At 33.3% G+C, this 144,179-nt stretch overlaps 10 protein-coding genes and 2 long non-coding RNA genes across 12 annotated transcripts; 4 read left to right on the plus strand and 8 right to left on the minus strand.

The window, feature by feature from the left end:
• Positions 1 to 19,908: 19,908 nt before the first annotated feature.
• Positions 19,909 to 23,686, minus strand: LOC133206372 (multimerin-1-like). The gene is made up of 2 exons (XM_061342323.1): positions 23,528 to 23,686; positions 19,909 to 20,318 (listed from the first exon to the last, which is right to left on the minus strand). The coding sequence occupies exons 1-2, from the start codon at positions 23,661 to 23,663 to the stop codon at positions 19,909 to 19,911; spliced, it is 546 nt and encodes a 181-aa protein (XP_061198307.1). The 5' UTR covers positions 23,664 to 23,686.
• A 6,063-nt stretch (positions 23,687 to 29,749) lies between these two features.
• Positions 29,750 to 34,978, minus strand: LOC133205240 (TLC domain-containing protein 2-like). Its single transcript, XM_061341006.1, has 4 exons — positions 34,688 to 34,978; positions 34,356 to 34,438; positions 31,179 to 31,261; positions 29,750 to 30,668 (listed from the first exon to the last, which is right to left on the minus strand). Exons 1-4 carry the CDS (start codon positions 34,900 to 34,902, stop codon positions 30,261 to 30,263), a joined length of 789 nt encoding a protein of 262 aa, XP_061196990.1. The 5' UTR covers positions 34,903 to 34,978; the 3' UTR covers positions 29,750 to 30,260.
• Positions 34,979 to 40,263: 5,285 nt separating this feature from the next.
• LOC133205548 (E3 ubiquitin-protein ligase FANCL-like) lies at positions 40,264 to 41,496 on the minus strand. The gene has a single exon (XM_061341385.1). It carries the CDS (start codon positions 41,466 to 41,468, stop codon positions 40,368 to 40,370), a length of 1,101 nt encoding a protein of 366 aa, XP_061197369.1. The 5' UTR covers positions 41,469 to 41,496; the 3' UTR covers positions 40,264 to 40,367.
• A 1,755-nt stretch (positions 41,497 to 43,251) lies between these two features.
• Positions 43,252 to 48,365, plus strand: LOC133205176 (uncharacterized). The gene is made up of 9 exons (XM_061340933.1): positions 43,252 to 44,707; positions 44,860 to 44,979; positions 45,625 to 45,669; positions 45,866 to 45,992; positions 46,446 to 46,546; positions 46,640 to 46,695; positions 46,904 to 47,045; positions 47,359 to 47,456; positions 48,017 to 48,365. The coding sequence occupies exons 1-9, from the start codon at positions 43,378 to 43,380 to the stop codon at positions 48,221 to 48,223; spliced, it is 2,226 nt and encodes a 741-aa protein (XP_061196917.1). The 5' UTR covers positions 43,252 to 43,377; the 3' UTR covers positions 48,224 to 48,365.
• Positions 48,366 to 55,586: 7,221 nt separating this feature from the next.
• Positions 55,587 to 56,755, minus strand: LOC133171857 (uncharacterized). The gene is made up of 2 exons (XR_009718884.1): positions 56,568 to 56,755; positions 55,587 to 55,748 (listed from the first exon to the last, which is right to left on the minus strand). It is a non-coding gene; the product is annotated as an uncharacterized LOC133171857 (long non-coding RNA).
• A 7,183-nt stretch (positions 56,756 to 63,938) lies between these two features.
• On the minus strand, positions 63,939 to 65,612 carry LOC133206304 (uncharacterized). Its single transcript, XR_009723736.1, has 2 exons — positions 65,315 to 65,612; positions 63,939 to 64,108 (listed from the first exon to the last, which is right to left on the minus strand). It is a non-coding gene; the product is annotated as an uncharacterized LOC133206304 (long non-coding RNA).
• A 6,792-nt stretch (positions 65,613 to 72,404) lies between these two features.
• Positions 72,405 to 80,387, minus strand: LOC133205332 (protein Spindly-B-like). Its single transcript, XM_061341121.1, has 10 exons — positions 80,304 to 80,387; positions 78,397 to 78,558; positions 77,741 to 77,926; positions 77,267 to 77,416; positions 77,031 to 77,129; positions 76,832 to 76,921; positions 75,712 to 75,852; positions 74,542 to 74,642; positions 73,518 to 73,702; positions 72,405 to 73,297 (listed from the first exon to the last, which is right to left on the minus strand). Exons 1-10 carry the CDS (start codon positions 80,316 to 80,318, stop codon positions 72,873 to 72,875), a joined length of 1,554 nt encoding a protein of 517 aa, XP_061197105.1. The 5' UTR covers positions 80,319 to 80,387; the 3' UTR covers positions 72,405 to 72,872.
• A 260-nt stretch (positions 80,388 to 80,647) lies between these two features.
• On the plus strand, positions 80,648 to 90,306 carry LOC133172323 (tRNA pseudouridine synthase-like 1). Its single transcript, XM_061307183.1, has 9 exons — positions 80,648 to 80,734; positions 82,053 to 82,101; positions 82,899 to 83,008; positions 83,473 to 83,547; positions 84,094 to 84,297; positions 85,656 to 85,911; positions 86,562 to 86,748; positions 86,840 to 87,101; positions 90,139 to 90,306. Exons 1-9 carry the CDS (start codon positions 80,673 to 80,675, stop codon positions 90,158 to 90,160), a joined length of 1,227 nt encoding a protein of 408 aa, XP_061163167.1. The 5' UTR covers positions 80,648 to 80,672; the 3' UTR covers positions 90,161 to 90,306.
• LOC133172326 (neurogenic differentiation factor 1-like) lies at positions 90,178 to 91,568 on the plus strand. The gene is made up of 2 exons (XM_061307187.1): positions 90,178 to 91,218; positions 91,422 to 91,568. The coding sequence occupies exon 1, from the start codon at positions 90,285 to 90,287 to the stop codon at positions 90,642 to 90,644; it is 360 nt and encodes a 119-aa protein (XP_061163171.1). The 5' UTR covers positions 90,178 to 90,284; the 3' UTR covers positions 90,645 to 91,218; positions 91,422 to 91,568.
• A 3,842-nt stretch (positions 91,569 to 95,410) lies between these two features.
• On the minus strand, positions 95,411 to 101,339 carry LOC133172324 (proteasome subunit beta type-6-like). The gene is made up of 6 exons (XM_061307184.1): positions 101,238 to 101,339; positions 100,991 to 101,058; positions 99,963 to 100,094; positions 97,933 to 98,062; positions 97,093 to 97,237; positions 95,411 to 95,645 (listed from the first exon to the last, which is right to left on the minus strand). Exons 1-6 carry the CDS (start codon positions 101,292 to 101,294, stop codon positions 95,515 to 95,517), a joined length of 663 nt encoding a protein of 220 aa, XP_061163168.1. The 5' UTR covers positions 101,295 to 101,339; the 3' UTR covers positions 95,411 to 95,514.
• Positions 101,340 to 108,426: 7,087 nt separating this feature from the next.
• LOC133172325 (PDZ and LIM domain protein Zasp-like) lies at positions 108,427 to 111,940 on the minus strand. Its single transcript, XM_061307186.1, has 4 exons — positions 111,685 to 111,940; positions 109,682 to 109,833; positions 109,172 to 109,296; positions 108,427 to 108,846 (listed from the first exon to the last, which is right to left on the minus strand). Exons 1-4 carry the CDS (start codon positions 111,796 to 111,798, stop codon positions 108,746 to 108,748), a joined length of 492 nt encoding a protein of 163 aa, XP_061163170.1. The 5' UTR covers positions 111,799 to 111,940; the 3' UTR covers positions 108,427 to 108,745.
• Positions 111,941 to 117,312: 5,372 nt separating this feature from the next.
• On the plus strand, positions 117,313 to 120,380 carry LOC133171824 (uncharacterized). The gene is made up of 7 exons (XM_061306621.1): positions 117,313 to 117,744; positions 117,895 to 118,142; positions 118,332 to 118,563; positions 118,646 to 118,774; positions 119,267 to 119,405; positions 119,537 to 119,797; positions 120,172 to 120,380. The coding sequence occupies exons 1-7, from the start codon at positions 117,313 to 117,315 to the stop codon at positions 120,378 to 120,380; spliced, it is 1,650 nt and encodes a 549-aa protein (XP_061162605.1).
• Positions 120,381 to 144,179: the final 23,799 nt, after the last annotated feature.

A 144,179-nucleotide genomic window follows, 5' to 3' on the forward strand; every position in this document is an offset into this window, starting at 1 on the left:
CCTTCAATAAAGTATTAATTGAAGTGAGATAGCATAGCGTTCTGGAGAAAAGTTCGGTCGGAAGACCACTTGTTGCCCTAGCAACAAGAAACGCATCTAGTTATTATTATTTTTCCGCCAAATCTAATTTTGTGCATGCGATTTCTCAAAGACTACTAAATGGATTTTAATGATATTTGCAGAAACAATGTGTTGTAATCTGAAGTTATTTTATCCGAGAGAATTTTTAGAAATTTACTACCGGTGCCAAGTTACGGTCCGTTTTCTGAATTTAAAATGACATTTTGTCCGCGGATAATCTCAGGAACGGTAAAAGATATCAATGTGAAACTTTCAGGGATTATAGATCGTGATAGGTACAAGCCTGGTCGCTATTTTTCGTTCGTCGTCGGCACTTCCGGTCGCTTACGAAAGTGATTAAAGAAATCGTAAAATTTCAACTTTCCTTTTTTAAATTAATACTTATATCACATTATTGCATCTCTTTTGTAGTTTCGAAATATGTTGGTCCCACCGGAAACAAAAACGTCAACTTCCGGTTATAAGAGAAAAACGACATAATTTGAGTATTTTTCTTTCCCATTAAAATCTTTTGTAGATAAAGTATTTGAAATGAATTTTAAATATGTTATTCAGACTGCAAATATCTAGAGTAACGTCAAATATCTTTGTAAAATTCACTTTCGGTCGCGTGTTTTTCTGTCCTAAAAATGACGAGTTGTCTGAGCCAGATCTCGAAAAGGGTAAGAGATTAAGACAACAAACTTATACGAACAACAGACCTTAAGATGTAGGCAATTAATATGGGTTCCGAGCGTCAGCCGTCACTTCCGGTCGTCACAGGAAGTGATCAAAGAAATCGTAAAATTTCAATTTTCATTTTATTAATTAAAAATTGCATCACTTTATTGCATCTTTTTCGCGGATTCGAAAGATGTTTGTCCCACCGGAAACAAAAACGTCAACTTCCGGTTATAAGAGAAAAACTACAAAATTTGAGTGTTTTTCTTTCCCATTAATATCTTTTGTAGATAAAGTATTTGAAATGAATTTTAAATATGTTATTCAGATAGCAAATGTCTAGAGTATCCATAAATATCTTTCAAAAAATCACTTCCGGTCGCGTGTTCTCCTGTCCTCAAAATGAGAAGTTATCTGAGCGAGATCTCAAAAACAGGTAAAAGATTAAAACACCAAACTTTTATGAGTAATAGACCTTGAAAAGTAGGCGAAACCATTTGGGTTAAACGTGTCAGTCGTCACTTCCGCTTGTTACAGGAAGTGATCAAAGAAATCAAAATTTTAACCTTTTTCTTTTTTAAATTAATACTTAAAAAATCTCCAGAGTGTCTGAATTTCTTTTATTATTTTTCAGCTTGAATTTTCGTTTTCGTTTTCAGAATCGGACGTAAGACCTCTCATTGCTCGCAATGAGTTTCTAGTTTTTATTCGACAATTTTATCTTTCCTATGCGATGTTTTCTTATTCTTTTTCAATAATTGCATTATGGGAAAGAAATATGACAAAAAATAGAACTGGTTGTAAACTCAATTCATATTGATTTAAAAAGTGAAAGTAATTAAGTCTTGGCGGGAATCCTTTGACAGTTGTAGACATATGAAGCAAAACTCTTTTCGTTTTCATTATTCAATGAGCGGAGTCGTTACAGTGGAACAATTCATATTACCCAGAATGCAAATATTAAAAAAGAATAAGAAAAAAAGTCGCATAAGAATAATCAATTTATCGAATAAGACAAGATTATCGAATAGGAATTGTATGTTTTCGAATAGGAATGATATGTTTTTCAATAGGAATAACATGTTTAAAGAATATAAATCATTTAATTATGGAATAGGAATAACAACTTATCGAATAGGAATGATGAATTATCGAATAGAATAAACTTTTTTCGCATAAGAATAACAACTTATCGAATAGGAATCGCATTTTGTCGAATAGGAGTCGAATAGGAATGATATCTTTTAGAATAAGAAAAACAAAATTTTGAATAACAAAAATGTATAATAGTGCAACGCTTTACACGCCATACCATATACAGTTGATAGCGGAATATCACTTTACAAATAAGGAGAGTTCACTTTAGAAAAGATGAAATCATTTCTTTTCTTATACAATATAGTTGTCAGTTGGCCTTCATCGTCCATAGTCAGTAAAACTTCAAAATATGAAACAGTTGTGGCACATTCAGTGGTGTCTTTAATTTCAAATTCAATGGGATATATCGAGTCGATATATGAACTAAAGTAACTACTGTTACTTGATCATACGTCATCGATGTATCAAAATGACGAGTTGAAGGCCAACGCAAGTGTTTTCTTCTTCTCATGTAATTTTTCTAGATAAATTCTTCTTCATAGAATTTAAAAACAGGCCGCCAAATAAAGGAGCACAAATTCCAAATTTTTGTTGGAAGACCCGGTCTCCGAAGATTACAACAAGAGGCCCATGGGCCACATCGCTCACCTGAGTAACTTTTGCCATGCTGTTCATTACCAGACTTCCCCCCTTGTATTCCCTATTGTGGCCCCCGCCCTACCCCCTGTGGTCATGATTTGAACAATTTAGGATTTACACTACCCCAGGATGCTTCCACATAAGTTTCAGCTTTTCTTGCCCAGTGGTTCTTGAGAAGAAGATTTTTCAAGATTTTTCCTATATATTTCAATGTAAAAATTGGATTCCCTATTGTGGCCCCACCCTACCCCCGGGGGTCATGATTTTAACAATTTAGAATTTACACTATCCCAGAATGCTTCCACATACGTTTCAGCTTTTCTGGCCCTTGAGAAGAAGATTTTTTAATGACCCCACCCTATTTTTGTCTTTTCTTGATTATCTCCCCTTGTAAGGGCGCAGTACAGTTAAGGAGGGATTCTTCTCTTATTCTACTCATATTTCTTGTATTTAAAAATTAATGAAATTTTCATAGATTCAAGAAGACAATATCACTAAGTGATGGTATCAAATAGATTAAATTTGACCGTTTTATTTTAGAAACAAGGTCAGGTCAAGGTCATTATCTTTTTCCTTGACATTTAGAGTAAAAAATTACTGTTGTTAATCATGTGATGCCTACTTCTATTTTAAAAGATAAAATGTTTTTCTTTTTGCACAAAAAGATTTTACCATATCGGGTCATCAGATGATTCTACCAAATTAATTGACATTATTTAACTTAAATAGATATTGGCTAATCCGGATTTCCTCTGTTTTTCTTAATTTTTTAGGATATATTAGTTATTTTTATATACTTCTTATATTTAAATATTTCTTATTTTTACATACATGTATGGTTAAGTAGTCATATAAATATACAAAGTGATACAAAAACAAAAAGATTTGTCCGTTTAGTAAGAGAGAAAAAACACTTTTTACTGATTTTTTGCTCAAATCTGTTTTAAGGTTGGAGGCTTTCAGAAGCTAACAAGATTGTAGTTTGTTTAGAAAATCATTTTTATTTGCTATGTTTTAAAACTTTAGGGCATTATTATTAATTTTAGTTACATATCAAAATTTCTTCAGGTCTTGGATTGTTTAAAAAAAATTAACCAAATGTAATGTTCTGCAAGTGATTTTGATAGGCAGAAAAGGAGATATTTTCATACGTCGCAGTTGCGTCAAAAATATAGTCCCTTGTGGATTTCAAACTCAGTTTACCATTTCTATTTAAAATTGTACAATTATGATGAGTAAAGAAAAATATGATCTTTTAAATACATTACAGCTAAGTTTATAAGACATACAAGCAAATATACTTGGATTATTTCGTCTAGTCAGAAACCAGACAAGAATCCCTCCTTAAGATGCGCAATGAAAATATCGGCAATTTTTGTAATTGAAAATATATTCTTAATCAGGATGGCGATTCTTTTCAGTACTTTACTGATATCCGACAAATGTAATTATAGTTAATAACTACATATGAGGACGATAAGATTTTATATTTAGACTTGTCCCATGATGCAGCAGTCACGTGACATAGCACATATACTTGCAGTATTGAGGTCACCTATAAATTTCACTAGTGCAGGGGCATAATCAAGTTAAAATTCTAAATTTAGAGTATAAATATTTTCAACACGCATCGAAGTTTCTGAAAAATGCTGCGATCCTCTATAGATTCTGCTATTTCATCGTTAAAATCAAATTTATATGACCACATTCTGTATTTTTTGCTGGTCAACGGCATCAAATGTAGATGTAATAAGATTTATTGATTTAACAATAAAGCCATTTATTGTAGCATGAATCATTATTCTGTCTTAATTCCGGAAATTCTGTATAAATCGGGTCCACCAATAGTGTACTTCCGTTTCCCTTCATCTGACAAAGCGATCAACCACGAAAAGCAGAAGAAATTTTTTTTCCTTCAATCCAGAAGAATCGCGGGGCAAATCACCAAAATAATGCCGAAAATTAAAAAATCTAAACGGATTGCGGAAAAGAGGTTAAGAAGCGTAGAAAAGGTGAAAGACCAGCCTGTGAAAAGCACTGTCAACGGAGGCGAGGGCACCATGACCCCAACTGACCCATGCCCAGTGGTGGAATCTCCAGAGGCGCTAAATGATCCTGGACAAGTAAAAGAAGCAGGTACAGTAAAATCCATCGGAATATTGAATGAACATTCAGATGTCTCGAAGATGATTGTTAGTTATGAAACCCGTTGGGGTTAAATGTGTCGCAAGAGGTAAAAAACAAAATCATTAACGGTCAATATGTCGACCTAGCAAAACTGCTAGTAAATGCAAATGATATTAAAAAACAAGCAATTGTCATGATAAATGGTGAGCTTCAAACAAGCGATAAAAATGTGAAAAAAATCAACAATATACAGCAATGGACGGACGCGTTCATCATTTATTCAAGCATATATTTAGAGGCCCATCTGACCAAGACTCTAGACTTGTTAAAGTATATGAAAGACGTTCGCTTAGCAGCAGCAAGGTCACCAGGTTTAGGGTTTATGGAGTATGATCAGCAATTCAGATTAAAAATGGCTAAAAATCCATCAGGAACCTGGGAGGTAGTTGACCCTGAGTTATGGTTACTATACATCACACCTAGCTCTAAATTCATGACTGCTGAGACGCAAAACCAGAGTCAGATTAGAAAATGTTATACATACAATTACCAAGGATCTTGTTTCAAGGCACCTTGTAGTTATGCCCATTTTTGTCTCAAATGCAATGCCCCACATCCAATAATATTTTGCTCAAAGAAAGAACAAAATCATTCTTCTAAAGATCATGCATTTCGAGGCCAAAATAACTACAGAGGCACAGGAGGACAGTATCAAATATGGGGGGAAGAGGGGGATCCCAGTACAAATGGAATAGAGGAAGCAACTAATAACATCTGGAAGCTAGGCTATACCCCAATCAAAGTTCAAAATTTAAAACCACTTTTAAAAGGCTATCCAGAAAAGGGGGCTGCTAATCAATTATTAGAAGGTTTTCAGTTTGGTTTTAGAATTGGTTATCAGGGTCCAAGATTAGGAGGCGAATCAAAAAATCTGAAATCAGTTCTGCATTTTCCAGATAAGGCAAAAGAAAAAATAAATAGTGAAGTAAAATTAGGTGAATTGCAGGCCCATTTTTTAACAAACCAATATCTTATTTAAAAATTTCACCAATAGGTATAGTTCCCAAATCAGAAGGAAGCTGGAGGTTATAACACATCTTTTCTATCCAGAAAACAATAGTGTGAATCATTTTATAGATCCTTATGAATGCTCAGTAGCATACACCTCATTGGACCAGGTGTTGCAGGCAGTTGCTCGTTTAGGGAAAGGTACCTTCTTGGCAAAAATGGATATAAAATCAGCATTTAGATTAATGATAATAAATCCAGGAGACTTTGACTTGCTAGGTTTTAAGTTTGAAGGAAGCTATTACATTGATAAATGTCTGCCAATGGGTTGTGCCATGTCATGTAAGCTGTTTGAAAAGTTTTCAACATTTTTACACTGGAAATTGCAGAGACGGGTTGGAATCGATACAATTTTTCATTATTTAGACGATTTCCTTTTTTTTTTTTTTGGCTCCTCAGGTTCTGAGGAGTGTGCTCGTTTGATGCAAGGGTTTAAAAATTTGTGCGAAGAAATTGGAGTTCCCATAGCACAAGAAAAAACAGTAGGCCCCTGTAAAAAAATTATTTTCTTGGGATTAGAAATAGATACAATAGAAATGGTGGTAAGAATACTAGAGGAAAAAGTCAAAATATTAACAGCCTTACTTACAGCAACTTTGATTAAAAAATCACTCCAACTTCAAGAAATACAAAGTCTAGTTGGTAGCTTAATTTTTTTCAGCAAAGGGGTTCCAAATGCGAGGGCATTCAATAGGCGTTTTATGAAGCCAACTGTGGAATAACAAAACCCCATCACCATATAAAATTAACTCAAGAATTTAAACAGGATGTACAGATGTGGTTGATATTTTTAGAAAGTTTTAATGGGGTTCGACTTATTCATGAAAGGGAGTGGCTAAGCAGTGATAATATTGAGCTGTTCACAGACAGCTCTGGAAATCCTGAGTTAGGTTGTTGGGCATACTGTCAAGGTCACTGGGTTTACTGGCCATGGCCCCATGATTGGGACAGCTCAATTTTTAGAGAAATGTCATATCTAGAACTAGTACCGATACTATTGGCCATTTTTCTGTGGGGGAAAAATGTTTTTCAAACAAAAAAATCATTATGTATATAGACAATAGTGCATTAGTAACGTTTGTCAACAGACAGTCTTCAAAATCAGTACGGATCATGATGCTGATAAGAAAAATGGTTCTTTTGCTTCTGAGGTACAATGTCATGTTTAAAGCTCAACATATAATAGGAAAACAAAATAATATAGCAGATTCTTTATCTCGTAAACAGTTTCATCGCTTCAGACAACTAGCACCAGGGGCAGACAAGTATCCAGAGAGTATACCAGAGGAATTTCTTGTTTTGATGTCGGAGAGGAAGTAAACAAATTACTGCAGCTTGCAACAGCACAAAATACACAACAGACGTACAAACAAGGGCTGACTTGTTTTGACGAATTTTGAGTGAATTTCAACTTTGAAAAGCTCTGGCCACCTACACTAGAGCAAATTGTTTATTTCATAGGCTGCATGTCAGTGAAGGGTTTGGGGGAATCAACAGCAAGAACTTACATATCAGGAATTGCATTTTATCTCAAGCTGTGATTACACAGATGTAACCCAGAATTTTATGGTTAAAAAGCTATTAGAAGGGTACAGGAGAAAGTCAAAGAAAAAAGATGGCAGATTACCAATAACTGTAAACATTTTAGAAAACATATTGAAAGTATTGCCTATTGTATGCATTAATGATTATGAAGCAAAACTGTTTGCAGCTGCTTACATTGTGGCCTTTTTGGGTATTTTAGAGTGGGTGAAATCACTGAAGGGAAAAAACAAACTGCAGGTCATGCTGTCCAGTATGAAAACCTTGAAATGTTAATTAATGAAAATATGATGAAAATTTATCTCCAGCACTCCAAAGCTGACCAAAGGGGAAAGGGCAACAATTGTTATAGAAAATAGTCAAGCAATGACCAGCATAAAGCCAGTGGATATTATGGCAAGCTACTTAAGAGTAAGACCTATCAAGCAAGGGAACTTGTTTTGTCATTTTGGGGGTCAAGCACTCACACGTATTCAGTTCACAACAGTTTTAAGCAAAGGCTTTAATGGCAGTAGGATTAGACAGTAGTAGATATAAATCACATTCATTCAGAATAGGGGCAGCCACTAATTCGGTTATGTTAGGTATGTCTGAAGATCAAATCTGTAAAGCTGGTAGGTGGAAATCAAAATCTTACAAATTGTACATCAGAATTTAATGATTATGTTTGCTTTACCCTGAATTTGAAAATCATGATTGAGTAAAATGTTATTTCAGAGTTTCAGGTCTGGGTGGTGGGGTCCTCAATAGTCAAAAGAGCATTTGTTGCAGCCAGGAGTAGGCCAGGTGGAGTTTGCCTAGGACTTCAAAGGCTGAGTATAAATATGTGGTGGCAAGGAAAAGGGGGTATGGTATGGTCAGAGTTGTATAACAAAATAAAGTCCTTGTTGAAAGTAAATGACAGTCCACATCACATAATTTTACATTGTGGTGGTAATGACGTGGGTAACATCTCTTTGAGAATTCTTATTCAAATCATTAAAAGGGGAAAATTCAATCATTATTACCCAATACAAAGATAATTTGGTCTCAGTTGCTACCAAGGAGAAACTGGATATATTCAGAAAATATTGATGCAATGAACAAGACTTTGAAAAGGTTGAATAGCTCCATTGCAGCAGCAGTTGTAAAAAATGGGGGAGATTACATCAAATATCAAGATATAAATTACAAGGATGCATTGCTTTTTGAAAATGATGGAGTTCATTTATCCCAAACAGGGAATGAAATTTATTTGAATACAATTTGTGCAGCAATTGAACAATTTAAATGTACAGGGATACTTGTTTATCCAAAAATCTATTAGTCACATAACTTAAAAGTGGCATGGTCCTGGCATTAGGAACTAACCGCTTCCCCCACTTGGTGGCGGTGGCTGCAATGACCACGTAGTGCATGTGGCCATTTTCGCCATGTGGAAGAATGCGCGGGTTGTTCCTATCAAAATTTGTATACTAAATAAAGATGTACATTTTACATCACTTTACACTCAATTTGAAGTGTACATTTTTGTCTCAGGTTGCCGCTCTGCACCGGAATCTGAGTTTTTGAACTTTGTTTTCTGCATTTGTTTGCAATGACTGAATTTGGACATGTATGTATATATATATATTTTTTTCAAAATTATTGAGCAATTTGCTATACATTTCAGCTTGAATAATTTGCAAATTGGTTCTTTGCCGCTTACCGGAAAGAATAAATTTGCACATATATATTATTTAGTTATTTGTTGTCAGGCAATGATGTGTTTTTGACCTATACCAATTTGGTGTCAATGCACAAATGGCATTTCCATTGTAAAATTATTTTGTAATTAATATTCAGTAAAATTACATCAATTTTACTCATTGCCTAAAAAGCCAAGACCAAGAATTGCCACTTTGGGGGGTGGAATAAAAAGAAAATTTGTTCAAAAAAATGTTTAATAATAAACTTGGAAAATTTTGTTATCTGGTGTTTTATCTTAGGAGGGCATGTTGGAAAAAGCTGGATTGGATTTATGGAGCTGACAATGGTCAGCTCCAATATTGGTGTATGATTCAGTCCACAAATAATTAATTCATTTTCAAGATTTCACCAGGATCGCAGCACTTTTCAGATACCTTAATACTTCTAGAGTTTATATGTAAAAGCTTACTGTGATCCACTGAGTGTATGCCCTTATTAAGACCCTTACATTACTCTACGATGTACTTACATACAAATATACGGCAGTATCAATTAAATAGGAAATATACGGAATATATATGAATAAAATCATAAAGAAGACATTACATCCAAGTCAATGGCCTCATAAATATCTTTAATTAATATTTCATATAATTATAGAATACATTTTTTGTTGTGAAAATATTTCTTGATCCGCCACTCACTGCATACAAACTGCGTCAGGTTGTACGAAATGACGTCATATCGACAAGTTCATCGCGATCAGTGACTTGTTTATACCTTGCTATGTAGAATTTAACGCAAGACAAAACAGCATGTTATAGTAAGTTTAGATGTAGTTTGATTGTTTCCCATAGTAAAAAATAGAAAATTATTTCATTTTGTAGTATTTTTAAGAATTGTCGGTTTTGTATAACGTCATAGTTAAAATTTCCCGTACAAATTAGGCTCCCCCCTTTTGGTAGCCTTAACTATGCTGCCGGGACTTGGCCCTTTATTTTAACAAATTAAACTCCCCTTTACCCAAGGATACTTTGTACCAAGTTTGGTTAAAATTGGCCCAGTGGTTCTTGAGAAGAAGTTGAAAATGTGAAAAGTTTACAGACGGACGGACGGACAGACGGACGACGTACAACGGGTGATCAGAAAAGCTCACTTGAGCTTTGAGCTCAGGTGAGCTAAAAACGGTGTCAATTAGGAACTCCAGCTTCCTTTTAACATCAACTTAGGATACTTTAAGGTAGAATCAGGGTGATTTTTAACAACGTGATTTTGTTGATGACCTATTACAAGATACGAAAATTTCCGACTTCCATTTTTATTGAGGGAGCAGTTGTCCATATTAAAATATAGAGTTTTGAATTTGTCGTAAGTAATGCTTGTAATGAGTGTATAAAAGTCGTACATTTTGATTTTACTGACTTCTGAAAAATTGTCGATTTCAAATTTTCTAAAACTTCTTTAGAGATTTTGTAGAATCCAAATATGATTTACAACACCTATAGAATATGCTGTAGCACACTAGATCGGAATATTTATTTTAAAAAAAAAACACCCGCCCCTCTCTTCCCCGCCTTGGAATAAAATGGTTGTCCCGTAACTTATATAAACTTGTCTTCATAATATCTGACAAATCGATACACCTGTCCAACAAATACGGGTCAACATAATTTTCTGGCAAATCGACAAAGTTTTCTAACAATTCAACATATTTATCTGATCAAATAATTAATGACCAGTTGTCTTCTAACTAGTCGACATAGTTAACATTTAATTTCTTCGACTTAATAAGATGCTATGTGGACTTGCCAGCAAATGACGAATTAACAGTTACTGATCTCGATGTGTCAAATATTATGTCCACTACAGTAATAATAATGACTTGTTAGAAATTGATGGCGATTTGTCTGAAGATAATGTGCCAAATCCTATTGTAGACTTGTAGTAAAGATATTTTGTCAACTTGATGGCAAAAACGTAGTTTAGACAGGTTTCCATGTAGATGTAGATTTTTAGTACGTCAACAATGACATCAAGTCAGCAAAAAGAGTTGACTAGACATTATTAACAGATAAGTGGTTGCAAAACTTTCCCACCGTTATGGCATAGTTGCAGTTATGCACTGTATATATATATGGCAACAAGACAGCAAATTTATACAACAAAATAACTAGATTTCCTGTTTTCCTATATCTATTTGGTACTGATATTCTAATCAACTAGCATAATTAATCTTGTAAACACCAGAGTTCTTACCGAAGCCGCATAAAATACTAAAGCCTTGATTTGCATGTACCTACACATTTCAAAGCCATTTTTTTGGCCCAACAATTTTTTTGTGTAAATATATGGATCCAGTATTAAAATAATAGACTATGGTAAAAGAAATATACTTAATAATTTCTTCTTAATAATTTCACTTCTTAGAAATAGATCACTTTTCATAGATCTGAAGTACTTTAAAAAAAAAAAAAAAAAAAAAAAAAAAACACTTGTTTTCGCAGTCGTGGAACGTCTAAAAAATTTGTTGAGATAAAACAATAAAAATACAAATAAACATTTTAAAATAAAAAACAATATTGAAATTGGTAAAATACTTCACATGAAATAAATCGATCTATTGAGGCATCATTTTTAATATTTACTCCTCAATTATACTTTGAACCAGAAACGGTTTTGAATTCAAAATCGCCATGGTCACACAAGTTGTTGAAAATATTTGCATCAATCTCCGAAGCAATAGCACTCATTTCGGGGATGTCAGCTTTGCTTGTATAAGGTTTGACGAATATGGTTTTGTAAGATTCTGTGTTTTGCAAAATTGTTTCATCTCTATGGTTATCTACAAGAGATGCATCCAACAGGTCTTGGGTGAAATATTTATGATATTTTTCGGACAGGTAGTTTCTGATGGCAAAATAGGGTTGTTTACAGAAAATTGCATCATCCTGTCTACATTCCACTCCAAACACCGGTTCAAAATTAGCATGAACGTTCTGTAGATAAATATTACACTCCGAGTTAGATGCTTTTTCAATAGGAGAATAGCAAGACCATCCCATTTTTGGCAAATTTTGACTAGTGCCCTGTTGGCAATATACATATACACAAGTGTCCATCATTGTCGCGAAGGCAAATATTTCTACTTCTGTTCCCCAAGTGCCAACTTTTCCAATTTCTGACAGTTCAATATACTGGTTTATACTTCTTCTCTCAGCGATGGAAGAAAACTCTGCGTTACGAGATTTCATATATTCCAAAAGGTAGTCTCGTACTATTACATGATATGTTTGTGAGCCAAAGAGACTGTAACTTAGAGCTCGAAATAAACAATTACCATCTCCTCTCATAGGAATCACTTTCAAGGGTTTTGCGTCATAGGCCATTTCATGTATTCTAGATTTTCCATGCAAGTTCTTCACATTAACACCGAAATGTTTTGCATGTTTCATCTGCCATTTGCTATCCACACACACAAATAATTTTTTGAATAATTAGGTTCTTCTATTGTGCATGTTACTGTGTCCTCTTCAACATTTATCTCATTTATCTCATCTTGAAAGCTCCTTGAGAATTCTCCATCATCTATCCAAACATTGAAGCTGTCTTGTATTGCTTCGTTTTTCACCTTGGCAGATACATTATTAGAAAAATCTTGGTTTGGTTGTTCATCTTCTTTAAAGTGGACTTGAGTTTCTTCGTCTTTGTAATAAAGGATGGTGTCATCAGTGTCACTTGAAGACTCCTCTTCCTTACTTTTTGAATCAGGGGATCTATATTTTTTCAATCTTCCTCCGTTGACTGCTCCTTTTAAGCCTTTTAAGGCGTAAACACATACGCCGTTTTTCTGTACTTTCACATTAGTTATCTGGTATGGTCCTAGCCACTTCTTTTCCAGTTTTCCACCTTTTCTGCTGATTTTTCTTGTATTGTGAAGAAGAACACTTTCTCCCTTCTTAAATCTTTCGTTAGAAACACTTGTCATGGCACTTCTTTTGTTTTTTCTGTGCTTCATATATTCTTCTTTTGGCCCTTTTTCTTGCTTCTCTTACAGTCAGGATCGCTTCAGCACGTCGTTTTAATACGAGGTCTTCGTCTTCTACCTGCGTACAAGAACTATCAGTGACAGGAAGATCAAGTTCTACAGGTAATCTTGCCTGTCGTCCATAAACTAAAGAAAACGGATCCATTTGCGTGGACGCATGTTTAGCTGTTCTGTATGCAAAAAGTACCATTGGAATGTGTTCATCCCAGTCATTACTTTTTGAGTTAACAACGTTGGATAGCATAGTGCAAAGAGTTCTGTTGAACATCTCTGTTTGACCAACAGTTTGTGGATGGTAAACTGTTGCAACTCTGTGCTCTATTCCCATTCGTTCACAGAAGCAATCATTTATTTCGTTACAAAACTCTCTGCCTTGGTCGGTAATAAGTATATTTGGTACGCCATGGGTGCAGACAAAATTGATGAAAACGCTCATTACTGATACCGCACTTTTTTCAGGAATACCTTCTGCTTCAACCCATTTCGTCAGGTAGTCAGTAAGAAACTACTATTTAACGATTTCCTGAAGAAAAAATTAAAGTACATTGAAACATTCATCAAATTTAGTGCTTGACGGTACATGAATATTACACTATTGCTGGAGGAAAATGTGAACATAACGTTTCTATCTTTGTTCCATGTAATTGTTGAACCTGTTGGGTTTTTTTTTTATGTTCTGGAAGGTGATTGATATGATAATACTCATAAACGTTCAAAAATCTTCTGCTCTCCAATATGAAAATTGCCTTTTTGATAAATATTTTTCTTTCAATTTGCTCTTATCATAAGTTGCTCGTGAACTTATTACTAGTATTAGAGTTCTTAAAAACTTCCAATGATACAAACTGAACTAATCACTACACCGATCCATTTAGCATAACAATAAAGTGTACCTCAGCTTGATTATTTATTTGTATTTGCTCAAATAGATGATTGCTGTATTTTGTTACTAAGTATGTATTAAACTTATCAAAACATACCCTTATCTATATCATATCCTATATCATCCCTTGACAAATATCAGCCCTCGGCCGTCTGGCCGATATTAGTGTCTCGGGCTGATACAGTGATACAGGATGTATTTTTCTCTATTATTCTGAACAACAAATCTGGAAAAATTCATACTACCTGTCTTTGTTTCTTCCAATGGCCCGATCATATCCATACCAATCTGTGAGAAAGCTTTGTTGGATACTGCTATGGGGCGCAAGGGTTTCTTTGCTTTCTTTAGATGCTCTTTTCGCTGGTAGGTGTCGCATTTCATGACATATTTCTTCACATCATTAAATGACCCCACCCAGTAGTATCGAGAACGGAGCTTCTGCCACCTAAGATTGAAAAAATACTTTATTTTACATTATTTTCAACATAATCCTTTGTAATATTTTTTTTAAATCTGGCCCACCAACATAACAATACATAAATTATACATTACGTTCGGGGCCCCACTCAGTTAAATGCAAAAGTTTTACTGTGAGTGTCACAGGCACTTGGGGAATGGATCCCCCCTTGCCATTTTTTCCTCCTAAATTTTGGGATCGACACACCTTTTTCCTAATTCTGTATTGTAATATGCACTATATTTATCGATAATGTAACCATTTTGTCTTTTAAGCTGTTTTTAAATAAATCCGTTTTCTACTGATCTTTAGATCACCTGAGCCGAAGGCTTACGTGAGCTTTTCTAATCGAAATTTGTTCGTTGTCTGTCGTCATCGTCGTTGTAAACTTTTCACATTTTCATCTTCTTCTCAAGAACCACTGGACTAATTTCAACCAAATTTGCCACAAAGTTTTCTTGGGTAAAGAGGATTCAAATTTGTTCAAATGAAGGGCCACGCCTTCTTCCAAAGAGAGATAATTACGAATTTGTGAAATATTAATGGCATCATTTAAAAATCTTTTTCTCAAGAATCACTGTGCTAGAAAATATGAAACTTACATTCCAATCATCGTGAGGTAGTGTAGATAGATTCAAGTTTGTTCAAATCATGACCCTCGGGGGTAGGGTGGGGCTACAGTGGGCGATCAAAGTTTTACATAGGAATACCTGTGGTGTGTGTAGAAAAGGGTATTTTAGTTTAGAGCATTCTTCAAGGGCGATTGTGGTTTTGCTAAATACTTACGTCTTGTTGATTCCAAGGTGACCTCCATGTACTTGAGCATGTATACTTTTGAGAATGTCCGTCTTTTCGTTTTCTTACACATTTCTGAGATCTTTGTCTTTAAATGTATGGAAAAGGTTACCGTCTTTCACTAGGAACTTCTTGCAATCTCTTCTGAAATTTCTTTTTCTTGTCTCCAACTTCTTCACTACTTTTGGATAAATTCCTTCGGTTAAGTAATTTTTTTTATCTGTAAGATGCGTCTACTCTCCATCGTCGCTTCGAGCTAAGTGACAGACTGGGTTTTATGCAGCAGTCAAGAACTGTCCTTCTTTGATCTCCCTGCAGAACTACAGCTAGAGTATGTAATGGACTAGAAGCTACATTTCTCACCATCTTTGATGTCAACAATTAAAACAACGCGGTTAATGCAACTTGTTTGATCTAAACAACTTAAAAGCGCATTTCTCTTCAAAGAAACCGATGAGAGAGAGAGAGAGAGAGAGAGAGAGAGATCCTGGAGTTTTTCTCGGAGGCGGGGCTGTGGTGTCAAAACCCTCTGAAATATTCTGACAAAAAGCCATAAACAAAATAAATAAATGAAACAAGCAAACAACCAAGCAAATAAAAAGTATGGCATGTCAAACGTTGCAATATTCGATCTTTTCCATTTGTATTGTATAACTTTCCATTTGTATTGTATAATTTTTATTTGTATTGTATAATCTTTCATTTGTATTGTATAATTTTCAATTTGTATTGTATAATTTTTATTTGTATTCTATAATTTTCCATTTGGATTTTATAATTTTCCATTTGGATTGTATAATGTTTATTTGTATTCTATATTTTCCATTTGTGTTGTAAAAAAAATCATTTGTATTGTATAATTTTTCATTTGTATTCTATATTTTCCATTTGCATTGTATAATTTCTTATTTGTATTGTATAATTTCTTATTTGTATGCGATAATTTTTCATTTGTATTGTATCCGAGGATTGTTTATTTATTTCGTTACGAAGGATGTCATTGGTCATAAAATTTAGTCTGTATAAAGGTCTCAGGTGCCCTTCACAAACTTAGTCTGGTACCCTTCCCACAATTCCGATCGCGCACTCTCTACAAACACAAACTCGGCTCCTCTATTTGCGGTGCATGCTAAGGGACGACCATTTGATTCTCGGGGGATGTCGAATCCGATTATTTATTTTCATTCTCTCGCAGGAGAGAATATTTATTTCCAATATGACCAGAGACAAGGAGAAAAACAAAAAGAAGAAAATCCGCCCAAACCCGAAAACTCAGTTTTTTGGGGGTGGGGGTAGTTACCACCACTCAAGGTCAATTTATTTATTTTCTCAGTCAGCATTCCTAAGGACAGATTATTTATTTGCCATCTACCAGCGCTCCCTTTTTAGAATCCAATGACCGTCTAACATGCACGCAAATACATATGCCGCCGAAATATGGCTGAAATATTGCCGACTCGGCGTTAAACAATAATCAATCAATCAATCAAGCAAATACATATGAGTCCAGTTTGCTTTGAGCATCCGGAACATCTTCAACCCGATACAGGCTGAAACTTGACCAATGAAATCCTTCGTAACGAAACAAATAAACAGTCCGCGGATACAATACAAATGAAAAATTATCGCATACAAATAAGAAATTTTACAATACAAATAAGAAATTATACAATGCAAATGGAAAATTATACAATACAAATAAAAATTATACAATACAAATGAAAATTATACAATACAAATAGAAAATTATAGAATACAAATAAAAATTATACAATACAAATGAAAAATATACAATACAAATAAAAAATTATACAATACAAATAAAAATTATACAATGCAAATGGAAAATTATACAATGCAAATGCAAAAGATCGAATATTGCAACGTTTGACATGCCATAAAAAAGGGGAAACGAACCAATGTTGAAAACCAAACCATGTTTTTTGAGGATGGAAGGGCCGCTTCAGAAACTCCTCACATATAATCCTGTGTTTCCCCAGTGGTGGTTGGGGGGGGGGTTATATCTTTGGCTACTTTGTTACAAAAATTAAATAAAGCTGAAAGTCAGGTTTTGTGTGTCTAAGCCAGACATTTTTTGATTAACTCTCCTAAAAATCCAAAACGAAATAAAACTATACAATACAATATATGAACAAAACAGCACAGTCACAAATACAAAAAAATTCTTCATATATATACATAATCTTTAAAATTTACAAGGGATCTGTGTTACCTTGGATGGTACTTATCCCCCCCCCCCCCCTTTCGATCCTCTACTGAACAAAATAAGTAGGTAATGTGGGATTCGTTGTTGAACTGTTTGATTAACTAGGCGAAAAAGATCCCTAAGCTTTTATTTAAAAAATCCGGTTTTCAAGATGGATATACATGTAGTTATTGATATTGTCATGACTGAATATGCATAAAAATGTACGTGCATCATGCGTAAACGTCCACAATATCCCGAGTATTCATATTACGAATTTTAGAAGTATTAAAATAAATGCAATGTTGTAAGCTTATAGCAGATATAAATAAACATATTTCTGAACTAAATTGTATATTGTGTAACTATATATATTAATATTCTAGATTTAGATATATTTCTTTTTAAATAAATATTACATGAAATACTGCGATTTTACGCTAAATTTGAAATTGAAGATATTTATGTAAATATTTTATTCCAAAGATTAAAACTGAATTAAGTGTGTATATTTAATTGAATAAATCACAGTTGTGAATATCGATTCATAAATATGTGTTTTATGCTGTTGAATTTAGAACCGGTTTCATGATCAAAATTCCACGACCCGGCTCACTTTTCAACGGACTAGGGTCTAAATTCAGCACCTTTGGTCTCAATATTCAACGTTGAAAAATGACCCACCCCCCACCCCCCGAGTCAATTTTCAACCCGGGTCAAAATTCAACCTTACACCTGTTCCAGCAAATGCTCTACCAAGCCCCTATCATTACTCCTCACAAAAATATCAACTGCTGTAAAGAAGAAACATCAGACATTTTGAGCTATAGCATATTTGAGAAGTGGTGTAAATCAAATGTGGATTCTTAGAAACTCTAAAGAACTTAAAATCTAAAATCACATTTTTTTTTCAAAAGTCAAAACGTATTACTTTTCTACCCATTAGACAGCCATTCTTCAGGATAAATTAAAAACTAAGCTTTTTGATATATGCAACTGCTTCTTCAAAAAAAAATGGAACTCGGAATTTTTCATATCTTGTTCTGGGTCAACAACGAAATTACTTTGTTAAAAATCACTCTGATTTTACACACACGTACTCTGAAGTTGAGGAATTTGGACTTCCTCGTAGACATTATCTATGAAGTCTTTGAAGACTAGGTCTTCCAATAAACTGTTAGAATTCCGTTGGGCACTAACTGTGCTCTGTTATTAGCCGACTTGTTTTTATATTCCTATGAAGAAGAATTTATTCAAAATCTTATACATGTACATGAAAAGAAGAAAGATACCACAGAGTCTACCACATCTGTTTCATATTTGAATGTTTTACTGTCTATAGAGACAAGGGCCAACTAACAACTAAATTGTATGGCAAACGAGATGACTTCAGCTTTTCCATCGTCAACTTTCCTTATTTATGTAGTAATATTCCGCTATCATTGCATATGTATTCATGTCTCCCAACTTTAGTCGATACCCAAGAGCATGCTCTGAGTACGATCAATTTTTAACCAAGGCCGGCTACTGACAGATAAATTGATGCTATTGGAATTTCAACAAGCTCGTTTAAAGCCATAATTTTGTCAATTCTATGGTCATTATAATGACCTTGTTAGCATATATATCCTATCACTGGGTTGTATTTTGACTGATATTTCATAGCAATTGTTAGGCCCCTGTTTTATACTAAATTTGAGTACGGAATATTCCCTCTATCTGATCAATACATACGCGTCACAAGGGGGGGGGGATTCTTACTCCTCCTAGGCACCTGGCTCCGGGGCCATAAAACTTACACGAGCTCATTTTATCCCAGTCTCACTTTTACAAAAGGAATCATTAGCGGAAAAGTGAGACTGAGATCAAGAGTGAGCTCATCTAAGTTTTATGGCCCCGGGGCCTGATCCCACCTCTGGAATTTCCGGGAGTCTGTGTTTTATGCCCTGTTCACAGATTCATATTGTTTGTAGGTTTTTTGAGATTGATCACTGTTCGTTATATACACCTTTATCATTTTGTTTTTTTCTCAAATTCAATTAAAAATGTAAATATAATCCATGAATCAAATTTTTGTTTGTCACGGTAGCTCAATGGCTCCCTGATTGGAAGGTCGCGTGTTCGAACCACGGCCGCGACTGACCTAAGTCGATAAAATAGGTAGCAACTGTTCCTTCGCCAAGCTCTCGGAACTTTGAAGTGAACGTTATGGGTCCATCGGATGAGACCTTAAAAACCGAGGCTCCGTGTCACGGTAGGCCTTGGCATGATAAAGAACCCTCACTGCTCAATGGCCCCAAGTGCCCTATAAAGAACTAAATTTGAAGCCCGTCACCGGTATATGGTGACGCCTCTATATGAGTCAAGGGGACGTAAAACAACATACAATCAATCAGTCAATCAATCAATTAATCATTTACTTATATAAATGTGTTAACCCAAGGCAGAAGATTGCATATGACTACAAGAGCAGAGGAAAGGGGAAAAAATGAATGTTTACATAAAGAGTGTATCTCAATTAAATTTCCCTCTAGTATACCTTTAATCCTGTTATTGACAAAAAGGAAAATAACTAATATTCAGAAATTTTATTTCAAATTCCAGTAGTTAATTTTTTTTTATCTCATCTCAAGAATCATTTAGAGTTTATAGCCAGAGAAAGAAGTGTATTGTTTATACATGTTTGCTGGTCCACTGAAGACCCCAATCCAAACTTTATCCCTGCGATTTAGCCTTGCAATCGTCATCTTGCTACAAGGAAGCCAGGTCTTGGATACATCCTGACAATGATTCCACGATTTGTAGGAGCCATTTACTACGAGAGATGTGTATGCAACTTGGCCTTCCCAGGCTAGAGTTGTCCAGTCGAATACGTACAGTCCTCCATATGGCGCGGTGAAGATACCAGTGGAAGCGTTGTATCCTTGTCCTTCGTTCAAGTCAACCGTTTCGAACACAACCTTTGTTTTCGTAGCAAGATTCCTTTTATGGTTCTTTAATCTGACGTCAAAGGCAACCATCTGTTCGTTTGCATGTTTTTTCGCATTGTCTGCAAGCAAGAAAAAAAAACATGATGATATGTACAATTGTACCAGATTTTACAACACAGACCTATGATCAAATTTGGTTTCTTTAACAAAAATGCATCAGTTGGAGATGATACATATACAGTAATTTGGAGTGCATCAGAATCATTCTGTTTGACATATCTTCTTTTTTGTATCTTTTATATTTGGCATGTGTTTGTATCATGATAATGCTATGATTCCTGTCACATTTGACCATGACCTTAAATGTCTTTTTTTTTCTTTTGGACGGGAAATCATAAAAACTCCATTCTCTAATTTAAGTATGTTATGTTCAGCATATTAATTGGTAGCATCATCAGAGAATGTGTTACGCAACGGTGAGTTCTGTTATGGCATTGAAATCTGAATTTAATCTATTATGGGGGTATATGTTTGTGTTCTAATCCAACATTCCTAATACACTTAATGAAACATATTTATCTGAGGGAGGAAATAAAGGAGGATTAGGTTTCTTTAGTTTCTAGAGTATTCCGCGAATACTTATGAGACCGTGTTTACATGTGAATAGATCGTCAATTGTCCAGAAACATTGAACTTTGAAAAAGAGCATGAGTTCTAAGATTGGACTTAGAAAGCAAATATTTGAAGAGCATGATATTCCTTGCATTAAATGTTAAGAATATTACATATTCTATGATATCCATGCATTCTTCAACGAGAAAAATAATTGATATGGCTAGGTAGTCTGCTTGTTAAATGAACTTCGTGTCCGAGCCATAATTCTTGAACCATTGTTTAGATTTGGTTAAGGGTTGAGTACTTTTATTATTTTTTTTTTTTTGGTGGGGGGAGGGGGGTTTTCTTTTGTATTGGCCAAGGATTTAAAACTACTAGTATCTTTTGATCTTCAGCCAGGACATACCTCCGAGGTTTAGGTCACTGTGTCATAATGTATTGAAATGGGGCCCTTGTGTTTTTATTCTGAAATTCTTAACTTGAATCAATTAATATTTAACTATAGAACTGCTGACAACCACGGGGTGAGTCAGGACCTTGACGCATGACCATATACGAGTATATCAATGTTCAAGGTCATCTTGTCAATGTCGTCAATGTATAGAAAGAAAATAACTGGAAAGGAGATTTTTTTAATTAAAACACAAAACCAGTTGGTAAGATCAATCACATGCATGTGCAAATTGACTAACAATATTCAGATGCGAAGAAAAACAATCTGGTATTTTCCTTTTTTCTAGCTTGCAAAATCTGTTTTACAGAAGAGCACTGACTGATATTGTTTTACAAGTAATAGCTTTTCAAAAAGCTTGCCTGACTAATCAATCAATATCTATGGAACAGGCGCGCCGGGCGTGCGCCCCCCCCCCCCCCCCCCCCCCCGTTTGAATTTTTTGTATGTGGAACTTATATTTTCATTATCCTAAAATCAAGGAAAAAAACACCTCTTATTTGTAAGAATTCGTGAGCTTCCGGGGGCTTCGCCCTCGAACACCCATCAGAGCTTTGCTCTAGACCCACTGGGGTTTCAATACAGCCCCCCAGACCCCCTGCCCTATACTGCGCCCTCCCTTTATGAAATTCCTGGATCCGCCACTGATAATTCTGAGAAAATAGTTAGATCATTCGTTTTAAAGAAATTCATATTACATGTACTCTCTTACTAGAGGGCGCACTTCTTCATGGTCAGTGATAGATTGATGAGACGGCCTCTATTTATAGACTGGTCTGTTTTCCGTCGTTCTCGACGACGAAGTAAATTATGAACAGTTTCAACTGGGAAAGTTGTGTTGAAGTGTTTGAGACAAAAATGCTTCAATGCTACTCTAGAAATCAAAGTAAATAACCTACAGGTACACTTTATAGCTAGCGCAAAACAAGATACTAATAACACCTCCCACCCCTCACCCCAGGACAAAACTCACGCGATGATGGTCTTACCATATACAAGTACATGTATTATAAATGAGCTTAAAATACATCTTTATATACAGTTTTGAAATTGATTAGTTTTTCTTTTCAATCGATTTCAGGACCTTTCTCAAAATTATAATAACGTACTTTTTATGAATTGAAAACCAGTACAGATCATGATGTCTTCATTTTGCCGATTCTTTACTTAGAACCTTACAGGAGTGAAGCCCATTCCTCTACGGGTACTGACCTACACTCTTGTCACTGTATTAAAAGGAAACCCTTGTTCATCACAAAGCATGAAATAATATGCTACTCGCTGACTTTCTAAGCTTTTTGAAAAAACCTTACCTTGTAACGTACATTATTAATAAATGTAATGTTGAAAGAAAGGCTAGGTGGAAAACAGAATCAAGAAGGGATGTCCCATTTACTGGGTGGAGGGAGTTTGTTTATGATTAGACTAGTCCACTTATGGAATGAATAGTAAGTATAATCAGGAAATCCATTGCTTTAGTGTTGCTTGTCCATATACAATGTATTCTCTTAAAAAAATGAGATAAAATTTACTGTTAATAAAAAATCTGGAGCTTAAGAATCATGTTAAAAGAATAAACTTTATTTATTTCCATACAAGTTATCACACCCATTCAATAGAACAACCCAAGAAAAAGGCGCGAAGATAATTTACATGTGACACTTGGCGCGAAATGATTGTGTCACCCCTTTCGTAGAGGCAAATGGACTGTTCAAGTAGTTTAGAAACGCAGAAAAAATGTTACACGGACATGTTCGTACAAAGAATCGCAAAGAATAAATATGTGCATGCAAAAAAATTGAATGAATTAAACACATCATTATTTTGCATCAGTTATATGATTCTTTCTTCTGCAAACAGTATTTGTTTAAATGCAGGTAACAAATTCCGATGTAAATCAGCTTGCTGAAAATCTAGTTCATTAAGAATGATCGCTTAGTTTCGGATCCCTGAAATATTAATCCTTATACTGCCTGACGCACGTGGCGTCAGGCAATAAAAGTCGGGTACAGCGCAGGTAATAAAATAGAAAAAATAAAAGATAAAAAAAAAAAAATAAAAATGTGTTGATGTTTTAAATTATATTCTTTTTAGCCTAAGACATTTCTGTTGTTTCCTAGGAAGTCGACAGCATCGGAAATTTATCCAATTTACTAAGCTACGGTGTGCAACATCAGCTGACTCGATCATTTTTAAACAATAAATGTTTAATCTTTCTGAACTGATCTCAATCAAATTTTGATATTCAAAAAATGTCCAAACCTGCAACATTTTTACAATCTTTTCTGACAAATCCAACGGAATGACAAGTTTCTGCCACACTCTTGTAATCCTCCCGGAATGTTTTCAGTCCTGGTCTTGGTGATATTTTCTCACACCGTGCATGAATCAACAGCATCAAGAGCACCAATAAAGAACAGGTCCAAGCAGTTGTAATCATTCTGCTAATTAAAAGAAGATGAAATAAATAATATGTACAAGATAAAAGTTCTTCGTAAGTGTAGCTCATTGTAAATATTATAACATTTTAAAAACATATTTCTATCAATTTAATTCAATGGATAAATCCTTAGGCTAGTCAGGACATTTTTTAAGTTACATTTTGATTTAAATAGTATGATTAGATTTTTGACTTTCAGCCGAAAAGCTTCATTTGATTCTTATCAGGGGGTGCTTGCTCCTCCATGGCACCTGATCCCACCTCTGATGTTTTTTTTTAAATTCTTGACAGGGGATGCTTACTCCTCCATGGCACCTGATCCCACCTCTGATGTGAGGTCCATATTTGCTCTGCTCAATATTTGTATTGTTTCAATGGACTTTTGAGCTTGATTACTGTTCGTTATCTTCATATTTCATTCTTCAGTTTCTATGTATAATCATTATGATTATAATAATTCATGCAATAACGTGTTAACAACAACAATAATAATTCCTTTTTCTTGTCTATCTTGTGTCAGGCAAAGTAAAATCTACAAAATGTAGGTTAAAAAATTGAACCACTCTAGACTACTGTTGACTAATGTCAGTATGGTCAATCAAAATTCATGTAAATTTTTTGTGAAAATTCTTTTAAAACTTTTTTGAATTCTATCCCACAAAAAATGAAGCTACGTTATATTTGAATATTGTAATGTATTATTATCGGGTATTACATAAATAGTTACATACCATTCTTCTTATCTAAGACAGAAAAGCAATATCAGTTTATAAAAGTTTGTAACAAAGTTTTTTTTTTCTTTCGTTTTGATATTATGTATCATATTATTAAAACTATCGTTAAGTCAGTTGTTTTTATGAGACTACTCTCGGTCATTCTGGTCTAGATCGAATTTGTATTATTTTGATTATAACTACTTTCTTTCAATTTGAAATTGACTTACCTTTCATGCAGGAGAACAATGAAATGTAAAATCGGTATTACCTCTACCTTTAGAAGCTTTATATATTTATATAAATGTATATATGATATCGGTTAATTGATTGTAACAGCTTGCTTAGAAATACTATAAAAATCTGATACGGCTATCAGAATATATAATATTTGCAGAATCCAAAGCAAAACAGGAAGCTAATATGCATCTTGATGCAAACTTAGATATAGTGAGTTTGTTCACATACTGAGAAATATTTCACCTAGCTAAAAAAAAGTAAATTTTCAATTTTCTCTTGTTGTTTTGTAGCAATATTTATTCTGCAACAAAAAGAGCGAGGTTCACTTTTTGCATAAAATGACCCTGTTCATTTACTTGTTTGTTTGGTTGTTAACGTCCCTTCGGAATTTTTTCACTCGTATTGAGACGCCACCACTTGCCGGTGGAGAGCTGCATTTAGACCTGCACTGAGCACTTACGGCCTCTGGGCAGTGAGAGATCTTTTTTCGAGTCAGCACCTAGTGCGACACGGAATCTCGGTTTATGAGGTCTCACCGAAAGACCGGTCTCCACGTCGCACAGTGGATTCGATCACGCGATGTATGGAACAACTCCCTATGCCGCGACTCTAGAGCAAACGCTCTAACCACTACGAGGCGACGTCCATATACTAATTTTAAAACTAATAATACATGTATACAGTTAAAGTATATCATTGCGGGAGTTAGCAAGATTCCAGTTCCCCAAAGACCAGGGTTACTTCCCGAGGCAAATAGCCCCGGTCTAGGGGAACTGGAATCTTGCTAACTCCCGCAATGATATACTTTTAACTGTTCTATTATACCGATACAAACGTAAAATTTAGAGGATTCAGATAGCGTGATTTCAAAGCAGGGATTAGCTCACTGAACTAACACGGGGATTAGTCCATTCACGTATCATACCAATGTAAAAGTAAAATCTAGAGGATTACGGATAACCGGTACCATACCAATGTAAAAGTAAAATCTAGAGGATTACGGATAACCGGGAATTAGCTTTCGAAGCAGGGATTAGCTCACTTGACTAACGCACGGGGATTAGTCCATTCATAACGATTTCTAAGGAATAAGTCACATCTAGCGATCTAATGTTATATAGGGAAAAATCAGTAAAGGTATAATACTAACCCCATTTGAAATGTTACACTCTGTGTCGAGTTTTCGTAAAAATGTAAAAAATAAAAATGGGTTTTTAAAAAAACCTGGTTGTATATGAGGGCAGCCGGGGTTTAAAAAATGCCGTCAGTAAGGACAATAATCTTGCATCAGTCCTAGCTAACTACAGACAGTCTTAGCATACAAAAGCGTACATGTAATCATGACTTATCTTTAGAATACATGACGTTAAAATTCACACAGCCTGATTTAACCAAGGGCAAATATAACGGGAAATATTTATCTCCAGCTGTAGATCAGGCCAAAAACAAAAAAATTAACATTTGACTTTAAATTAAAAGAAAAGAATATTCTGAGTCTACAGCTTTTAAACACATTAATCTGGGTAGGATTTCGTCTAAGTAGTAGTCACAGCCGGTTAAATTTTTATAGGGGAACATTATTAGTTGTGCGTAATTCAGTAAATGTTGCGCCAATAGGGCACAATGCTTAGAACGTATCTACAACACAGAGTATTTTTTAGGTAATGTGCTGGTCCTTAAGTATGTGTCCAGATCCAAATCCGGGTTGTAGAGACTGGGCCTTTGGATGAGACCGCAGCAACAGCTTGATTTGAACTCACCATTAAAAATTGCTTATACAATAAAACACTTCTGAGTAACAGCAGCTCTGCTGTCCATTAGTTTTAGTTATTAAAACGTAACAATGCGAAGTTTTGACTCCAGATGCGGGCCTCATCCTAGCCCTGGAGATCATAGTTTGAACAACCTTGAATATTTACAATACCATGGTGCATGCAAATCAATAGGAACAAACTGTAAATCTGTCGATTTTGAGAAAAAGATTTTTTTCTGTATACATATCAATTTAAAATTTTGACATCCCTCTAAAAATTGTCTTAAACCAAATGTTACTAAAGGGGTTGAGATTTGAACAAACTTGTATCATCACTCGTTAATTATAAGGTAGCATTTGTATATACTTTTTTATAGCCCAGTTGGATCTTATCTCCCCTTGAAAAGCATGAGGCCCTCCACTTGAGCAAATTTTACTTCCCTTTATAGAGACTTTGTGACAAATGTGGTTGATATTGTCCCCGTGGTTCTTGAGAACAAGATGAAAGTGTGAAAAGCAAAGATAAATTCACTTGAGCCTCTGGATCAGCTAAGCTAAAAAAATAGAAAACACTTACTTTATGAATATTTGCTTTATTGTGTTCATATCCCTTTGAGAAAAATAATTATGCTATGAACATACATATTACATGTACTTTTCACATTCACAAGATATTCCAGTACAATGTAACAATTACTAAAAATAAATATTCTACTATTTGGTAAAAAGAAATATACAACAATAGTAGATCTAACATAATCTCACTAACATTAGTAAGACATCTGTAAAACAGCGATAGTCTCAAACTATAGATTAAAAAAAGCTTTTTCACATCACTGACATAACACAGTCTTCACTTTGGTCAACACTGATTTACAATCTCATGTCATGATGAAAGCATACTACATGTATACTTCATTTTAATAAGCAGTAACAAATTATACTTATGTCAACAAAATATTATTGAGAAGAAAAACTTCATGATTTGTCCCACAAAACTTTGAACTATGTTAGAGACATAATTATGGTGCACTTCTTATATATAAATGAAAGATACATATATGTAGAAAAAATAAAAAATAAACTAAATGAAAACAAATGCAGGCCAAATAAATGTGTCAAAATCATCAGAATGATTGATATGATAAACATTTTGAAAATTCTTGTATCCAAGTTTCTTTTGCCTGCATTAACAGAAGGGTTCATAAACAAATTGTGTATTATACAAAACTCTTGAAATATCTTCTTATTAAAACAAGTAGTTCACAGATAAAATGAACTGGTCTTCAGATACTCTTACATATATGTACTTTAGAAGATTTTCAAAGGAAGGAAGTCATCATATGTCAGAAAGTGATATGCCAAGGCAATTATGCTTCTTAGAGTACATGTACAAAGAAATACTTTGTGCCCAAGCTTTCACTCAGGAGTGCAACATGGATTTTATAGTGGTAAATCAAAACAATTATGGCAACAAATTCTAAATAAATGAATGATTTTTACACTTAACATCTTCATTATGACATACCATATAAAAAAATATTATTTATGCATTGACTTTAAGCAGGACTTTAAGAACTTATCATGAAACTATATTCCCTAGTCTCCAGTGATTGTACCGATACAAGGGAAAGAGGCACAGGATGAACATAAGCAGCAATAATATAAATCTTCTGATATCACATCCAACATGATGTGCAAAATGTGTAAAACACATGTACAATTTAAACTGTTGAGTCATCTTAATATGATAATAAACTACTGAAAAGTCTTTTTCTATGCATTTCATATGCATGAAATTCATAAAACATGCAACATGTATACCAAAATATACAAGTAATTGATTTTTTAAGAAAAAAGAGGGAGAGTTAAGAGCAGTAAATTAAGCATGATTACTTAATGCCATGAAACAGAAAAAAAAAACATTCCTACACCAAAAAACAAATAAGGCACATTTAATACATGAAGCAAGATTAGACATAGTAACTAAATATTGACAGACTAGAAGCAGCATACCGGTGAAAACTAACACAATGATTGCTAATACTGATCTTTTGAACAGTTTTATCATGAACCATGCTTTTAAGTGGCTTGTTAAAACTAAAGAAAATCAAATTCAATCTGAGTTGAAATTTGGCATGATTATAAAATATTTAGGGTAAAATCTAATATAATGAATCAATAACTCTGTTGTGGTGTTACTTTAACTTAGATATTGCACTCATTATAAACAATTTTTACTTCTTCATTCTAGTTTTCTTTTTTTTAACCACGAAAATTAGTTAATGTAATATAATTTATTTCTACTACTACATCGTTTTTCTATAAATTCTATAAATCCCCCCTTTTTAACAGAATAACCCCCTCCCCCCCAAAAAAAAGATCATAAGTCTTTCTCAGATAGCCATGGATAGGATTTTCTGTTTTGAAAATATTTTATAAAACAGAATTAACAAAATCAAAGCCATAACATGACTTAAAGTCAGTAAACAATCAGTAAAATTGTGGAACTTGCATAGCAGCTTAAAATTTGTTAAATGATATTTTTCCCAAATTGCCTGCCAATTTATACACAGTGACAATGTACAGATCAGTCCCCGTAAATAATCATTATGAAAAGGGATAGGTACCAAGGTAAAAATGGTCTTTGCAAATGTGTATAACTTATTCTTCAAACATCTTTTTTTATTTAAAAAAAAAATTACCTCAAAATTGCTACTGTTGTGCATGATTATTCACAACCTACATTACACTATCTATACTATTCAACAAGAATGAAACTTCTTCGGTTACTTTTCTTCACAACTTGCAAAAGCAAATGGTTAAAAGTTTCCAAACTTCATACATCTCATCCATGGTATGACAGATCTATTTGTTCAACCCATTCATTCAATACATACATGTACTGTATCAATTTTCATGCAACATCAAAATACTGGAAGTAAACTTACAAAATTTAAAGCTAATCATATATACACTCCATGCATCATGATACATGTACACCAGATACAAAATCAGAAAATAAAAATAAAGACTTAATGGAAATGCCTGATACACAACTGTATCTGAAGTTTATGAGACTCATAATAAATATGAACTTTTCCTTCATACAATCTATATTCCTGTAGGTACACTCTTGATTTAATTATGAATAGATAAATATGCTCTGTCAGAAGTAATTTTGGTTAAAAAGTACATATACTTTACTCTGGAAAAATGTAAATTCTTACTAGGAAAAAAGAAGGGCACCTTTTCCATAAATATTTATATACAATATAAATAAATATCAAATCTTACATCTGAAGGTTATGAATGAAAAAGTAACAAAAATACCTATATGGACCCAAATAAAATAATCAATCTAAAGAATATGAATATGGACAATAAAATCAGTTTGGAACAAGAGATTCATAAATTTTCAGATTTATAAAAAAAAAAATTGGAAATACTGTATATATAGCAAAATGTTTAATGACAGCACCTTTGGAAATTAACCAGTCAATTCCATGAAGAAAAACAGCTGATTTAAGATTTCAGTAACAACATACATGTATCATTACATATGCCTGCCTAGTGTCAGGAGGTTTAAGTCTTTATCTGTCTACTAAGCACAGTGACACGAAAATCAGTCGAAAAAACGACTTGTTTTAATATCTCAGCTGCTCAGTACTGAATAGCACATATGTTGTAATAAGCTTGAAAATAAACTATGCTCTGTAAGAAACATTCTTATACACAAGAAAGTGGATGAAATTACAAGCCTTGTATCCTTTACAATGCTTTAACATGGCAATTTCAAGATTCAGAATGAAGAAATTAAACAGAAATACGCAACTTATATGACATATTTCACTCATCTTTTCTGTAAAAGCTATTGTGATTACCATTCAACTTGAGTTGTGGTTTCTGTGGTTTTAATATATCACTTTTAAACAATCGCCAAAATAAAACCACATTAATTACCGACATGACAAACATGGATAATGAAAGACAACAGTAAAAGATAAAGGGTACTCGACTGGGCTCTATGTACATTCCATATAATATTCTACAAACGGAGAACCCACGACAGCTCACAAAGGTAAATAAGTTCAGATACGTAACAAGTTTATAGAACCAGTGATTGAATCCTATCTTCGACATCTGAAGGAGTTTTCGAGAATGGAGGAAAAAACTGTTTATTTCTGCCATCAAGGCCACACAGTTGTATCCAATACATGAAGCTTGATGAACATTCCACCAGAACATTGAAGTTACCTGGGGGAAAAACCATAGTTAAATACTCATGATAATTAAGAAGTATGAATGTGTGAAATGCTGATGGCAAAATTGTATTCCTTAGAATATTTGCTTCACTGGTGCTAGTATAATAAAGAATGACTACATGTATATGAGTAAATTTATGTACATACTGGTACATTTCACAAAAGAAGATGCACAAAAATAATTCTTTTTTAAAAGTTGAAAACGCCCATTACTAGTATCTGAGACATTTACACTAACATATAATTATCGTATCATGAAAAAAATATCTGTTGACCACATATGGTTACACAATCATGTTAACTTATTATTACATGTGTATTTCTTCTATAATTCACTGACAAATTATCAAGGTCTGACTGACAAATTATCAAGGTCTGACAAATGCATTAGGTAAAACATGAAATTGCTCTTTTACTTTCAATTTCAATTCATTAAATAAATATTCATGCATGAAACATGTTATAAAATAAAAAAAGAAAACATAAAATTGGCTCGACTTACTGCTATATGGTGTAGTGTGACCTCCCAGTTAATTAAAAGTCTGTTGTTTAGGTACATATCAATTGAATCATAAATGAAATACCCTGAAAGTAGAATATATATACAAATAAGTTTTTCAATAACCACATTTTTTGTATCCAATTTGCACATTAAAGTGATACATATTTCCCTAGCAGCAGATACATGAACAATCATTTTCTTCTGCATGTCATCTTTAAATTTGTTCAAGTATATTTAACAAATTTAACACAAGAGGCCCATGGGCCACATCACTCACCTGAGTAACTTTGGCCATGCTGTTCTTTACCAGATTTCCCCCCTTTTAATATACCTATTGTGGCCCCGCCCTACCCCCGGGGGTCATGATTTGAACAATTTAGAATCTACACTACCTCAGGATGCTTCCATATAAGTTTCAGCTTTATTGGTCCAGTGGTTCTTGAAAAGAAGATTTTAAAAGATTTTTCTTATATATTTCAATGTAAAACTTGGATTCCCTATTGTGGCCCCGCCCTTCCCCCGGGGGTCATGATTTGAACAATTTATAATCTACACTACCCCAGGATGCTTCCATATACGTTTCAGTATTTCTGGCCCAGTGGTTCTTGCGAAGAAGATTTTTTAAAGATTTTTCCTATATATTTCAATGTAAAACTTCGATTGTATTTCAATGTAAAACTTGGATTCCCTACTGTGGCCCTGCCCTATCCCCGTGGGTCATGATTTGAACAATTTATAATCTACACTACCCCAGGATGCTTCCATATAAGTTTCAGTATTTCTGGCCCAGTGGTTCTTGCGAAGAAGATTTTTAAGATTTTTCCTATATATTTCAATGTAAAACTTGGATTCCCTATTGTGGCCCCGCCCTACCCCCGGGGGTCATGATTTGAACAATTTAGATTCTACACTACCCAAGGATGCTTCCATATAAGTTTCAGCTTTTCTGGCCCAGTGGTTCTTGAGAAGAAGATTTTTTAATGACTCCACCCTATTTTTGTCTTTTCTTGATTATCTCCCCTTGTAAGGGGACTTGGCCCTTTATTTTAACAATTTACACTCCCCTTCACCCAAGGATACTTTGTACCAAGTTTGGTTAAAATTGGCCTAGTGGTTCTCGAGAAGAAATTGAAAATGTGAAAAGTTTACAGACAGATGGACAGACGGATGACGGACAACGGGTGATCAGAAAAGCTCACTTGAGCTTTTAGCTCAGGTGAGCTAAAAATTCACTTGACATGCTTCTCCAGGGTGTGCAATTAAAAAAATTAAGCACTAGCCCACGGGCTAGTGCCAGCAATACAGTTACTAGCCCCAAGTAAAAAGTTACTAGCCCAAATGGAGGGGATGGGGTGGGGAACTAATATTGAAAAAATAGTTTATTGTTGAAAAAGTCAGGGTTTTTTACTAGCCCAAGGGGCTATCTCCGTGCAGAAAACTACTAGTCCTACCCCAAAATATGGTAGCCCTGGGCGTCAGGCGATGCTAATTGCACACCCCTGTTCTCTGAGGTTGGAGGGTAGGGATTTGATATGTGGGTCCAGGAAATAATTTAGCACTCTAAGAAAGCATGCATTGGATACAAAGATCTCAGCACAAGGATACATATTTAAATTTTACACTTATTAAGTGTATATTACACTTGCTTAGTGTATTACATTTAATATGTGAAAAGGTTAACTTAAACTGAATATATATGATCCTTGTGCTGCAGATACTTTGAATTTCCTTGCGTCCTTATATGTGTGTTTTATTATCATAGTAGGATTTCTTAATTTTTTAAACAAGGATTATTTAATATTTTACTCATATATACACATTAAGAGAAGGAAGGGAAGGGGGACAAAGGATTACACATAATATATTACCCCTCATCTCAATTATTAATATTTCAAGTCTAAATAATGTGAAAACATCCTAAATTATGACACACAATTAAAGCTTGACTAACTAAGTATATGAATGCCAGTAGCATTTGACTTCAACGCAGGTACATGTACATCTAGAAAAAACACTGTTTTGCAAAGTATGAGCAGAGCAGGAAGTTTTTCTCCCTTTTTAAGCTTATAAGGCCTCCCAATCTTAATTGATCATTAAAATATACATAATTATCTATCCTCTGTGCACTATATAGCAATCAACTCCCTTTCATGTTGGGTTATGCTAATAACTACACATACTGTCTATTTATAAAACCTGAATATTTTAATGTGCAGTTTCAGACATAACTCAAAATCTAATAACATTTGCTATCTATCAATTTCCAACTTTTCTCTGCAACTTTCTCTCTTCAGCCTGGAAGTATACTGACTTCAACTATTACATTGTGCTCTACATTTTATGATTTAGATCATTTTATGACTTAGATCATTACTGATTAAGTTCAGAGTATACAGACATAAAATAACAAAATCTGAATTCCCTTGCGCACTTTACACCGACTTTATGCGCCTGATTAAATATCAAAAAAAAAAAATATATGATCACACCAACAAATATTTCATAACTGTACAGTCTGTAAGTGTCCCCAAGCATGACCATGCAAGCATAGAGGAGAGTGCAAGCCTTGTTAATTGTCTTATAAAACATGTAATACTGACATCCAGTTGAACTTCACTATCTCAAACACTGATATCTTGAATACCATGGATATGTTGAAGTGACTTGGAAGTCCCAACCACTTATTCTTTAAGTATTTTACCCTTGATATCTCAAATACTTGGATATCTCAAAGTTTTTTCTTCAGTCCCATAGTTTGAGATAACGAAGTTTAACTGCATTTTCTATTTACTGATGATAAAGAGCAAATGCAAACTGGGTTCTGACAATCAAGTGCCCCAGGGTATACTGATGTCTGATGGGAACCGAACCGAAACTTGATTTCGAGCCAGAACTGTACAGACCGAGACCATCTAGCTCATGCTTCATACACTTTAGCTGCTCAGGAAAATAAGTTATATAGTACTGTAGTGATTCAGGGGGAAATGTCTCAACACAGAGATAATGAATCTAAGGCACTACTGACTGACAACATTCTTCATACTATAGAGCACTGTCATGTAGGAAGCCACATTCTTTTCTTTTAATCCTGCACAAGGTTATTGGATAAACTGTGAATTTTTGGATGCAGTATCATCTGGAATAGTATATTATATTTACAATAGACAATGCTTTTACCTGTAGAGAAAGCTATCATCATATAGGTGAAATAGTTGATGTGTTCAATTAGGTCATCAAAGATTTCTGGATACAGAACGAAACTAAGAAAAAATAGGAAAAGAAAATAAATCATTCATAAAATCACTCCAACAAATCAGTGCAATAATAAAGTAATATTATGTCTGTGATTGAGTGTAACGTTAATAAAATCAATTAATGTGCCGGTGTACCGGATATGATTTTTTTACTGGTCGTATGGGGCCCCTTACGTTACTAATATAGCCATGGGCATTAAATACATAGAATTAAATTAACAAAAGGCTTTTACATTCCAAACATGTAATTCATACCACAATACATTCCATGTGCCACATATCATTCCGTGAATCCATGATATAACTAAATTCCTCCATCGCCATGGATCGTCTCTGACACTCTGCGGAGTTTTTACACATTGTGATACAAACTTATTCAAAGAATGAAAAATAATTATGGTTGAGAGCATCATTAGGTACCCATAGCGAACGTCTACTTCAACTTTCCTTAAATCTGAATCGGATGCCATTTTTTAATGAAATATTACTGGTTACAGTTTACATGTGTCTGATCCAAACCGGGCAAGCCAAGGCCCATTTAGTCACGTGACTTGTAAAGCCGCTTCTGTCATTGCATATTGTAAACAAAACATCGTGTTGCCAGGCTTAGAACAACACATGGACGTTTTACTTTACTATAAACTTTACAATGTATGTCAGTACAAGGGTTTTGTTGAAGTGAGATCTCATATTGTTAGATGTTCAAAATTTAATATTTATTCACATTTTTTTTTGACACGAGTAGGATAGACTTTAGAGTGGTAATTTGAAACTTTGGCCTGGAATTTTTCATACCGAGAAATCAGTGTTATTTTCCCTTTCTTTTCCCCCTCTTGTTTGTATCTCACAGGAAATTGTCGAACAAATTCTGCATGCAACTCGAATTCAGTGCATATTCTGCAAAAGATTTTTTAATAGGACTTATATTAATATATATACAGAGAATAAACTTTTTTATAATCAAACATGAAATACCATAAACTATCATATTATCAAAGGTCGAGTTTTTATTATCTAATACATTTTTCATATGTGAATACCTGTGAGCACTACCCCCTTTGTCTACAATGCTAAGCTTTGCATGTCTATTTGGTATATAATCTTTCACTTTAAGTTGTATTTTAAATACAAATTGAATTTAATAATATGTAGTCGAAACACATACACTAACTGTAATATTACTATTAAATAAATGCAAAGTTTTATCACTGAGTGCTTTCAAATTGCTTGAACCTTCTATGTAGTATGTACACTGTTGTCTTTAAGCATCAAATTTATCTACAAATGTCTTTCTTGTACGCTTTAATGAACATTATTCTGCATACGAAATATAATGTAGCTGAAATTATCTATGAGAGAGAGAAAGAGAGAGAGACTTTGTTCCATCAGCTGGAGGAAAATGGAACAAGGGAGAACTTTTGTGTACCTGAACTTTTTTGACAGAGAAACAATACCTTAGTAGCTACTCTTTGTAGCTATACTAGGCACCCGACGAACTAAATAAGTTATAAAATATAAAGTTTCTACCATTTTTTACAAGTGTTTATCAAACAAACAAAAAATGAAAACCAACATGTACAATGGAAATTATTTCATCATCAAAGGGTTTTTTTTCTGATGTATCAAAAGGATTCTTTTTATAAACTCCTTTGTTAATTTCACCGCTTGAATTGTTTAGAAAGAGTATTTTGGGTTTATTTTGGGTTTGTACTTAATTATGCATGAGTATACGTCAGTGTAATTAAAGTTTCATTTAAATTCCATTGGTTATGCTGCATTAACGATGAAAATCTCCCTCGAAGCGGAGCACCCTGTGTGTTTACAAGATTTTCTTTCTTACCTTTAGTATTTATATAAACCGTAAAGGGACGATCTCTAAAATTTAACAAAAACGGAAAATGATATCTAAATTACAACTAAGTATTGGTTTGATAAGCTAGGAATTCATGTATATTTGCTAAGTTATCGTGCCAAAAAAATTCTCAGAAGGAAGCGGGGGCGGGGGTTGGCCTGGGTTGGGACTTGAAATTCTGGGCAATAGATATAATTGTTTTAAGATGTTAAAAGTATGAAGTATTTCACTTCCAAATTATAATAAATCTTTTTATACCTTAAATGCAAAAAGATTTCTTAATCACCATTACGGAAGTTAAATTCTTAAGTGCGGCAACTATTTTGGTCTAATTCAATTTGTTATGTCGAAAAATAATATAACTCGAAACTAGAATCGATCATATTTATACAGGTTCTGAAAATTTCGTCTAGCAATTTTCAAATGAGTGAAGAGACATTAAGATTTGAGTGGAATAAGTTTTTAAACATTATACATGTATTATGTTCATGTCAAAACTGTAACTACATTTACAAAACAATGTGTGTATACGTATGGATGTTACGTATGTATTAGGATTTAAATCGATCTTTTACATTATAAATGTGATGTAACATTTAACAGTATATTTGTAAGCGACATGAAGAATTGTTACTTGGTCACGTTTTTGTAGAATGACTGGTTTACACAATGGTCCATTTTTTCCTTCAAGTGAATGCTCCTTATCTAATATAGGTTGTTGTTTTTTTTTCAAATGTACGTTATTTAGATGATAGATGGTTATCATCATAATAAATCAAATGAATCATAAAACCTACAAAAACTTGAAAATACTTATGCAAAAAGTGGTATAGTCTGACTACATTTCTTTTCAAACGTAGCTATGTAAGGACAATTCACAGCCTAATTACATGTAGTACCATTTTATACTGTAACTCCTCATTCAATTTGTACACCAATGTGATTTATGGCTCCTAGAATTCCAAAGGTGATAATTAAATTGTTTATTTAAATTTGAACCCTGGGAACACATATTTCACAGTTCAATACAGGGTTTATAACTGAATAGAATCAGGCTTATATTTGCCTTTAGAACATCAAAGTAAAGATGTCAAGTCATGGAGTGGTAATGCATCTTCGTACAATATTCAAGTATAGGACCTATATCTCACTTAGCCCCAACCTAGGGTCTGGACTCCTACATGTAACCTTGGAGACTTGAATTCAACGTACAATTATTGTAGAGGGCTTCAGGCGCGGATTTATAACTTTTTCAAAGGGGGGGGGGGGGATTTGAATAATAGTTGTTATACCGTACATTCACATAGTTACACGACAACTTAATACGAATACTCAGGCCTGTAGCAACGGTTTCATAAGTTGGCGGGGGGAGCAACTTGCCCAAAAATTGACAAGCAAAAATAAATAAATAAATAAGAAAGAAATGAATAAAAAAAAATTTAAAAAAAGAAAGAAAAAAAAACTTATAAGCTGTCCAAATCCTAGAATACGCCATTTCTCGACCTAACAGAAATATAGCAAAATACTATACTCAGAAAAAAGTGCCCCCCCTTCCGCCCGTGTTCTACGGGCCTGATACTATTAATTAATAACAACACTTTTTATAATAAAGAAACTAATCAGATATATGTAAAATTAAAAAAAAAAGTAAAATACTAAATTTAAAATTTTAAATGTAAATCAGGTCACTTCGCTTTAGCGATGTGAAAATTTGCCTATAAAATCCCAGTATTTCATCTGGATGGATCCGTTTAAGAAAGAGTGTGTGAAAAAAAAAATTGAGTTATTGTAAGTAAATATCTACTTCGCTACCACATCCTATTTTGTGATGATTTGAATCGAGTAGATCTTCAAAGGGAAAAAAAGCCAAAAATAAAAACCAACAATACAAAAGAAGAAACACTGCTTTTGCAAGCCGAAACATAAGTATGTCCTCTCGACCCCAGTTGTGTTATATTGGATTTGAAAACAGTAAATATTCATCTAAAGTTGTGCAAAATTTCAAATTAACCATTTTTTAGTTCCACCACAACTGCAGGTATTTTGGATATTCAATCTCGATAAACTTGGAGAGACAATGTATTATAATTATAATCAGATGTCAATCTCCATCTCTTTTCACGTAAATAATCCATGAATTGATCATTCAAAATATCATGTTTATGATGTTGACTTAAAATCGGTAAAGCAAAGTGGTAAAACTAGACAAAAGCAAAACCGTTTCTGGAAAAATAAATCAACAAATACATGTATTCGTGACTCTCCTCTCTCACTTTTTCTCTCTTTAGCAAAGCCGTGGGGGGGGGGCAACATCCGTAACCCCCCTAGATCCGCCACTGGGCTTTATTACATAATATCTAGGGATGAAAATATTTTCAGAGTTTATTTTGTAGGTTCTACTCCTATGGTCCTTGCATGGTGAGGATATCCCATCTTTGTATTCTACTTTCTTAAAAGATAATATACATATTAAATGGTAAAAAACAAACAAGAGGGTCATGGACCACAGTGCTCACCAGAGTCACTTTAGCCCTGCTGTTCTTCATACGATTTTCCCCCTATATACATGGATTCTTACGTAAAACTTTGATCAGTTTTTGTGGCTCCACCCTACACCCAGGAGCCATAATTTGAATCTACACTGTATGAGGATGCTCCTATATTCATTTGACTAATCATGGCTTTGCTGTTCTTTAGAAGATGTGTAGAGTTTTTTCCTCTATATAATATACCTGTGTAAAACTGATCACTAAATGTGGCCCCCACCAAGGGGCAGGGGAAGGGGGAGGGGGTCATGATCTGAACAAATTTGAATCTACACAACCTGAGGTTCGTTTCATATTAATATGACTAGTCATGGCTTTGCTCTCTTTCAGAAGATTTTGAACTATTTTTCCCTATATATTCCAATGTAAAGTGTTGATCACCTATTGTGGCCCTGCCCTATCCCTGGGGGTCATGATTCAAACAAACTTGAACTCTATATAGCTGAGGATGCTTCCATATTATTATGCTTTGCTGTTCTTGAAAAGATGATTTGTAAAGATTTTTACTATATATTTCAATGTGAAACTTTCATTCCCTATTTTGGCCCTGCCCTACCCCTGACCCTGATTTTGACATTTTAGAATTTATACTACCTCAGGAAGCTTCCACATAAGTTTTACCTTTTCTGGATTCTTGGGAAGATTTTTCTTATATATTTCAATCTAAAACACTCATTCCCTTTTGTGGCCCCATCCTAAAGCTGGGGATCTTGATGATAAAATTAAGAATCAGCACTTTCTCAGGAAGCTTCCACATAAGTTTCACCTTTTTTGGCTTAGTGGTTCTCGAGAAGATTTTTCTTATATTTTTCCATGTAAAACTTTCATCCCCTATTGTGACCCACCTTATCCCCCGTGAGCATGATATAAAGAATTTAGAATCTTTACTTCCTAAGGAAGCTTCCACATAAGTTTTACCTTTTCTGGCCCATTGGTTCTTGAGAACAAGATTTTTTAATGACCTCATCCTAGTTTGGCTTTTTGTGATTATCTCCCCTTGGAATCAGACTTTATTAGTCTTTATTTAGACAATTTGAAATTCCCTTTAACCAAGGATGCTTTGTGCCAACGTTGGGCAAAACTGGCCCTTTGGTTCTTGAGAAGGAGTCAAAAATTTGAAAAGTTTACAGTCGGACAGACAGATAGATGGATGGATGATGGACAATGGGTGATTAGAAAATCTCACTTAAGCTTTCAGCCAAGGTGAGCTAAAAATGGCATTGTGGTTCTTGAGAAGAAGTCGAAAATGTGAAAAGTTTACAGCTTCTTCAGTGAAGAAATTGAATATGTTTAAAAGTTTACACAATGTGACAGATGGGAACATACAGGTACAGCCTAAGTTATTGAATGATGACATGATAAAATTAGTGGTTAAAAACTGAATTTATACAGCAATCATAAACAATACATATATGCTAACTTGCAGTACAATCCTGTGTTTATCAATATTTATTTGGAAGAAACAATGCTATTCAAACTTATATATAGATATATTTTGATTATGTACACTTTTACATTTTATGGAAAAAACCTAATTTCACACCTTGATGGACATTTTAACTGTTATGGGAGTCCCACAGTAGGGACACTCTCCAAATATAGTGTTGAAGCTCTGTCTGCAAGATGGCAGTCCTCTCAACCACTCAATTAAACATGTCTGATGGAAAGGCTGGCCACAGCGAGAGTCATTACAAACTTCTTCAGGGATCTCCATTCCTAGTCTGTATGAGTAACAGATGCCACAATCTGCACTGAAATCCTCCTTCTTTGAATCCGATGGAGAAGGAAATGCAACATTTAACACAGTGGACAAATTTGTAAGGATGCTATCATTTTCATTCCATAAATGAAGGTTAGATGTCATATTTTCACGCAAAGGATTGGTAGCCTGATTTGACCCCATGAATTTGATTTCTGGTAAAGTACATGGATGTTTGGGGTCCACAGCTATTTGAACAGAAGCACTTGCACTGATTGCTATTCTTCTATTGGTGGCAGCAAATGTTGGATTATCTGGTTCAAGAACCCATGTTTTCTGGTCTAATTCACCTAAATTATTCCATAGATCTTGGTAAAGCTCAACATTATGAATGAACTGATTGAATAAATCTAAGAGTGTACTGGAAGATGTCCAAACTACATCAAATTTAGCCGGTAAGTCTACAATAACTGCAGGTGCTTGTCTTGGATGTTGGGAATGAAGTTTGATTTTCATGAGATGCGGTCTTTGTTTTTCATCAGTGTACTTTATCTGGAATGACTGAAAATCTGCATCAACAGAGGTTACTCTCTCCCAGCCAATTTTCTCCAGTTCTGAAATCAGTTGAGCACAGTTGTTACTATAAGTAGCTGATCTGTTTTGTTCTAGGGAACTAATTTGCTTCTCAGCAATACTTCTCAGCTCCTCCAAGAAAGCTGGAAGATTCTCACACTGTGCCAATCTCTGCTTTAATATTTTGTCATACTTTTTCAAAATTTGTTCAAGTTTCCATTCATATGTTAACTTTGCATCTGTCAGTTTTCCATCTTCAGGCAATTTAATGTTCATTCTGTATTCCTTATCTAAAATTTGAATATATCCATCATATTCTGTAAAATCAAAGTTTTTTGGAAGTAAACATGGGAACTTCCTTAACATCGTTCTGCTGTTTTCATCCACACTGCAGTTTATCTACAAAGCAAAAATGATTTAGAAATAAGTTAATAAAGAAATAACAAGAGGTCTAAACCACAAGGCTTTGGATTGCTTTAATTCAACTGACAAAACTGGGGGGTATAAAAAAAAAAGTTTAAAGTAAAGAAAAATAGGTCAATTTTGGAATTGATTTCAACATATCTTGGAAAGTACGGTATATGGAATTTCAGAATGAACTTCAGTTGTAATGTAGATTGTTTATATGTCAATACATGTAGATATGAATGGAATGTTATCATTTTAAATCATTTGATTTATGAGTATTTCATTGGGGAATGTGGGTACCCTATGTTAGGAGCTCCATACCAATAATTTTTTTATACCCCTAGTTTTGCCAACTGAACATGCTGAAATTGTATAGTTTAAATATTGCTGCTTTTTGAACACTTTTAAGCAAAAGATGAATTTCCATCGTTTGAGTAACTCTACACCACCTAGATAGAACGTTCTATCGTTAAAATGTTATTGTCCTGTGGACCCGGTTTAACGATAGAATTCGTTCAGTGTATTGGCAATGTAGCAAAATAAACACCAGTGATAACTCCAACTCAGGTCATTTACTGTGAACAATCCAGAGAGTTTCAAATGTCATCATTCATGACATGTAAATTCAGAGCGAGAAAAAAAGTTGAGAAAATGAGTAGTTTTTTCATCTCCTTATGGATTATTTTTTAGGTTAAAAGGCAAATACAATCTCAAAAAAGGTTTGCAATGTTTAATTTGGTTGTTATTATCAGTGCAATTTTTGTTTTGAATATTTCATCATCATTTCAGAGCGGATCCGCTTCGATTTGCAACATCGCAACTATATGGAATGTATTCTGTGGTGAGGGCTTGTCTTGAGTTAGATAATTCTAACTATACACCACCTTGTGTGCAGTGAGGCACGGATAAGTATTATTACTTCACATTGTGCTGAATTATTACCCATCAATTATCACATTAACCAGAAGTGATCTTCATTTTATATCTCATTCAAGAAATAACTGTTTAGTTACAAATTAACTGTTGTATTTAGCTCCAAATCCTTTAAAACTTTGACTGCAGACTTATCTTTTTCATCTTCATGAATTGTTTCAGATCCGTTCAAAGTTGAAAATAATTACTGCATCAAAGTGTGATTTTTTGGCAGGAAAAATGCTCATTTAAAAAATAAGTATCAATTAATAGCTAAATAAATCTACTTCAGGTAGGTAAAAATAAGGCTATGTAGGTAATTCAAGCTACATAACTAAATCAGTAAATGTAGTGATTGTACCGGGCGGAGGACCTGAATACATTACTGTGGCCTATAATTACATTCCAAATGTTTCATTATAAGCTACCTTTATACTTTGTTGAAAACATAATACCATGCAAAGGAGGTTTTTCCTCAAAACATAAATAATTTATACCGTTTTATCCATAGGTCAATTACTAAATCTATTTTCAAGATTGGCGGACTTTCTCTTAAAATGAAAGTAGAATGCTTTGCTAACTCCCACCAAATTTATTCGATGATTTTTTTCTTTCTTAGATCAAATTATAACAAGTTGTTAAAGCATTATCTTAATTAGTTATTAAAAGTGTATCCTAAGTTTATATTATTGGAGTATAATATTCATGATATACATTCAAAGGATTTTATTTTAAATTCTTAAACCATGATATACAGTTTATGAACGATTTAACAAAAATCATCCAATATGGCAGCCTCCTGGAAAAGAAACATGCAAGATTGAAGATAAAGATTGAAGAAATGTAATCTGAACGGGAAATTAACATAACTTTCTGCAAAAAATATGCATTATTCCAGTACAACTGTGTACACATATCATCGAGGCAAATCAATTTAAAATTTTCACCAGGTGTAATGTTTTCCAGAGTAATAATCAAGCGTTCGGTCATCGCTAAAGGTTGTAACATTAGACTTTGTAGATCATTACGTGAATCACCCTCCAAAAAAATCGAAGAGAACACAAAGGATTCCGATAAATCAGTGGAATTATCTGGGTCAGAGTGTGATGATTATTTAGGTGTAAATTTATCTATCCTAGAGCATGTAGAAGATAAAGTTGTTTCAGAGGAAATTCAGAATGAACAGACGAAAGAAGAATTGTCACGTACGTATGGTATAGGGGTGTATACTAAACCTCATGCATACGATTCTCAGGTTCTTGAAACTAACTTTGGAAGCATTAAGGTAGATAGGGTGAGAAAGGGATTAATTCCTTTGAAGAAAGATTTTTCCAATTTGAAGCCAACACTGGGTTCGATAGCTGATACATTGATAAACTATCGTAAAAAGGTAGATAAGAAAATATCACCTCATTCTGTTTCTCAGTTACTGTTAAATCAAAAAGAGCATGATGATGAAAATGATAGTTCAATCAACAAAACAACAAAATTAGAGAATCAAGATCAACACAAGAATGGAACTGAACTTCAGTCTGGAACAACAAACATGCTGGAAACAACTATGCCACATCATAAAACTAGTAAACATGTTCAGGAAATTACAGTTGAAGGAAATGAAACTTTAGGCTTTCAGGTACCTATGCATCAGGGACCTAGCAATTTAACCCACAAAGAAAGTGATCAATTATTAACTCAAGCAGAGGGTGTTAATGAAGAAATCACAACTAAAGAAGATTTAGATACCATCAGCACAATTTCAAAGTCTATATATGAAAAACCAGTTTTTGATAAGTTGCATCAAGTTCATGAACAAAGAATACTGCAGATGAATGCATCAGATACAGCAAAGAATACAGAGGTTAAAAAAATATCAGTTGGAACTGAAACTTTATCATTAAATGGTAAAAGTACAAAGGAAAGAAATGCAAAATTTGCATCAAAACATTTGAAAGGTTTATTAAGGGAAGATGTTACATTGAGTGAAACAAATTTACACTGTAGAACTTCAGAATCTGAGAAACTGCTTTCAAAGAGCACATTAGAACAAGTAGTGAAAATTGGACCATTGAAACACCCAGGAGATGGTTTCTTGGAATCTTGTGAAAATAGAATAGATCAGCCATTGCCTTTAATGCTGGAAAAAGAAACTGATATTTCACAAGAGATGGGGAACTCTGTTCCTGAAAGAGTTGTGCCAATGTCAGAATTGAATTCGTGCCAAGAGACACCAATGGTTGAGAATGCAGCATATAAATATTTTTTGGATCTTCAAAGACAAGAAGAAGGTACTTTTATAACAAATTTTCTTTGGATACTTTTTTTCATTATAATATATTGTTTCTATTTAAAATCTTGCAGAATAATTATGGTTAATCATTATCCGCCAAAGCTTTAGTTGATAACAGGAAAGGATAATTTCATACTATATAATTTATAGTGCCAACAATTGACAAGAAATCTACAGCTAATTTAAGCAAGTATCTCCCCAAAAACCTAGACAAGCTGACAGAGGAGGAGGTATTGGAAGAACTGATGGAGAATGTTATTTACAATAGAGGTCAGACATTGAACAATTATTGTGTATACATCTATATTGTAATGGTATATACAATAGAGGTCAGACATTGAACAATTATTGTGTATACATCTATACTGTAATTGAACATGAATTTTTGTTAATATGGTGATCAATTAACAACAAATTTTGCTAATGATAGAAAGACAAGGTAGCTGTCCATGAATTTACATAACATTGAAATTGTATGTTTTACAAAAACCCCTGAAAAACTTATAAAACCGCAGTATTTGACTTTTGAAGTAATATATATACAAACCAAGCACAAAGTATGAAGTTGAAATGCTTCTCTGTAAAGTCAGTATTTCAATGGATTGACCAAATAAAAGGAATAAATTTCTTATATTATTTTCTTTGGAACAACAAAATCATTGTAGTAGAATTCTTATGTGTTTGATAATCATCATAATGAAAATGTTTACTTTGAAAATCATCATATTTAAACAAATTTTTGGATTTTTATGATCTTATTTTTAGGTTCTCAACTAAGTATTGGAAAATGTATTTTAAAATGATATAAAGTAAACCAATCAGATTTGTTGAATTACACAGAAAAAAATAATTGTATGGTTTAAATGTATTTATCAAGTAATGTTTTGATTATGTGTGTCAATGATATTATTTCAGATGATATTCTTGCTATCAACAAGATTTATGGAATACCTTCACAAGGTAATACCCCCCCCCCCCCCCCAGCAAAATTAAACAACAACAACAACAACAAAAATAACATGATATGAATTTTTTTTTTTCGTTACAAAAAATGTGCTCTTGAACCTGAAATTCTTAAGATTAGTTGTAAAAGAAGATTTCAAGCCTGAAATGTGTAAAACCAATTAGATAATTTTTTTATTTTGAACATAATCAGGAGGGGAGGGAGTGAGACTGAACATTGCAGACCTTTTACCAAAACTGGCTGAGAGGATTCAATGTAAAGAACTCCATATGGTCCACAGACTAGACAAAGAGACTACAGGAATTATGCTGTTTGGCAAGTTAGTACAGAAAATAATGACAAATTACACTTATTAATGGTTTAAAATAAAATTCTTTGATATGTTATCTTAGAATGGATTGTGGATTTTTTAAAAAAAAAATTTTAAATGTGTTTGCTCCAAAGCATATTATGGATTAATTGAAAGTATAGGAAATGATAAGAATATTTTTAAAATGTCAGTAGGCATGAAAAATGAAAAACATTGTTTACACATCATAGAATCCAGACTGCTTGTGTTTATCCATGATAATCTCACCTATTTTACTTGCTAGATATTTTGTAACCTTTTGCTTGAATTTTGTAAAACTTGTCCTTTCAGGTCTGGTCACAGAAAAAAAGTCACTTTTAATAAATTGTTCTAAAGAATAATTTTTGGAATACAGATTCAATTCAAACTAAATTGCAATAATGAGTTCAATTACATGTACACTGAATGAAAATGATATTACAGAACTGAGGAAATGGCCAATAAACTGAGGAAAGCATTTAAAAAGAGAGAAGTAAAGAAGACTTATCTTGTTATCACAAAGGGAATTCCATCTCTCAAAGAAGGTTATTTGGTTTATTATTGTGACAAATGTTGATTTCTAAAGTTTCATAGTTTTTCAAAAGAATTTCTTGATAGCATTTTAATAATAATTTTAGGTATTATTGATGTACCTATAATGGAGGGAGAGGTTGGAAAAGACAAGAGGAAAAGGGTACGTAGATTTGTAATTCTTATAGGAGTTATTCCCCCTGTATTAGATTCATTAGTCCTAAGATTTTTTTTTTTTTTTTTTTGCTGAAATATACTCAATCTATTCACCAGTAAAACTTTAAAAAAAAATTTGATATTTGTATTACCAAATTAATTGCTAAACATTTGTTCCTGAATAAAATATTAGATGCATCTACATGTATATGCAGATGACGTGCATCCCTGTTTATGACTCTGAGACAAAGCATGTCATGCACAAAACCAAAAAGAAGCTAATGCCTGCCATCACTCATTATAAAGTAGTAGCAAACAGTAACAGTTGTGCTCTGCTGGAAGTTAGTCCTGAAACAGGTAAAATTTTTCATTGGAAAGGCCTACTTTGTACTTCACATTAAATATTCATATACAATAGTACATGTATAACATTTCAATTTATTTGAAGGGTTTTACTCTTCAAGATGGACACTTTTTATGCTATACTGACACAGAGATTTCTCAGATTATAAGAGAGACTTTTGATTCTGTGTTTCATGGAGAAATTTTCTTATAAGCTTAGCAGTAGTAATACATTGCATGTTGTTGGCACAGATTAATTCTCAGACAATGTCCTATAACAGCTTCTACTGAATTTGCTTGTGAGATATTGATTAATGTATTATTTCAGGTGTGAAGCATCAGATAAGAACTCATCTCTTTCATGTCCTGAATACACCATTACTGGGGGACCATAAGTATTCTTACCTGACTGAAATCAAACCACAGGTGATTTACTATATTGTGAACATGTAATCTAATTGCAAGGTGAAGATTTGGTAATGCAAGGAGTTATGCATGTATATATTTTGCACCTGAAAAATAAGAAATCAATAGAAAAAAAGCATGCATGCACTTAATGATATTTGGAGAAATCCGTTAAATACTGGGGTAATTGTTTATCAAAATCTACCTGGACTGTGAAAGGAGGAATGAAACTCTCCTAAGATATAACTAACATTGGTAAAATTCCTGTCTTTGTTTTTTTCAACAATTTCTTATATTTACATCAAATTTGTGGTATTCTTCATTTGCCATTGTCACAAGCCACAGATTTTTTCTATTCTGTTTTCACAGAAGTTTGTGGAAATAAAATGGACACAAACATTCCTGGCTTGTGATGTTGTTAATTTGCTTGAAATTAATTTTTTATTTCCATTTTTTCCTTTCAAATTATTTTAAAATAATCATTTTTGTAAGCAGAGAATAGATTCAAGCACAAAAAGAAAAAAATATTTTTAAAGTTCTACAATGTGGTTATTAGTTTCTTGCTTCTCTCTCAAATTTAGATTTTGCCTAGCGATGTTGTACAGAGACTTGAGATCAGACAAAGTAAAGCCAGGAACCTGCCCATGTATATCCATGCTAAATTCATCATGATTCCAGAATTTCTTGATGGCAGAAGTTTTTCAGTCCATTGTAGTGTGCCTAGGGCATTTAGATCCTTTTTGAAAAAGGTCAAAATTTCTCATAAAAATGTGGATGAACATGTTTAAAATTGAAATAATCATACTACTTAGTGTGTCTTTTGATTCTTCAGTTGCATTTTGGGAAAATAAGTAGTACATATAGATGTAAAGTATATATGTGCATTTGTTGGTTAGTGTGTACAGATATCTGTATGCATAGGACATGTGATACGACTTTGTTGATATTGATATTGAATAAAAATATCACTGAAATTTTGACTTTAATGAATTGGACTTTTAATCATTTTTCTTTTCACCTTTTAAAAAAGGAAACAAGAAATTGCAGGAAATTTCCGCTATTACTAGAGTGTTTCAAGGAACGCATGTGTGGCCTGCCTTTTAGCTTTATTAAAGATGTGAATAAATCTAAGAGTGGTCAGCTTTATTACTACTATCATTATAGTTCATGTAAAAAAAACAAACAAACAAACAAAAAAAACATGGATAGTACAAGACTGTGATACAATCTGATGAACAAGAAAATATGGTTCCCTAATCCTCAAATGAATAGTTTTATTGAAATTATTGAAAATAATTTTTAATCATTTTATTAGTACATCTCCAAAAGAGTTTACTGCAATGTTGTCAGTCTACACTATCCATTGTGGAATACCGATCCCGATGTATTTTCATAGTTAGTATGGTAACTGAATATCATGCAGTTTCAAAGTACAGTATCATGAGTTTCTTGTTTGCAATCACAGCAATTTTTTGTTTGATTGGACTTCCCTTAATGTGTATCCAGTTGTTTACATATAAATGCTAATTATCAAAACCCTACCTCTCAAAATTCAAAAGATATAAGTTAAAATTAAACTGTCTGGGTATTTTTTGCAAAGTATCTCAAAGATCAATGGGTTGTAACGCTGGTACTTTTTCATTATGCTTTATGACAAACAATGCACATACTAATTAGCATAGACTTACCTCTTGTATGCCAAAACATGTTGTATATCGGATTTTGAAAAATGGATCAAGGTCAATGGTAACGAGGTCAACAATACATTATCTATACTTGTAAAACAAATGGCTATTTCTTACTACAAAGAAAACTTTTATATTCCAGAGCATATTCTACAATATTGTGTTTGGTTAAAATTAACAATCAAATTTAAAGCAGTATGAGCTGAATTTTCATTTCGAAAATGTATTTTGTATAATTGTAATTTACTGTATTAATGACAAAAAATGAAGGTTTATTAATCCGTTATTTGTGTTGGAAAACTATTAAAAAGCTCTGCTTGAATCAAAATTATATTGTTCATTGTCATCCTGTACGAAAAATTGATTTCATATACGGTGCAATTTGATACTATACCATCCATTCTTTGATAAACTTTTTGAATTAATATGCCATAGATCATAGAGGTCTTAAGTTACATGCAGTGTTATCATAATAGCGCGTCTGTTTCTTAAAATGTAGCGATGCAAACTTACGAAAGCCCCATGAGCTCATTTTCGTAGGTTAAAATTTTTTTCGCGTTAGGCTATAACGCGAAAGTTTCGCAAATAAACGCGTGGCTTTCTCGAATGAAACGCGAAACTTTCGTGAATAACCGCGTAACTTTCGCGTTATAACGCGAAACTTTCCCTGTAAAACAGAGACAATTGCATTTATAAGTATCCATTTTCTTTTAATTTGATGATCTAGTTTTTTGATTACAACGAAAAATGAAATACTATTTTGAACTTGGATTACCACAAGCTGAAATTTTATGTTTTCTCGCCATTGAATGAAGCTTTCCCTTTTCTAAACCTTTCTTGCCGTCACAATTTGTCTTTCTCAACGCTGTTGAAACATTTTCAAAGTCTATGCGAGTTTTTCCAAAGTGAAACTCTGTAATTATGAATTTCGGGAAAATGACCCTCCCCCCCCCCTTTCCTGCGTCATTTTGGGTCTTTTCGGTCGCTTCTGCAGCTTTTTTATCATAAACTGATTTCACTTTTGTATATATTTTTAAAAGATTCCTGTCAATATCGAACCAAATTTAAATATTAAAATGATTTTAGACTGTGAAACAGAAAAATAATTCTATGTTTTTTTGTTTTGTTTTTTGTTTTTGTTTGTTTGTTTTGTTTTTGTTTTTTTGTATTTTTCCATTCATATAAAATTTACAATTACCAGCCCTTGATTGAATATTGTATGAGAGGTGGCGCTAACATTGAGGGAATGGGTCTAATATTAGACTTGATAAATACAATAACATGTATATAGAAAAACGTGATCATTATTTCCTATCTCTCTCTCTATTCTGTAGGGCACAATTACATTATTTACATAAGGTTTCATAATGAAATTAAGAATATAAGCACGTCCATGTTAGTAAAGAAGATTTTAAATCAATGTCAGACAATATATAGTGTTCGAACACAAAGTCCTAGTTAGCAAAACATGATACCTTACAAGTCATGTGACGGAATTTAGGCTTCACAGAGTTACCTGAGGTAAGAAATCACGTGGTAAATTATAATATTCAACATGTCACGACCCTTGCAATTGGATACAACACATACCAGTCATTCTACGATAAATGGACCAATTCCGAATATAAAACATGAAAAAAATAATTGTTTCAAATAGCTAAATGAACATCATAATTCTCTAAAGGACATATCAGTGAACTTGAAAACAAAGAATTGTCCACAAATCTGGTACCGTTAACTTTTTACAACAATTTCAATATACCATTAATTTTAAGGTAATGTTACGGAAGTTAATTAAGGAATCACTGTCTAGTAAGTAGAGTATGCCAGGGACATCAACGATAGTTGGAAACGTGGGATAATTTATGCATAACGGGCGAACCTTTTATTTCCATTTCATTTTGAAATAAAATTTTTAAAAATGTAGACTAAATTTAAATTACACGAGGCCTCACATGTCAATTTTAATAGTCAACGCCCACTGACGTCAAACACAAAGACAGCCGCACGAGAATTACATGCATATTAGGCCTCCTTAGAGTCAGGCACAAAGACAGCCGCATGAGAATTACATGCATATTATGCCTTCTTAGCTACTGACCTTTCGCTTGGCAAAATTTGCATTCCGTTAGAATGATCAAGAAATCAACTCTCCTAACTTTCAAAGAGTTATCACAGAGAAAACAAATAGAAATGGAAATATTGCTTGATCAAGCCTGATTATTTTTTAAATAAAGCTGAATTTGCCCAATTTTTCGTTTCTGATGTTCAATAAAGAACGCAAAAGTATGATTCATGAAGTCTCGCATGAATCCAAAATTAAATTAAATTTTCGGGAAATATATTCTTACGGAAGTTAATCATTACTGAAGTTAATTCCCAGCAATAAAAGTTCAAATTCTCTTCAATAATTAAAATCAAAGTTTGTTTTAGGATATTAGACAAAACTATGAACCATTTCGCTCCCAAAATACTAATTTTTTTAATACCTTTATTGCAAAAACTTTCCTGAATTACCATTAATTAATTTTTAATTTTAAGTTATCTTTTTTTAAGATAGACAACTGCTTTTGTCTAATTCATTTTGTTATGTCGAAAATGTAATAGTCTGAAATAGCTGACTCGCAACTAGAATCGTTGATGTAAGGTTCCGTGGTCACTTTCAGATAAGTTTCAGTTCCTTTTGAAATCTGCATTCTGTGCGTGAAATTTAAAACAAAATCGTTACGGAAATTAATCGATTTTAAGCGACTCATGCTATGATTTCGCATAAAAGAAGATCCATGCATTTCTTTGCAAGAAGTGGTTTTATTTCTTTTTATATAGGATAAAAAACTTTTTTAAACATTCATTGCAATCTATTCGGAACGATTTTACGGCTGAAAATTTCATCTTGAAATTTGTAAATAAATGAAGCGACATTAAGATTTTCAGTGGAATACGTTTTTCAACATTACATTATGTTCATATAAAAATTTCAACTGCATATATATCGGTGAATATTTACAAAACCATATGTGAATGTTAAGTCTTAGAGTTGAAATCGACCTTTAAATTTATAGTTAAGATATTACAACGGTAAATTTGTAAGTGACGTAAAAAAATCTTAATTGGTCATGTTTTCTTTAGAATGACTGATAAAGCAAATGTAAGAAGCAGTTTTTTTCTCTTTTAAACTATGTGCGCATGTTTGTCTTGATCTCCTTTTGACACAACATTATTAATGCAAATATACAACCACTGTTAAACGGAGAACAATAGTCGAACATGCGCTGACAGAGTATGTATGAAGGCAGTAAAAAAGTGGGCGTCCTCATTATCTTACGGAGATTCAAGATATTGTAATTAACCCCCCCCAACCCCCCCCCCAATCTTTGTAAACAGATTCGTACTTCGTAAATACATACTTTTTACTTTTTATTTAATGTAATTACGCAAAGTTGTAGATTGGATGTTGAAAATTCCTGTGATTAAAAGAGAAATGCTTGTTTTGAAAGTTTAATTGATCGCAAATTTCGCATGTCCTTAAGTGCAGTCATCCTTTGTCGATTATCGTTTGCTTAACTTTGCATCAATTGCCCGGAAAATCGACCTGTAAATTCACTTATCAATCTTTAAAAGATTAATAATAAATAATAATAATTACAATTAGATAATTATGTTTGCATAAGTTTGGTATTTTTATTTTTTACTTGCATTCATAACAATTTATTTTTTGTATGATTGGACTTCCCTTAAGGACATACGCAACGTAGTTTGAACTTTATTGTCTTTTTCCCTGGAGTTGAAGAGTTCCAATACTTAAAGGAACTGTGTGCTACATTTTAATGTCTATATATGCTGCTGTACACTTCTTCTAAAACAAGTTTGGATAAACAAAACATTCAGAATATATGTTTAGTATTTTTTGTATATTTTTCTTTGAATTATACAATAATTTTCATCAATTGATATCTTTTCAAAACCCCTGGTAATGCATGCTGAATTTTTGTGTACGAACATCTGATGGCATTATAATCTTAAATTAAGAATATCTTGAAAAATTATCAGTAGGTGAGGTACTTTGCATATGTCCTTAATGCAAATATCCGATTGAACTCTCAAATTTATAATAATGGGGAACATCAAGAGCAAAGAGACAGAAGAACTTGTGCACTGGAGATCTGTCTGCTTGTGAGTAAACAATTTTTCAGAACACAACTCCACATACAGTATTATCTGTTTTCAATTGGACGTGGTAACAAGAAGAATATTTTAAGGACGACGGACCTAATTCGAAATTTCGCGCCACTGCGCAGAAAACCGCGCATATGCCTTGAATCAAATTGACTTAATTATGTATTGCAAAAGATAAAAAACATACATTTTTAATTCTTTTAAAGATATTCAAACGTTTCCTTTCAATTTAAAAATATTGTAAATATTTCGATTTATATTCATTTGTTAATTTTATAAATAAATGATTTATTTGGCCAAGGTATTTTCATTGAAAATTTCCCCCAAAATGTGCCCTATACCTGAGTTTGACATGCCCCCTGAAAAATCTAGGCCGATGACCCATTATTTTTTGGCATAATTTGCTGGTAAATTGTCTAGTTAACATTGTCTTTTAATATAAATAAAAATTCTATTGCAGAATTTTTTTCAATGATCACTCTTATACCCTACACTGGCAATTTCCCATTACTTCCTATAGTAATTATCGTTTTCCATTGCCAGCTTTTGAAACGCTCCTCATTAAAATTCTACATCGATGACCATATGATTTTTGTATTGATTTCAACTCATCAAAAGTCACTTTACCTCATATTAAAATTTGAATAAAAAATCTATTGCAGAAATGAATTAGGTCCGTCGTCGTTAAAGGATGACTGTACTTAACGCCTGTTTTTGGGTCTTTTTCGGTTGCTTCTTTTGCTTTTATATCTAAACCTTATTTCACTTTTGCATGTTTTTGAGAGAATCCTGTAAATTTGGAACCAAATTTAAATCTTAAAATGATTTTAGACTGTGATACAATAAAATGATTCAATGTTTTTTGTCCTTACTGCTTTCCAAATATAGTGAATTTACACTTATCTGCCCTTGATTGAACATTAGGTATGCATGAGAGGTGGAGCTAACATTGTAAGAATGGGTCTAAAATTAGACTTGATAAATAACAATGACATGTTTGGAAAAAAAGAACGTGATCACTCTCTCCAATCTCCCTCTCCATTCTGTATGGTACAAATACACTTCTGACAAAGGTTTCAAAACGAAATTAACAATATGAGCACGTCAATGTAATTAAAGCAGATTTTATATCAATGCCAGATGACTTAACGTGTTCGAACACAATGTCCTAGTTAGCGCAAACATGCTACCTTACAAGTCACGTGACGGAATTTAGTATTCACAAAGTTACCTGAGGTAAGAAATCACGTGGTGAATTATAATGTTCAGCATGTCACAATCCTTGGTTACAACACAGAGAGCGAATGTAAGAAGAAGCAGTTTTTTCTCTTTTTAACCATGAGCGCATGTTTGTCTATTAATCTCCTTTTGACACATTATTATTTATGCAAATATACAACTACTGTTAAACGTAGAACAATAGACAAACATGCGCTGACTATGTATAAAGTCAGTAAAAAAGTGGGCGTCCTCATTATCGAACGGAGATTCAAGAAATTGTGATGACCTCTGCCTTTGAAAACAGACTCGAACTTCGTAAATACACACTTTTATTAAACGTATTTACATAAACTTGTAGATTGGATGTTGATCATTCTTGCAATGAAAAGAAAAATGCTTGTTTTAAAAGTTTATTTTGTCGCAAATTTCGCATGTCCTTAAGTGCAGTCATCCTTTAAGGTAATTTTGTGCAAAGTTTTTGATTTCGATGAACGATGTTACCATGAGTTCTAAAATTGGAAATTCTTTGGAAATGATTTCTTGTCTTATCGTAACATGCAGTATCCTTGACCTTTTGACCTTAAAAAAAAGTAAAATTACATGAACAATTCTGACGGCAAAATATGCATGACAATGTGACATTATCGGATTAAAATGTTTCCATTTACAAAAATTCACACTGATTGCTTGCTACAAATATTTGTGAATCTTTGGCATTATACTCCTAATTTTACTAAAATACCGTTCACTGTTAGTGATGTCATAATTTAGTTAATTCGTGAATCGTAAAGCTTTAAAATACGAAATCGCGAAAATTGTTTGTTTGGGTTTTTTTTATCGTAATAGTGTCACCCAATAGATTTAGATGAAACTCTATTGAAATATACTAAAAGGTTACTCCAACAATGGCCAGAAAAGCTTCTACTAATACAAAAGTGCGACCTCGTGTATGTATAGTACATCTCAAACCTGTTTGCCTCTGAAATGTAGCAACAGAAAAATCTGAGTAGTTACATATTTTTGGGAAGAAGAACTAGCAATTTTGATTAAGAACATTTTTTAAAAACGATTAGAAGGATCGATTTTTATTGGTTTGAACAATTTGTATAAAACAAAAGCATTTGTTGTTGGCATTGTTTGATAAATAGATAATGGAGCATGAGACTGCTTGTTGATTAGAAACCATTTCCACATTTCCATTCGTCACCAGTCCAATAGCAATCGTCAAACCCTGAAAGCAAAATAATCCCATATTAAGCTAAAGTTCATGTAAATAAGATTTTTAACAAAACTTTTTTAAGTCATTACAGTATTATTAATTAAAAAAAAATGAAAAAAATAACTGTAATAATACTAAAATATAGATGTAGTTTTAATAAAATTCAGACCATTTTCATTGTTTGTCATATAGTAAGATCCTTCGTCCCATGATGCACTAGCTGTTAAAGCCATGACAGATAACAGAAATACAAATAGAAGCAGGGATCTAAGCATGGCGTGTCTCCACTGACGAGCAGCACTAGTTAAGGCAGAGGGCAGGGATTCATAGACGATATTCAAGTTTTTATAAGTTTTGGAGCTACTGCTTTTATTTTCAGGAAATGTTCATCTTAACCTAACAAATTTATTCCTTGTTTTTCGATAATGTTTCATTATATTCAAAAGAGAAACAAATTTATTGTGATGTTCAAGTCGATGTATTCGTCATAAAATGCGACAATGATGACAGGAAACGCGTGTTAATGGTGTAAATTTTAGAACCTTTCCTTATCTTTGTTTTTAAAGGCAGATCTAAAGAATAATGTTACGATGGATTACATTAATATCCGGTACAACAAAATTAACCTTTATCAAAAAAAAAAAAAAAAAAAAAAAAAAAAAAAAAATGCAAGGAGTAAAAAAAAGAAGCTTGGATAAATTATTTAACTATCTTTTTATTTACAAAGTGGAATGGAAAAACTTTTATTATTTTGGTACCAATTAAAAAATCTATTTGTAATTTCCAACAGGACATAATTATGAAACTAAGATAACTAAAAGTAAAATTTACCTTAAAAACGATATCCTTCAAGGTACCTATAATTTTCTGACAGGAAATCCCCGTTTTGATCGTCCCAGTACTGGGCAAAAGCCGCCTGGATCATGGCAACTATAGCAAAGGCTGAAACTTGATAGAAGAATTGGCGAACTGATTCCATATCGGTGACTTCGAGTAAAAGTAAGTATATGAAAATCTGTGTGCTTACTGCTAAACGTGAAGTGAAGACTAACTGTCGAAGCGTCAGCTTATATAGTCTCGAAATGTTCAAACATCGTAAAAAATATACTGAGACGGATGTTTCAGGGAATGTTACACAAGAATTTTATAGCAAGACGGACACAATTCACGCCTTTAAATTTGGGAACTTCCTCGCCAATTTTACGTTAATTGGCTGAACCAGCTTCTGTGTACATTATACACGGTGATTTCTGGTAAACTGCAGTTCTTCATATTTTAGGGACAGATTGTGACTCAGATGAGGATGAGACTCCTTAATTCTTGTGTACTTTTGCTGAGCTCTATGTGTGGTACATATAAAGCAGACTAGTACATGTACATGCATCAAGTGTATGTTAGACAGGTTGTTAAAATCCACTTTCAGATTTTAGAATTTTTCATTTTCATCGGAAAAATCTATTGGAGACATAAAAATCATGTTTCCAAAACGAATACATTTTAAGTTTAGCTTAACCATCTGTTGCAATACACAAGACTGGTGGTATGTAGATGTGCAATACGGTTTCGGAATTTTATTTTAATCCAGGAAGCCAAATTATGGGTGTCGAAAAACGATGTCGTTGTTGTTGTTTTTCCTTAAAAAAAAAAACCCCGAAAGAGACAAAAAACAGACAAACAAACAAAACAAAACAAATAAAGAACGTTAAGTTCGTATAACATTTTCAGCATTAGTTAAATTATATTTTGGAATATGATTGATGGTGCCTGTAGATGTGCAATCATGTTTTTGGAATTTTCATTCCGAGTACATTTGATGAACTAGGTTTATCAATTATAATTTATTATAGTTTGCAAGTTTTAAACTACAGTAAAAGAAAAAATCTATACTTAAAATCTCTAATAATATAAAATATAATTAAAAAAAAAGAAAACTATTACTTGCACAACCTGATTTGTAACCTATGGTAAGCAACTACATGTATAAACAATAGGTTATGTGTATTTATTATATTATAGTTACTTCTCTCAACTGAGTTTACGAATTAATAAGGCTCCGAATGCACAAAAAATTGATAACGGTTTTTTTTTTTTTTTTTTTGAAAAGCTTTGATTAATGACACTATTCTTTCTTGTATGGATTGAGCATGTCTATCTATGTTGGTGTCCTGTAGATGTGCAATTTGACTTTAAAATTGTCATTTTCTCCCGTGGGGCCAATTAAGTTCGTAAAAGACTTTTTTTTCTAAGAAAAAATAAACTGGTTCCTAGGTTTTCTCCTATACCGTATAACGGGTATTTTCTGCGGTTGGAAATTTTTGCGATTTAACCCCTAAAAGATAGCAAATTAATTTCTGCGTTTTCAATTTCTGCGGTTGCATTATACCGCAAAAAAATATTTACTGGGTATGATCACCAATCTCTAAGAATTAATTATCAGATAGCTGCCATGTTTACGTTTTATAAATTCATTGAGACATATTGATCAAGGTTGCATGAGAACTGGTATTAAGCTATTAAGCTTAATTAAACTACTATCTTTTCAGTTAGTCTTTGTAAAATTATGTTGAGTCCCAATTGAAATGAATTATTGCAGTATCGGTCCACCCAAACAACAACAAAAAAATCTTTATTCTACATTGTAACAAACGTTTTATGCGATCTATTAAAATATTTTAATATATAGATAATTAATGCATCCAAGCCATATTCTAAAAAATACACTTATAGTAAATTGCCATCAAAATTAATCTGGTGTTTATATTTTAAGCTCAAACAAACAGTTGCATAATCAAGTAACCTAAAGTTGACCGTGTACAATCACAGGTGCCATGTGCATTGAGGCGTAACTAATCCTGTCAGTCGTCTGCATTGTGTGAAATTCACAAGACAATCAAGCCACTTTGTGTATACAAGCAGTGATTATGGTCTCCAGATAAAACACAAGATTGAAAAAAGTGTTAAAGAAAGAAAGAAAAGCTACTATGTGTTGTTTGCAGCTATCGGAGTTTGGACTTCATTGCGAAATCTCTTTTAGTCATTTACATGTATATCCGTATAAAATAAAGAAGTAGGTACAAGAAAAGATGTTTATGTATAAACTTATTAAATTGATATTATTTACAGCAACGTTTTAATTCAATATGTTTTGTGAAAAATCCTGATATCTAAAATCTTCGAATTTCGATGACACCCGAATTTTCTCGCTAACGAGGACATACGCACCACTTACCATACTTGCATGTATAAAATATATATCTGAAGAAATATTGAAAAATATTTTGCGATTGTAATTTTTGCGGATTTGTCCTATCCGCAAAATTCCGCAAAAATTGGACAACCGCAGAAAATACCCGTTATACGGTATTTTATACATTAGCCCAATCATCTTTGTTGGTGTCTTGTAGATGGGCAAGAACATGTTAGAATTTTCATTGTAACCATTGGGAGGGGAGCAATTGAGGATCAAAAATTACGTTTTTTTTTCTTTTTACAAACACGTTCTGCCTGAACTCCCCTTACATTTCACACAGTAGCCAAATCTTCTTTATCCCCGCTCTTTCTAATAAACGTTCGGGTATTTTATTGTTATCCTGATCCGTCTGTCCCACTGTCTTCTTCCTAAATCTCTGCAGTAAGGTTTAAAATTTCATTTTTCACCATCGGGGGCCACTGGGTAATGGGATGTGGTCAAAAACGACGTTTTCTACAAAATTTTCTATTTTAAACTCCTCATACATTAGCATTAGCCACGATTATCTTTTAGAATATCTTAAATGGTGTTCTGTAGATGTGCAAAAAGATTCTTAAAAGTTTTATTTCATTCTCGGGGCTAATTGGGAATAGCAAGCGAGTTTTTTTTCCCCCAACAAAATCGTCTTTTCTTTATTTTTCAACATTAGTCAATTCATCTTTTTGAATATAATTAATAGTGTCCTGTACATGTGAAATAAAGTTTGGAATTTTTTTTTTTACCCTCTTGGCCAATTGGGAGTCGAAAAACAAGTTTTCAATAATTCTTCTAAAACCTTTTTCCCAGAGCTCCCATTTTACACAGTAGCAAATTAAACTTTTGGAGTATGATTGATGGCGTCTAGGAGATGTACAATAGGGTTTCGGAACTTTCATTTTTCTAAGGGGGATCAATTGAGGGCCAACAAAAAAAATTACAATTAAAACAATGTTTCCAGAACTTTTCTGACATTTTATGCAGTGTTCGATCAAATTTTAGAACATGATTTGTAGTGTCCTGTAGATATGCAATAAAGTTTTGGAGTTTTTTTTCTATCCAGGGGGTCATTGGGGGCCGAGGATTTATTTTTTTTAAATAAAGCTTTTTAAAGCTCCTTTTTCAACAGAATTTATGCTTAATAAATCCTTTAATACTAGGTTGGTAGTGAAATTTTTTGTTGTATAAAATACTAGTACTGGCATAGGTGGCCCATGAGCCTTTTGCTCACCTGAGCAATTATTGTTAATTTGATACAGGTATATTTTATATGAACTATGGAATTACTTTTGTCCCTTCTTCACCAGTTACCCAGATACAAAGAAAAAAACCCTGGAAGTAAAAACTTAAATGCGTATATTTTTGTCTAATGACAGCATGAAGTTTGAAATATAATCGGTAACGTCCTGGAAATGTGCAATTAATAAAGTTTTCAAAAACAAAAGTTTGTTTTTTTTTCTACAAAAACCATGATCTCAGAAATTTTCTCACATTCTATGCAGGTACCAATGAGTTGTGGTATTTTGTAGATGTGCAATATGGTCTTAGAATTTTCATTTTTATCCAGGAGGTCAACTGGGGCCGAAAATTTAGAACTTAAAAAAAACTTCTTTCCAAAACCCCCTATTCAACAGAATTCATTCTTCATTATACAGAGCCTTTAATTCTACGTTTAGATATGTCGACCACGTTTTATCAATTAACAATATTCATTTTTATTCGTACGTTGATTTGATATACTCCATATCCCTTTGAATTCGATCAAAAAGAAAAAGCACCACAGAAATATCTGTTTCATATTTTGATATTTTACTATAGAAGGACATTAATGGCAAACTAACGGTTAAACGTTATGATAAACGTGATGACTTCCCTTATTTAGGCAGCAATATACCATTGTCTCCTGTGTATAGAGTTTATGTCTCGCAGTTGATACGATACGCAAGAGTATGTTCTATGGAAAAAAAAAATCTAAAACGAGTCAAGCTATTCACAAATAAGTTGATGTTACAAAGTCTAAGCTTTTTGACATCATAGACAGCCTCTTTTTTTTTTAAATAAAAATGGAACTCGTGTATATACTTACCTTGTCATTGGTCATTTGCAAAATTGTTTTGTTGTAAACAATCTGCAATCTGATTGTACACACAGGTACTCTGAAGTTGATTTTAAAAAGATGCTTGAGTTTCTGATTGACAATATGTAGTTTTTGGAGATCAGGTCTTCCAACAATCTGTTGGAATTCCCATTGGTACCAATTGCACCCTCTTATTAGCAGACCTATTTTTGTATTCATATGAAACAAAATTTATTCAAAAACTTCTAAATGAGAAGAAGAAAACACTTGCTGTGGCGTTCAACTCGACATTTAGATAAATCGACGACGTATTATCAATTAACAAAAGTTACTGCCATTCATATGTCGACTCGATATATCCCAGTGAACTTGAAATAAAAGATACCACAGAGTCTGACACATCTGTTTCATATTTGGATATTTTACTAGAAAAAGACTTTAATGGTAACCTAACAACAAAGCTTTATGATAAACGTGATGACTTCAATTTTTTCAATCGTCAACTTCCCTTACTTATGTAGCAATATACCCTTATCACCTGCATATGGGTTTCTTGTCTCCCAGTTGATTCGATAGAACATGCTCTACATATGAACAATTTCTAAAACGAGGCAAGCTATTGACAAATAAGTTAATGAAACAAGGATATCGTTTGAAGTCATCATTTCGCAAGTTTTATGGTCGATACAATGAACTTGTCAGCAAATACAACCTGTCATTAAGTCAAATGCTGACTAACATTTTTCATACTAATTGTTAGGCCATTATTTGCACACTTAATTGCACATGAAGGAAATACATGTACATTTAGAGGCTAACATACATGCGCGTATACTGTCACATAACAAAGCCTAGATAAACTTTTTTTAAGTCAATTTATTGTTCACTTTTAAACGGTTAAATTAAAGATTGTTATGAATAAACAATGTTACAAATCTTGATGTAGAGAAATTATCTAATAGGTAATGTAGAGAGATTAGACCTTTCCTTGGATACCAGCATTTTTGATCATTTGACCTTGACTTTGGAGTTGACTTACTCTTGAAAAACTTTAACCTTGGCCATATTTTTTGGTTAGTGTCAGGGCTTTCATATTTCACATAGGTATTTCTTGTGACAAGACCTTCCCTTGGGTACCAATAGTTTTTAGCTCACTTGAGCCAAAGGCTCAAGTGAGCTTTTCTGATCAAAATTTGTTCGTTATCTGTCGTCGTCGTTGTCGTCGTTGGCGTCGTCGTCGTTGTCGTAAACTTTTCACATTTTCATCTTCTTCTCAAGAACCACTAGGCCAAATTCAACCAAACTTGCCACAAAGCATCCTTGGGTGAAGGGAATTCAAGTTTGTTCAAATGAAGGGCCACGCCCTCTTTCAAGGGGAGATAATTAGGAATTAGTGAAAAAATAATGGCATCATTTAAAAATCTTCTTCTCAAGAACCACTGGGCCAGGAAAGATGAAACTTATGTAAAAACATCCTCAGGTAGTGTAGATTCAAATTTGTTCAAATCATGACCCCCGGGGGTAGGGTGGGGCCACAATGGGGGATCCAAGTTTTACATAGATATATATAGGAAAATATCTTTAAAAATCTTCTTCTCAAGAACAGCAAAGCCATGATTGGTCATATTTATATGGAAGCATCCTCAGGTAGTGTAGATTCAAGTTTATTCAAATCATGACCCCCGGGGGTAGGGTGGGGCCACAATGGGGGATCCAAGTTTTACATAGAAATATATAGGAAAATATCTTTCAAAATCTTCCTCTTAAGAACAGCAAAGCCATGATTGGTCATATTTATATGGAAGCATCCTCAGATAGTGAAGATTCAAGTTTGTTCAAATCATGACCCCCGGGGGTAGGGTGGGGCTACAATGGGGGATGCAAGTTTTACATAGATATATATATATATAGGAAAATATCTTTAAAAATCTTCTTCTTAAGAACAGCAAAGCCATGATTGGTCATATTTACATGGAAGCATCCTCAGATAGTGAAGATTCAAGTTTGTTCAAATCATGACCCCCGGGGGTAGGGTGGGGCCACAATGGGGGATCAAAGTTTTACATAGAAATATATAGGAAAATATCGTTAAAAATCTTCTTCTTAAGAACAGTAAAGCCATGATTGGTCATATTTATATGGAAGCATCCTCAGATAGTGAAGATTCAAGTTTGTTCAAATCATTACCCCGGGGATAGGTTGGGGCCACAATGGGGGATCAAATTTTTACAAATGAATATATGGGAAAAAATCTGCTGCTCAAGAACAACAAAGTCATTTGTTATATTGATATGAAAGCATCATCAGGTAGTTTAAAATTCAACACCCCCCCCCCCCCCTCCCTGTAAACTTTTCAATACTGTACTGATTTTTGCTTTTTTTCCTAGCCAATGTGCTCAGGTGAGCGATGTGGCCCATGGGCCTCTTATTACATTTTGCTCTTGATATTGGAGTTTGACCTACTTTTGAAAAACTTTAATCTTGGCCATAACTTTTGATAAGTGCTAGGCCTTTCATATTTCACATGCGTATTCCTTTTGCCAAGATATTCCCTTGGGTACCACTGATTAATTTTGACCTTGGCGTTTGACCTACTTTCGAAAAACTTTAATCTTGGCCATAACTTTTGAACGGTTTGTTTTATGGCTTTCATATTTCACAGGTGTATTCCTTATGACAAGACTTTTCTTTTGATACCAATATTTTTGATCTTTTGACCTTGGAGTCTGACGTGCATTTCATAAACTTTCACCTTCATCATGATCACTTCGCCATAAGGGGGCATCAATGTTTCACAAAAACATCTTTTTTACATTTAGGACTTCAACTGTGTACAAAGTATTTGAAAAACAAAACTGAAGAATTTGACGAAGCTTAAGATGAAAAAAGGAAAGACAAATAATAGAAACAACGATTATTTATTGACCTCTGAATAATTAATATGCAACAAATGTTTTGGCCACCAACACTGTTACTATAAATACGATGTTGACAAGCTATTTTCTTTTTGCTGACTAGTTTCCATTGCCGTACGTTCATACATCACTGGCCCAAAAACAATCGTTGAATCTTAAATACAGAAATAACAAATGTTAAACTTTTTGTTTACGATGTAGACACTGGAATATCGTTAATGATTTCTTAGAAAATAAAAATGAAACAGTTGTATCACTATGTATTAAACAAAAAGTATGCAGGTGATTGTGTAAAACAGCTAGTTTGAACAAAGTTCCTACTATTTTTGGTATAACATGTACATACAGTATTGTTAACATTTAAATAAATTCCCTCGTCCTACATAGATTAAGACTAAAAGCAAAGCAGTGCAAATACATAAGCAGGGATCTAAGACAAATTTGTGAAGAATTTCTAGGTTTTAAATGATAAATTCTATAGCAAAATTTCAAAGTAATACTGATCTTTACTATCATACTTGGTACCTGTAATTTTATTCACAGGCACGTAGGGGCCAGAGGGAGGGGAGGAGGCGACCCCCACTTTTTTCTGAGTATAGTATTTTGCTATAGTAAATTTTCTTTTATTTAGATGATGGTTGCCCCCCCCCCCCCCACACACACTTTTTAATGTTGTAAGGTCGAGCACTGGCAAATTCCCGGGTAAATTAGCTTTTTTTCTTGATTGTCAGATAATTTTGGGAAGTTGCCCCCCCCCCTTTTCGTCAGTTTAGTTTTTTCCTTTTGTTTGTCAGATTTTTATTGGAAGTTGCCCCCCCCCCCTTTGGAAACCGTTGCTATGGGCTTGGTTCAACTTACTATTAATAATTTCTTTAACAAAAGTAAAACAGATTTAGGTGTTAAAATCGACGTTTGTGTCAGAAAACACAACAGTGCATATAAGGTTAATTGTTATTTATGGGAATCTTCCTGACATATTGGGCCAGACCTACATACAGTGCAAAACGATTTTCTTATCTAAAAAGTATGATACAAGAGTGTAGAAAACATTAAGACAATCTGAAAAGAATTTGAATAAATAATAATTAAAAAAAAAAAAAAACATTATTTCCGATATGAGGATAACTGATAGTACCCGACATGTCAAACTGCAAAACTTAACAATCAAGCATATCGTTTTCTCATTATTGACCCCTGAAAACGGTCTTCACTTCCCTTTTCAGATTCAAAAAAAAAAATGAAAAATTTATTTACCATTTTTCTGCACCATTAAAACTGTAATTTTGCAGACAAGCAGTCAGCAATGATGCCGAGAGACCAAAGCTAAACCCCAGCAGTTTAGGGGATTCGCGCACCTTACCTTAGTAACGGTATCCGTTGAGGTATCTGTAATTGCCGTATAAGAATTCGCCGTTTTGATCGGGCTGGTATTGAGCAAACGCCATCTGGAGCATGGCTACCATAGCCAATGTTGCAGCCTGGTAGAGAAACTGGCGAACTGATTCCATCTCGGATACTTCAGTTACTTGTTATAGAAGGACTCTGCGTTAAAACGTCGAGTGAAGACCAACTATTGGGGCGTAGCTTATATAGTCTCAAAATGTTGAAAACAACGTAAAAACTGTACTACGCTGGATGTTTTAGAGGTTGTAATACAAGAAAATTTGAAACAAGAAGGAAACAATTCACGACATTTTTAAATAACTTCCTTGCATGTTGCACTTTCTGTCGTTTCGTGGCTTTATGTCTGAAGGAGATAAAAATGTCCAAATTGCGTTGCTTGGCACGATGACTTTGGAATTCTTTGTAAATGTTTTTGTTTTCCTAAAATATGTCTAAATATAGTATCTAACTTGTTTTTATAAGGAAAAAACATTTGACACCAATAATCTAATATCACTATTATATATATTGTTATTTATTGATTAAATGTCATGCATCATGCAAAACAGAAGCAAGCCTGCGATGTCAGCATTTTATAGACTAGTAATATATCCCATTTTTATTTCACCCCGATACGCGCCTCTTTTTTATCTAGCATCATGCATGGGATTGATCAACATGCACCTTTTTTGACAAAATCGACATCGTTATTTAGCACCTGTATACCCCCTTCTGTCGTTAGATTATTTACCTTTAGAAATAATCATTCCAGGTGGGAGGGTCATCTCTAGACTGACTGTACACTGTGTCCAGTAGGATCACAACCAAGGCAACTGCTTGCAACAAATAACTGGTCCAGGTTTCCATGGCAACAAGTAATAAAGGATCACAGTAGTTAGAGATTTTTCGGTTTATATAGTTTGGCTAAAATGGCTGCCGTGGTACAGGTATTTTGGATGTTGTATAATTTGCAAGAACACCACTCGAACATTTCCAGAAAACACAAAAATAATGTAATGAGTAATAGTTTAGAACGTAGAGGACGTAGAATGCGAGCAACAACACAAAAGTATTGGTCCCGAGGTGACAGTTTAAGCACTTTATTGCAGAATATCTTGTTCCACTCGTTGTTCGACTAGGATTTTCCGGTCTGTAGCAAGGTTTTATTTTGTTAAACCAAAACAGAAAGCACACAGTCCCTAACAAAAAAAAAATTGGAATTTTCCGTTGGTTGTAAGACTAGATTTTAAAATATTTTAGTTGCAAGGTACTAGTAACTATTATAGCTAAACGTTTTGTGGTCTTGTGCATGTATGTGTTTTTAGACATTTTTGTCAGCCACAATAGGAGTTACGTACCGTACATTCATTTCTTTGTAAGGTAAAGAGTTGAAAAAATGAATTCAACAATTGTGGGAATATTAGTATTCAATACAGCGAATGTTTATTTTGTAATTCATTCCCTCAATTTTAAGAACTGAAAAAATAACAAATAATACACATTTATTTACTGGGTTCGAGGACAACATGCCTTTTGTCTGACCCAAGGAAAATTTTTGCCTGAGGCCGTTAGGTTCGAGGGGTCGAAAAAACGCATTTTGCCCGAGAACCCAGTCAATAAATGTTTTGTTATACCATTTATTATATCTATTATCATTTTTATTATTTTTTGGGGGGGGGGGCATACAAGTATCTTGTGCTGGCTTCCATGATGTAAATTTCCTATACCCGCATTGCGGAATAATAATAATACAGCATTAAAAATTTATTCCTATATAAATCTGTATTTAAAAAGTCTAACATTTTCGACGTTTTACTGAGCGGTCATAAAAAAATCGAATAAAATATTCCCCTAACAGCCTAAGGCAAACATTTTGTTTTTTGGGTTCGACAAAACGCACGTTGCTCGAAAACACAGTCAATAAACGCATATTGTTAATCATTTATTGTATAGTTCGTAGGGGAAAATACGCATTTTGATATATTTCCTAGAATTGTTTTTTATAAACCGAGTCAACTATTAAAAATCTGCATTTAAGCATTTGATAATAGCTAGTGCATGTAAACATGGTCATCCATTTCTATTTTATGTTTCTAATTTTGAAAATATTATCTCAAATAAAGGTGGTTTTTTTTCTAGGATGCCAAATTTATCGTCCTGGGACGTGCATGCATGATTATTGTTGTACGATATTTTGGTATCTAAATTCTCAATAAATTATTTGCAAGGAGCACTGAGTTCAGCTGATCTCTACTGTCATCTCACCAAAGGTTTTGAGGTTCTAAGACTAAATACCCCCTTGCTACCATCACCTGGTTTTTACAGTAAGACAAATTAAACCCTAAGGTTCTCCTTCTGAAAAAATTAACAATGAAATGGTAAAACAAGTCCTCTCTAACTTAATTCGGAATCCTCAAAATTGAGGAAGTTCTGAATCAACTACATGTATGTTGTACTTGTTCAAAGAAAAAAAATATTGTTAAACACAGGTAAGACAGCTACATAAAGTTTTACCCACATATCTATTTTGACTTTGTTAAGTACACATTAAGGAACTTTTACACGGGTATTAAATATTCACATGTTTTATTTCTTCGACATTATAAGTACAGGTCTTATATTTGAGTAAAACCGAGTTTTAGATCATCATGTCTGAACTTTGGTCTTTCTGTATAAATGATAATTACTTGGTGAGAGTATTAAATACGGAATTAGTGTAACACTAGATGCCCTTACATGTAGTTTTGCATATCTAAACTTCCACTAAGCTTTCCCTATCTAAACTTGTCCCTTAGGAAATTATTCAGTGTTATGTAATATATTGTGTATGGAAAAATATTTCAATGGATTTGAATTACAAGTATACTACATTGTTCTTCTAATCTATACCGAACGACGCTAAAACTGAAGTTTGTTTCTTTATAGACCCCCCTCCCCCTGCTCTGACTTCAAAGATATCTTTTTGTAGTATTTCTTGTCTGAAAACCATCCCATATTATGTAGCAGGTTTACAATCTAATCCAATATTTGAGGACCACAATGTTGAATCACAGGCGTTCCCAATCTAACTTCGTAAACAAGGAAATAAGTCTACGTCCATAGGTCTACCTCTCTACCCTATAAAATCATGATTGATGATTTTATAGTATAGAGAAGGTATTCCTATAGAAGTAAACGTTTCCCCCTTTGCAAATTTAGATTGGGAGCGCTTACATGTACATGTAAATGTATGTATTGAATGTATATACACTGTACTAATTAACTGCTGGTTCAAATTCGAACCACAAACACCCCTAGGATAAAAATGTCAATGAACCATATGGGTCCAAATTAATACAAAAATCTACATTATCTTTATACCAATTTAAGCATTGAAATCGAGTTTGTTTTTTTTTTTAAAGTTTGAATTTACGTTGTGTTTTCTTGCTCACAGTTTTAACTTGTGAATAATCTGATCATTTTGAAGAATTAAGAGATGAAAAGAAAAATATATAACAACGCAATTCCTATTTGCAGGCCGAATATATGCGTATTTGTTTGTTTTTTCCCCTTTGTTTTTTTTTTTTTTAATTATCCAGGTACATGTAATTGCCGATACAACAAGAAACTTCCCTGTCCAAGTACAAAACAAAACACCTTTACACTGTTTTTCTCAAATGTTTTCACTGTAACATGATTTTGATGGACTTGAAAGAAAACAAAGTCATAAAAAGTTTATTTCTTACGTTCTTGACAAGTTGTGTTCATGATGGAAAAACACACTAATTCTTCTTTGATTGGCAAAAACTAATGTCCTTGAAAGAATTTAAGATATTTTGTGATGTTCAACATGGACGTTCAAATATCTAAAAGTAATTTTTAAAGATAAAGATAATATACAGAAATTCAAATAAAATGAAGCTGCTTGGTGTTTGCTCACTAGGCAACGTGTGTAATTTGGATGTCTGATTTTAGCCCAACGTTTCCCCCAGGGTTTATAATTACCCCCCCCCCCCCCTTTGAATCCACATTACTTAGAATTAATTTGTTTTAGCTTAAATCTCGTCTTAAATAAAAAAAAAAAAAAACAATCCTGCAATAGTATTCGATCATCCCTGATGTACAATCCATGCAACTTGGTCCACATTAGACCTGCTCCAAAGCTATGAATCTGACAACTCGGTTTACCGGGAAACACAAATCAGTTGCAGAAAAGCATCCTTTTATGTATAAAACTCATTATTATTTTGGAATGGATCCGACTCAGAACCGTTAAACTTTCCATTCATCTGGAATTTAATACTGGCATTTCACACAAGCTGGTCCAGGTATAGCTTATATGTAGCTATTTTAGATATGCTTAAAAACAAAGAACCTGATGCCAATTCTGTTGAGATAGAGAAAAAAAGGAAGAAAGAAAAAAAAAGATATTGTAGATTAACAAAACAGAGCTTAAAGAAAATCATGAATCTATTCAAGGTCAACTCCAAAGACAATTATAAAAACATGAATTTGCCAATTTGTAAATTTAGATTATTGTGAAACTCACTTTTGAGGCAAATTTATGCGTTTCGCGCAGCAATTTCAATGCCTACTTCCTAAATGTATCTCAAAATGAGAGCTGGTTATATGTTGCTAAAACATGAACATACAGGTACAAGAGATAGATATCACCTAGGTGATATCACTCATTCAAATTGAAAAGGTGATATCACCAATTCAAATATATTGACTATAGCTAAAGGTTAAAATTTCATTGCAAAACCTCTAAGAGAACTAAACCGGTTATCAACCGGAAATGATTTTATGCAAGATACAAATTTCTGACCTTGACCTTTTGACCTAAAAATCAATAGAAGTCTTCTTTAAGACATTGAAACTTAGATATAAAATTTCATTGAAAAGGCTTAAAGAAAACTTATTATCTGAAACCATTTACTTGCAACGTATAAATTTCTGACCTTGATTTTTTAACCTCAAAATCAAGAAGATTCTTTTTAACTCACAGAGAATTACATGTACATGTATATCTTGTAATTTCATTGAAAAAAGCTCAAGAACTATTATCATCTGGAAAACCATTTTTTTTTAATGTATGAATTTTTTATCTTGACCTTGAAATCAATCGGGGTCTTAAGACACTGAGAGCTACGATATAAAATTTCATTAAAAAAAAACCAAACACACACAAAGAGAAATAAAGCTATCATCTGAAACTTTTTTTTTTGGGGCAATGAACCAGTTATGAATTTATGACCTTGAGCTTTTAAACTCAAAATCACCAGGGGTCTTCTGTAGGCCATAGGAAGTTGTGATATAAAATTTTACTGGAAAAGTTCAAACTTTTTGAGATATTGTTCAGAAACGAAAATTTAACACACAGCAGAATGTATTAAGTTCAAACCTTGACCTTTGAATCTAAAAATCAATAGGGGTCTTTCCTAGGCCATAAAGAGTTGTGATATAACATTTCATTGCAAAAGCTCAAACACAGAATGATAGACAGATGGACAGTCAGACCCAAATTAATATCCCCACTTTCAGTGAAAGCGGGGAGTCGGGGACAGAAAGCAAAGAAAATGGGCGAACAAGGCGAGCGCAATGCCTATAGTACGAAAAACATGAAAGTGAAAAATTAAATCTCAATTATAACAAAATTTTCCTCGATATTTCGTCTAAAATTAAAGTATACTCTATGTAAAATCTTCACAATTTGCAAAAAAAATCTCACAAAGATCGAAATTATTTGACGAGGAAAAAGCATACACACACTAATGAAGACAAAAAAGATCATTTTCTCATACTATAACACAATTTTTCGATATGAGTGGGTCTTCGCTCCATATTTTTAAAAGTTTATCCTCAAAGTTTGCGTAAAAATATACATTTTTCTGGTTAACAAAAACGTGGAGCAAAGACCCAAATATACGTTAAATATCCCCTTTATGACACAACTTTCTGATCTTTCCGAGAAATACTTGAAGTCTTATTTAGTCAAGGGTCATATCACAAACATGCATATGATTGAAATGCCACCATTCATCAGGAGCTTTGTAACGTAGTGATTAGCGTGTTAGTCTCAAAGGAAAATGATACTCAGGATTTTTATTGCTAGGGTTCGAACACCACGAATACCACATTATTTTTTAATAACAAATAATTTTTGTTGAGAAAATTTTCCTCAGAAAAGATTTGTTCATCATAATTTCTTAAATTACAATAATGAGAACTTTCCTCTAAATACTAAATTCACATGCTGATCATGATTTTACATATTTGAAGCTACAGGCATTCTGTGTGCCTTGTTCACCCATCTCCTTCAAACATATCTGCAATTTCAAGCCTTCATGGCCAATAAACCACTAGGTGCTAAGATATCTAGCTTTCTCGAATGGACTGCTCAACTAGTTGTTAAGAGTCAGATTTCAGATACAAATTTTTCAGTAATCAACTTATCATTAACTTTTGGAAGAATCTAGGATGAAGTCATGCAAAAATATGCGTAACGATTAAATGCATTAAGATATACATGACATCATATAAAACTTCAGTTTCTGTTAGTGTGTTGTGCAATGTTTATATTGATAACAAAGGTAACCATCTTTGATTTAGTATTTATGCTACCTTTTTCTATGTAGCGACTACTCTCGCAAATCGTTCAAAATCAAGTTCTATGTGAAGCTACAAAGCAGCTAGGATCTTGAACACACCCCAGCTCTTTGAGCAAATTTTGTCTTCAAAATATTCTTTAAACAAAAATGAGCTTATTTTTGTTTTTATTACACATGTAATTATTAATTTTTATGGTAAGGCATAAAAATCTTCAAAATGTAAAAGTCAGTACAACTGTTTGATAAAATTTTCTTTTTATAAAATGCATAGATGACAAAGATGAGCATTTAATTTTTAATTTCAATTTCTGATAGCGATAATGTGGTCTTCATTCAGAGCACTACTTACATTGAATTTTTCACTGTTGAATGTATTTGGGAACAATGTCTCATTTGGGAACAATGATTCAACATAATATCTCAACCTGATCAAATATATAAAAATATAATAACAAAAATCTACATTTTTTTCGTCAACAGATCTACAACTTTTTTTGTTATACATGTATTAGTAAACAGTTTAAATAACAATAAAATATTCTGTGAGATATATAATAAATAATCACACTTTTTTTGCATCCTCATGGTTCTACACAAAACTCAACCAACTTAACTGGAGGGGGATGAACTTGTAGTATACACAAATTAAAATATTGCTTAAACATTTTAAAGATCAAGGTAAGTTAAAGGCCCCATTTTACCCTGATTTTTTTTTTTGGGGGGGGGGGGGGGTTGTTAAAAAGAATACAATAGTTTATTATCAAATCTGAATATTTCAATTTCAGAATTAACCTTGACAACATATGTGTACATAGAAAAAAAATTGCCATCCAAATTTTTTTCACTTTCAAACTGTGATGGGACGTGTTGCAAAGAACCATAATGATCTACAGGAGACACACTTCTTGAAATTTCAAATTCTTGTGCTAAAAACAATCACCATTATCATTGTGGAGAACATTCATTTACTTTGGAGTCAGGGATCTCAGCTTTGACAATATTGGCGACCTTACGACCTTTACTCTTCACAGGCTTTTCATATGAACCACAACTTTCAGAGTGATCATTCTGGGACAGGGAACCAATTTCTACCCCTCCCTCAGTGTCCATCATTTTAATTTCATCGCTGAGACTAACAGATTTAGTCTTTTTGTATTCTATATCACTGTCTGTTCTTTTCTCCGCTGTATCTGACTCAGGGTCTGTATTTTCATTGTTGACTGCAGTCTCGTCCAGATGAAGTTCCCTCACAGCTCTGGAACTCTCCCTCCTTTTTCTCTCACATTTCACTTCCTTTAGAGAGTTATCTGACACTGATGGCAACTTTTCAAGCTTGCCCCTCCTAGAAGCTGGTTCATTCTTCATTTTTTCTTTAATGAATATTTGTTTTGGTTAACAAAGTAAATTCTGAGCTGAACATCACATGATATATCAAGTTAAGAAGGAGAAAACTTCAACTCTAACTGAAAATTATGACAAAAGAATGAAATGCTCAAAAATAGTCTTATTCCTAGTTTACTAACATGTGAAAGACATTTATTTATACTTTAAAAAGTCAACTACAGTTTAATAGATTATAAATACACTTACCAGGTTCATATTTTGCTCTTAGTTCTTCCACTTTCAGTTTTTCCTTTAAATACAAAGCTCTTGTCTTTTCCCTCTGGGTTTCAATGTCGTACTGTTTTCTTTCCAATGACAAAACCGTGTCTTTCTCAGCTAACAGAAGCATTTTCTGTGCCTTGACTTCATTTTTCAATTTTGCAGTCTCTTCACTGCAAATAAAGATCACATAATCAGTTCATAATATCCACTGGAATATACCATTTCATACAGATCTACATATTATATTATAAAAGGTTTACAGAAAACTATACATGTACAATGTATATACATGTAGTGTGGAACTAAACCTCTTTACTGTATCTTTCTTTATATGATTTTGACTCCTGTTGTCCTTGCCTCGGAGGACATGTTCTCAGTAAAGTTGTCAGAATCAACAATTTACAGGGAAACTTTTCCTTAAATTTTCTTCTCTGGTCAGGGGCTTTTTTTTTTTTTTTTTTTAGATTTTTGAATGACTCCACCTATTTTTCTCCTATTGCTTAATCAATTCATCTTGCCATGATTTATAGGGGTATGGCCCATTATTTCAACAATTTTGAATCCCATTTACCAAAGTTTACTTTATGACAAGTTTTGTTGAAATCGCCCAGTGGTTCTAGAGAAGAAATCAGAACTTTATATAAAGTTCACAGTTGTTCTTATATGAATGTATTTTAAAAAAAAGAAATGAATTTCTGTTTAACTGACTAAATGTTAGAAAACAATTTTTTGAAACTTTACTGCAAGACTCAGAGAGCTAACTGCATCAGTACTTACTTGGATGCTTTGATGATACTTTATAGTAGATACTTACTTGGATGCTTTGATGATACTTAGTAGATACTTACTTGGATGCTTTGATGATACTTAGTAGATACTTACTTGGATGCTTTGATGATACTTAGTAGATACTTGCTTGGATGCTTTGATGATCTTTGTAGATACTTACTTGGATGCTTCGATGATACTTAGCAGATGGATGCTTTGATGATACTTAGTAGATACTTACTTGGATGCTTCGATGATACTTAGTAGATACTTCACATAATCCTCCCCAGAACTGACCTCCCCTGCTTTTAATGTTCTTTCAACATCTCCCTGAAGCACTATCTGAAAAGAGATTTCAAAAATTATTAAAAGCTTGTCCAGAATGAGTTCTGACTCAGTAACTCATGACTAAATTAATGAACAACTCAATTTATCAAATTTCACAATACAATTCCTATTGTGGATTAACATCAAAACCAACAATGGTTTATACTTGTTAAGTTATTCTATTTTTTTTTTACATATAACTTAACCCACTGTAGATTCAGTGTGATAAAATTCACATTTATACAAATTAAGTCAGATTAGAGTGGATTAACTGTGACATTGTCTTGAATGGCGAAGAAGATGACACATGACTTGAATTGGAACAATTTCTATGTACCCAAAGTGTCTGTTACCTCATAAACTTAAAAATAGGACTTCTGATTCTTCTGAAATGTAAAATACACTACATACAGGTACACATGTTTCACTGTGTATTTCATGAAATTGATCATTATAAGTGTATTTTTTAAAAAAAAAAAAAAATGATCTAACGACATGTGAGATGTAGCAGATGTACTGCAGAAATGACCTCAGATACTCACAGTAAACACCCCTCCCTCTGCCCTCCCCAAGAAAAAAAAGAAATTGATCATTATAAGTGTATTTAAAAAGATAATGATCTGACGACATGTGAGATGTAGCAGATGTACTGCAGAACTGACCTCAGATACTCACAGTAAACATCCCCCCCCCAAAAAAAATTAAAAAAAAATAAACCAATAACAACAAAAAACAAAAGAAACAAAAACAAACACAAATTTAATGTTTTCTGATACAATTTTTTTTAAAAACTCAAAGTATAAGTAGTTACTAGGGCTGGGACGATACAACTTTTTCTATATCGATATGTATCACGATATTTGAGCCATGATACGATATATATCACGATATGTTTAATTGGTTATAAAATGTCTTTTTTTTGTATTGAAATGAATATTTAATCCAAAATGGTAAGTAAACAAAGAAAAACATAGTCAGATTTTTTTGCGATATTTCTTCATACATATCGATATGCATATCATCCTCACATTGAATCGATATCTTAATATATTGTCCCAGCCCTAGCAGTTACCCCTACGTTTACCTCTGATTTTGGAGCACGATGAATCTCTTCTAGAAGTTGTTTCTTTTCTTCCTGAAGCTGACAAACCTCACTCTGCAGTTTTTGTATGCGACTATCATCTGATTTCTCCTTACTGAGCCCCAAACAAGTAAACATCTGCATCTACATATAAGGTAAATAAGATTTTATTGTTAAGAATATGATATTGCAGGAAAAAGAAAATTGACCTGTGTTTTAATAAATTAGAAAATAATATAATTTGATCTAAATTCTGATATGGAGGGAGTTAACTCTTTTTAACTTGAAGTCTGGAACTGAATATGATGATGCATTCCAGGAAAGTGGAATTATGAATGCCGATGGTATTTTTTTGTTTTATTGAGTCAAGGGAACGTTTCATTAACTTAAAGATAAGTTTAATACCACTTTTCTTCTTCCCATCCCCCCAACTCTCAAGGCATGTTAATGACAATATTTTGCTCGCAAATATTAGACAGCAAATTAAAATTATATTCTGACTAATTGTACTCATCTTGTAAATCAATTAAGCAAGCCATCAAGGTTTATGAAAAAATATATCAAACTAGGTCCAGTAGAAAATAAATTAAATGATTAGAGGGAAATGTTTTCCATAATACTGTACATGTACTACAGAGTTGCAAATAACAATTAAAACCTTACAGGCCATGTTGGCCCCCAACTTTACAAGTTTAATAGTCCACATTGATATTTTGGGGCCCATAATTTTCTCTCCACTTTGTAAAAAAAAATTCTCAATCTTTTTGTGTTTTAATCTCTGAGAAGTGTACTTTGCAGTCCACGATCTTTCATTTCCCTGATGATTTTGACACCATGAATGAATGAAATTGCATGAAATTTTGTTTTCCTTTATTTTGAGGCCTCAGAAAGTTATAATGTTAAGGAGATTCAAGGTCTAGAAAACATTTTGTTGGTAGGAAAAGTGATAATGAAAGTGCAATTAATTGTAGAATCAATGCATGGTCAGGTCCTGGAAAAGTTCTGATGAAATTCTTACTCGCCATGTGGCAGATTACATCTTCAAGAGTTGGTTGCCCACGAACTAAATCACTAGCATTTGCTAGTAGACGAGTGGTTATTTGCAACCCAGTAATAGGCTTACCTTTAATTTATGTATTTGTTGATTCAACTGCTGATTGGAAAGTTGATATTTCTTTACTAATTTTTCAGCTTTTACCCTTCTATCTTCAACCTAAAATTACAAATGAAATTATGCTAATAATTACATGTATGTAAACAAATCTTACTTTTTAAAAATGCAGTAATTTACTTCCATTCATATAGTATACAGAATGTAGTACCTCAGAAAATAGAGAATTTCCTTTGCAAGATTGGGTCTGAGATTCCATTTGTAAAACATCAATCTGTGCATTCAACTCCATAATTTCTGTCCGACATTTCTGAAAGATGTGGGGAAAAAAAGATTTATACTTGTTCAGTTTTTCTATTACATGTACATGTAGTTTCAAAACTTTGATCTTATCAGAGCAATTAGATAATTAAATGGATATGGTTACAATACCATGACCTGACTTACCTCAATTGTGTTGACATATGTAGTAATCTGACACTGTAGTTCCTCCATTTCTTGTTCCTTGTTAATCATTTTTTGTTTCAGATTCTCTAGTTCTATTATTGCACTTTGACAATCATGTTTCATTTCAATGAGGTCACCCTTTAGCTGTGTCTAGAAAAATCATTCATTACATCTGTACTTTATATTGGTAAATATCTACTACTTTAATACCTTATTTAAGTACCGTAATTATATCTAATGCAATGTATATCTAATGTAATGGACATGTTATAATGGATTTCAGATTTAACATAGCTACAGTAAATGACTCTCCCTCAAGTTTTTTCCCCTAAATTTTAGCTTTACTGAACAGTATAAGCATGGTAAGTACTTTAATTTACAATTTTTTTTTCTTCTTCAAAATATGATCTACATAAAAACACATTGTCACTTACCAGGTACTAACATAAATGTTATGTGTAAGTAAGTTCTTACATTTTCATTCTGTAGAGAGCATAGTTCATTCATCAGCTGTGTGTTATCTTCTGTCATAATAGAGTGAGACAATGTCTCATTAATTGTCTTATTGCTCTCTACTAACTTCTCAAGAGACTGAATCTGAGATTTCAAATTGTTCTCCGAAGATTTATGTTGATCAATATCTTCTTCCAAGGTCCCTATCTACAATGAAAACCACAGTTAGTTAATTTAAAAATATAGCTCACAAAAAAAAAATGAAAAAAAATGGCATCCATTACAAATATACCATTAAAATAGATCTACTGTAAATTGAAATTTTATATGTTGAGTTAATTTACACAAAACTTGCAATAAGAAAGATTTCACATAAATATTCCACCTCTGCATATTTAATAACATATATGTTTTATTCAGTTTGAACAATGCATAACTCTGGTACCTTATCACAGAAATAATCCATGCACATATTGAGCTTGTTACTATTAAACTCATGTAATTAACAATAAATTTCCACACTTTACAGTAATATTTAAAAATAAACTTGATACATTTAAAATTAATCCTATAGACATTAATTTTGTATGAATATAAAGGTTTAACAAGCAGACTTCATTTGTGACTTTTGACAAGATGACTTCAAAATTCAAATTATCTTGACATAAAAAAATCACCTTTCTTTGTAATCTAACCACTTCTTCTTTAAGGGCATCTTGTATGTCTAGATCTTGTTTCCTCATTGTCTGAAGTTGTGCAATTTCCTCATGGTACCATGCCTCCTGGCTTGCAGCTGATGATAACTTATTTTTCAAGGAATAGACTTCTTGTCGCAACTCCTGAAAAGTTACAAAACAATAATAAATATGTAATAAAAGGATTGAATTGTACGAAAATATATACATGTAATACCATGATTAAAAAGAGCTAAGACTGTAGGCAGTCTTATTGCTGTAAATGACCAGTTGTTGATGTACATCACATATGTTCCAACAGGTCTAGGAAAATCACTATATTTAGCTATATAGCTAAATCTACCTATATAGCTTTATTTACCTATATAATATAGCTTTATTTAGCTATTTCAGAGTAAATTTCTGTTTTATGAAAAGCAGACAAAAAGTCGCATAATGAGGCAGTATTAGTTTTCAACTTTGAAATGGACTGAAAACAATTCACCAAAAACCCACTTTTAAAAATGTTTCTCCTTTTGTGCAATTGCAGTCAGAGATCTAAAAGTTTTGGGGCTATGTATAACAGTTAATCTGTGAATAAGCAGCTACTTTAACAAAGAAAAGCAGTTTTGGTCAACAAGATAATTGATTGGTAATAATTCAGCACAATGCAAGGCAATCACACTTAGTCATGCCTCATCGCACTTCCAGTAATGAACAGCTATCCAAACAATAGAGATGCATTTTTTGGTTAAGAAGTGTTTAAAAGAGGCAATGTTTTTACTATCTATGCCCTACGTTGTTTTTATCAAACCTTTTTAAAAAAATATCAGCCATAATTTTCATGCGACTTTTTGTTTGCTTTTCATAAAACAGAAACTTATTCTAAAATAGCTAAATAAAGCTATATTATATAGGTAAATAAATTTTCCTGGACCTGTCCAAGACTAATTCAAACATTTTCTTAGACCTAAATTTCAAAGATTTATTGTCATCGTCTACAAATATAAAGTTAAAAACAGAGATGAATGATGATATTTTACATGTCTCTGATAGTGATTTAACGTTACACCAGAAGGTGGGATGCGAATTAATGGAAGAAGAACGTTACTCAGTTTTTACCAGGTCCAGGAAAATCACTATATTTAGCTATATAGCTTAATTTACCTATATAGCTTTATTTACCTATATAATATAGCTTTATTTAGCTATTTTAGAATAAGTTTCTGTTTTATGAAAAGCAAACAAAAAGTCGCATGAAAATTATGGCTGATATTTTTTTAAAAAGGTTTGATAAAAACAACGTAGGGCATAGATAGTAAAAACATTGCCTCTTTTAAACACTTTTTAACCAAAAAATGCATCTCTATTGTTTGGATAGCTGTCCATTACTGGAAGTGCAATGAGGCATGACTAAGTGTGATTGCCTTGCATTGTGCTGAATTATTACCAATCAATTATCTTGTTGACCAAAACTGCTTTTCTTTGTTAAAGTAGCTGCTTATTCACAGATTAACTGTTATACATAGCCCCAAAACTTTTAGATCTCTGACTGCAATTGCACAAAAGGAGAAACATTTTTAAAAGTGGGTTTTTGGTGAATTGTTTTCAGTCCATTTCAAAGTTGAAAACTAATACTGCCTCATTATGCGACTTTTTGTCTGCTTTTCATAAAACAGAAATTTACTCTGAAATAGCTAAATAAAGCTATATTATATAGGTAAATAAAGCTATATAGGTAGATTTAGCTATATAGCTAAATATAGTGATTTTCCTAGACCTGTTTACTTCTAAATCAATGTACTTAACAGCTGCTTAACGTATTGTATTATTTCGAATGGTTTGGGACAATTTATCCATGGACCGAATGTGGTCAAACTCAAATAAGAAACTTAAAAGAAACTTCCTACCTCTGTTTCATCCATGGTTTAGTAAAGAGTTGGAACTTAGTAACTACCTAGATATTTATTTAACTTTCAACTTCAAGTTCAAATCAGGCGCCTGATTTACAATTATGTGTCTTTCGAGCCCGATTCTGTAGTCCCATTCACCATATTAACTGATTAATGTCTGACTTTCCAGCATTTCAAACTGAGCAACATGGTAAATAAGCAGATAAGTGACAAATTCAATTTTTACGCTGCTTACCGATCTTATTATGAACATAAAAGCTTTTCGTCAGTATGATATGTCACATTCTACTTTTCCTTTCAGTTTCAAAGTGAAAGTTACTGTATCGCGTTTGCAGTGAACTGAAAAGACTCCAACAGGTGAATGGTATGATCAGAGGGGTCACACGGCGATTTTTCATTCGTGTATCTTATGACGGTACAAAATACAGGTGACTGTGAACGCAGACATCCAAGTCTTTTAATTAGTACAATGTTTATAATAAAAGCACGTGTTCACCAGTGTAGAACAATCAATATTAGGTTAAAGGGTTAACCCACTAGCCCAAGCTAGTAGGATGCCATGTATCTTACTCTACCACATGTTGTTGACCATAATTGGCCTCCTTTTATAAATTCATTGCAGAAGTAACTGTATCAATTGCTTTATATGGCCCCAAAACGTTTAGAACTTTGAGTACAAAGTCTCTTAAGGAGACGCAATTTGATGAGTGATTTTTACATGCATTATTTTCAGAAGAGTTCAAGGTTGAAAATTATCACTGCATCAAGGTACGACTTTTTGTGCATGCTGAGAAAATAACACATTTTAAAAATAGTGTGATAAAATAGCTAAATCAAGCTATTCTGAATAGCTTAATAAAGCTATATTAGCTAAATCAAGCTATATAGCTAAATCAAGAATAATGTTACAAAGTGTTGAAAGATAGGAGAACATGTATGGCTGGACCAGAAATCAAACCCGGGGCCACTGCATCACTAGTCAGGTGCTCAACCGCATGAGCTACCCAGGCCGACATCCACGGTCAAGACCATTACATTTCTCTTTCATTAAATTGTTTTTGCCCTCGAAGACACAACCTAAGTTTTTATTGCCCCTGACAGGACTTACCCCTGCAAGTCCAGGGGTGGTCATGGCAGCAAATTATGAAACAGGAAAAGAGAAAATGTATGGCTGGACTGGGAATCGAACTTGGGACCCCTGCATCACTAGTCAGGTCAGGGGTTTTTGGAAAACCCACTAGCCCAGGGCTACTGATCAGTAAATATTTACTAGTCCAATCTCAAATTAATTAGCCCAACACTTTTCATGCAAAATGAAAACATGAAAATCTAAAGTATCGAATGCTTTGGTGACAGAAACAAATTAAATTACTTCACAGTCAAAAGAAAACCAGTTTACATATAGAAAAGCTACGGTAAACTGACGTTGAGAATTTTTTTCTGTTCTGCTAGTCTGACGGACTATCGTTACATTTGAATTAGCTAGCCCAAGTCTTTAAATAACTAGCCCCAGGCGCCTGGCTACCGTATATTTCAACCCCTGCAGGATGTGCGCTATCAACTGAGCTACCCAGGCTAATATCCACAACCCAAACCATAACAGATATAATTGAAAAGTGATAAATAAATACTTGTGTTTTTTTGTTTTATATCTAGTACATACAATTATATAATTAGAGTCATATAAATATAGATTATTCTAACTAATATGCATGTTTTTATATACACGTGTTATTGTTATTTCAGAGGGGTGTCTTTGAATCAAAATGTGAAAACAGTAGAGTCAGCGATGTCTGTAAGTTAAAAAAAAAAATTCAAGCATTTTTAGATGTCAGTTGATCATGAAGAAATATAATCAGAGACATAATAATGTATGTTATTGAATTTATAAATAACTATGAGCTACATACAAGTTAAGTATGTTTCATTATCAGGATTATAGTGATGATGTTGACTTCATGTCATACTTCCACGTGTTCCAGGTCATAGGTAAACTGCACTTTGTCATGGGCATATTATACATTTATTGCATGGTCGTGAGGGAAATATGAAGATTTATTCAGCCAAGAAAAATCATATTCCCCGAGGGCTCTGCCCGAGGGGAATATGATATTTCTTGGCTGAATAAATCTTCATGTTTCCCAAACATTCATGCAATAAATTGTTTATTAAACAGAAACAAGCAAAAACTTTAAAAATAAGCATAAACTTTCACATTCGGCACCGCTCTTAAATTCACTCTCAATTTTGACGTAATGTTACAGAAGTTGTGACGTGAACCAGGCTATTGTGACGTCTACTTCTCTCAGGAGTTTTCGTTCAACAAACGATAACTATTTCGGGAAAATACACTAAGTCTCCGAAGAGGTTGAATATGATGAAAAGCATGATGATGACAGGGAAATATGAAGTTTTATGGCCCTGCCACATGATAATCTAGAACCAATCAGATAACGCGTTGTATAGAATAATTATAATGAGGTATAATAAAACAGTTTACAAACATATACCTAAAAAAGTTGTTTTCAAATGTAGATTTCTAAGTTGATCACAGTTTCCCTCTAGAAATAAATTGTTTAATGTCTTTTACAGAAATTTCTTGTGCAACTATATGGGAATAATTTTAATCTAAAACCAACAAGCCGCACTGATGCAGGTGTTCATGGAGTATCCAATATCATGAAATTAATTGTCTATGATAAGTAAGTTCCAATTAATGTGTGTTTTCTTTGACTTATTATAAGTCCGGCAGATGACGGAAACAAGTTTTTTTTTTTTTTTTTTTTGAAAATTTTAAATTATTAAATTTTATTATTTTGGGTTATATGTCTTTGATTGATGTTTGGGTCTAAAAATTATCACATATGATTTCCACTGAACTCATCTTTAACAGCTTGTATATATATAAAAAAAAAAAAGATATGCACCATGTTTGGTCGAATTGTGTAATAAAATTAATTGATTGAAGGACATGGTTCTTGATTCTGTTAAAGGCCGGTTGATTATCAAACACCATAATGAATGGAGCAAGAAATATCCAGTACTGATATTGTGATGATGATCGTACGGATAAACCAAAAAATCATTAAATGTTTTGCGGTACCATCAATCTCTGAATCTTTGTTTAATAAGTGCAGTTTTTTGTTTTATTGTTTTACATTTGTAGAAAAGCTGTTATAGATGTCAAACAACTGGCATACTCTTTGAATTATCATTTACAAAAACATGATGAAGAAATCAGGTGAGTTGTTTTTATTTTGCAAAGTACATCATTCATTCAAGGGTGATATTGCAAATTCACACTGGTACACATTTTAATTCATGCATAAATAGTTTATTTTTTATGCAAATTACCACCTTCTCCCCCTTTCCAAAAAAAATATTAATTTTAAAACTAACCCCCCCCCCCCTCCCACACACACACTTTGGAATATAACTTTACTCAATCTTGTGTATTTGTGATATATAAATGTAAAACATGTTTATAAAAGTCAATAATTGTTATTGTTTTCTAAGAAATTTTGAATTGTTAGTCAAAATTTTATAACAATTAAATGATAAAACTGAACTGTATGATTTACTGTCAGTTGATAATTATAAGACATGTTTGTTCTAGATTAATCTTTCAACTTGCACTATGTTCCCTATGAAAAGGTTGTTCATTGCTCTAAAAATGTCATCCCTTCAAAATAAATATGACAGATTAATATTTCAGTATTTGAAATAAGGAATTTTTTCAGATCCAGAGATTAATTCAAAGATTCTTGAAATTTATTTCAATTTGCAGTGTACAAAACATACAGGAAATACCATTCTACAGATATGGTGGAGAGTTTATAAAACAACGGGTATATGTGTATCGTCTGGCTGTTTTTAAGGAATTACAGGTTCCAGTCTCGCAGGGAAACACAATAGACAGTATAAAATGTAGTGCTCTCCCAAGGCAGGGGACGGGAGTTATATTTCACAACAAAACATGCACAACATTAAGGTAAACATACCATAAACCTATATACCATGCGTGTAAATTTTCGAATTTTAATACAGGTAACTCTTGATGGCTCGAACTTCGATCTCTCGAAGTTCTTGATCGCTCGAAGTGAGTCTCCGGTCCCGAATTTTTCCACTATATAACTAAGCAAATTTACTCTTGATTTCTCGAACTCTTGATCTCTCGAAACCCTTGATCCCTCGAAGTCAAAATGCAGTCCCGCTATGCATATTCTATTAGAATTTACCCTCGATACCTCGAAGTGGCTATGTGTATACAAGATTATATAATTAGCACCTTTACCTGGACATTTAAATGGCCCCAGGCAGAAGACGCGGGTCTCGAGGAACAGGATGTTTATTCAGGTGACACTTATGCTGCAAGGTGATAATTGATTTATAATGAATCATATTTTGCCTATATGCTATTAAAAAAATTATCATCGACTGTCTTACGATAATTTAGAGACGCAGTGTCATTGAAAAGTAGTAATTTATTAAAAGACAAAACACTAATTTAATTTTTATTTCGAGTCAGTGTCAAAGTTAAACGAAATATGAAAAAAGCAGAAACAGCCTCAATGTCAATATGACGACTATTATTGGACAAATACTTACAGAACTTCGTTCAATGATCATGTTTGGAATAGTTAATGCTATGTACGACGCTGTAAAATGTCGTTTTCATGTAACGAATGCGTAGTATGATATCCGTATTACAAAGAATAAATAGATATACATGATATGACGATATACATTTTTGCTTTACTCAGTTTAATGAAATATTCATCTGAATTACGAAAAAATATCGTTGTTTTATAAAAACCACGTGTAAAAGGTTAGCACTGCATGAAAATCATTATATCCGGTAAGACTAATTTTAAAACCTGTCAACAAACCCGGAAAATTCCGGACTCTTGAAAACTCGAACTCTTGATCTCTCGAAGTTTTTCCTCGGTCCCGCGGACTTCGAGGTTTCGAGAGTTACCTGTATATGGAAAAATGAAACTCTTAAACTTACTTTTCAAAATGTACAATTTATGTCCTTAGCATTTTCAAAGTAAAGATGCCAACAAAAATGAGAAAGGCAATTAAGATTTTCAAAGAGTTTTTGAATGAATCTCAAAAAGTATCTGAATAGTGGGAATACTGGCCCTCAGTGTATTATAGCCTTGTAATTAATATATAGTAGTAAACATGAAAGGATTTATCCTTTGAATTGAGAGTATAAGAGTCTGATCCAATCTCTTTCCTCTCTCTCTCTCTCTTTAAAGGGAGACAAGACTATCAAAAACTCACAAGCTTTTCATTCCAATTATCTCTCAAGTAATTTGTATTTCTTTTTAATTTTTTTTATAGTCCTCCATTCTGTGTTGATAAATTGATTGAAAGTGCAGAAATACTGTCTGGTGTTAACAACATTTACAACTGTACACCGGGGATGGGACACAGAGAAATGGAGAAGAAAACACATGGCAATAAATCGTACATAAGAGACGTCCAGATAGAGGTGGGACGTGGACACCCTATGCTGCTTGGACTCCATCCTCAGTTAGCACAGCAACTGGAATTCTGGGAAATTCAGTTTAAGTCCCATTCCTATATTTATAAACAGGTTTGAAAAATCTTGTTTGAAGGAATTATTAGTTAGCAATCAAACGAATGGCTAAAAACTTTCATTAAACAAGCAAATTTAATCAATTTAATCCCAGTCCACTTAAAAGACTTATTGGAAACAAAAAAAGCCCCCATATATTTTCCTACTTTTAAATGTGGAGGAATGATACATGTCTTGCTATGATATGCACTCCATAGAAGTCTATTTCTCCCAGTCTGTATTAAAAAAAGTTAAAGAGCATGCTAATGTGTAATAAGCAATCACCTCTCTAAAAACTGTGATTACATGTACTTACTAATTAAAACAGTTTTTATTTTAATTTATTCAGCATTTTTCATTGCAGAAATAAACCCATGCAATGTTTCTGCTTCTGATATGTGTGACAAATATATTTAAATATCCACATATGCAGGATGATAAACTTTTACTTCAAAGATCTTGTAGCAGTGTATAATTAGATTGTTCTTCATTGCTGTAAGAAAACTAAATTATAAAAATTAATCCAAGTTTTAATACCCGGTAGCAATCCCAATACATGTACTGAACTTAACCAAGAAACACTACAGCTTTATAACTGTTATCACAATTAAGTTGGAAAAAATGGCCAATATGTGAAGAGACCCATTCTAAAGTTAATCTATTGACAGATTCGTCGCATGGTGGGACTTATGGTTGGGTATGCACAAGGAGAATACAGCCTAGAGCTTCTGAGGAGGATTATGTCTGGCCAGATACTATCATCAGAAGATAACACAGCGTTTTATAGAGCAGCAGACACCCACACAATGATGCCTCAGGGACTATTCCTACAGGACATTGAATGTGATGATGAAAGTAAGGGAAAGTACAGCCATCCTAGAGAAAAGTTAAATGTAAGATTGATGTTAATTGTATTGATCTTGAATTTTATTTTTTAACTTTGTAGGGATGCTAGAAGAATGTTCTGTGGACAATCCATATATCCAGCTTTTAGCCAATATAAGTATTCTCAAGGACATTTTGTTTGAATGCAGTTCTAATGATAACCCTTCTACACTTCAAGAATTGTCAAAAATCTCCCAGTTAAAGTCAGAAGTACAGGAATACGATAAAGAATCATTGAAGCAGAGCCATCTGTGTAAAAGAAGGAACTTTACCAGTGGTGTTTTGATTCAGACAAAACTGGGTGTAGTCAAAGCACATATTAGGTAATGTAAGTTGGACTAGAAAGATTGAGTGAAATTTTTTAAAAGAATTATTTATGAAATTTTGATTATGTTATACTGTCATCATTATCATGTCATAATAAAAATCTGATATACTACTTAGTAATAAAAAAATTAAGAAAGAACTAGGATTATCTGTTGACTTTTGTTTGTTTGTTTAATATCACTTCAAGAATCTTTCACTCATATTGAGACGCCACCACTTGCTGGTGGAGGGCTGCAAATTTAGACCTGTACTTGGCACTTACGGTCTTTGAGCAGTGAGGTATCTTTTTCGGACCAGCACCTACTCCAACAAGGGACCTCAGATTATACAGTCTCATCTGGAGGACTGTGGCCCTTTTCTAAATATTTACATTTCCAATGTCTTTGTCCAAGATAAAATTTCAAATAGTAAAAATACTTTATTTCTACATAAATCTACTGGTTCATCGATAGGCGTGGTGAAAAAAAATCACGTGCGGGGCGGGACAAATAGAGACAGAAGCGGGGCTTGTAGCACGTGAATTTGCAGAATCAAGAGCATGTAAATATAAGGAATATCTGTCAGATTTTTTGGTTTCATGATGATGATGAATTGATTGGCTTGTGTGATAATTTTATGCATAAACGCCTTCGGTGTTTATGCAAATTCTCACGCAAGCCAGTCGATTGATCACATCATGAAACCAAAAAATTAGATAGTTATTCCTTAAATAAATCTTACGACTAAGGTTATAATAAAAGGCTGCTCAACTGTCCACTTATTTTCATAAAAATAAATTTCAATTTATTTTTTCGAAATTAGTGTAGAATTCAAGATAAATATGTTAAATTTTGTTATTTATATTTCAAAAGTTATTATGAAACCAATTCATGCACTGATACATATTGGTTGAAGCTATTCAACCATGTCATAATTTCTGACCTTGAACTTTCGTATGTCATGACCTCACTATTACTTATTTGCGTTTAGCACAGTTAATAAAAAAATCATCCACTGATTTATGATGATGGGAACTATTCAATCTGTCATAATTTTGTAACCTTGACCTCCCTATGATCTTAATCCCAGAATTTATCATTTTGCATTCTTCTTAGTTGAAGAAATTATATTGTTATCAAACTTCATAAAAGATTTAATTGATAGAACATATTCAACTGTGAAATGAATTTCTGATCTTGACCTTTTTATGACCTTGTCCCCACTACAGTGCAGGAAAATTATTTTGAAGCAGTATCGATGCTGATTTTTAAAAATCCTTTGCTTGCTGATTTGTATGCTTCCTTTGCTTGCTGATTTTTAAAATGCTAAAAAAACAGCTAGGGAACTAATTTTGATGTATAATCAGCATCAGCATGAGCCAAAAAAAAAAGCATTAGCATCTATCTGTCATCAGCATTTAAAAAAAGGAACAGCATCAGCGAGCAAAGGGTAGAACAAGCATAACTAGCATTGACCTACCGGTACTTAAAATTAGCATTGATCAACTATAGCATCAGAATATTGACAACTTCTTTTCTCAGTAAAATAAAATGAAAGCAAATAAAGATATTTTTTTAATGATTTTAAATATCAACATAAAAAATAATCATAAAATTATTAAATAACGCATATTTAATGTGTAATGCTGAAATTCAATGATGCTACTTCCGGTAGTATTGACCTAATTTTTAAACAGCAAAGGTAGCATCAGGTTAAGGCTAACTAGCATTTAATCAGCAAGCAAAGGAAGATACAAATCAGCAAGCAAGGGATTTGAAAAATTCAGCTCCCTGCACTCTACTTATCCTGATGCTGCCTTTTCTGTTCAATGCAACCGGATGTACAGATAACTGAATTTCAACATTGCAGTTTAAAGCATAGACCTGAAGCTTTAGGTCTATGTTTAAAGCAATGAAAATGCTTTATACAATCAATTATTCATTATATTTTATTAAATATTTTAATATATAAGTCGGTTTTCTTTCTCCGTTTTCAATTTCCTACTGAAAAAAAGCTCATTGATTTTTTTAATTCTGAAAGTTCAATGCTGATTGTAAGTAGGTCAATGCTTGTTATGCTAGCTCTCTCCTTTGCTTATGGCAATGCTGTTTTTGAATGCTGATTCTGATGCTAGCTGAATGCTGATGCTTATTTTGTTAACACGCTGATGCTGATTTGTGTAACAATATTAGTTTCTTGCACTGAATTCTCCATTAGTTTCAAAGAAATAGTTGTTCGAGGTATTTTCATCAACTTACACAAAAATACAATTAATTGTTAGCTATTACCGTCACGGTAGCTCAGTCGGTAGAGCATGCGCTCCGTGATCGGAGGCCGTATGTTCGAACCCCGTCCGCGACTGACCTAAGTCGATAAAAAAATGGTACCTACTGTTCCCTTGCTAAGCGCTCGGCACTTTAATTTGAAGTGAAAGTTGCAAGTCCTTCTGATGAGGCCTTAAAAACCAAAGCCCCGTGTCACGGCAGGGGTTGGCACGATAAAGATCCCTCACTGCTCAATGGCCCTGGGTGCCGAGTAAAGGTCTAAATTTGAAGCCCTTCATCGGTGTGTGGTACGTCTCTATATGAGTGAAAAATTCTTGAATGGGACGTAAAACAACATACAATCAATCAATCAATTGATAGCTATTAAACTGTTTCATAATTTTCAGATCTTGACCTTCCGTTCGTATGGTCCTGACCCCACTATTCTTATGGTCAGACGACAAATTCCTCAAGGATAAATTTATGCATTTATCTTCGTTTTAAACAAACTGTTCAATATATCTCAAAAAATTGTTCAGAGTTATCCAACGGTGTCAAAATGTTTTGACCTTGACCTCTCCTATGACACTGACCTCACTATTACTTATATTTCACAGTTTAAAAGAAAGCCTTCGATCGTATTACTTTAATTAATACTTTTACATATTAATATGGTGGGTACTATTCTACTGTATCATAATTTTTTGACCTCACTTTTTGACAGTTTGCACTTATCTTAGTGTTACAGTATTAGATTTATTAATTTATTTTAAATTTATTTTACTTACAGTGGAGTACCCTGTAAAGTCTAAGGCATTGTCTGAGGAGGCAGTAGGTTTGAACATTGTAACTGGTGATGACCAGGTAAGTGCTGAAACGATTGATGAGCCAGGGGAAGCGGATAGTGTAGCATCTGATGAGCCAGATGCTAGTGGAATGGTGGATGATATTGATGAAGACAACCTTGATGATGATGGAAGTAAACTGCAAGAAGATGACAACCAAGATGCTTATGATGGCCATGAAGATGATGTTCATGATGACCATGTTGATGATATCCATGCTGATGAGGATGACAGTCCTGATGATATTGAGACAGATGAGTTACCGAGGAGATCAGGACGAGTTAAAAAGAAGCCAGCATGGATGAAGAATTATGTATGTTGTCAACAGATACCACAACAGCCTGAGTGGAAAGAGAAATTGATATACTTTCAGAATATGGCATCACAGCTAACAAAAATGGACAGAGATATGTCAAAAGCATTTTTAAAAATGATTACTGAAAAGTTATAATGTTTTAATTGTATAAATTTTGTTTTAATTTCAGATTTTCCTGATTATGCCAGAGTACCAGATAAGTGGTAAGTCTCCATTTGAATGACGTGGAAGTCATTTTAAAAGGAGGGGAAGTGTGTTACAGTATTAGATTTATTAATTTATTTAATAAATCTATAATGTATTTCATATGTTTTTAAATTGTAAATATAAATGCATTATTAAATCTTTAAAGGTCACCCAAGTAGAACAGGCAGTACCTGTACTTAATTATTATTGCCTTGGGTTATGAAGGTTCTGGTCTTTGGTCTTTGGTTTGAAGTACTAGTATTCACTGTTTTCATTGGTTTGGACTTTGTAAGGTTGTGTTTTATTGGTTCAGTATTTTTCCCTCCAAAAAGTTGTTTGTTATGGTCATTCTTTGTCCAGTATTTGTCCAGAGAGGGTTGTATTTACGAAGTTTTATAATTACGACCTTCTGACATTGACAGAGACAATACTTTTCTCTCTTAAGTTTTATGATCTGGACATACGTGTACAGTGAGCCATATTGTGACTACAATGAATGGGAGAGGCTCAGTCCCATAGATTGGTATGATATTTATGATATTAATGTTTTTATATTTTTCAAAGCGTAATATTAAAAGGGGGCATTGATTGTATGTAAATCATGTACAGAGTTACCTCCCTTTATGCAGTGTATCTGTTAACCGCAGATTGTAATTACTATATTGATACGGATATATCAGAATATTTTATGCTATGTATTTATTATTTGTTATTATGATTTTTCAGGGCATTATTCCAAATTCCTTCATTGTTCCATTATTCCAACTATTCTATGTGTTCATCTGTGAATGTAATAAATGGAGATGTCAGTAGAACCCTGAAACGGACTTATTTATATTTCCATGCTCCAGATTTATAATAAGACACCGTTACATTAGTTTTCAAAGAAAGATATTTTCATCGAACTTCCTACAAAGGTAAAAAATACCTTTACCTTTCCTATGACTTTGACCTTCCAGATGACCTTGACTTTAAATTTTAGTGTTTTGCGTTTAGCACAGTGTAGAAGAAAACTTTATATTTTCATAAATCTTTACATATTAATGCAAATTGGTTCTACATGAGAAGAAGAAAACACTTTCTGTGGCCTTCATCTCGACATTTAGATATATCGACGACGTATTATCAATTAACAATAGTTACTTCCATTCATATGTCGACTCGATTTATCTCAGTGAGCTTGAAATAAAAGATACCACAGAGTCTGACACATCTGTTTCATATTTGGATATTTTACTAGAAAAAAATTAACTGGTAACCTAACAACAAAGTTTTATGATAAACGTAATGACTTCAATTTTTCAATCGTCAACTTCCCTTACTTATGTAGCAATACACCCTTATCACCTGTATATCGGGGTTTTGTCTCCCAGTTGATTCGATACGCAAGAGCATGCTCTACATATGAACAATTTCTAAAATGAGGAAAGCTACTGACAAACAAGTTGATGAAACAAAGATATCAACAGTCTCGTTTGAAGTCATCATTTCGCAAGTTTTATGGTCGATACAATGACCTTGTCAGCAAATACAACCTATCATTAAGTCAAATGCTGACTGACGTCATTTATTACGAGTAGGAGAAGATCTGCTACAATAAAGGAATAACAAATTTTACTTTGTTGTACAATTTATAAAAATTTTACTATAAATATATGATAGACAACTATTACTGACGGATAATATTGTCAATGAGCTTTTAAATATATGATAAACAATCAACCGATGACTTTATTGAAAAGGAAAAAGGAAAAAAATGTTGATGTTGTTTTCACATTCACAACAATAATACCGTTGGAGTCAAGTTGTAATTCAATAACTACTCCCAGATTTAAATTGTTTGGTAAAGTATTTTCAACGATTAATACGAGATCCCAAGTCTGTAGGTTTCGTTCAGGTTTCAACCATCTTTGTCTTTTCTGGAGAAGCGGCAAATGCTCCTAGGTCCATCTTGCCCTGAAGACATCAGCAAGATACTGTATTTGTCTCCATCTTCTCTTTACATAACTAACAGTCTTAAGAAAGGTTCCTGGAGCAACTGCTCACTGGGTCTCAAGAGAAGAAGATGATTAAGTACCTCTAGATCATTTGTACTGTTAGGGGATTCTATACAAGAGGTCTTCCAAGGAAAAAAGTTTCTACTTCTGAAATCTAATGAAAATGCCATATCTAGATGAAATGCACATGAAATCATACATAGGAAGATCACTACATATCTTCTAATAGTACACCTGCCTCGCTTTAGCTCGAAAGCGCCAAAATAGTCCACCATTTGAAAATGGTGGATGATCAGGTTGTAGTCTTTCTTTTGGCAGATTTGAAGTATTTTGCTTCAAAACAGGAGCTTGGTACTTTTGAGAAATTACTTATTTGGAAGCAATTGATTTGAACAGATTCGAGGCTCCCAAAATCAACATCTTTGTAAAAGGACGACCAAATTTGAATTCTTTCCGAAATGACCAGTAGATGTGTGTCATGTTCTAAGTCTGGATAACTTTGAGACTTTTGGGAGTATAACTGGATGCTTTGCTTCAAATGTCATATTTGACATAGTCTTCCACCACTTTTAACAGTCCAGACGGCTTGTATATCTTCGGGAGTAAGCATGGCCGTTTTTTTTGCTTGTCAAGGAATTTTTGGTAAGTGATGACGTTTTTTTTTCCTCTCTTTCTTTACTTGATCTTCAATCTTTTCATCAGATTCGCCTGCTTTTCTCATACATTCTCTGATTGTACGTGTTTTCGTAAATTGTTTTAAGCATGCAAAATCCAGGCTGTAATTTTAAAATGTCGCCATGCAGGTCTGTATGGTGTTGTCCTGGCTTTGTGTATCTGTAGCATGGTACATATCTTACGTCGAATTTTCCAGTCGGTGATCAGAGTTTTGAAATAACAAAACAACAAAGAAAAGTATGTCATATATGGTTGTGTAGATAAATTATCGTTGAAGACAATGGTAATAAACAGAGAGTGCATTTTCTCTAAAAGTGTAGATCGAATGACTGCGATTGGGGGTGGGGGTATTCCATGTAATTTGGAGTTAGATACCTTGTGAAATTATTATACTATGGGTATGGGTTTTAAAAGATATTACAGGCACAAGTGTCAGTGCCTTGGATACCAACAATTTGACCCTTTTACTTTGACCATGGAGTTTGACCTCCTATTGATCTAACTTTGGTAATAACTTTTGAACATTTGATCTAGGGCTTTCATATTTCATATGTGCATTTCTTGTTACAAGACCTTCCCTTGGGTACCAACAATTTTAACCCTTTGACCTTGGAGTCTGACCTACTTTAAGAAAACATTAACCTTGGTGATATAGTCTGATATTTTGCGAGAATATCCCGTTAATTTTGGCCTCCTAATACATGAATTACCTGTGTTTGTACTTTTTAAAATAGTAATTTAAAATTAAACTAAATTATAAATTAAAAAGGATTTAAAGATAAGATTTATTTTATGTTTACATAAACTTATTCAACAAATGAAATAAATAAGACGTATAATTACGTCAGTTAGTTTTAAAACATTCACTTACAGTAAGTTCACTGGAAGTCGGAAATCAAACAAAAAATCAGTGAAATGCATATTGAATATAGTATCATACTACTATTTTGATGTCGGCCCTGGTATCAGCCCGACCGGTTGGTTTGGCTCGAGCCCGGAGGGCGCAGGCTAGACCATCCAAGGGCTGATACCAGGGATAAGGTCAAAACAGTGGTTAGTCCGAAATATCTGACATTTTCCAGGCTTTTTTCATCATTTTCATATTTTACGTTTTCCTGACCTAATAATCAATTTTCCTGACCTAATAATAATAAAATATCAAAATCGTGAAAAAAATGCCTGGAAAACGTCAGATATTTCTGATTATCATGTCCTATGGACAAATGTCTAGTTTGTTTTTGCATGTTATCTCCATGAGTTGACTACAAAATTTTTATGAGTAGTTCATTGTATGTAGAATATCTTTACACGGTATGTCTTACCCACTTTCGAACATAAGAGCTTGTACTAAGTATCATTCATAACCTTCATCACATAAATGTGAACATTGTATCATATAAGTCTATATATAATGTATATATGCACGTGTGTTCTTTGCCTTGTAAAAAATGATTTTTTTCTGGTGAATATCAAACATAATAATCACATAATCAAGAACTCAAGGGTCAGGAATTTTTTTGGGAGAGAGAAAAGGATCAAACATATGGGACATACAATACAGCTGTCTAGCAGCATTATAAACGAACTCAAAATTCATCGTAAAAATGTTAGACTTTATAATCAAGATTACTAATATTACATCTAATAAAAGTTTAATGCTTGACTTAAATAACATTTTTTATATGTCAGAAGATTTAATTAACATTGCCTGTTTAAAAAATTGCATCGGCTGATTGATTGTTTAGAATTACAATTATTTAAGTTGCCCATGCCATCAATTTTTTTTCATTCCCTCCCAGTTGAACTTAACTTTGTGTTTGTGCAATCACAGGAGTTCGCGTACCTATCAATTTAACTGAAATTTTCAGTAAATAAAAAAAAACGTAATACCTATAGTGTTATTATTATAGGTATTACGTATTTTTTTTATTAACTGAAAATTTCGGTTAAATTGATAGGTACGCGAACTCCTGTGGTGCAATACAAATATTACAAGGGCAAAACTCTTTACTGTAAAATCTACAACTCAGTAGAAAACAAATCTTTGAAATTTGCACTGTGTTTATTACATAAACAATGAAATGAGTTGACCAAAAAAATGAGAGCACTAGTTTTTCACAAAAATAAAATATGATCAAAGTCAGACACTAGAAATCTTCATAAAACTTGGGTATCTGATCTCCTGTCAGGACAAATCTCTCCACGCCATCTTTGTTTATAGAAGCTAATCTGACCACCCCACCACTACTACCATCTCTGCTCATTGCCAAGGACAGTCCTAGAAAACAAATTCAGGTTAGATTAAACATTGGGAAAGATGATTTCCTTGTAAATAATACCTTCGGTAAAATACTCAGAACTATATTTTTTAATTTCTTGTGATAATATACAGTGAAAGACATGTTTCTTACAATACATGTATGTTCAATGTGTTATCTAATAAGTACATGTACTTAATACAAGAGGTCCATAGGCCTTATAGGCCACCAGAATAATGCAACCCTGTTAATTATCATAGGTGAATAATCAAAGGGAAATAAATTCTCTCAAAGTAGTGTAAAGATTTCCTTACATGTTCAAAAGAGCCCTGTCGTAAACCAAAACCTCCACCCAGTGGTCATGAATTTCAAAAATCTGGTAAAAACACCTTTGCTTACTACAATTATGTACTTGAATAGCCTGCTAGATGATCAGGAGCAGAGAAGATTTGAAAAAAAAATGCATTTTGGCCATTTTCACTACATGATCAATAAAGCCCCTCCCTTACACCAAAACCCCTGTCTCAGAGGCCATCAATTACACAATTTAGGTAGAGGCACCCCTGCTCATCATAACCATGCACTTACCAGTCATTTGTCTACTAAATAATTAGTAGCAGAGAAGATTTTCAAAGAATTCATGCATTTTCATTATATGGTCAATAGAGCCCCACCCTAATACCAGAACCCCTGATCCATGAATTTTGCTATGTTGAGGTAGAGTGCTCAATGCTTATAATCATGCTAACAGATTGACTGCTTAATGTCCGAAGAAGATTTTTGAAGATTGCATTCATTTTGATGGTTTTGGCCCCATTCTAAGGGGGAGGGGGACCTCAAAGTTCACAATTTTTGTCCCTCTCTACTGAAAGATGCTATATACTAAAATTGGTTGAAATTGGTTCACCGGTTCTAGAGAAGAAGCTGAAAATGTTCAAATGTTAACTGACAGATAATGACACGAGGATGGTCGATAACAGATCACAATAGGTCACCTGAGTGAACTTCTATTAAAACAAGTACTTTTTTGGTTGAACTTTTCTTTGCTTTGGATAGAATGTGAGTCAAGGGCAGTACCCAGTTACAGAAAAAAAACAGTCTAATGGTGTTGCATTGTGGGTCCAGAGGTTACTGTTGAAAAAAATTCTTTTGGATCTATATGCACAGTCCAAATTTTCTTTGCCCAGGCGTAACTTTAATACAGTGAAACTTGTTTAATCTGGATGTTGTATAATCCAAAATCTTGCCTAATATGATGTAAACTTCAAGTCCTTTTCAGTAAATTCATTTGTTGAAAATGTTGTCTAATCTGGAATGTTGTCCAATCCGACCAGTTTCTTTGGAACGAGTGATGTCCGGATTAGACAAGTTTTACTGTATGATTATCTCACAGTGCAAAGTGCCACTCACTGTGTTAGCTACTATTGAAATATCACTGTAGTCATTACTATTTACTTTAAAACTTACCATTAGCAACAAATTTGAGACATTCTTCCTTCGACATGCCAGTTTTGAAATTTGAGTCTACGTATCCATAGATGTAGGTGCTACCAGATCCCCCTGTGGTAAATGGCATGCGAGTCAACATACCACCCAATGGAATCCCAAATACCTGTTCAAAGAGATACAGATGTAAATTAGGACGGACTTAAATACAAAAAAGAAATAAAACATTTACGCTGCGTTTTCAGAAAAGTCAGAACTATTTAAGATGAATTTGATAAAGGACACAGAACAAAATATAAAATCAATTTACTGAACAATAGAATGAGTTTTGCTCATTAAAGACTAACAAAAAACAAATTCAAATGCAAAAATCTACATTCCTGAATCGAGGTGGAAATGCTTTTGACTGTGAAATACTGTATAATCCTGTTGCACACGTTTACAGAGAAGAAAAATTCATTCAACTTTGTAAGGAGCATAATATTGGTTTTGAACAAATTGAATAAGTTGAGTTATTCTATGTTCATGTAAGTGCATTCATTACTTCTGATAATTTATTATTATCAAGAATCAGGAGAGCTTAAGTCTCATGTGGGAATATTTTAACATAGAATAATTCATCTTCATAGAGTTCTTCTCTGGTTATTTGGGGGGGGGGGGGGGGGGGGGGAGGGGAGCACTAAAACTTCTTTGATGCAAGATGTTATCACAGCAAAATTGTGTGAAATTATTTGGGCTCATAATAGTTTATTTGTCAGATGCAGAAGACAAATGAAAAAAAAATCATATAAAATATACATAGCCAGACTTTAATAAGAAAGCCTCCATTCCATCTGTAGATATATCATTAAAGATACACACCTGCCCACCCTCACTCTTGTCCCATCCTGCTACAATGATCCCTGCAGATAAATTGTCTCTGTTATTGTAGCACAATTCTCTGAAAATGTTGGCTGCAGTTTTGACTTTTGGCTCTTCTCCAGTATCCATCCTGGAAAAAGCAAAATATCATCTGATAAATTTCAAATTACAGGAGCCTTGAAATCTTGGAATTTATGTAAAAATGCTAGAGTAAACTGCTCTTCAAAAAACTGTACAAAATATTGAAAATCTGTCATAATTTTGAAGGATCACATTTTTTACAAAATTAAAAATTAACAACATGTACATGTAGTATTTTTATGTTTTACAAGCAATTTTGCAGCTTTTAGAATTTCATATTCACAAGAATGTTCCAAGTACAGTGTAGCATCAGGGCTTGACATTAACTTTTTTCCCTACTTGTCCATTCGGACAAGTGACCAAAACATTTACTTGTCCAAACTTCAACTTCACTTGTCCGAAAAATTTTCAATAAAGATCTAATACTGTTAACTGAAAAACTAAAAATAAAGTCCATTACATGTGCATGATGTTATTTACAAATACAACAAACACATAAAACAAAATTTTATCTAGACTTTCTGTCCTGACAACATAAATGCTGTCAACATAAAACAGAATCCAAACTTCATCAGTTCCATGCCTTTGCAGTAGTTTGCAATTAGTGAACTTCGATCCCGATCGAGTGTACTTAATTACATAGCGATCTATATCGGGATCAAAGTTCGGTTTTTATGTACTGTTTCCGTCTTAAAGTACCGGCAAACTTTCAACAGTCGTTCTTTTAAATATTTAGAGACTTCTTTACATAAAAATGCACTTGTCCAATCGTACAAGTGCCCAGCAATATTCACTTGTCCGTATTTTTTTTTCACTGGTACCGGACAAGCGGAAAAGCGTTAATGTCGAGCCCTGACCATGCAAGAGTCTCTGTCTCCAGTGAGTTCTCCAGTGAGTCTGCATTTTTCTCAAGATATTCTCATGATATTAAGTAAGAATTGACAATACTAAGGGTCAAGCAGAGCAAAGAGGTTATAGATTGAATATCTTGGGTTTAATTGACCCTTTTTGGTACAGGGTCCTGTACCTTTTCAATTGGGAATTTTAAATTGAAAAAGTGGCAAAATTTGGAAATATTGATATATTTGATATATAACTTTTACTCTTGAATAAGTGTTATTTTAAACCCTATGCACATTTTAATGAATCATTAAAATCTCAAGATTCAATTTTTTTTTTAAATATAAAAAAAAGCACTGACAAATTCAATTTCATTGTCATTTGGGAATTTTTATCTAAATTTGGGGAAAAGGAGAGTAAATTTCAATTGGAACAGGGTCCTTTTACAGGACCTAGATGCAAGGGTTAGTAAGCCCTGATATCATATTATTGTCACACAGAATTAGCTCTGATTTGTATTGTTTTCTCTTTAACACTGTCTTACTATCATAATTCTAACAAGTTATCATTGAAACTCCCTAGAAAAAAGTTAAACCTAAAAGAAGATTTGATACATTAAATTAATAATGTAATTATGACTGAAAATGGTTAACACCTTAAATCTTGATGTGTTGTTTACATTTACCAAGCACAGTAAGTCACACTTCAAACACAATTTCTGGTATTGTAAGAGAGAATTTTTTTTAAAAAAATGGTGGCTTCTGGTAAGCAATATAAAATATTGTGAATTTTGGTGTTCCAGTGTGATCCTGAGAATGGGGTCAAAAATATATAACATTCTGTACACAGCCTGCATGTACATCACAACATGTCATGTATGAAGTATTGCTCTTGAGATACATTGTAACTATACTGAATCTGATATATTCATCAGAAAAATACTACAAATTTTTCCATCCAGAAGTTTTTAAGATTTTGATAAGTTAATCTTGTACATGTATCAAATAATTTTTTTACCTTTGAGAATCAGGGTACACAAAAAGAAGAATGTATGATGTTTAACCACTGGTAAAGTTTTCACAAGTATTTTGACAATGTAAAAAACTTACTTGTGAAAGTTAAGATGATAATTCACAATATCTGCAACAGCCTGTGTATCTGCAGCCGAGCCTGAACGACAACAGTAAATCAAGTCTGTTACCTTTGTTAGTTTGTCTGTCACTCTGTTGGCTATGTATGCACTAAAAAGATAAACTCATATGTTAATTGAGAATATATTGCAAATTTACATTAAAATCATTCCATGCACTTCAGGTTTATAATAAATTTAGTGGATGGAAGGCACATATATGTTCAAAAGAATGTTTTTATGCAAGTAAGTTATATTTACTTCCAGTAAATATAGCTCATAGCAAGCACAGTGAGTAATACAAGTGTAAATTGTGTAAAGGAACTGTGCTTGCCCCTACAGTCACACCATAAAACATTTTGTTATACCTTTAAAAATTGTTTCCTATATAATTCTATACTAAAAAAGGTTTAACATTTCCAATGTTTTACTGAACGGTCATAAAAAAAAATCGATGTTTGACCGCAGAGCAAGATATTGGACCTGTCGATGAGATGTTGGACTGCTTACGTCACAGTGTGAGCAGGGTCAGCTGTATCTTATGTGCATTCGATGGAGTTCGACAGAACTTTACCGAACTGACCAAGTTTAAACCGCAGTACGGGTAAACAAAATTTACATCATGTTATATATGTCAAAATAAAAGGTAAAAGGTATAACAAAACATTTATTGACTGTGTTCTCAGGCAAAATGCATTTTTGTCGACCCCTCGAACCAAACTGTTTGCCTTTGGCCTATTGGCCTCGGGCAAACAGTTTGGTTCTTGGGTCCAACAAAACGCATTTTGCCCGAGAACACAGTCAATAAATGTATATTATTCCTAATATTTCAGCAAAGATAATAATTTCTTTCTTTTGCAACATTGCTAAAGTGTGTAGAGAGGAAATATTATTACTGTGTTGAGAGTCTGACAATCATATTTTTTGTAACTTATGTCAGCAAGCTTATAGATTGTAAGCATATATCGTTTTATATGTATTCTTCCTGTGTGTCTGTATGAGGCATACCCCGTTGTTGTTCTCGAGTCTGCACCAATAACGACTCCATCACTGTATTCTACAGCCATTATAGTTGTCTACAATAAATTAATAAAATCTACATTAACAAAAATAAATGGTTGAAGTAGACAATAACATTACTCAGAAATTTGATCCCCTCTCTCCTGCCTCTTTAAGTTTAAAACTCACTACTAGCCTACAATAATAAATATCACGGTGTACATTAGAAATAAATAATTAAAAAGCAATATCTTACCCCCGTTTCGTGCTCGGCACGAAGCCATTCCGGTGTAGACGACAGAGTGTTCATCATGCTTCTTTACAATTGATGAATTTTATGAAATATCGCTAGTCACGGAGATAACTTTTGAACCTTCTAACTAAAGAGAGTAAAATCAACGGGAAATAACTCCTGTATTTGAACAATAATTTTCTCACCTGCTTTCCGCCCTTTCAGAGTTTAATTACTTTAACATGGCTTTACTTTATATAGTCACATATGACTAGTGATTTATATAACCCTGAAATAAACCCTCAAACCCCGGGCCAGGTTCCTCTTTTCAAAACTGTCTCCTGTCACTTTTAACATTTCCAAATTATCTGGAAATTAATTTATTTTTCTAGATTTAAAAAAAAATACAATTACAAGAAAAGCAGTACCAAATTTCAATGAAAAATAAAAAAAAAAGTTATGGTCAATTAAACTAACTCAATAATATCAATTGACCGATCTTAATATGATGTTGAATGGTTTTTATGGAATTCAGAAGTCCCCCCCCCCCCCCCGAACCAGGGATATTTAGAATCGTCGGTCATTTTCAAATGTGGAAACATGCACTATATTAAACTACATTTTCAAGGTTTGTACAAGTGCTCTTGAAATCGGAGGTATCCTTATCTTCTAGAAAAAAAAAATGAAATATGGCTCCAGGAATATTAATGCTACCAAATATTTTAGGGCAAAACCTTTATTTATCTATCAAAAAATTATTGAAGATTTCATGCAAGCACTGTTTATGCTCCTTATTCTAGTGTAATTACCTTTTATATTCAAAATTAGCACGCGCCCCTGTTCGACCGTATTTTCCATGTTTCCGAGAATTCGCCAAATTTGGTGGTTGTTGCTTTATATTTAAAATAATAAAAATTCATTCCAGTAAAGAACAAGATGTGTTTGTGAAACACTGATGCCCCCGTATGGCAACTTGTAGCGAAGGTTAAACTTTCTCAAATGCAAATCAAATATGCTGGTACCCAAAGTAAAGGTCTTGTACCGAGGAATATACCTGTGAAATGTGAAAGCCCCAGCAGCAACCATTGAAAAGATATGACCAAGGTTAAAGTTTTTCAAAAGTAGGTCAAACTCCAAGGTCAAGGTCAATGGGCTATAATTGTTGGTATCTAAAGGAAGGGCTTGTCAGAAGGATTACACATGTGAAGAATAAAAACCCTTGCACCAACTGTTCAAAAGTTATGGCTAAGGTTAAAGTTTTCCAAAAGTAAGTCAAACTCCAAAGTCAAGGTCAAAGGGTCAAAGTTGTTGGTATCCAAAGGAAGGTCTTGTCACAAGGATTACATATGTGAAGAATGAAAGCTCTAGCACCAACCGTTCAAAAGTTATGGCCGAGATTAAAGTTTTCCAAAAGTAAGTCAAACTCCAAAGTCAAGGTCAAAGGGTCAAAGTTGTTGGTATTCTAAGAAAGATCTTGTCACAAGGATTACACATGTGAAGTATGAAAGCCCTAGCACCAGCCGTTCAAAAGTTATGGCCAATGTTAAAGTTTTACAAAAGTAGGTCAAACTCCAAGGTCAAGGGGTCAAAGTTGTTGGTATTCAAAGCAATGTCTTGTCACAAGGATTACATATGCAACGTATGAAAGCCTTAGCACCAACCGTTCAAAAGTTACGGCTAATGTTAAAGTTTTTCAAAAGTAAATCAAACTCCAAGGTCAAGGTCAAAAGGTCAAATATGGTGGTACCCAAAGAAAGATCTTGTCACAAGAAATACAGATGTAAAGTATGAAAGCCCTAGTACTAATCGTTCAAAAGTTATTACCAAGGTTAAAGTTGGGAAAAATTTTGCAAAACTGGGTCAAACTCCAAGGTCAAGGTCAAAAGGTCAAATATGGTGGTACCCAAAGAAAGGTCTTGTCACAAGGAATACACATGTGAAATATGAAAGCCATAGCTCCAACCAATGACAGACAGACAGACAGACAGACGGACGGACAGGGCAAAAACTATATACCCTAAATCTTCGATACGGGGGCATAAAAAGAACAGGTTACATTTATGGGAAAACAAACTCTTCACTGGAGATAATGTAGTTCGAAAACTTGTAGTGTTGTACGTGACGTTTTGGGCAAATAAACTTGGCGCTGAACATGCTGAAGGACTTTTTGGGTTGAATTTAATACAAAATATAAATTCTTAGAAACTTAATTCTGAAAAGGAAAAATAACATTTCTTCAAATTAATGGAGTCTGTACCCTACTGACAAGAGACAGTTATCTACCCCCCCCCCCTCCCCACCTCTTCTACATTGTTGAGGCTAAAAATGGGAAGGTTGTGTTATACTGGTTTATGTATGGATCACTGATTTGTCTTTTTAACACAAGATACATCCTCGCAATGTCAGGGGTCCTGAGTCAACACGTTGCCGTGGACCCCCTGGCCAATTTCATTCAATAGTTCATGTGCTGACTTTAGCGACGTCTTTCGGAAAAATTAAAATTCTTGATTGTTTTTCTTATCTTTCAAGCAATCACATTAAGCCATTCTATGATAAAACAACTTGTAACACGTGCATTTGTGGCGTCAACTGAATCCTTTCTGTTTACATTAACAATCTAATTAAAATCAGACTTCTTAGATCCGCACTGTATACACTCTGCGCAGAGTGTATACGGCGCGGATCTAAGAAGTCTGATTTTAATTAGATTGTTTACATTAACTAACTATTTATGAAAGTTTTAATTTGATTGGTGCTTCTCAATGAGAAATATCGAATGAAATTGGCCAGGGATCCCAAGGCAACGTGTTGACTCAGGGCCCCTGACATTGCGAGGATGCACATAATGCGGATGGGACATATACTTTTTTCATTCTGTCTGGTAAGGGATGAAAACTTTTTTTCTATTCATTTATTTATTCATTTTTTTGCCACCCTGGTGACACCTATTAAAATAAGATCTCACTGATTTTGAAGGTCAATATTGATGATTATGAACGACAGGAACTATAAGAAACTATCCAGCTTTTCTTTTTTTAAGAAAATATACATGTATGTATTTACACATCTATTTAAAAACATATGCATGAACTAGTATTTTCGTACAATTAACCAAAGATCATCCGCACAATGTCAAGGGTCCTGTCAACTCGTTGTCGTGGGACCCCTGATAAATTTTCTTCGGTTTTATTCGGACGTGCTTCTCTCATTGAGAGCACTGGTCAATCAAATTGAAGTAGACAGATAATGTAAACAGAAAGGAATCAGTTGACACCTAAAATGCACATGGTACGCATTGTTTATCACCGAAAGGCTTAATGTGGTTAGTTGAGAATCAAGACTAATTTTCTCGAAAGACATTAAGAGCCATTCTCTGTAATGACTTTAACTTTTATATAGGAGCTGTGGCACTCATAGTCTCAGAATTTCTATAGACTCTCTATGATAAAAGTCTTTGATACTGTAAACTCAAATCAGGCAAAAATTGGGTGCTACGTGTCATGGTTACCATAGCAACATGTCCTAAAGTTTGAAAAATGGCATTTTTCAACATGTTCAGAGTCCCACAGTTAACGTTTGCAGCAAAGCAAACAAGTGGCAATGACTTTCTGAAAGTTGAGGGCCTGATGTCTTAAATGCATGATAAACATGTTTGGTAAATCAACTATTATGTACGTTACTATGGAAACAATGTATTCAAAAGTAATAATTTTTTCATCTATTTTTATAAAGTCATACACTTAAGAATAATAACAATTATAAGTTGAAATGCAAGCAAACAATAGACAAGAGATCCTTGTAACATATACCAAGGACGAAATATGATATTTCTTATAGGTTGGCAATGGTTGCCATGATTTTAATACCACAAGGGGATTTTAAATTTACTCTCTTAGTGTTTTAATCTTATCCTATCTTTTTAAAAAGCATATTTCTATATAACTGATGATCAATTTTTAAAGGCGTTGGTGTGACCCTAATTTTCACATTTCAAAAAATTCAAATTCAATTCTTTAAATAGAGCGTTGCTGTGGAAATTAGCCGAAAAAATATGCATAAAAATCTGAAAAAAATATTCTGTTTCCTTGGATACGTACCCTTGTATGTAGATTCCCAAAACTTTTATGATTGATACATATGAACAACTGACCTGACTTTCAATTTTGACTACCACCCAATCTCTAACTGGATGCAAAAAGCTGGCACATAGGATTTAATATTGATATAAAATTAACAAAATCGAACATTTTCCCTTCTTGGTAACCATAGCAACAGTGTTGTATTTTTCAACAAACTTTATCAATATATGATATTCAACTTGAGTTCTACCAGATAAGTACTATTCAAGGTGAGTCAAATAATATGTTTCTTGATTAAAAGGTAAGTAAATTCCTAAAGCAGCAAAGAAATATCACTTTAAACAGCAGGTACGTTGTTTACATGGTTACACTGCAAAGTAACAATTAATCCCAATTTTTCTTATGCTGTCGGTGTTGCAAGGTCCTAAGGATGTTTATGTGCCAGTCATGAATTTTATTGTTTTTCCTCAATATAGTAGCATTTGCCCAATCTTAGCAACAGATTTTGCATGGTTACACTGTATTACCATGGCAACCATGAAAGTTATTTTTAGAATAATATTGCCAATACCTTATTACTTAAGGTCAAATATTTTTATTGTTTTTCTTTGGTTGTTGATTGAGTTTGATCATATAACATCTATCATTAGTGAATATTGAGCGTTTTTCAGCATTTTTCAGCATCTGAAATGTATTTCGAATGTACCCATGGTTACCACTTACTTCGAGATAAATTCTAAGTAGTTTCTTTATAGCATAAGTGGCAACAAGGTATCATGTTTTTGTGAGAATGGTTTGTTTGTTTCTTTTAGTCTTTATTAAGGCTTAATAAAGATTCAAAGAAGCTGAAAATCTCAATTTTTTCAACTTTCCTGGCTGTTACCATGGCAACCAAGACACATAGCAACGAAATTTTATTTGATATATGTTTCTGGTGTCAATTTGTAATAATGGGCAAAGTTTCATCAAAATCGGTGACCATGCGTGGCAAAGAAGTTTAAGTGGTCACAGAGAATTGGTATTAATTGCTGCAGTCAGCCCGTAAAATATCGAAAGAAATTTGTCAGGGATATCATGGGAACGAGTTAACACAGGACCTTGACGTTGTGAGAATGACCAAAGATATAAATAACATGAATTTTCGACTGTTTTTTTTTTTTTTTTTTTTTTTTTTTGGTCATATGTTGAAATTGTCCAATGGTACGTGCGGTGTTCCAGATTTCTTTTCATGCTTCATGACTGATATTCCATATGTGTTTTTTTTTTAACTTAAACTGTCCATGCCTAGGACGACGCATGAGACCGTTCAAAAAAGACGCCACTTATGACAATCACTGGCAATAACCTGCACCCCAGTTCTTCTCTTTCTCTCTCAAATGTGCGCCTCCACGTGTTCTTTGGTCTTCCTCGCTTTCTTTTTACTTCCGGGGCCCCATGTTAAAGCAGTTCTCATGTTCGAGCTGGTGTCTTTTGGGGGATTATGACCTATCCATTTCCATCGTCTCACTTTGATTGTTGTGGATAGTGGGATGGCTCTTGTTCTTTCATGTAGTTGTGGATTTGAGATCTCATCTGGTCAGTTTATGTTCAGGATTCTCCGGAGGCATTTACGATGGAATGTGTCCAACCCTTCATCATCTTTCTCGGTGGTTCCCCAGAGATCGGAACAGTACAGCAATATAGAAATGACATTTGAAGATTCTCAGTTAGGTTCTTGTGCTGTACTTTGCCGACTTCTCCATACTTGCAATTGGTTCTTGGATTAAAAAGCATTTCTGGCTCAGCCCAACCTTCTCCTTATCCTCCTGTCTTGTCTATTGAAGCACTCATGCCAGGTAAATGAAAGTTTCAATGTCATACTAGTTTTTTATTTTAAGCAGTAACCAATCAATCTCTTGGAATACGATAGGTGGTGTCCTTTCGATGTGCAATAAGGTTTTAGAATTTTCAATTTTACCCGGGGTGCCAAACTGGGTTAAAAAAAATGGCAAAAACATGGTTCCCAGAGCCTCTCTTATATTTTAAGAGTAGCCTGATCATTTTTGAAAGAAGATTGCTGGTGTCTTCTAGATGTGCAATGAGGTTTCGCAATTGTCAGTCATTTTCACCCTGGAGGTCAAATGGGGGGGGGGGGTGATGTTTTCTAAAAAAAATTCCTAGTTCCTTGAACTCTTCTTACAATTAATATACACAGTAGCCAAATCATTTTTTGGACAACGATTGTTGGTGTCCTGTAGATGTTCAATAAGGTTTCAGAATTTCATTTTCAACCTGGGGATCAAATGGGGTCAAATATGACGTTTTCTACAAAAACCCATTTCCCAGAACTCCTCTTACATTTTATGCAGTAGCCAAATCATCTTTAGGAAGATAACTCATGTTGTCCTGTTGATGTACAATAAGGTTCGGAATTTTCATTTTCACCCTAGTACAATGTAATGAAATGGGGGTTGAAAAATGAATGACGTTTTTTCCCTACAAAACCAACTTGGTTCCCAGAGCCCCTCTCACATTTGATGCAGTAATCAATTCATCTTTTGGAAGATGATTGCTCGCCTGTATAAGTCCCAAAAGGTTTTGGAATTTTCATTTTCACCGATATTTCATTTTGGGGGATAAAAAACCCCGACTTTTTTCATTTAACAAAACCTGTTTTCCAGAGCTCCTCACAAATTTTATGCAGTAGCCATTTGATCTTTTGCAAGATGATTGGAGGTGTTCTGCAGATATGTGCAATAAGGTTTCTGAATTCTCATCTTCACCCTGGGGCCAAATGAGGGTCGAAAAATGATGTTTTCAAATTCCATTTTGGACCGATTCTTTTCGGCAAGGAGAAAGACCCCTCTTCGTTCCCTAACTCATAAGGGGCTCAAAGATGCACCTTGGGTTAGCTGTTTAGTTGTATGACAAAATTAAGGTAAAAGAATATACCGTATTTTGGCTCTTTTCATTTTAAAGTCCTATAATTACAACTTTCTTGTTTTTATTATTTATATATTTGTTATACCGACTTCTTACATGTATCTCGTGTTAAAACCACTCATTTTTACTATTCTTACTATAGGTTTTCGTAGTAGATGGAAACACACAGATAATGAAACGACTCATAAAAAAGAAAAGATTGGAAAATTACATTGTATATAAAAAGAATTTTAATGCACAACAGATACAAAGAATTCAAAGAAAAATAAAAGCAAACAGCATCTTATAAGAAAATAGAAGGTATACATTAATGAAAGAAAATAAGAACATGAAAACGTTAAATTTACAGTATTTTGAACAGTCAATACATTGTAAGTATTCCAAACATAGCAAACATGCTGATCTTAACTTTGTGCATGTTCACAAGTACCATTTAATGTGACAAAAGCGTGTAATATTTAGCCGGGAAAAAGTTCTCTTTGACTAGTAACCTTACTGCGAAGGTATCGACAGAGGGTTTAGATTCCCAATCTACTGCTGTCCATAAGTCTTCATATACCCTGACTTGTCTGTCTTTGTATAGGCTGTCCTGTCCTGTTTCCGTCTGTCGAATATAGACGCAGGGCGGGCACCTGTAAAGACGCAAACATGTTTTACGTCCTATAATAATCTTTTCTTAATTGACACACACACGGAAGGCTAGGATTATCTAGGAATCTGTAAGTTTAAAGGGGTCACTTACCTTGTTCCGGGTGGGGTGGGGGGTTCTCTAGGATTTTGTAAGTTTTAGGATTATTTACATATTGCTTGTACCGGGGAAGGTTTTAAGGACTTTGTAAGTTTTAGGGGTCACTTACATGTACCTGTTGCTTGTTCCTGGGGGGGGGGTTCTCTAGGACTTTGTAAATTTTACGGGGGGGGGGGTCTCTACGAATTTATGTTTTAGTGGCCATTTACCTGTTGCTTCTGCCTGGGGGAGCTCTTTCTCAAGGACTTTGTATGTTTTAGGGGTCACGTCCTGGAAAGTTTCTTTTTCATCCTCGGGTTCTGGCTGGGGAGTTGGTTTTACAGCAACCCCTCCTCTAGAACCAAGATCTTACTGTTAGTGTCACAACAAAGATCTCAACATTAATGTTTCAATAAAGATCTGGGTATTTCGACAATGTTCTGAGTTTAGCCTGGAGTTTAAACAAAGATCTTAACACGATATTTGCGTTAAAATGCAAGAGTTTGCTTATTGGAGGCTTATTCATTCATTACATATTCTGTAATTTGAAAAAATCAAAAGGAGGTGGAGTGTATACTCTTAAATGTATATTGAGAAAAAAGAAGAAAATGTGTGGGATTTTTTTGAATGCAATTAAACACTCGTGCACGGAATTAAACACACATTAAACTGTGACGCTACCGGTATGCAGCCTGCATTTTTAAGATCAATAATCAATTAAGACATTATCAGGACCATACCTCTGAACGACCAAGTCCACGTCATTTCCGGCGCGGATCATCTCGTTTCTGGCCTGTTGGTGCGTGGCGTTCTGCATGTCGGTTTCGCCAATCCTCAGAATCAAGTCCCCGTTCTGTAATCCGCTTTTCCCTGAGATGCTCTTGGGCTGAACCTGAAAATTTAAAAATAGATTTGCAAAATATTTCTTTGATAAGGAGTTTTTTTTTAAGTCAGTTATCTCGAATTTTAATAAGAGGTTCAGGAAGGGGTTATAGTTAATTTGCTCGATCTTTTAAAAGGAAAACTGATGTTGAAATAGTTGTTTTGCGCATAAAAATGTCACTTTTATTCATTACATTGAATCTAAACCAAAAATTAGCGAGGATGATGGTGAATTCCAAGCGGTTATAGGCTTATTTCCTGTGATTTCTCAAGAAAAGAGATAAGAGGAAACACGTGGCGGTTGGAATTACTCAGTACGTGTAGAAATCAAGACTTTTGAGCAGCTATGCTTAACTGTAAACAGGTAAATATTCTTACTTTCTATTGAACACTCTAAATTAATTAATTAAAACTTTGAATTAAACGAAAGGTTTTTAATCAACAAACAAGGGACTTTTAATATCCATGTAGTTACACTACAAAATTTACTCACTTCAAAGGGACTGTGCAATGTCAATTAATTCTGAATTCTTTCGTAAATTAAAACCGAATCCGTTATGTACTTTTCTCTTTCTGTTCTTTTGAAAATAATCCTCTCTTTGAAAAATAAAATAAAACCATTTCTAATTGATATATGTAACAGTATTAACACTATACCGGTGAATACTTGTATACAAATATATAATGTGGTATCACTGTTAGAGTGTAACACGCATTAATATGTACACTGTGTACGTGCATTTTACTGGAACAAAATGTCTAAAGAATAATTTTTTTTATACAGATTGTAAGTCTGATATAATTACCAAATTGCATGTTATAAAGAATGAAAGCAACTGAACATTTCCCATGCTTGAATTGTTCGGACATTTTCATGTGAGTCTCTATAAGAATGTAAAAATTGTCAGCTTTGATTAAGAAATCTAAAAAAAATACTGAAACTTTTCCGGGATTATACACACGTAGCTGGACCTATTTATGATATTTCTGTCATGTGTTTTTTATTTAATCTACGTTTCTGAAGTATGAGATGAAGATGATATTTAATAAGAAATGCCTAACATTCATCACCCGCTTTCCAGTTGATAAAGATTTTTCGAAGAGCAGCTGATGATCACAAAGTATATTGGACATGATGTGCAATGGGGTTGATCGCGTGATATTGAGTATACTCATACACGTACTGGAAAAATTCAAACATTCGAAGGTACGGACACACCCGAATATACACTAGTTTCAGTTTAAATACCAGTATACTTTGAATTATTAATTATTCGGGAAAAACTGGTAAAGTTAAATTAAAATTGTTGTAGTGAAATTATGCAGTATGCTAGCTGATTAAAAATAAATATAAGTAAATAATCATATTAAAGGAAACACAATGCACCAAATTAAAAGATGATACCAATGTACCTGAATCCAACACATATCTGCACAATACAGGAAAAATATTTGCTTTTCCTCTCGACTCTAAAATGGAACGAAAGATAACTCTCGATGAAACTGAGAATCGAGACAAAAATGGCCTGAAATATGATACGGAGCTTGTTCTGTTTGAAAGACGTACTGAAGTATTTAAACAGTTACCCTTCATAAACCTTTGTATCAAGTGTAGTACAAATGGAAAAATTGATCAAAAGAAAATTTGCTGTAGATATTTCGTCCTTACACATATATATTTTCTATGTATAAGCAACAACTCTACTTGCAAAAATACATACACATGTATAAAGGCTAGGTAAACGATTATCATTCAAGATCAAAATACAATTGTAACTCGGAATTTTGCTTGAGTCATGGCATGTTAAGCATACACGAACTTGTTTAAATATTTTGTCATTCACAGGTGTCTCAGGCTTACCTGAGCGACATGGATAGGACATCCTACATCGGACCCTCCCTGAAGTTTGAAACCCCACGGCTGGCTCGTATCAAACCTCCGTAGAGCTATAGGAACAATCTGACCACCAGACATTTTGTTTACGATTTCTTGGCAACTCTTAACCAACTTTCTCCAGTGAACGTTACTTGTGCCTACGGAAAGTTTCTATGGTAACTTAAGTTGTTGTTAAAGAAAATTAGTGTCTGTCTCAGCGATGTGAATACCTTACTCCCCGCCGGCAACACATGTCTGATTCAGAAGGAGGAGGATTAACTAATGCGATTTATGTTTACAAATTACAGACCGTGCTGTTGCAATTATTGGAAATAAATGAAGCATGAAAATATGCAGGTCATTCACGCACATCGCCATAAAGCAATTTGTTTTATTTCATCAAAAAGTATAAGTATGTAAGGTGGAAGGATCCTCTGTCGAAAAAGATTGAAAAAGATTGATTGCTAAATACATGTAACTGTAACAAAGTCATTAAATATTTCAAATATGCCCCCCCCCCCCGGCCTTCGCATATAATGTTGGATTTGCTTAAATTTCAATTTTAACTCCATTTTAACAGAAATTCAAAAAAAAAAAAAAAAAAAAAAAATCCATTTTAATAGTCATATTAAGGACCCTCTATACACTAGACGAAAATATTTTTTGGACATTGAGAAAATTATAGTGTGTAAAGGTGTAAGTATTGAGCATATCTATCACATTTTCAGCATAGGGTGCCTTGCATTTACCCCCAGGAAAAATTTTCAAAGACAATGAAGTATTGATGAGCATAAATCACTGCTGTTTACTTAAGTGGGCAAAATAACTGCAAATTAAGTGTTCTATCTATTCATCTTGGCCTATTAAAGTGTTATAAATGCTTGATTTGATCACAAATTAAGTATTAAACTGTACATTTCAATTTATTTTATTCTTGATCAAAGGGCAGATCACTCTATCTGCATAAAAATACCACAAAATCAGAACTCTCTAGTGTGCAGTGTATAGAGGGCTCTTAAGGTCGTTCTCAATTATATAGATGTAAAACATTTAATTGGTATCAATTTTGCTTTTGGCATGCAATGATGCATAATTTATTTTTATATAGTCAAGATTTTATACACGTTTACTCAGTAAGAAATATAATCAAATTTATTCAGACCCACGTCGTTTTTATTTGTATTTACATGAGACATACATGTATGCATACATGTATGTGGGTGGATCCTAGGGTCTCGCGTGATTTCTGATCTTATATAATATTACTAGTAAACAACAAATTGTATAAAAATCGCCAAAAAGCTCTGGGATAGAAAAAAAAAAATAACACACAAGTTAGATAACAACCATATCCAATCAGCAATCTTTTTCACATGTTTTCACTTTAATTAGTTAAATGGTTTTCAACCCCCTTTCCCCTTCCTGTTGCCTGCCTTAATTTCCGCAGTATAAAACCCACAATATTGATATGCCTCTAAAACGTTACTGTTTATTTCACGACGTTTTGAACTAAATCAACTGGATCGCTTCTCTGTCTGATCTCCATTTTTACAAATACAGAAGTAGGATTTTTTTTTTACTTTAGATATACATGTAATAATTAAGTTGTTCGAATAAAAACAAACAAACCAGAAAAAAAACCCCGCAATGGATGATATCCACGAGATAAAGAAATAAACACGTACATGTGAAGCATATTCACAACTTAACAGGGTTTTTTTTTCACCATGTATGTTTCATAAATCTCTTTTTTAATGAATTCGCTAATACTTTGCAATTTTATAATTAAAATATTCAACTATGTGCATTTGCTACATTGGAAATGGGGAATTGTGTTGCAATATTGTCACAACGAAGATTTCAGATTGAATTCGTTTTTGTTTCTGAAATATAAATTAAGTCCAATCGCATCTTTTGCAATGATGCATAATTTATTTTTGTAGTCAAGATTTTATTTGCACACATGTACTCAATAAGAAAAATAATCAAATTTATTCAGACCCTACGTCGTTTTTTTTATTCGTATTTAAGAGACAAAATTATGTAGGTGGATCCTAGGGTTTCATGTGTGATATCTGATTGAATATGATATTACTAGTATACAACAAGTTGCGTAAAAAGCACACAATCCGGTGTAAAGACCGAGGGTCATTTTTCGACGTATAGAAATGCCTACCGGTCATTATTCGACATAGAAAAATGACCCCCAGTCATTATTCGACATCGAAAAATTACCCTTTTGCTTGTAGAAAGTAGTATCACCCATAAAATCTGCATACCCCTACGTAAAGAAAAACGACCCCAGTAGAATAATGATCCCTTATAGATTTTATTGGGGATATACTTTCTTTTTGGTTTAAAAGATGAAGAATTAAAGTTTAAATACAAAATATGACAAAGCACAATTATAACATAGTAATGTAACGATGTCAAAAAATTGACAAGCATCCGAATCAAGTTTCTGCAGCCAGAAAGAATTCACTCTTTTAAAATTTCCTATTCTCTTTTATTTATTTAATTTCTCTTGCTCTGTTTTTAAATATTTTTCTTATCTTTCTGATACGTGTGGAGAAGTAAACAATGGAGGGGAATCAGTGAAAAATGCAGTGTAGAAAAACACTTCTAGAAAAGAACAGATCAGAGAAAGCAAAATAACTGTTATGTCAAATATGCCCCTGGTTATATTAAGTTTTGATACTTATACTTAATATACCATCAGTAAGTTTTCAATGACCCATGTAGTTAAAAGCTCAGGCAATGTTAAGATATCGGTGTTTGTTCGTCTGTTCGTTTGTGTTTCTGTCAACTTTTAAAATAAAATACTACTCCTTCATCGGTTTTGGTCATATTTAAATAAAACTTGTCATACAACTAGCAACATCAATTCTGTATATTAGTTTTGGAATAAAATTCGACGGACATTGTTGGCATGCATGGTTACTAATTTAGAATAAAAAGAAATCTATGAAATTCTTTTAAAACTTTCGTACAGTTTTGGTCCAATTTTAATGAAACTTTATATTTACAAAGTAAGTTACATTATCCTTTTTATTGTTTTTATTTTTTATTTTTCATTTTTTTTATTTCAAATTTTTATGTTGCAATATCCTTGATTAATGAAGCTTAGAAAGTCTTAACACGCCCTCGTGCTTTCGATCACATTCCGCTTTCGTGCAGATTCCTCCATGGTTAAATTTTCAAATGTGGAGAACCCTGCGTAAGGATTAACTCCTTACGCCGCGACTCTAGAGCAAAGTTATCGCTCTAACCACTGCGCCACGCGGGCGACGAGAGAGAGAGAGAGAGAGAGAGAGAGAGAGAATTGTTGATAATGTCTATCTTCCATTTTATTAAGTTGTGTCCAAGTGTCTGTTTTTTAGATTATGATTTAAACGGTGCATACATGTAATTTTCCGACATATAGCAAAAGTGTTTTACAATATGAATAAGAAGAATTACGTGATGTTTTAGAGAATTTCGTACATTTTCATGAAAACCGAAAGAACAAGCAGTAATTAACTATCAAGTGAATATGGAAAAAAGTTGAGATGCAAGCAATTTTAAACTAAAGTGCAGAGGAATGGAGTCCATTCAAAAAAAGTATCAACATCTCGTAACCAACGTTGACCCATGTGCTTTATACCTGTACAATGTTTGATTTTCTGGATGCCCTCCTTTATCAGAGAAAATATTAATTCCTTTCTAAAGAAGAAATATCAGATCCGTTCGAACAATATGTAATTCGCTAAATTATACGAATATCCAGTTCGTCCGAACAATTCCTTAATTTGTCCGAAGAAAGAAGTTATTTATCCAAACAAATATTTTGTTCGTCCGAACTATAAACTAACTTGTCAGAATTACTAGTATTACATATATCTTCGTCAGAACAAATATCTAATTTGTCCGAACCATTGTAATTCTTTTTAGGCTTCAACGGCATAATACTATTGCATGTTATTATACCTCATTATTATTATTCTATACAACACTTAATCTGATTGGTTCTAGATTATCACGTGACAGGGCCATAAAACTTCATATTTCCCTGTCGTTGTCATGCTTTTCATCATATTCAACCTCTTCGGAAACCTGGTGCATTTTCCCGCAATAGTTATCGTTCGTTGAACGAAAACTCCCAAGAGTAAGTAAGACGTCACAATAGTCTGATTCACGTCACAAATTCTGTAATTTTTTTCTGTAACACTACGTTAAAATTGAAAGTGAATTTAAGAGCAGGGCCGAATTTGAAAATTTATGTTTATTTTTAAAGTTTTTGCTTGTTTCGGTATAATAAACAATTTATTGCATGGATGTTCGGGAAACATGAAGATTTATTCCGCCAAGAAATATCATATTCCCCTTGGGCGAAGCCCTCGGGGAATTTGATTTTTCTTGGCGGAATAAATCTTCATATTTCCCGAACATCCATGCAATAAATGTATAACATTCCATATTTAGAAAAAAAATTGCCTTCATTTTTTGTGTGTTAAATTATCAAGATTCTAGAATTACAAATTAATGTATTTACTATTAAGGTCATTACAATGACCCATGAATGCTTATTTTGATTGAGGCGTTGAAAGCCCTAGCTATAACATTAACTTATTTGTCAGTATCTTGCCTCTGTTTTAATGTTGATTGTATTCAGACCATGCTCTCACGTACTGGATAAGTTGGGAGACATAACACCATATGCAGATGATAGAGGAATAATTGATTTTATGAACAATATAAAATAATTTATGACAACAAGATTATATATAGGATTTTTTTTATTGTATTTTTATCATATTTGTTTATTCAACTTAAGCATCTAGAGTTCACGCGTACTTAATTACCGGAAATAAAACATGACTCAGTGCGAGTAAATTTTAGCTGTCAGCCGCAGTATATAAGTATATGTTTAGCCTTAATTTTGACATTTTATGACATTTTAAAAAACCCATCGAACGAAAACGATATAAAGGGCCTTTGAAAGGTCAGTGATAGTTACCTTCGTGGTCATATATGAAGCTTGGACATTGATGCTGTGAAATCCTTTTCTATTCACGAAGGAATCTTCGTCATGTGAAGGGGCCTGGGTCCGTACATGAGTCCCATCAATTCACCCGATTACATTTGGAAAACCTGCCAACCTGTGGAAGCCTGTTTTCATGGAAGACCTAGCTCTTGCGTCGGGCCATTTTATAAACGTGTCAGCTCTAGCAATCAATGCTTCTGTGACTCTCTTAACGGTGCGAGATACTGTGCTTTTGTCAAACCCTGTTCAAATTTGAGTTATTTGTATACATGCATATTTTTTTCCATTATGAAAAAACTACCGGTATTTAATTTTTAATTTAATAATATCAATCAAGAAAGTTTTTAGCAACAATCTATTTTAAAAATCTACACGTTTTGAAAAATTGATTAAGACCAACCTTGCAACATAGCGTGTAACCTGCAAAGAGAGAGTTTGCAGCACGGTTAGGTAACTCTCCCCGAAACAAGAAGAGACAACTGCGCCAAAAAATTGCACTTCCAAGATAAAACATCTTATTCACATACATGCGAGATATATGCCATAATGTTGTTTTTATTGTTAAGTTTATTTTTTAGGTTACCCAAGTAATGAAACATCAGTACAACAATCTAGTAACAGTTGGAGAAGACCTTTATGCAGATGTCGATTTGAAGTCGACATTCGGTGTGTTTCAAATTAACCTGACTCTTACGTCACTGCAGTCAGGCGGACAAGGAGGAGCAGGTCTAAGCTTGAATAGCATATCAATTATTGGAACTGGGAATAGATTTATATGTTCCTCCGTACACCATGTCTTCTATAGCAGAACAAATGACTCTACAGTACAAAATATCGCAGAAGTTGTCGTTAATGTAACTAACTTTGGGGAAGAAGGAACAACTAATTGGTTAAGATTGAGGTTCTCTGCAGTCCCAGTCCCCGGGTACACAAAGATTGGCGATAACCACACTATAGAAATCAACAGGAGTTCCCCCAGCGCTTTTTATCAATTTACTGTCAACGGTGAAACTTCATTTGATGTAATAAAATTTCAATAGATATTTTAGAATTTTTTAAAGATGTATTTTCTTGGTTTGATAATTTTAATGACTATTACAAAATTTTAGCAGCGAATTTCTATTAGTTAAAATCAGTTTGAATCAATCAAAATTCATTATGTTTACTTTTAGAAAGATTTAGTGTACACAATCGAGATCTATCACTTAGAGACAGCTGCATGCATTCTACAGAACCAGACCTTTGAATTTTTAGTCATAATCACTACAGTAAGGAACAAAACTCCCGGTCCGGTGTTCATTAACTTTCCTGTGGATGACACCATATTCTCCGTACAAGATTACAGAATTATACATGTTGGAGATAATCTTTCGTATCGTCTAAATACTATGCATCTGGATGGATCACTTGATCGATTCAAGTAAGACTACCTATGTATTGAAGCAAAAACTGGTAAATTTTACGTCATTTAATATAATTTGACTAATTCTATTGTTCGTGTCATTAGTCATTTTTAGTGCTTATATATATATATATATATATATATATATATATATATATATATATATATATATATATATATATATATATATATATAAATTTATTGTAGAGTTTACTCTGACGGAACACTGGATAATGTAAGCATTGAATTTCCCCTATTGAGTAACAAACAGGTTACCATTGATAATGAGGGAGATGCACTGACAATAAGGGTGGTAGCCAGTGTCCGCCAGGATATACAACTGACTGGACCCTCTGTTGAAGATTTTACTGTGATGGTCAGATCTCCTGGTCTGCTAATGGACGCCGTGTCATCACTCCATCTTACCATAAACAAAGCGGTAAGTGGAATGAATACATTTGATTTTTGTCTCAGTTTTTAAAAAAAAAAAACTCTTCTGATATTCTTGGAATTACTTTCAGACTTATTTACCGATGCTGCCAATTGTTTATGGTATTGAAGTACTTAAAACAAACTTGAACATGACTCGGTTCCCTATGGAGTGTCATGTAGAATACACAAAAGGGGACACTGTTTCTTACGCAACCAAGGTATGTGTCATCTTTTTAGGTCCCCCGAGTTACTCAGGTGATCTATTGCTATCCGTGTTAGTCTGTCGTCGTGCGTTAACATTTGAACATTTTCAGCTTCTTCTCTGAACCCGCTGAACCAATTTCAGGTAATTTTGGCATATAGCATCTTTGGGTGAAGGGGAACAAAAATACGAATTTCATGGTCCTTGCACCCTCCCGGGGGGGGGGGGGCTTGAGGAGTGGGGCTAAAACCACCAAAATTAATGCAATCTCTAAAAAAAAAATTCTTCACTTACAGAGGTGGAGTGCAAATAAATTAACAGCATTCTTTTTGTAAACTGCTACTTTGAAAGTGTTACAATGTATATATGGTCAAGGAATATTTTCAGAAAAATGGATATACAGTTATATCGTGTTAAAGTACATGAATATATTTTACAAATGAGTAAAGGGATATCCCAATTAATTGAATTACGTGCATAATCTAATTATTTACTAAATATTAACCAGTTAGAACGTGACAGTGAGAATACAACTCATGTAGTTTACAAGTTTGGAAGCAGACAACGTGGTCTAAATTTCAGATTTGCAGAAACTATCCCTGGAAATACAACTTGCTGTGTAATGCATCGATTTCTAACTCTTGATCGTAAGTGGTACATTATAATAAAATTGATAATAGTTTTAAAAATCTTTCATAGCGCTAATGAATTTTTTTGGAAAAGTAAAAGAAAAAGTACAATGGCTACGTTTGATTTTATATTTGATTTTATTTTTCAGTTGAAGAAAGTCTTCACTTTTTTAATAATAACAACTCACTATTATCTGAAATAACAGTAGTGTTTGACAATGATAATGAGACGTGCATGCGACTTCCGGTTTCTGGACAATATCCACCAGTTTTATGGATGCGTATAAATTTTACAAAGTTATGGGAATTAAAATCATCACGTTTCAGAATTAGCATTTTAGGGGGAAAAATAATATGTGATAAACATGGTGACCACTCCGTGTTAAAGGAAGCACATTTTAAGTCACTTTTAATTGGAACATAATAGATATCTCTTATATAAGGACTAGAATTAATATGTCAAGAAGTATGAAAAATATGCTCCCCGGCCTAGACTTCCCATACTTCATATTTATAGCAACGTACTAATTTTTGTTCTTTATTATTCACGCATGCTATTGTTATGTATTAAATTAACCATATGTTGTACGTCTCTATATACTATTGTAAAATGGTGAAGAGATCAAATAAATGATTGATTGGTTGACAAATGATAATGATAATAGCTAGTAACTTAAAGTTAACAATGGTCATTTATACAAAGAATTATACAGAAGCAATCTTTTGTTATAGATAAGTTTGATATTTTAAAATTTCTTATGTAATATTGGTCCTACTTTTTAAGGTCTACTATCCATGTCATTTGCAGCAAGAGGTTTCCATGGCGAAGTTTCGTATTGTGTTCTTGTCAACAAGGTATCTGGTCTGCTTTCAGAGTGCACCTATCAGTGTCCTTGTGAAGGACCCCACTGTTCGGAAGTTGATGTATTGTTTGCCAGTAACAATGCATCATACAACTGGACACTTTGCGAATTATCTGTAGAGAACTATTAAATAGCTGAAACCACATGACTATTGCTAGCTTAATAGTTCTACCACAGAGTGAATATCTATGAACAATTTTAACATTTTCAACGTTTTGAGCTCAAAATGTTGTACAAATAGTGTCATTATGTGTATTCATCTGGTGATTTTTGAAACATCCAGGAATTTTTACGATTGTCAGGCGCATTTGCAAAATTTATCCGAATCCTCATAACATGCTAATTTATTAATTGATTCCTCATTTGCAGATTTACGTCCCTTGATTGATTCCTTATTAGCAGTTTTACGTCCCTTGTAAGATTGGTTCAGTCGCATGAGACTTCACCATCACGGCGCGACGAACGAGAATCAAACCCGGGCCCTCCCGATCACGAAGCGAACACCCTACCACTAGGCTACTTTGACTGGTTCTTCCGTATGAAAAAAGAAATAAAACAAAACAAATCTTGAGTTAGGTAATTGTAAGTCGTTGCTAGCCATCAACATTTGATACCGTATTTTATGTATGTATGTTCTTAGCATGCTTTATGTAAAAAAAAAACAAAACAAACAAACAACCGAGGTTTTCAATACCTAACCTTTAATAGAACTGAATACTAGTTCAATATTTATAGAAAAAATAATTAGATTTAATATACATACATACATATATATATATATATATATATATATATATATATATATATATATATATATATATATATATATATATATAGTAACGATCCTCTAATAAAACTAATGTCCAAATAACTGTATCTCACTTCCATTCTCAATGACCGTGTAGTGTAGAGCAGCGCCGCCAGAATTCCATCGGCATCGAAAGCACGTTTTTTGACTTGCCTAGATAGCCGAGCGGTCTAGTGCGCTGTTCCTGTACTGCTAGGAGATATTTCCGTAGGTCGAGAGTTCAACCCCGGGCTGGGGCGGAAGTGGGTATCCTTATAAAAGCGAATTTCTTTGTGCTTTCTATATTAATATTTCTTCACTTAGGGCAGTTATGTTAGTTAAGAGTTGTTGTAAAATTGCTTTATATATATATATATATATATATATATATATATATATATATATATGTCGACTCGATATCCATATGAACTTGAACTTGAAATAAAAGTCACCACGGAGTCTGCAACTTCTGTTTCATATTTGGATGTTATACTGACTATAGACGATTAGGACCAACTAACAATTAAACTGTATATTAAACGTGATGTTTTCAGCTTTTCCATCGACAGCTGTCCTTAATTATGTAGTAATCTTCCACTATTACCTACATATTGTGTTTAGGTCTCCCAGCGTATTTGATACTCAAAGCATGCTCCAAGTACGATCATTTTTTAAACCGAGGCAAGCTACTGGCAGATAATTTGATGTTACATGGATTTCAACAATTTCGTTCAAAGTCAGCATTGCATAAATTCTATGGTCGTTATAATGACCTACATGTAGTTAGCAAATTTGACCTATTTTGGGTCGTATTTTGACTGACATATTTCATACCAATTGTTAGGCCTTTGTTTTTAGACTAAATTCGACAACGGGATGTTCCGTCTATCTGATCAATATATAGGGCTCACGAAAGGTGTGATCGGTCAACAGGGGATCTTCATCCTCCTAGGCACCTAATCCCTCTTAAGGAATTTCCGGGGTCTGTGTTTTATGCCCTGTTCACAGATTTCTATCGTTTGTAGATTTTTTTTTAGATCGATCACTGTTGCCTTAATTCCTGTGTTGATTCGATATCCCATTGAACTCGATATAACAGACATCACGAAGTCTGACACGTCTATGTCATATTTAATAGGATGTTTTACTAGAGAAAGACATTGATGGCAAACTGACAACTTTGCTTTATGATAAATTGAATGACTTCAACTTTTCTATCGTTAACTTTATTTATTTAGCAATGTAGTACATGCCGTGGCATTATCACTTGCATATGGAGTTTATGTTTCGCATTTGATTCAATACGCAGTAGCATGGTCTAAACACAAACAATTTGTTTTTAGTACCTTGCATCATATTGACAAATAAGTTGATAAAACAAGGATATCAAAAATCTCCTTGAAAGTGAACATTTTGAAGGGTCGATACAATGACCTTGTTTGCAAATATAATATGTCATTGTTTAATGTTGACTGACGTCTTTCATGCAAATTATTTTTCTATTATTTTTACACTGAATTGTTTATCGATTTTTCCGTTTATTCTGTCAAGACAAGGAGAACACGGCGGGTGTGATCGGTGGACAGGGGATGCTTACTTCTCCATGTCACCTGATCCAACCTCTGTTTTCAGGTCCATATTGGCTCTGCTCAAAATTTTATTATTTATTAATTTTGTTAATGGATTTTTAGGGATTTTGCTCGTATATGTAAGTAAAGGTTTTTGCTCTTGACAACTACGACATTTGTAAGAAGGAGAATAATCAACGTTCACTGTATATCCTGTGCAAAACAGAATGTCTTAAGATCAAGTCAAAACGGGTGTTAAGTTTTGGGTTATGCATTATCTTGGTGAAAGGATATTTGATTACCCATCCTAACATCAGATTATATTGCTACAACCTGTAAAACCATGTCTGTGTTTCCTTTTGGATATTTTCAAACATCTACGGATTGCTTTTGTTACTCTTATACAAAAGATAAATACAATCGATCAAGAACCCGGAGAGATAGATTGGTTGGGCCTTGAAAAAGTCGAAGAAGCGAATATTTTTGGCCTCTTAGTTATTTCTCTACACTGTAGACATTGTAATACTTACCTATTTAAACAATAAAATGTGTACTCTGTTTGTTGCAGAAAAAATAACATGCATTAGCAACCGTTTATCCCTGGATAAATAAATACTTTTTATTGTTTAAATAAAAAATATATCAATTATTCATATAAAGTGGATGAACACACGCAAGCATTGATTCAAATAAACAACGGTCGGTTTTCATAAGAAATGATAAGCTAGAAAATATTGAGTGGACGTAAATATATTACAGTAACAGCAATCATTAATTGTTTAAAAAATCCACTGGGAATCACAGGAATGGTTTTGTACGTTGTTTAACGAGAATAATTCGGTTGATATTGAAGAATGTCAACCTTCTCAATGAAAGTATTATTATTTTCCTTTTTTTAGAAATGAAAGTGAGAGATGCTGCTGATAATGTCTTGTTCGATTTATGACAATTCAATCTTGTACTGGTATTTCAAGTTAAATATATAAGGATTTTAAAAAAATGTGAGTGTTATTGGTGTGTAAATCAAACAGACTTGACTAGTTGACATATTTCATGAAGCGTGCTAGCGCTTCTTATAAAATATACCTGCAAGTCTGTGTGATTGACACACCAATAACATTCACAAACTGAAAAAAAAAACATTCCTTAAATCTATATTTACAATGTTTAAAACCAACAAAAATTTACCATCTCGTTAGCTTCATTGTGAAGTCACTTTTGCACGTGACTATACAGAAATTGGTATTTAATTCAATTTCATAGTTGGTTTTGTTAAAAAAAAAAAAAATCAGCAAATATAAATATTTTATATTTATGAAAATCAAAATTTTATATAGATATTAAAAAGTGTGTTGAAGAAGTTCGTTCCTGAGCTTTTGAGCAGATTTTTGTCTTGACCTCTATTTAAAACATTCTGGATAATATTTTAGTTCTTACAATAAATTTGAATTCTACAATGCTAATTATACGATATTTAATTAAAACCCCATGATTGAATTCCATACTGAAAGCATTAAGTGAGGAACTATATTTTGTGGCGGAAGGTTTGTTTTTTTTTTTAGAAGAAAATGATCAATTTTTCTCTTTCGAAGTATTTACAGTATTGTTAAGTTTGGATTCCTATTTTTACATGCAGCCTGCACACAGAGTTATTTTGTGCAGTGTAATGTTTTATGCTGGTCCTAAATTATATATTAAATTAACTTTCTTGAATTCTGTCATCATATTTGGAAAAATATAGCAAATATATCGTGAAAGTCCTGGAAAATAATAGCCTAATTAAACCTTAAAATTAACACAATATTAGTAATATCTAAAAAAAAAAAATAACATCACAGACCCCCACTTTTAATTTTCTTTTCTGAATGTATAAGACATTTTTAACGATTCTGCTTAAATTCAGAAAAATGTCATTACTTTCAAATGATTTTATTGCTTGTTAAATTTTTAATGCCAGAAAGATGACATTTTTTGAGTACAGAAAGGTCAAATAATTGACTTTTTGTAATTTGAAACTTTTTTTGTTCTCACAAATTTTATTGTGACTATTTCAAGATGAAAAAACACTGTGTTTGTTCCCATAATTTATTTGGATAAAAAATATTAGGGGAAAAATCTTTGAAAAATTGATTTATGTGTTAGACTTAATTACAGTGCAAAAAGGTCATATTAAATGCTCCGTAGCGCCAAAAGAAGCGCATTGACCCCCATTTTTGGTTTCGATTTTTAATTAAGCTATGTGTGTTGATTCTAAAAATATACTCGATAAAAAATTCTCAAAACTTTTGATAACAGGAACCAACCCCCTTAAGTCTGAAATGTCAAACGTGTTTATATGAGATATAGAAATTTACTGTCCAAAGGTGAATGATCTTATAAATATACGAATCAAATTAGAAGAATGTTAAATCTCCCTCATGCATAGCTCTGATCCTCCGACGTATTTGGCTCCAGTTTTTGGCACCATTTTTTCAGCTCTTCCAAGTCTTTTTATTGAAATATTTTGGATTTCCAAAGTTTTGGCTTGAGCATCACTGAAGATCGAGACATAGTTTGTCGAAATGCGCATCTGGTGCTACAAAATTGGTACCGTATATGATTTACATTCAAACAGCCCGGATCCAATATAGTTTTCTTCACTTTCTCCATTTAATGTCTGTCTCATGTTTGTTTTCACAGGCATAAGCTGAATAAATTGACTATTAAAGACATTTTTTTTATTCTGCAGAGACAATTAGAAGGACTATTATTTGGAAATGCTCATGTTGATATTGGAAAATAGATTTTTCTCGGAAAATCAATTCAAATTATGAGATTAAACATTACTTTTTGCTGCCAACTTTTAAAAAGAATACCGAAGAATTCTAGGTGACAAGATTAAGAAAATGACAGAGTGGCTCATAGAATATCGAACAAACTGTCAATTAAGTGGGAGGACGTGGTTATACGAAATTAATTTTTATGCATCCATGAAGTCACAAAAATATAACCTTTAAAAATTGGCTGCGAGAACCGGTATTTTGCTAGTCTGAATGGTGTACATAACTTTTGATAAAACGCCGAGTTAAACTGTTTTTTAAAAGTGACATGGAACGTCTTGGCATACAAATGATGTGTAATTTTATTTAACGAAGGGGAAAAAAACAATTATTGATATGTATTTTTTTTATGGCAAAGTTTTAAAAATTCTGAAACATACGAAATTTCAAACCACACATCTCATGAAGGTGTTAAATAAGAAAGAATACAATATGGCGACCTCGACACTTTTATATTTAAAAACGCCTGAGCAGGTACGAAATGGCCAAGGTTGCCAAATGGAACAGAACACTATTTATAAGCCTAGATTCTGTGACAGTGTATCTGTGACTCGGCAACAATTACACACAATATTTTGCTTCTGTGAACATGGAATTAAATTTCTTCGAAATTTCGTGTTCATTCTGTCGATTATATTTTATTTATTGTACGTTCGAAAAATACTCCAAAGAATAAAGAATTCATTTGAGCTTGCACAAAACTGTATCATCTTATTTCAAGCTTTACTGAGTATCAGTGATATTTTTGGTGTTAATTATATCGATGAAAATAAAATTAGTAAATTATGCATGTGTTTAATCTGTTTACATGAATAGTTCTTCGCTAACAAGAAGCAGTTCTTGGTGAAACCCACTCACAACACAATAGCCAAAACGACTACTATTCAAGTCTAGTAATAACTACATGTATATATACTCCTCCATTTTTTAAAATAAAATTCAAAATCGGCTTTTAATGAATAAAAAAAGTTTTTACTGAAAATAATTGGAAGCCGTAAATAAATCGTATTGGGATAAAATATATCATCAAATTCTGTGAACTCTGCTTCTTCAAAAACACACATAAGTATACCCTTATCATGGAAATAAATAGTGCTTCATTTATTACGAGGTATGGCGAAACAATAAATTGTGGATGCATGGGACATATGAATTGCCCATGATTTCAGTCTTTATTACGACATGCAATCATGAATGAACTGACCTTTTAGATTTTTAGTTATAAGTAGTGAGTTTACAACCTCCTCTGGGTATTGTTTCCTTCCTTGTTGCATTGAATGCCTCATTAGTAGGTATTTTTTTTTTTACCTGTAGGTCATTAACAACACGAGAGAACTAAAAAAAATGTACTGGATAAGTCTGTAGAAGAAGAACATTCATTGCCGATGTCAATCTTAAAGACAATCCAATTTAGGAAGACGAGATAATTCGGTCATCAAGCACATATATACTACAATCTCTTTCAAGCATCATGTAGACCATAAATATTATTAAAATGATATGATAGCTATAATAGGTTATCCTATTAATGGCAAAAGAAATCTTACTATATAAACAGTGTATTTACTTGATTCTCCATTAAACCATATGCTTCACGCCGTACTGTTGTGGGAAATTGCAGCAGGATAGTAAACATTAACTCTATTCTCTTTTCGGGGTATTGTCAAATACTCGGTCTTGTGTTAAATAGTTCATATTAATTAATGTGTATTTGAGTATCTTTTATTACGTAGACATTAGCAACAATATCTATAGACTTGATGCTATGCTAGGTTACTGTCAATATTGGTTTCACAATGTTCTTGGTTATAAACAGAAATGGCAGCAGTGAGGGTGGAAGATTAGTACGTATCAATAAAAGAGATTAGTTTTTATCAATAACAAGATGGAGCCGAGAGATCTATGGCGAGAGAAAAGTACAGACAAATAACCCAAGTCAAGCCTTCTAAGTTCAGACTTTAATTTCTTGACAATTTCTATGGTGCATAATTTCTTCTACATAGCATTATTTTAAACACAGAAAAGTATGCATAAATTAAGTAACTTTATCCTCAACATATGTTGATTATAATCGTAGTTAAAATCTTAAAAATTCCAAGGAACTTTTGGAAAAATTGAAATCACAAAATTTCATCAAAATCAACAAAATGAAAACTTACGACTTTTCAACTTTATGCACAACCATTCCCCTAGATAAATTAAAGTCCAGGATTTTTGACATCATTGTCATCTGCTATTTCAATAAAAATGGAACTCGTAGATATACGTACCTTGTCATTGGTCATTTGCAAAATTACTTTGTTAAAAACAATCTGGTTGTACACACAAGTACTCTGAAGTTGATATTAAAAAGATGCTTGAGTTTCTGATTGACAATATTTAATTTTATACGTGAAAAGAAGAAAACACTTGCTGTGGCCTCGACATTTAGAAATATCTAAGAGATATATCTTAGAGATGTATTGTCAATTAACAATGGTTATTTCCATTCTTATGTCGACACGATATATCCCGGTGAGCTTGAAATACCACAGATTCTGAAACATTTGTTTCATATTTGGATATTTTACTAGAACAAGAGGCCCACGGGCCTTATAGGTCACCTGAGTATTGTGTAACAACTTTCCAACAATTGAATTTGGTTTGTATTTTAAACCAGAGGCCATGTAATTCACAATTTTGAAAGAGGCACTATTGCTCATCATAACTATACAGTTAGCATGCTTACTTTGATTACTTAATACCCAGAGGCAGAGCAGAGGAACAAAAACAAGAGAAGTAGGAAGATCAGGATCAACAAAATAATTAGTCAAGTATTCACTATCAACTCAGAAATTGAGTTCTAATCTGTCCCCCACTTAACACTAATCACCATGCAGCCTATTAACAAACTATTAGTGCTTCTGTACTATTTATAAACCCATATTAAGACCTCTAGCATTGACCTCTCTTATGGTCTTTGAAGAACTTTTAATAAGATAAGTTATTTTTGTCTCATTTTTATTTATCTATTACTTACAGGTCTACCTGATTATTAACACTAAGAAAGTACTTTTTTAATTATACGATAAACATTCTTGCATAATTATCTTATTCTATTAACCTTTCAAATACATTATTTACAGTGATTAATTATCAAAGGTGAATGGAAAAGGGGAATAACTTCTCTCAGTAGAATGCAATTAATAGAGCCCTGCCAAGGACCAGAATGCTTAGACAAATGGTCCAGATGTTTAAAAATCTGGTAGAAATACGCTTACTCATATCATTTAAACTTTTACTCAGTTTGCTTCCGATATGCCAAGAAGCAGAGAAGAATTTCACAGGTACAATGCATTTTCACTACAGATTCAACAAAGCCTTACCCTAACACCAGAACCCAAGACCAAGGGTCAAGAAATTTACAAATTTGGAAGAGTTACCCTCATCACCATTACTATGGACTTCAAAGAATTAACACTTTTCCACTATATTATCAAAAGCCCCCCCCCCCCCCCTCGTTATGCCAGAACCCCTGACCCAAGGACCACAAGATTTAAAAATTCTGTTCGAAGCTCCCATTTTTATCATAGCTAAGCAATTTATTTATCAGCTCAACACTAAGGAGCCGACAGGATTAATTAATGATTAATTAATAGAATTAATGCTTTTTCACTATATAATCAATAGACCCCCCCCCCCTCAAGAACCCCCAAAACTAAGGCGATATACTTAAAAATTTTGGAAGAGGCATCCTTGTCTATCATAATCATGCACTTAGTTTGTTAAAATAATCTCCAGTAGCAGAGAAGAAGATTTTCAAAAAAATCAATGCATTTTCACTATATAATCAATAGAGCCCCGCCCTAACACCAGAACCCCTGACCCTGGGGCCATGAAATTCACAATTTTTGAAAAGGCATCCTTATGAATCATAACCATGCACTTAGTTTGTTTAAATAGTTTCCAGTAGCAGAGAAGAAGATTTTCAAAGAATCAATGCATTTTCACTATATAATCAATAGAACCCCGCCCTAACACCAGAACCCCTGACCCTGGGGCCATGAAATTCACAATTTTTGAAAAGGCATCCTTATGCATCATAACCATGCACTTAGTTTGTTTAAATAATACCCAGGAGCAGAGAAGAAGATTTTCAAAGCATTAAAGCATTTTCACTATATAATCAATAGAGCCCCGCCCTAACACCAGAACCCCTGACCCAGGGGCCATGGCTTTCACAATTCTGGAAGAGGCCCACCTCCTCATCATAACTATGTACTTAGTTTATCACCTTAATGCTCGGGACCAGAGGAGAAGATTTTCAAAGAATTAATGCATTTTCACTATATAATCTATAGAGCCCCACCCTAACACCAGAACCACTGACCCTGGGACCATGAAATTCACAATTTTGGAAGAGGCACTCTTGCTCATCATAACTATGTACTTAGTTACTTTATTAAATATCCAGAAGCAGAGAAGAAGATTTTCAAAGAATTAATGCATTTTCACTATATAATCAATAGAGCCCCGCCCTAACACCAGAACCCCTGACCCTGGGGCCATGAAATTCACAATTTTTAAAAGGCACTTTAGCTCATCATAACTATGTACTTAGTTACTTTATTTAATACCCAGGAGCAAAGAAGAAGGTTTTCAAAGAATTAATGCTTTTTCACTATATAATCTATAGAGCCCCGCCCTAACACCAGAACCCCTGACCCTGGGGCCATGAATTTCACAATTTTGAAAGAGGCACTCTTGCTTATCATAACTATGTACTTAGTTCCTTTATTTGATACCCAGGAGCAGAGAAGAAGATTTTCAAAGAATTAATGCATTTTCACTATATAATCAATAGAGCCCCGCACTAACACCAGAACCCCTGACCCTGGGGCCATGAATTTCACAATTTTGGAAGAGGTACTCTTGCTCATCATAACTATGTACTTAGTAACTTTATTTAATACCCAGGAACAGAGAAGAAGATTTTCAAAGAAATAACACACTTTCACTATATGATCTATATAGCCCCGCCCTGGGGCCAGAACCCCTGACCCTGGGGCCATGAATTTCACAATTTTGGTAGAGGGCTCAATGCTTATTACAATGATGCCAACAGTTTGACTGCTTGATGTCCAGGAGTAAAGAAGAAGATTTTTAAAGATTGCATTATTTTTGGTGGTTTTAGCCCCACCCCTCAGGCCCCAGGGGGGCAGGGACCATGAAATTCACAATTTTTGTTCCCCTTCACCCATAAATGCTGTATACCAAATTTGGATGTAATTGGTTCAGTGGTTCCAGAGAAGAAGCTAAAAATGTTCAAAAGTTTACGACCGACGAACGACGAGCGACGTACGACGTACGACGACGGACGAAAACGGATAGCAATAGGTCACCTGAGTTTACTCAGGTGACCTAAAAAGACGTTAATAGTAATCTAACAACAAAGCTTTATAATAAACGTGATGACTTTAACTTTTCAATCGTCAACGTCCCTTACTTATGCAGCAATATACCCTTATCACCTGCATACGGGGTTTATATCTCTCAGTTGAATTGATAGGCCAGAGCATGCTCTACGTATGAACAATTTCTAAAACGAGGTAAGTTATTGAAAAACAAGTTGATGAAACAAGAATTTCAGCAGTCTTGTTTAAAGTCATCGTTTCGTAATTTAAGTTCTATGGTCGATACAATGACCTTGTCAGCAAATACAATCTATCATTAAGTCAATGCTGATTGCCGTTTTTCATACTAATTGTTAGACCATTATTTACACACTGAATTGTCGACGTATTTTTCCCTTATTTCCCGATCATGACAAGGAGCACACGGCGGTTGTAACCGGTCGGCAGGGGATTTTCACTCCTCTATGGCCCCTGATCCCACTTAGAGATCCGTGTTTACTCTGCTCCTGATTTGTATTGTTTAATGGACATTTGAGCTTGAATACTGTTCGTTATATCCATATATTTCATTTTAGGGATTTAAGTTTGGTATATATATATATACCTTCATTCAGAAATCGTATATGTTTAATCACAAGCAGCTTCAAGTTGGTAAGAGTACTCAGAATATTAAGTATTCAGTATTCTCTGACGTCACTTCTGTCCTTGATAGTGATATTATATGGTAACAAGAAGACATTATTTACTGAGGTATACAGATCATATTCAATGTGTGTAATCAAATTCAACAGTAGAGTACACAAAAAGTTTATTCACAGCACTATTAATCCCTCTTCAAATCTGCTTCGATAGATTAATAAACTTTTCTGGTAAGATTCAAGAAATTAATCATAAACTTTGGAAATAATGATTTTCACCAGAAGTGTTTAGAGAAATATTTTGTGTATATTTATTTAATTGATTCATATTTGATGCCACACAGACGGATCTTAACCAATCACCTGCCCTTTTCTATAGAGTTTTATTACTTTGTTATTTGGTTCTCTCACCAATACCTGTGAAATCCATTGTTACAGCCTATCGTTTAGTATTCAGTGGTTTAGTGGTTTCTCTTATAAACAAAAGGGGCAAAAAAATTCAAAATATAAAACATTTATGAAGATTTTGAATATGTATCTATATTTCTGTCGTCAATATATCCTCCTTATTGTCTTTTTAAGCTCATCTGAACCAAAGAGCTTTTCTGATCAAAGAATGTCCCACATCTGTGTGTCTTCTGTCATGTATCAATTGTAAACATTTTTACATTTTCAACTTCTTTTCCGGAACCACCAAGCCAATTTCAGACAAACTTGCCACAAAGCATCCTTGGGTGAAGGGAATCAATCTTGTTCCAATTAAGAGCCAGATCCTCTTCCATGGGAAATAATTGTGAAATGGTGAAAATATACTGTAGAGTCATGTCTTCTTATTAGATACCACTGGGCTTCTTTATTGATTGTAAATACAATTTTTTGTTAAAGCATAACACCACCGCTAGGTGGGGTCATAATAAGGTGTCAAAGCTGAACAGAATTAAATAGAAAAAATCTTTCATAATCTTCTACTCAAGAACAGCAGAGCCACAATACGTTCTATTTCCACTATGAAAGAGTTATACTTCTTAGTGCGCTCTTTTGTGAAAAAGTCGGAAAATGTACAAATCTCGCGGGATTTCTGGGACAAACGTAACATAAACATATAAATAATATGTTGAATGTCGATGAACAAATCCTAACAAAATGCAAATGAAATATTTTATTGTTGTGGACTTTATATACATCAAGAGTAGGAATGACAACGATATCAATTTATATCTATTGTTGATCGTATGTATCTATTTATCGTATGGTACATCTAATACAATACACTTGCCTCGGAAATGTCGTATTGTTTATTAATGGATGATAAATTTAGGGTTCTCGCTCTCTTACATATGTCTTTTAGTTCTTCTATTCTTTAATTGGAATGACAAATACAATTAACATTTAAAATTGCATTGAGATTGGCATGTTTTGTATTATCCGCAACGCCATGTCGTCCCAGTCAGACGACCAAACGCGCCTCTAATTTTGAAGAGTTCACTAATGGAAATCAAACGTATTAATAATACCGGCATTGTATATTGAGTAGGCTTTCCCCTCTATAATCCTTTCCCCCTGAAAACTGGCTCTAAAGTAGGATTTCCCGAAGGAAAATAGGCTATAGAATAGGATTTTTCCCACAGAAAAATGACTCTAGAGTAAGATTTCTCCCATGAAAATCATACACCAGATTCAATTTTCCGAGAAGAAATCCTACTCTGTTTAGAGTGCGATATCCCCCAAAACCTATTTCGCCCAACAAGATATTTGGATTTTGCTAATCTGGGACAATTTTTTTGTAGGTATAAATGCAGATATTTTTACTTCTTTTTTCTCGTTTTTCCTTTTATATATATATATATATATATATATATATATATATATATATATATATATATATATTAGGGATGGCAATTTGCAACCGGTTAACCGATTACTCGATCGGAACGATGGTGATCGGTTAGAAAATCTGTAATTGGTTAGTCGGAAAAAATAAAATATATGTAAATTTGAACGCAATTTTCTTACAATTCATTTTTAAAAATGAAACTTCTACATAAACGTTGATAATTTACCGTTTTCACATATCTATTTAAGCTGATTTGGAGGTAATTATTGTTCTCCTGATTAAGATCGTAGGGTAATTGGTCAGTTGTGAAGTGTTAATTATTGTACAAAGAACATGTCGTTACCCCGACTGTCCTGTAATTCTTTAATGATGTTAAATAAATCACCGTGGAGCACTGTGAATCATTATGTCTATCTCTATCAAATTATATTATTAGACACACATTGTATTTTAAGTGAAAGTTCAGACTTACAGTTTTGATTATGGTGACAATGCAGAATGTGTGACATCTGCTCTAAAACATTATCAACGTCTGATTTCTCAGGCATGTTTCATGGTTTTTTCTTTATATTTTTTCTTATCTATTGAAATTGAAATAAAATATATGTACATGTAGTTTCCTGAACATGATAAACAGATTGTTTCTAACATCTTACTATGAGTAGAGCTACTTGAAAAAAAAAAATGTCAAGAAAATGTGTATTTTGATACGATTAACCGGTTAATCGGTCGGAAAGTCTTGCAGTTAACCGATTAGCAATTCTATAATCGATTGCCATCCCTATATTCTATATATATATATACTGCTCAATGGCCGTACGTGCCAAGTTTAGATCTAAATTTGAAGCCTTTCACTGGTATTTGGTGACGTCTCATGTGAGTAAAATAGGCTCACAAGGGACGTAAAACCATCAATTAATCAATGTGTATCATTTCAATTCCTCTGATTATCAAACCATACCATTGATTAGTTCTAGGGTATTTTCTTTCCCTTTTCACATATCATTTATTAAACATAACTTTAAAACAGAATATTACGAAAAGCATTATGAAGTTATGTTTAGCAACAGTTATTTGTTTTTCCGCTTCGCTTTTCTGTCTATTATTCAGCAGGATTACGCAAAACTGAGTTACATGTATATTTATAAAATTTCTAATCCGAAACGCGTAGCAGCAAATGCGTGCAATTTTATTTTAGAAGTTATACAAAAGTAAGGACTAAGAATTTTAAGTGCCGAATTTGTGAAAACTTATTTGTATGAGAAATTTTTTTTTTGAAAGTACTAACCTATGGAAAGTTTAGCTTGGCTTTCCCGAAGAAAAAAACTGAGAAACTTTTATTCAGTTTTGGGAAAGTTATGAACCTTTGGAATATTAAAGGAAAGATCATTGCCTGCATATTGTGTTTATTTCTTCCAGTTGATTTGATATTAAAGAACATGTTCTGCACACGAAAAATTTCTAAATCAAGACAGGATACAGAAAAATAAGTTGATGTTACAAGGGTAAGCATTTTGCTAATTATTTGGTCGTAACATTTGCATGAGCCTGTTTGCAATTACCTGTCGCTAGGCCGAATGTTGGCTGACGTACATATGTGTTTTAATATAAATTGTTAGGCCATTTTTTTCATACTGCATTGTCTACCGATTACCACGCTTACTGTAACAGATCATGGAGAAGGGTTCACAGCGGTTGTGACCTGTCAACAATGAATGCGTACTCCTTCATGGCACCCAGTCGCGCCTATAATGTTTCCAAAGGTCCGTATTTCCTCTGCTCCTGATTTGTATTGTTTAATTGCACTTCTGAGCATGATTACTGTTCAATATCTTTACATTGTACACATGTTTTAGCTGTATTTTTTTTTACCTTAAGGCTTACTTGTTAGGAGATCATGATATTTAGCGTGTTTGTTTGTTACGCTAGCTGTCAGTCTTTAGATTCCTCCAAACGTTATAAACGTTGTAAAGACCAGTATCAAGGTATTCGGGTAGCATTCATTTTCATGATGTATTTTTCATTTTCATTACTAAAACTTACAGTTATAATTTCTTTCCACAAGGCAAACCAGAATTTTTGATGTAGGATTTTCTTTAAATTCAATTAATATTGCATCAACATGGAACAAACAACAATACTGATAAGTACATTAAGGGCGGTGGAGAAATGCGCTCAAGTACATTCAGTATGAAGCATTATGGGCACAAGCAAACTTCATCTAAAATTAATTCACCAGAATTGTATTTTTCCATTTTGAGAAAAACAAAGTGTATAACAAGAACTGTTTTGCAGACGTTCTTATACCTTTTCTCAACTACTCTAGATTGTTTTATTGCATTTTTGTCCCAATTCATTATCCCGTGTATCTGATCTTAAGAGAGAATGTCACGAATCATCAAGCTTACTCAGTGTAAGTGATGGAAACTATAAAATTTAAAAATTTCGGGATTTTTGCGTTAATAAACTTCTTTAACAGTTTTATCATTTGTGGTAAAATTTTACAATGATCAGCCACATCGTTTCCATGGTAACCATATATCAATGTAAGTAAAATTCACGCTTTAGAAAATTTCAGATTCAGTCAATTTGCAGTACTTTTGCATAGTACAGCAAATAAAAAATCAATAAGTATTAATAAAACTGATTAAAACTATTTTTTTAAAAATAGTATTTTTATATTTTGTCTGCATGTGAACAAAAACTTTTAAATATCTATTAGTTTTTCTACATGCACTTAGCCTATTTTTGACCCTGTTTCGGTGACTGAATTCTCAAATCTACAACAAGAAAATAAATATATGATGCTATTCTCAAAAAGAAGAACATTATTACTGTTTATATCAAAATTAAAATTGAGAAGCATTCTTAAGTGGACTTAAATTGAAAGGATTTTTTATCATACTGATGGCTACTTTTCCCATCTTTTATTGTCATGAATTACCTCCCTTGGAAGCTCTTCTGTGATAGAAACAAAAAATGTCGGCAACCTTTAGATGACTCAAGGAAAATTCATGTTGTTTCAAGAGGGAAAAAGATTCATAAGCTTGGAATCTTGTCAACAACAAAAACCTTATGACAAATCAGGTAATACAATTTAACAAAAATTATTTTTTTTCTAAAAGCGATCACTTTCTTTCTTATCCGAATTTTCTCTATTCATCTGTTTACAGTAACTAAATGCATGTAAAATACAATTGAATTAGTTTCCTTTGTTTATTGTCCAAAAAATCGCCACAAACATTACTTCAATTTATAAATATTTTTCCTTTTTGCAGAAGTATGCAGAAACAATTATATTCATTTGATGCAAATATTTTAATAACACAAATAATCATGCACAGCTGATGCAGTGGCAATCATGATCAAGACCGACACCTATCGAACTGGTACATGTATGTATTTTCTCTATATTCATTTGTTATTGAAATGACTTATGTACATGTATCTATGTACATGTTATAAATATAATCACAGATTTTTAATCATTATTTGAATTTATTGAACAGTTTAAAATGTTCTTGAAGTGAAACATTAATTTGTATAAATACATTAAAAAAAACAACACATTGAAATTCACGTTGCAGATCAAAGATTTTTTTGCGGTGGATGGAGTGGGGTGGGGTATTTCACATTAACTTTAACGGATGCCAAACGTAAAGATTTTGATATGCAAGAAAAAAATCCCTGAGAAACCTTTTCAATTTCAGGATTTTGTGTGTGTGTGTGTGTGTGTGTGTGTGTGGGGGGGGGGGTTATGAAAAGATACTTTCTCAAGTCAATTTCTTCAGATATATTACTATGCTTACCAATATAAGAGGGATCCTTGTTTCCTTGGCAAAGGTCATTTTACTGTTACTTTTACTATGAAAGTCTGTAGATCAGATTTGCACATGGAAATTGCAAATTGCAATACATTGATTAATTTTGCAAGATGACAGTGTCAAACTGATTTGTTTTCAGATAAAAGATGATGCATGAATGTATTATAAATGTATTTCTATATTCTTTCCTTTTTTACTCCACAAAAGCCAAGAAAAACTCTTGTTAGCAGCAGTACAGAACTTCATGTAAATTATACAGGGTAGCTCTACATGCAGATACATGTACTCTACATTCTACAGATTCAACAGAATATTTAAAAAATGCTGCTAGCATATAGAAAAAAAAAACAATTTAGCCTTTTGCAATTATTCACTGGTATTAGCAGTCATTTATTTTTAAATAGAAAGACTTATCAAATAAGAACAGAAATATAAATTATTATTTATTTACCTGTTGTTTATGTCTCAGATCAGAAGAAAAGAAAAATGTAAAATATATATTTTTTTAATTTTGAGGGGTCAAATTTTCAAGGTTTGAGAAAAAATATTTAATTTCATGGTTGAAGAAGAAGAAGTGTCTAACAGACATTTAGGTACTCTTCTCAATGCCCTATGCCCGTAAGATAGGATTCAAATGAAATCAAGTCAATATTTCCGGCACAAGTTACCCAATCCCACTTTGTTACCAAATCCCGCTATACCGCTACCAAGTCCCGCTCTAAGTTACCAAATCACGCTTGCTCATATAATTCATACATAATTCATACTTAGGACCCTCGTTGGAACACCATTTTTAACTACCTGATACAGATGAAGACCCTCCAGCCCCACGTAGTTAACGAGTGCCCTTAAACCCAGTCAAACGGGAGATAGGTTAGGGTTAGTTACCAAATCCCGCTCTAGGTTACCATTTCACGGTCAAGTTACCAAATCCCGCTTTGTTACCAAATCACGCTATACCGTTACCAAATCCCGCTCTAAGTTACCAAATCACGCTTGCTCATATAATTCATATATGTATGTAGATTTAAATTTGTTCAAATCACATTTCTTAAAATAAATTGTGTGAAGCATCCTAATTCATGTCCTTATGAATTCTCAAAAGTTGAATTCATTTCTTAAATGAATTCATTGTATCCTAGTGTGCCAATAACAAGCGAAACTATAAATGGTGCACAATATATTTCATGAGAAAATCAAAGTTCCCAAGTCTTGTAGATACAAGCTGGGTTGAGGGGGGGGGGGGGGGTTAAAATCTGCCTAATCTGGAAGCAAAGTTTACATTATAGATATGCTACATAAGTCATATTGCTATCCAGCATATGCATTTGTTGTGAGTGGATTCAAGTATGCATAAGTCATGGCCTCTTGATGCTAGGGTACAACCCCAGTAAGAACATGAATGTTTCATGGGAATATAGATTGCAATGTTTTTCAAAAACTTCTAAAAAATAATAGCATTGCATAGGTGGCTTAGGTGAGCAGTGTGGCCTATTGAACTCTTCTTATTAATTTTTTTCTTTTAATTAATAAATTGCTAATTTGAACCCAAGGTAATATTTTAATTTTTCTCAGAATAAAGGAATAAACTATCCTTTGAGATTGTCAATTTTTCTCCATTGAAGGAAATGTAGTTTGGACAACTTTGTGTAATATTGTTTTAATTTTTTAAGTTTTCACACAGCAGTCATATTTTCATGAGAAACTGTGATTGCCAGAGAGTCAAGGCACAGATATGAGTGGGACAAGTGAGATGACAGAAGCTACTAGCATTATAGGTCTCTCTGGTTATGTTCCGAAAAGTACAGTTTGAGATGATTTCTTTGAATGCTGTGACATGGGCATTGTCCTATCAAGAAACAGATGAAAATTAAATGGATTGAAGCTTTCATCAGATGAGAAATGACTAATCAATTAAAAGAAGAGAAATAATGAGTTTAAGACAAATTATGTAAAGGTTAAACCAAAAAAAAAAAAAAAAAAGAATTCTCTTAAATAAATTGATCATGTTTTTGTTTGAATTTTCATAAATAGTTCATTGGAGTGTTACCAACATTTTTTGATAATTTAAGGATTACAAAATGTCTGTTGCTGTGAACCTCATTTGGTTGCTATACACAGATAACATAACTGATGCAGAAAATTGAATATGTTTTTATAATTCATAAGTGAGATGAAGCTTAAATATCTAGTTTTCTGTATATAAATACATATTCTCCTTCATTTTTTTGTCAGTGTTTTGAAAATACATTGGTTACTATGCAGTAAAATTGGTTGCTAAGGGCACATTACATAATTATTTCAACATTATATCACTTTATTTATTGATGTTGCAAGAGTATATTAGCAAATACATGTATACATGAAATAGAATCAACGTGGAAAAAATTGAAGGTTTTTCCCTTAAAAATTGATGTGTTTTTAACCTTTATTTGGTGTAAAAACTTTAAAAATTTTAATCTTTTCTCCACAAAAAATGATAAAATGCCTCTCAATTTTATATGTCATTCTTGTAGATCAGCCTGTGTTTTGAATGATTCAGTTTCAATTTCATGCTCAACTTGTTGCTGATTAGATATACATAAGTTTAAACAAGAGAGGTAATTTTCAAATTTTTAAACTGTAAAACTGTACAAGTTTGTGTTGCCATGGCAACAGATCCTAGGTATTTAGATTTGCGTTTATATTTTCTTGTATACTACATACCTTCAATAATAAGTTCATACTTTGCTGAAGCTGATGTTGGTATACTTTTTGTTAAAACATATTTAGAAAATTGTTAAAATTGAAGCAGTTTTTTCAAATCTTACTGTTGTTTCCATGGTAACACATAATAAGGGGAAAGATAATAGTTCTGTTGGTCAATCATAATTATGATTGACGAAGATAATGAAGGTATCAGACCAAACTTGCATAAATATTGCATCTAGGGATACACTACTAGATTATTTGTTTGAATTCTCATAATGTTCTACGGTAGTCCATTTGAGTGTCTCCAATAGTTTTTGATAATTCATAAATAACAAAATGGCTGTTCAGCTCTGTTGCTATGGACATCATTTGGTTGCTATGCACAGAATATGATTGATGCTGAAATTTAAGTATGTTTTATTATTCCTAAGTGAAATAAAGTTTGTTTATCTAATTTTTTATATTTAAATACACGTTCTCCTTTATTTTTTGACACATTCTCTTGAAAATGCCTTGGTTGCTATGCAGTAAAATTGGTTGCTATGGGCACATTACAGGATTTTTATCTCATAATAGCACTATATTTATTGGTAATGCAAGAGTATAATAGCAAATATACATTAAAAAATTATCAATTTGGAAGAAATTGAAAGTTTTCCTTAAAATTTGCTGTGTATTTTTAGCTCTACTGGTCAGAGACCAGAAGAGCTTATGCGATAGTAAGGTGTCCGTCGTCCGTCCGTCTGTCTGTCTGTCTGTCTGTCTGTCTGTAAACAATTTTTTAAAACGCTACTCCTCCTACAGTTTTGGTCTGATTTCAATATAACTTGGCACACAAGTAGACTACACTAAGAAACATAATTTAGTGCATCGGTTTTTGATTTCGATGAACGGTGTTGCCATGGTTACTAAAAATAGAAATTTCTGTGAAATTCCTTTAAAACGCTACTCCTCCTACAGTTTTGGTCTGATTTCAATATAACTTGGCACACAAGTAGACTACACTAAGATACATAATTTAGTGCATCGGTTTTTGATTTCGATGAACGGTGTTGCCATGGTTACTAAAAATAGAAATTTCTGTGAAATTCCTTTAAAACGCTACTCCTCCTACAGTTTTGGTCTGATTTCAATATAACTTGGCAAACAAGTAGACTACACTAAGATACATAATTTAGTGCATCGGTTTTTGATTTCGATGAACGGTGTTGCCATGGTTACTAAAAATAGAAATTTCTGTGAAATTTTTTAAAACGCTACTCCTCCTACAGTTTTGGTCTGATTTCAATATAACTTGGCACACAAGTAGACTACACTAAGATACATAATTTAGTGCATCGGTTTTTGATTTCGATGAACGGTGTTGCCATGGTTACTAAAAATAAAAATTTCTGTGAAATTCCTTTAAAACGCTACTCCTCCTACAGTTTTGGTCTGATTTCAATATAACTTGGCACACAAGTAGACTACACTAAGATACATAATTTAGTGCATCGGTTTTTGATTTCGATGAACGGTGTTGCCATGGTTACTAAAAATAGAAATTTCTGTGAAATTCCTTTAAAACGCTACTCCTCCTACAGTTTTGGTCTGATTTCAATGTAACTTGGCACACAAGTAGACTACACTAAGATACATAATTTAGTGCATCGGTTTTTGATTTCGATGAACGGTGTTGCCATGGTTACTAAAAATAGAAATTTCTGTGAAATTCCTTTAAAACGCTACTACTCCTTCAGTTTTAGTCTGATTTCAATATAACTTGGCACACAAGTAGACTACACTAAGATACATAATTTAGTGCATCGGTTTTTGATTTCAATGAACGATGTTGTCATGGTTACTAAAATAGAAATTTCTGTGAAATTCCTTTAAAACGCTACTCCTCCTTCAGTTTTGGTCTGATATTAAAATAACTTGGCAAACAAGTAGACTACACTAAGATGCATAATTAAGTGCATTGGTTTTTTATTTCAATGAACAGTGTTGCCATGGTTACTAAAAATAGAGATTTCTGTGAAATTTCTTTAAAAGGCTACTCCTCCTTCAGTTTTTGTCTGATTTCAATATAACTTGGCACACAAGTAGACTACATTCAGATACATTATTCTATTATTGCTGCATGTTGCAAAGTTTCAAATCCAAGTGCTACTTTTCCTTTGTTATATGTACAGACCAGTAGAGCTACAGTCTCATCAGAGACTTCTGGTTAACATTTTTTAAGAGAAAAAACATAAAATTTAACCGTTTTTTCCACGAAAACAATAAAATTGCTTCTCAATTTTATACGTGATTCTTGAAGATCAATATGTATTGTGCAAGAATCAAATTCATTTTATTGCTCAGCTTGTTGTAGATTTCATATATATAAGTTTAAACTTGAGAGGTAATTTTCAATTTTTCAAACTGTAAAACTGTACAATATTTGTGTTGCCATGGCAACAGATGCTTAGGTATTTAGATTTGCTTTTAAACTTTTTTGTATACTACATATCTTTAATAATTAGCATAAAGTCTGTTGTAGATGATATCAGTATTCTTTTTGTTAAAATATTCTTCCAAAAATGTTAAAATTGAAGCTATTTTTCTTAACTTTCGGTGGTTTCCATGGCAACACATAGCAAGGGGAAAAAATAATAGTTTTGTTGGTCAAACATAATTTTCATATATGTGAAAGTTGTGTACTATGAACACATTTTACAACCAATAAGAAAACAGGGGTTTAAAATTTTAAGTTTCCATCTGAAGCTTGATGATTCGTGACATTCTCTCTTAATGATTTCTTTCGTACATGTTTTCGTTTTTTTTAAGCGGAGATTTCAAAGGAGTTGAAATAAAAGATTATTTGCAACTCATATCCTCTGGTTAAGAACTATATATTCCAAATAAATTGAAATGATTTATTCCAAATTGTTTAAATGATACTCTGCTTTTTTCAATTTAAGCTTTTTAATATGCTGATACATTTTAATTATACCTGGGGTATGTAGAAACTAACTATCGAAAATTCTTATTAATTTTTCCCGAGTTCTTAATTATTTCAAGGATATATTAAGAGATATATTTAATGAATTGCTTATCGATAATTCTCTAAGGAATTTTATTTAGTCAATCAATAGATTACAAATATGCTGATCCTATATCAATTAAAAAGGTCGTTAAAAACTGAATTAATAAACTTCCACCGAATTGCGGCATTGATTTTGTATTGAAGTAAATGAAAGCATTTAAACCGCTTTTCTTCCTTCATATTGAAGTTATAAGTTCATCGTGACATTGTATTTAAATTAAAACCAAGATAATTAAACATTAGATAATTGGCTGAGCGGAAATTGACGTAGTAATTCACTATGGAAATGTCCCCGTTTTGAAAAGGGTAACCATTTATATGTAATTTATGTCTAGCATCTTTCATTTTTCCCAAATCTCCATTTTAAAAATGTTAGAAAATTTAGTTTATAACGGAATGATTATTTGAAAACCATTAATGTAGGATGCCTCGTAATCTATTTTCTTTCAGAAAAAACAGTAAATGTATATATTGAAATAGCACTATATATGATTAAATAACAATATACTAAAGTAAATATAATTTTCATTTTATGCCAAGTTAGGCATAGATTTCAATGGAAAAAGCTACTTGTCACATAAACGTATTTTTTCTCTTCTTTTAATGAAATTCATGGCATGTCTTAAAATTACATAATGTAAATTCCAATACATGAAGAAAATGGAATATACGTTCAAGTTGTCATGAAATTGTCAGCTTAAGCTAGAAAAAGAATCAAAACAATTAATAATCATGAGCAGAACATAATGCCAAAAGCAAAATTTGAGTAACAGTTAAAGTAAAACAAGTTTCATGGTGCCAAATAGCATGGTTCTTCAGCATGTTTCACCAAGTCTCAGAACAGTCGCTTGTATTTTTGTCTCTACAGACACCTACATGTATCGACTGGATAAATAAAAGACACCCTAGTAAAACCTTGTTTTTTTCTTCTATTGTTCTACGTTTCCGTTTTTAATGTTCGTTTGAATGCTTGATAAAATTGCTCTTAACAAACAAAAATCGAATGGAAAAATAAACATAGACTTGCATAATTTTCTTTACTGTGTCTAATCAAAATATTCGATATGCTTTGCCATGTTATAAATTTTCTGGTAAAAAATATTCTATATTGAACAACTCCACGTGAAGAAAAATGTGTTAGGAAATGAGAGGGCAACCATGTTAAAATCAAAGGAGAATAGAAATTATTTATCACTTAACTGTCTGAGCACCAAAATCTTTAAAGATGAAAAGGAATTTATGAGGAAAAAATTACGTTTGTAGACATCTCTGAGAGGGTTACATAAGTAGACGGGGTGAAAAGTT

This window comes from Saccostrea echinata, unplaced genomic scaffold, assembly GCF_033153115.1.
Source record: "Saccostrea echinata isolate AGI-Se365-2 ecotype Australia unplaced genomic scaffold, CSIRO_AGI_Sech_v1 ptg000054l, whole genome shotgun sequence".
In the NCBI taxonomy this organism is placed as follows: Eukaryota; Metazoa; Mollusca; class Bivalvia; order Ostreida; family Ostreidae; genus Saccostrea; species Saccostrea echinata.

Bases quoted from the DNA above. Each gene is read 5' to 3' on its own strand.
- LOC133206372 (XM_061342323.1), bottom strand. From the start codon at position 23,663: ATGCTGTTGATTCATGCACGGTGTGAGAAAATATCACCAAGACCAGGA. The intron at 20,319-23,527 runs GTTTGGACATTT...TCTTGCTTGCAG, and splicing joins AGATTGTAAAAATGTTGCAG to ACAATGCGAAAAAACATGCA.
- LOC133205240 (XM_061341006.1), bottom strand. From the start codon at position 34,902: ATGGCATCCGATTCAGATTTAAGGAAAGTTGAAGTAGACGTTCGCTAT. The intron at 34,439-34,687 runs GTATGAATTACA...ATTTTTTCTTAG, and splicing joins GGCACATGGAATGTATTGTG to TTTCGTTCTGTATCCAGAAA. The intron at 30,669-31,178 runs GTAAGTCGAGCC...TTTTTCCCCCAG, and splicing joins TCACACTACACCATATAGCA to GTAACTTCAATGTTCTGGTG.
- LOC133205548 (XM_061341385.1), bottom strand. From the start codon at position 41,468: ATGTTAAGGAAGTTCCCATGTTTACTTCCAAAAAACTTTGATTTTACA.
- LOC133205176 (XM_061340933.1), top strand. From the start codon at position 43,378: ATGTTTTCCAGAGTAATAATCAAGCGTTCGGTCATCGCTAAAGGTTGT. The intron at 45,993-46,445 runs GTTAGTACAGAA...ATGATATTACAG, and splicing joins GGAATTATGCTGTTTGGCAA to AACTGAGGAAATGGCCAATA. The intron at 46,547-46,639 runs GTTATTTGGTTT...TAATAATTTTAG, and splicing joins AATTCCATCTCTCAAAGAAG to GTATTATTGATGTACCTATA.
- LOC133205332 (XM_061341121.1), bottom strand. The intron at 77,417-77,740 runs GTAAGAACTTAC...TGATTTTTCTAG, and splicing joins GCTCTCTACAGAATGAAAAT to ACACAGCTAAAGGGTGACCT. The intron at 74,643-75,711 runs GTAAACGTAGGG...ATCTCTTTTCAG, and splicing joins ATCGTGCTCCAAAATCAGAG to ATAGTGCTTCAGGGAGATGT.
- LOC133172323 (XM_061307183.1), top strand. From the start codon at position 80,673: ATGATCAGAGGGGTCACACGGCGATTTTTCATTCGTGTATCTTATGAC. The intron at 82,102-82,898 runs GTAAGTTAAAAA...TGTCTTTTACAG, and splicing joins CAGTAGAGTCAGCGATGTCT to AAATTTCTTGTGCAACTATA. The intron at 84,298-85,655 runs GTAAACATACCA...TTTTTTTTATAG, and splicing joins AAAACATGCACAACATTAAG to TCCTCCATTCTGTGTTGATA.
- LOC133172326 (XM_061307187.1), top strand. From the start codon at position 90,285: ATGGTGGATGATATTGATGAAGACAACCTTGATGATGATGGAAGTAAA.
- LOC133172324 (XM_061307184.1), bottom strand. From the start codon at position 101,294: ATGATGAACACTCTGTCGTCTACACCGGAATGGCTTCGTGCCGAGCAC. The intron at 98,063-99,962 runs GTAAGTTTTTTA...TGCTTTTTCCAG, and splicing joins TATCATCTTAACTTTCACAA to GATGGATACTGGAGAAGAGC. The intron at 95,646-97,092 runs GTAAGTTTTAAA...TTTGTTTTCTAG, and splicing joins TCTCAAATTTGTTGCTAATG to GACTGTCCTTGGCAATGAGC.
- LOC133172325 (XM_061307186.1), bottom strand. From the start codon at position 111,798: ATGTCTGGTGGTCAGATTGTTCCTATAGCTCTACGGAGGTTTGATACG. The intron at 109,834-111,684 runs GTAAGCCTGAGA...TTAAATTTTCAG, and splicing joins GTCCTATCCATGTCGCTCAG to GTTCAGCCCAAGAGCATCTC. The intron at 108,847-109,171 runs GTAAATGGCCAC...GCGTCTTTACAG, and splicing joins CCCCCAGGCAGAAGCAACAG to GTGCCCGCCCTGCGTCTATA.
- LOC133171824 (XM_061306621.1), top strand. From the start codon at position 117,313: ATGAAACATCAGTACAACAATCTAGTAACAGTTGGAGAAGACCTTTAT. The intron at 118,775-119,266 runs GTATGTGTCATC...AATATTAACCAG, and splicing joins CTGTTTCTTACGCAACCAAG to TTAGAACGTGACAGTGAGAA. The intron at 119,798-120,171 runs TAATTGGAACAT...CTACTTTTTAAG, and splicing joins AGCACATTTTAAGTCACTTT to GTCTACTATCCATGTCATTT.